Below are 144,179 nucleotides of genomic sequence, written 5' to 3'. Positions count from 1 at the left end.
AGGGCGTACGTCGGGAGTCGGGACAAGCCAGATCACCCAGATGCGGACGTACGCCAAGACAAGCCAGATGCGGATCGTATGCGGATGCTAGCCAGATCACCCAGATGCAGACGTACATTGAGACAAGCCAGATGCGGACATACGCCAGGCGTGTGCGCCAATAACGTTATTTTAGCTCTTAGTACGCCACGTTGTATGCCAGTAAAAGGGCTTGGAGCCTTGTTTACGCCGGATTAATCCATGGAAAACGGCACCATCCTGAGTATGGCACTGGTGTACCTCCTGTTTTAATATTTCAAATTACCAAAGATTTTCAAATATCTAAAATGCAATTATTTCAATCTCAATAACTATATCATATGTGTTGGCAATGGCAAGATCTCCAGTCCTGACTTCTGAAGGCATTAATTTTGCTGTTGATGTGTCACCAAAAATCTTCTGTACTCTGATAAGTGAATAGGCTAAGTGATAACCATGATGGTGATGCTTTGCTGATCTACTCATACTACCGTAGTCAAAGCCTTCAAAATTAAAGGACTCAAAAATAAACTTGAAGACGAGTCTAAAAAACTCTCTGCTTTGTAGTTTGCACTTTGCACTATCATCACTATGGTCACTACTCACTTCTGACTTCCATTTAGTCATTTACTATTTAGTTGAAAACTTAAACATAACAGGCAGGCCAGTATGGCAGATTCGCAATATTGAAAGAAAAACATTTAGGTAGAATAGAAGTGTCGGCACTGAAGAAATAGGCCCATGGAACGTTGCCGATTCTTGAATTTTTCGTGACTTGATTCACATTCACAAGGACAAGGGATCCGACCTTTGCCCTTTGGAACCCGATCTTTCCATTTAAATCAAAATTGTTAAAAGAATTATAATATAGAGGATAAGGCTCAACCAACGATTTGCCATTGCCTGCTACGGTTAAAATATTCACAACACTGTAATTAAAAACCGATTTGCAGTTCATCCATAGTCGGTAGTTCGTTGACTAGCCTGTGAGGTCATCTTTAAGGTCTTGCTCGTTTAAAGCGCGCTATTTAAATGCACGTCTCAATGTTGTGCCAACAGTTGTTTACAATTTCCCTGCAAAAGTTTTACCCTAAATAAACCTGATTTAATCAATGGATTGCTATTAGGGAAATTAGGAGTCGAGTTCATAATGTTTTTGGTGCTTGAAGATCTCATGCTTAAATTAGATATCATATGAGATCTATCCTCAGATTCCATTCTCAAATTTTCATCAATATGACAATCGTGTTCTATGCATAAGATCATACATGACAGCTTCTCTGGATATGATTCGCTATACTGAGAATTTTTTCCTAATATAAATGATATTGATAAATGAAATTTTGTTTATAAGGAAAAAAGGATCGACTACGTGCATCTTGTCTTCCGAAAATCTTGGGGTAATTTATGTCAATCAGTTGGTTTTGACTCGCTAGAGCCAGCGTTGCCAGATGGTATATTTCTATACCAGATTTCACAAATCTGGTATTTTCAGACGGTGTCTGGTATGAACATTTTAGATCTGGTATATTTGCCCTAATCTGGTATTTTTCTGGTATTTTCCGACTTACTGCAAATTTACTGCATTAAGTTCCCCTCTAAAGTTTGAATTTCCTCCAACGTAGGCGTGAATTATATAGATTACCTTCAGAGTGGCGCGACTAGTGGTTTCCCGCCATTTTTGGAACCGCAAGTTTACCGCTTGATAAAATAACCCCAATTTAATTGTTAGCATTTAACAGAAGTGCTTAGTGCAATATGAGCATGAGAGTGATGATCTTCGATTGATTACTGATCAATGATGAACTGATGATATGGCCTAGGACGAGTGAGGATGTCGAATCGATCTCTGCGACGCAAGCTCCACCATTTTTGTTTGGTGGTTTTGAATTCTAGAGTGCCACTTATTGGAGTGCCACTTGAATTCTGGGGTGCCATTCAACATTTCACTGATCTTGACAATTATCATCCATTCAGGAACTGGCTGCCTACTGCATCACTTGTCTACTTTGACCTGTCTCCAAAGCATTCGTGGTGCAAGTGTTTTTACAAGTCACCTATTTGAAAAACAAGCAACGGAATAAAATTTCAACTACGGTACTGGAGTCCCTTATTCGGACCAAAAGCTATCTGCCCAACCGCAACAAGTGATCACACCCGAAATGTTAGATTAATGCATTATGCAAGCATGTACGTAAATAAGCAAAATGAAGATGACCTGTTTCCGTGGCTTGCTCATGTTGAGCGAAGAAGAAAAAGTGCCACAATGACACTGATAAAAAAGGAAAAAGTGTCAATGTAATCAAACACAGGAAAAGAAAAGTGTCAAAATGTTCCAAACAGAGGGGGAAAAAATATAGCTTGTTCAATTTGGCTAATTATCGTCAAGCCAGATAACTGCACAGTACATAAGGTAATTTTTTTCTAACCAACGTTTCTGACGAATAGTTTTATAAAATTTTGAGGTATTAGTCTTTTTTTGAACGATAGAATTTCTGGTATATTTCTGGTATTTTGAGCTAGGCAATCTGGTATTCTCGCCAAGAGAAAACCTGGCAACACTGGCTAGAGCGACATTCAATGCAGTCAACGATGAAGTGTCACGTTGTAAGTGTGTAGTTGTAGCTGGAGTCATTTGGCTCCTATGCCGGCACTCACCCGCATAGTGACAAACCACAGAATTTTTAGAATCCGTTCATTTTTATCTTCCTCTTCTACTCAAGATTAAACCAATTTCTTATGTATGATAATGCTAGCAGCCTAGCATCTATTATACTTTACTGCTCTTAGTGCTCTACTTATAGTTATAGTATTATAAGTATAGGACTTGAAAAAAATGAACTTGAGGAAGAGACAGTAAAATAGTCTCTGCTATGACTACTGTCTACTGTCACTAATCACACTATGACTACTATTGCGTGGTAACTCTGTTTTTTTAGCCTGTTCCTGCATTAGAATAGAAGTGTCGGCGCTGAAGAAATAGGCCCATGGCCTGTTGCCGATTCTTGAACTTTTCGTGACTTGATTCACAAGGGATCCGGCCTTTGGAATCCGATCTTTCCATAGCTGACGATTGATTGAGATAGCTGCTGGACTTATTGCCTGGTCCGTAATTTGCTAGGCATTTTAAGACTGAACATATGCTCCTTCACATTGATAACATCATAACAAGTAGCCTTCACATTGATAACATCATAACAAGTAGCACTCACATTGATAACATCATATAATGGTAGCCCTCACATTGATAAAAAAAGACACACACAAAGAAACAAAGAGATTTTATAACTGTAAATATATTGAATTCTGTTTTATAATAGTTTATTTATGATATGTTTTGACTTTAGCTAATCAAGAAGTAAAGTAAATATTTAATGATAAGATGAATGGTTTTATATGGTGAGGACACTAAATCCTCAACATTTCTTGAGGCACTTGACTGAAAAATGGTGCCATTAGGGCACAATTGATATTCTCCATAGTGATTTATGCTATAATGTTCTCCTTAGTCAGTTCTGCTGTACTGTTGTCCTTAGTCAGTTCTGCTGAAATGTTCTCCTTAGTCAGTTCTGCTGAAATGTTCTCTAAAGTGAGTTCTGCTGTAATGTTCTCCTTAGTCAGTTCTGCTGTAATGTTCTCCTTAGTCAGTTCTGCTGTAATGTTCTCCTTAGTCAGTTCTGCTGTAATGTTCTCTTTAGTCAGTTCTGCTGTAATGTTCTCCTTAGTCAGTTCTAATGTAATTTTCTCCTTAGTCAGTTCTGCTGTAATGTTCTCCTTAGTCAGTTCTAATGTAATTTTCTCCTTAGTCAGTTCTAATGTAATATTCTTCACAGATCTTCAACTTCTGGTGCATTAGTAAGTATCACAGAGTTCAATCCGCAAATTCCCTTACTGCCAGAAATTTAATATACCTAGTTTTTGACCTCAAGATAGAGACCTCAATATATAGTATTTTTATATCTTTCATGTTAATATTATGCAAATAGTTATCTTATAATTTGTTGATTTCTTTAATTTTTGAAGAGAGCCCTGTAAGTATTTGAATATTTGCATGTTCTATGTCAAAGCAAATAGTAAACTCACAATTTGTGTCATCGTTGTGGAGGCTTTACTTCCTCAATTAATCTAATCATGACATCTCAGTACATTAAATATTTAAATTATTTGCCCGCAGATATTTTTTCCATTATTAGAGATTTTTGCATTAAATTCAGATGAAAGTGAAGTGAAAGCAGCCTAATGTGTAGTTATTTGCCTAAGATCTTCCTAATGTACTGTTGATAAAAGAGATCATAGATGTGAAGTTGTCCAAGGATGGGAGTGATAGTTTTTCTTCACAGACGCCGTAGAGCGTTTCTTCTGCGCGTGTTTGCCGTTCTGATGGTCGTTGGCATCATGTGCCTCTGGTTGAGATCTGATACAAAACTTGATGAAAGTGATGATAAAATTCTGCTTCCCGCCCGTGCGGTTCCAGCTGGCACAAATGACGGTCCCGCTAGGTTAGTTCCCGACAATGTCAACAATAAGGGCTTCGGTAATCCTGAAGAGGTTGTGCTTAAAGTACCGGACAATAATTTGGATTTCAGAGATGATAAACTCCACAAGTCGGATGCTGCCCTTGGTATGGGCGTTGTGCCAGGAGACGACGCAGAAGCTGAACAGCGAGCAAGAGCTCTGGCGATGTTCGCTGCTGATGACGCAAAAATTGTGCCTGGTCTGGGCGAGCGAGGCAAAGCTGTTCACATGAAAGGAGAAGAAGGAATACTTGCTGATGAAAGCGTCAAAGTGGACGCCTTCAACCGCATTCTCAGTGACAAAATCGCATACAACAGAAGCGTGCCCGACTCCAGAGACCCCTTGTAAGTGATGAATTAATTGCAGTACAACAACACATAAACTTATCACCTTAATTTGTATTTTATTATTCGTTAATAACCCAGGAAATGGATGCAAACTTCTTTATTTTATATATCTGTATGAATGTTTCTGTGGCAGTATCTAAATTTTATCGAAAAATCACAAAATCTAACTTCTGTTCAGAAGTGTGTATGCTATTTCCAAATTATTATTATTTAATTAGTTGATTAGGCAAATACTTCCAGGTGTGTAATATTAGCGGAACATCTCACTGTCAAGTGTAGTTGCATTATTTGAGTTAGTTTCGTCGCATACGATGTAAAATAATTTGCGTGGTTATCTTTTGGGTGCATCCGTGCGCCTTCATGCATTGCTGCTGTGGCTGTGAGCTAACAGAGATGCATCTCTTGGCACGTTATCAGAATTGCTTAGGTCCCCGGTACACGGGGTCCCCTAGGTACACGAGGCGGCCTAGGTACATGGGGCGGCCTAGGTACACGGGGTCTGGGGCGGCCTAGGTACACGGGGCAGCCTAGGTACACGGGGCGGCCTAGGTACACGGGGCGACCTAGGTACACGGGGCGGCCTAGGTACACGGGGCGACCTAGGTACACGGGGCGACCTAGGTAGTAGGTACACTGGGCGACCTAGGTACACGGGGCGACCTACGTAGACGTGATTAGCTTGAGAAGCCACCAGTGATTGACTGACGATATTTTTTATCGTATGGCTTCAGATTCTTAATTTCATTGTATATTTGAAAATAATCAGGTGCCTATTGGTTTTAATCGACTGCGCATTTCACAATATTTGATGACTATTTCCTACTCAAATTCCGTGTACCAAAAACTTTAATATTATGTTTATATTCGTAATTTCTCTATTTTCCCTTAACAAACCTTAAAAAATATATATATATATTGCCTTCTTCGGTGGATCGATAAGAATAAACGGGCAGATGTGAACTCTTGTACATTAGATTTGACTCGCCTGTGTAAAGGATGCATATCAGTACAAGGTTCTCATCTGCTCGGTTACACCGTAGTTGTGAAGATGAAGACATGGACTTGTCGCTCGGTGTGTCGCACAGGTGTTGCGGTCATCAATAGGCATAGTTATTTTTTATCATTTTTTAGTGGCGCCTTTGAAGTGTAAATGCCAGTTCGCCGCACACCTGCACCTGTGATGTGCAGGTGTGCGTTTTTTATGGTCCAGTGTATCGTTATCTCTGCTTCTAGCATCCACGTTATGCACGACAATATTCGCTGGTGTAGGAAGTTCAAACCGACCATGTCGCTGTGTTCTATAGACTGATAATGGCTAAGCTTCAATGAGGGAATTTGCAACTGAGGCTGAGGTTGAAAAGGCTGGAGCTTCGTGGTGCAAGGTTGAGGAGGCTGGAGCTTCGTGGTGCAAGGTTGAGGAGGCTGGAGCTTCGTGGTGCAAGGTTGAGGAGGCTGGAGCTTCGTGGTGCAAGGTTGAGGAGGCTGGAGCTTCGTTGTGCAAGGTGGAGGAGGCTGGAGCTCCATGGTGTAAGATGCGGGAAACTGGAGTTCCCGCATTGCATAAGCTCTCCATAGGCTCATCGCACCGTAGCGCGAACGTCATGCACGCGGTGGCAGATTGCGTAACTGCGTGCATTTCCTACCTCTTCTTCTCCCTTGTTCTTCGTCAGGCTACAGAGACTGCATGGGTACCCTCATGTTATGTTGGTGCGGCTGTTGTTTTCATGTTGGCTGCATGTTGACTCTGGTGCTCTATGTTGTTGCGACTGTTGTTATCATGTTTACTCAGACTTACTATGTTACTGCGACTGTACATTTCGTGTTTACGGCATTAGCGATGATACCATTTTGACCTGACAGCATAGATAATTTTTTGCTATGGTGCTAGTGTGGCTTTTTGCGTTGCCCTGTTCGAAATAACTTTTGTTCAAATTCTCCACCGCCTCGGTACACGTACAAGTGTATCGATGAGGCTTATCGAAGATTGATCAGTCACACTGCAGTCCAAATTGGAGATTATCTTTGAAAGTGTTTTGCGAATGGACGTTTTTTGCTAGTACTGCGAAATGTCGGTATATAAATACAGTCTATTTATAGATTTTAGCAATGACTCGTCTGACACTAAGTGTGTATCGAAACCCATAGCTCAAGAATAAATTTCAACGGACTCAAGTACGTATTTAATAGATTTAGTTCCGCTGCCTACACTAATTTTGAATATTTACTGCCTTTCGCTGCTTCTTGATTTTTTCCCTTACTTCAGTGGTCGCACTCGATCGATCGCGCGTTAGTGTTTTGTTTCTGCTCCGTGACCGGAGCAGAAATAAAGAGCGACCATACCAGTTCCTAGCAGGCAAGACTTGCGGCATCGTATATGTAATATACCTATGTGGTATATCTATGTAGTATATATATCTTGGTGTCAGCCTCGTTATGCTATGTTGGCCTGTTGCCGATTCTTGACCGTCCTGCCACATTGCCGAATTTAAACTGAAAGTTCACAATTAGTATCGGTTTTCGAACCACCAACTCGCTGCTGCAATCTGATTGATCTTATCTACTCGGCCATCCGAGCTTAAAGTAATTCCTATTTAATAGTGTAAAGCTATTATCACAATAATAAATCTCATATTGAAGAATGAAATTTATCGTATAATTATCATTATTTTCCAGATTATTTGCTTATCGTGAAGATGAATTATTATTTAATATTTATCACGTAGAACGCGTTACCTCTAACGTTAACCTCTATGTGTCTGGAAATGTTTTGAAAGCCAAGTTTCCAATATCGCTGCTCATGAGATGAGGGTCAGTAGTAAAAGTAGCCCCCGCTGGAGGAAGCCTCTAGCATCGTTCGTGCGATTAAACACGCATCAATATTTTTTCTTCTGATAATTTATTAACGTCTTGGGCGTAATTCGTGTTAACGCAGGAGACAAGTCAGTGCAAATACTGAGCACTAGCTGTCTTCCAAACGAGGTATTCGGATCTGAAACTATGCATCTACGTCGTTTCGTAGAAACAAAATTCTACCTGTCATACATCTATATACTCTATGAGTAATTAGGCGTATCTGGTATTGAAATCGTTAACACCAAAATTCTGAGCTTTAATAGAGTTTATGAGATAGCTGTAGGGCTTGCCTTATAATGCAGATATCGCTACCTCTCGACCAGGAGTACGACGTGACCGCTTCATCATGCGGGAGGCGATGTTATGTTAAAGCATTAATGTACGTGGCTGGTAATAATCATTAGCGAGGTAACTGAAAACATTAACAGAACTGTGTCATGAGTGAGTTGTTGTCTGGGCATATATTACACGCGTCTGGTAATCTTTATCGTGGTAAATGAAATGAAAGCAGTACTGTAGAGTATTTTGTTGAGCGAGTAGGTGATGAAGTCTATCGCTACGCGTGCCGCCAGAGCAGCCGTTGACCTCGCTATATGACAGCGCCTCGGCGCGCGTGACATCTCAGCGTACGGCGCACGCTGCAGCTAAGATGCTGGCCTCTGTGTTCTCTACTTGCTTACGTCTTGCAGGGCATGTATGTCATCATTAGATGTAGTTGATAGAAAATTAATTTACTGGATGTTTTAATGAGGAGAAGAAGCATTTCACTGTAAGCACTTTGACTACCATACATTCGAATTTGACGAAACAATCCGATGCATTGAATTCTAAATGTTGTATTGTTGGGCTTTAGGCTGCGCAGGAAAAATTTGTGTGGAGTACTTTCTCATTGACGTAGATAATTTTTGTTTCTTTTGTTTGGCCGAATACTCAAGTTACTGTTTTTTTTTCAGCGGGTGGAATTTTGATGGAAATCTGGCAACCAGATTGTATTATACTTTATAATAATGCCATGTTTTTCTTATCATGAACACGACAATTTTCATCAACGCCTCATGAGTCTAGCGCTGATGTTGAAAACAACTTCCGCTCTTGGTGGTAGTACGAAAAACAAACTCCGGAAGAAATAATGCCTATAGGTTATCGATTTTGCTCCAACATTTGTGCTCTATATCGCAGTTTCCACCTTTGTGTATACTCATCCGACGCGGGTGTAACAACAGAAATATCAGAAATCTACTGTAATATGTATTTGAGTTCAGTCCAATTATCATTTGTTGGCACAAATTTGTTGGTTATTTAACTATACAGATGTTCGCTCTTAGAAAAAATGGTTCAGTTCAACGGCTGATCGCATCCAACCCGATGCGACGAGTTACGCTGTCCGTATGCTCTTATTTTTTAGCGACCAAGATTCGTTTTTCTCGGCAATTACACGTTCACATACGAGGCGACTTCTGTACATCGTGCCATAAGATCTCATGTTGACCTAAACCATATGTTTTGTCAAAATTTTCGTTCTTGATAACATTGTCCGTATATACTAATGTCGAGGTAGCATATTTTCCTCATCTGCTCACTCTCGAAAGTAGCGAAAATTTTCACGTTTTTTCCAAAGTAATTAAAGATTGTCCTTTTTACCAGCAAAGCTGCCCTATTTATGAGAGACCTGGATAGAAGATGGGCGCCATATGCGACGTGTGCATGAGCATAACCTCCTTTCCCGCTGTCTCCAGCAGCGCTTTAGCGCATGACACTCGTTAACGGCTGCGTGCATGCACGCCGCGTTCGTGCTCACGGGTCTCCACGCTGCTGGTGTCGCTGAATTACCAGCCTTAGCTCTTATAGTCATGCTACCACGGCAAATTATTCCCTTCTGACACCTCGATCTAATTCCGCTAGTTGAAGCGCTTGAGCTCAGTCTCGTTTTCATCAAGGTCTTCCAGTTTGATGAGAAATGGGTCACTGGAAGACGGAGTTTTGATGGTAGCAATATCAAGCACGATACCTGCAGGGAGTTTGAAGTCTTCTCCGGGCTAAGGATTATAATTTAATGGCATTGTGGTAGCGTCACAGTTACATTTATAGTTCTACCCACATGTTTTATGGCTGGCGTCTTAGAACTGCGCAGGTATCATCACATGTTTGGAGGAATTCTTGTCAAATCGTGTTCATTTATTTCATTATTTCTAATTTGTGATATGGTAACCTCGATGGCTTGATGAAGTGCTCTACAAGCTTGATAGAGTGCTATAGGTTCCTCATTAGCGAAAATATGGCAAGTACCATATATTCGCCGTGCTCTGAGCATATATGGTGTCTGTGTTCACACTCAACCCGTTTGTTGTAAATTTAAAGAGCATTTCCATTGAAAAACAAGGTCAGTTCTCGAATGCAATATCAAATTCTTGGTTGTTTTTAGAATCAATAATGAAGAAGTTCTGCATTGCTATGTAAATTTTGGAAATCATGTCAGAAAAGTTGAAAATAATTTTGATAAGTATCGGCCTTTGTTACTAGCACTATACAGCTACAGAGAGAGAGACGTATATATGGCATATGCTTAGCTTGTGTGTGTTTCTCTCTCAGAAACATCGTGGCGGTCAGAAACAACACAGTGACCGGGCGGTCGTGCGACGGTGCAAAACAAATGGCCAACTCTTGTAGGCCCAGTTCGCGGGTCTTAATATTTTCTTCTGCTGCTGTGAATCCATTTTTCAATTAGCGGTATCTGTTATTTGTCCTTCCTTTCACAGTTTTTTTTGCTATTATCCACAATTGGATAATGCCGTGTCTCCTACCGTATCTTGCATCATGTATCAAGTACCACTCTCGATGTTGTATGGTCATGGAGTCTGTCAAAACCGCTCTTATCGCCGTCCAGATTCACCAATAAATATTTTTTCGTTTAAGCATTTCCTAAGTCGTTTAGCAAATAAATATTGATTTAACTGCATAATTGCATCTAAGAGACATTGTCGCTGGCAGCAGTTGGTGCGGGAACGAGCCACGCAGGCAAAGGAGTCGAGAGAAACCGTAGGGAAAGTCTTCGATGATATGGGACAGCGGTGACCGCGTGCCGTGAAGTGACGCTGCCGCGGCTCGTGGCAATATCGCTGCTACAGTCGTGTTTTTATTAATTCTCTAGATATCCACTCAAATGCGCGGCAAATATTTTGAAAATGCTACACATATTGTGATGAATTCTGAATAATACTTAACTCTTTGCAATAGCATTTTTGTGAATGGTTATTTGGGTGCAGAAATTCTGTGGATCGCACTGCATGCTGCAGCTGTGAGTGGGAACTTGAGATCGGAGGTGCGGCCTGTAAGGCGGTCGATCATACGTGCGTGAGGAGGTTGTGATTAGCTCGCTGTTGCTGTGGCCATTACTGTAACTTGTGTGAAGAACACGCTGCACTTCCGGCGGCTTCGTGGGTTCACTCTTGTGTAGGCTACATGAATTGAATAGTGCCTAGTTTAATTTATGTGGTCAAGACAAAAATTGGCCGTCCATAAATTTGCGGATTTTGTCTAACCTGAAGGTATTTGACTCGTAAAATTGGCTAAAATTATCTGTAAATTACTTATCATGAGAACTTCAGTTTAATCAAGCCGCCTAATCCAGCTAGGTTTTTCAAGATCCGTTTTTGATTTGACAATTTTCTCGATTGCCGCTGCGTAGTGCTAACATTCAAAGTTATATAAATTAATTAATACTATTCCTATTGTAGCGATAATTAATATTTATTATTTATCTTCAGTTGAGTTGGGCATTGCGGATACGAATCTTCAAGTTTATGTTCAACGTTCATACATTCAAGTTCAAATCCTGATGCGTATTACGGTACATATTAAATTAACGAATCTATAACACTCTCTATCCAGAATCTGAATTTTACTTAAATTTTTATTACTCCCGAGAGAACTATAAATGTTTGGATTATTTTCTGATAAAAAAGATTTTACAATCGTCTTCATGAAGTTTTCGTCGAATCGTTCAACAGTAAGCGACCTGTCGCTAAAACACGGGAAAGACTTTCTTACGGTGATTCTTTCGAAGATTAGTATGGGAAACTTTCAACAAAACTATTCTCTGTGTTACAGATGTGCCCGAGTGACGTACAGTTCACAGCTTCCCAGCGCCTCGGTGATAATTATTTTCAACAACGAGGCTTGGTCGCCGCTCATCAGGACGATACACTCGGTCATCAACAGGTCGCCTAAGCAGCATCTGCACGAGATACTCCTAGTCGACGACTTCTCCGACCGAGGTGAGGCTACTGGCGTTGGTTGGATTATTGTCCTTATAGCAGCCATGATCATTTTGAGACCTGCCGTTCCATTCTGTGATCTGGAAAGTGTGAAATATTATGTATGATCCGACTAATAGAAAGTAAATTGAAATTTGGCCATTGTATTTTAGGTACGAAAGCTTCCGGAGTAAGGAAAATCGACCATATTATCACTTAAATTATGCGAGCCCCAAAATACGTAGTTTCTTGGTCGTTTTGGAGGTACTAATTATATAGTGTCCGGACCAGTGTGCCAGTGAGATCTCCCCATCACTTCCGTCCGAGTTTCAGGTTAATGTAAACTGCATGACTGTTAACAAGTAAAGGTCAACTTACATTATGACAAGCCTAGTACTATGTATCTTCAAATGAACACTTGTGTTCCTAGGGAAATTTTGGTGTGTCTGTTTCTCCTTCATACGTTGTGTTAAATTTGCTTACGACTGATCGCAAGCTCTTTTTTTTTGTGCATCATTTTTAAAACGATAGGCCAAGTGAATAATGATGTACCTTCTAATTTGCTTTTTGTTGATGAGGTTCCCAGTTTCTGAGAAGGATTTGTCCAAGAAGAGTTTAACTTCAAAAGCGCCTTTTCGTGCAGTTTGCGTCTAGCACTTCATAAAATGATATGTGCCATTTTTTTTACAAATTTGGTATCTCAAAGTGATTTTATAAGCAAGAGCAATCTGTTTTCCGTTCTTTGTGATAAGTTCTCCGCTCTCGCCTTATATGCCTTGAGAGAACGCGAGCGTGAAAGTTAAGAATGCGGCCTTAGTTATATTTAATGGCTGTACCTGGAGCACCAACGCAGCAATGTAAGTTAGAAATCCAGTCGATAGTGACGACGTGTCAGCTACGAAACTTCAGTTTCCTCGAGGTTTAAATTTTTCATTTTTCTTAGTGTCGTCTTTCCATCATTTTAGTTAAGCTATTCTTTTTACCATGCATATTTATGCTTGATAGTTCGAAGTGTTTGCTGAAATTTATCAGCAAAGTTTATTCTCTGATCTTGACCTCGAAACCACGGATATCTCACGGATCAATGACCAAAAAGATGCTCCAGACGTGATTCTTTGCGTTATGTTAGCACTTTAACTAAGAGTTTGTGTCACGGATTAACCCTACAGTGTTCGCGTGGATTACATACCGGTATGTCGTCCACGACAGTCGACCGTTACGAAACCGAACGAAAAGGTGACCAATTTGGTCAATTTTTACATGCGATCCTAGCAGGGTTATAACCAGAAATATACCCTTGATATGATCCATTATGCACATGCTTATATGTGGAACATACAATATTCCATATATTATAACAGAGTAATCATGTTGTCACAGAGGAGCTTGGCGAGAAGCTGGAGCTGTACATCAAGTACCGCCTGCCACCGGACCTATAGGCTGTGGTGATACAGTTTCGAATGGTAAAGAGAATGATTAGAGCTAATGGGCTGTGGTCTTTGCGGGCTCTCACGGGTCCGTTCAGACGCGCATATTATAACAGAGTAATCATGTTGTCACAGAGGAGCTTGGCGAGAAGCTGGAGCTGTACATCAAGTACCGCCTGCCACCGGACCTGGTGCGCGTAGTGCGTCTGCCGCACCGCCACGGCCTCATACGCGCGCGTCTCGCGGGGGCCAAAGCTGCTACTGGAGACGTGCTCATCTTCCTTGACTCGCATTGTGAGGCTAATGAGAAATGGTGAGTCGGGCACGAGTACTATTATTGTGTCTCATTGTGAGGCCAACGAGAAATGGTGAGTCGGGCACGAGTACTATTATTGTGTCTCATTGTGAGACCAACGAGAAATGGTGAGTCGGGCACGAGTACTATTATTGTGTCGCATTGTGAAGGTATAGTGAAATGTTGAGTCAAGCTGTGAGAATCATTATTGAGTCTCATTGTGAAGCTATGGTGAAAAGGTGAGTCAAGCATCGTGAGAATCATAATTGAGTTTCATTGTCAGGCCAACGTGAACTGGTGAGCCTGGGACTGCGAATTTCATTGTACGATTGATTTGCTGCGAATTCATAGCCTTAGATCTGGTTCGAAAACTTGTTCCAGCACTTATAACAATTAAAAATTCGTAACAAGTTGCACTGAAAGTCTATTAATTTCCTTTCTTTCACCTAATTTTATTCTTGTATATTTTTATAATATTCGTGAATTCTCTGTTACTTTACGTCACTGATTATGTGACCGACTTAATTTCTGAACATCACTTCTCCGAAGTCCTAATATCATCAGTTTGTATAAATCTCAAGTTCACAAGGAATTGAAATGCAGAAAAAACGCCAAGCAAATTCACCATATCGATATTGAATATTGAAAGTAAAATCAAACGATCAATTTCCTCGAATGGAGTTCACTTTGACTGTTTGTTGTACATGACATCGGCGCTGAGCTGTGTGTGTGTGTGCAGGATGGAGCCCATGCTGCAGCGCATCAAGGAGAGCCGCACGGCCGTCCTCGTGCCCATCATTGATGTCATCGACGACAAGACGCTCGAGTACTACGCTGGCAACGGCCGCTACTTCCAGGTGCCTGGTATATCAGGCTTAATTGTTGTGCTCAGGACAACCTTACGCAGGATAGTTGTTGGGAATACAGCAAGTCTGTGGCAACGGCCGCTACTTCCAGGTGCCTGATCTTGGTCTGTCTTCCAAACTTCATTGCAATTTTCAACGCCAATTTCCAATTATTACACATTCTGCTTATAAATTTTTGAGTTTGATTTTGCATCTTGAAGAATCAACTCCTTAACATCTTGAAATAGTGATGTTTCGCGACCAATGCTGGTTGTCACCATTAGCATTCCAATTCTCATAGAGGTCCATCTGACACTCATGCTTTTTGACGATTTTTCAAATTGCTGCCGCAGGTTGATACCCTAAACAATTGTTTTTTTCCTATTGTCGTTTCTGTGTTAAGATTTCAATTTATTTTTACGTTTTTGTTTATCCAGTTCTCAAACTTCTGTATTATAAATTTTCAAGTTTTATTTAAAAAATTGATGGTTATAAGGCAAGAATCCAGGCAAAAGTTCCCTGAATGTAACCCTGAGTTGTCTTGCAGGTTGGGGGCTTCACGTGGTCAGGCCACTTCACTTGGATCGAAGTCACTCCTGAGGAGGAGAGACGCAGGGGCAACCCCGTGGGCCCCACCCGGTGAGTTGGGTGCTTAGGTTCAATAGCCAATCGATAGTAGTAATTGTTAGGATTTATTATTTTGCTTCTATTTACCTATGTATACACAGAGAGGCGAATTTCCTGACTCAGCAACACACTAACACCTTCGGCATTTCCCTCGCTTACTTTCCACCCTCTAAAACTTCCACTCGTTTTCAGCCTCATAAACCCATATCAAACTTCCACACCCTCACATACCTTCAGTTCACCTTCCCCTCTCACTCAATCTTTCTCCCTCAGCCAATGTTTCCCCTCACCTAGCCTTTCCACCTCTCACCTATCCTCTCCACCTCTCACCTAGCCTCTCCGCCTCTCACCTATCCTCTCCACCTCTCACCTAGCCTCTCCACCTCTCACCTAGCCTCCCTACCTCTCACCTTACTCTCCTCACATTTCTTCTTACACTGGCCGCCCCTCCAAACCTCCCTCTCCCCCTCTAAGTCCCCCTCTTCCCGTCACTTATTTACTCCTCCCTCCTGCTGCAGGTCCCCGACGATGGCTGGGGGGCTGTTCGCGATGGACCGGCAGTTCTTCTGGGACGTGGGTGGCTACGACGAGGGCATGGACGTGTGGGGCGGCGAGAACCTCGAGATGAGCTTCAGGGTGCGTCGCTCTTCTCTATTATCATCATTATTATCATTTTCATTGCTATTATTTTCCTTATCACGAATTATTTTCTTGCTTTAAACTCTAAACTGCTCGTCTTGGCGCCTCGTATTTGAAGGTTGCCCCTTGATCGCCGGAAGCTTGATTTAATAATTTATTCATTACTTTTTTTATGTATTTATCTTATCTTTACTTCTTCAACATATGTTGAGGAAGAGAGTAGTTGTTTTCCAATAACTGTTCTTTACGTATTTCAGTTCGGTTATGAGTTCAGTAACGCTCATAACATGAAATAATGTAGGTATATTTTACTACTAACGTCTAACTGTATATATTATTTATTATTTGCTTCTTAATATCGTTGTTGTACGAATACTAGTTCTTTGATGCGTGAATAACAAATGTGTGCTAATGCATCATATTTCCAAAGTACATTTAAATAAAGATTTGTTTGTTTCCAGGTTTGGATGTGCGGCGGAACTCTGGAAACAATGCCATGTTCGCGCGTGGGCCACATCTTCAGGTCCTTCCATCCTTACACCTTCCCTGGGAATAAAGATACGCACGGCCTCAACACCGCCAGGCTCGCCGAGGTCTGGATGGACGACTACAAGAGGCTCTTCTACATGAACAGACCAGAGCTGCAGGTCTGTAGTCTTCTACATCAACAGACCAGAGCTGCAGGTCTGTAGACTTCTACATGAGCAGACCAGAGCTGCAGGTCTGTAGTCTTCTACATTGTAGACTCTTCTACATCAACAGACCAGAGCTGCAGGTCTGTAGACTCTTCTAAATCAACAGACCAGAGCTGCAGGTCTGTAGACTCTTCTACATCTACAGACCAGAGCTGCATACCTCACTCCCATGTTAACTTGGAGTTGTTATGCAGGATCTACTCGATTTCAGTTCGCAATTCCGGTGTTCGCACCGAGTTCAATTTTTCGCTTGATCTGATTCCATAAGATCTCAATATAATAATTAGTCAGTCTAAAAAGAATATCTAAGAATACTAAACAAATTTACACTGATGATTTCTTTTATTTCACTCAAAGATTCAACCACCACAAAAGTAGACCATCGAATTTATTATCGTCATCAGATTTACAAAATTTGCCACTGTCTTTTCCATCTTCTGCCATCGTGAAGTTCTATTTTGGATTGCAAGAAGAGCTACTGGCGGTATACTAGCTAAGAAAACGCATTGTACACGAAAATCTATAGTTCACTAAGACATTTCGAGAGACTAAAATATCTAACATAAAATAGATCTTAAAAACTCTAAAATGCAAACAAATGAAATCTCACAACCTGGATACCGGTATTCGGTATCCATAAGGACAATATAGGTTCCTGTAACAGTGTTTTTTTTATTGAAATTTGTATGTCAATTGGGGATGAGTTGTTGAATTTAAGGCGATGTCAACATCTCGAGCATAGTTCGTAAATGATCGTGGCTTGTTATGCCGTCATAAAATGTGTTTTCCTAAATTAAAATCAGTAATACCTACAATTTCATCAAGTGAATAGCTTCAATGACGGAATAAATTTTTTATTTAAATTCACTACTCAAATCTTAAAGTGGTCTTAGTGAAATAATCCATCTTCAAATCCTATTTTATCTTATAGTGGCTTTAGTTAAATTGTAATCACTTATGTTCAAATCCTATTTTATCCTATAGTGGCCTTAGTCAAATTGTAATCATTTATGTTCAAATCCAATTAGAAGATAATTATTTTATTTACAGACGGCAGATTATGGCGACGTCTCTCCCCGACGCGCGCTGCGTGAACGTCTGCAGTGTCGCTCGTTCCGCTGGTATCTCGAGAACGTTTACCCTGAGAAGTTCGTGCTGGACGAACAGAGCTTCGCTTACGGCAGGGTGAGAATTCCAGCCTTATATTTTTTAGAAGGCTGTACATGAACAGACAGTGTACATGATCATAGCTTTTTAGAGAGTACACAGTACATAATTTGTTTTTTGTTCTGAACAACTTTGGAAAATTATCATGCTAAGTCTTGCCGCCCTGTTTCTTTTTATTTTTTTTTCTTGAAACCTTGTCGAATTGTCACGCAAATTGTTGCCCCCACCCCCCATTTGTTTTTTGTAACCGTAGCAAAGTTTTATGTCAAGTATTGATACCTTGAGTTCTGGTCACCTATGCAAATTGTGACGTCATGTGTTGGGTTCGTCATTTTTCTTGCTAATCTGCGCAGATTTTGTCATATTTAATATAATACAGCATATACTGCTTGATGTTGACCGGTGCAGTTGTACAATTGAGCTGCAAGCGTCTCAGATCGAGATGATGCTATTGCTAGTTTCTATTTTTTTTATCACGGTGCATGTTCGTCACCAACTTTTTTTGGCTACAATTTGAAAAAGTACATAATTTTAAGTATATATAATATTTTGTTTGCTTTTTCGTGGAATTATATATCTAATTTTGTCGCATATTTGTTTGATTTTTAAATATCTCCTTGAATATTCGGAGGTATAACCTACAAACTAATTCATGTACATTGTTGTTGACGTGATGTGCTGCTTTGGTTTGACTTGCTTTTTCTGTGCGACGTTGAAGCTTGATTTGTTATATCTTCTGCGACAAAACTTTTAACCCGTACCGTTTTTTTGTGTGTACATAATGCTGACCTTATCGCTTGCTTGCATGCCAATTAATCTACCATCATTCTGAACGATGAACTAAATCGGTTTTACTAAACTAAATCAGATTTAGTTTAGTTTAACCCATCTAAATCTTACGAACAATGTGAAGGTCGCCAAAAACTGACTGTAGTTAGCCTCTACGCATACAACTTTTTAATGAGGCGTATCTGCCCTTCTATTATTGACATGAACTGAGCGGACTTAGAATAACGATATATTGACTTGAGACTAACCTAGAACTTGTGTAGGTTCACAACCTGTTGTCTTCGACGTGTTTGGACACCTTGGAGCAAGAAAACCTCGACGGCGACCCCTATTATTTAGGACTGTTTGACTGCCTCACGTCGCCCCTCAGGGCTCAGGTAGCTACTGACGACCACGCCTGCAATACTAACTCGACCAATCGCCGACTTGAGTTTTGCTTATACACGGGGACAGTAGTGGCGGCCAGTACTATATTCAAATGCTCTCACTAACTATCATGCTACTGGCCTGCTGTAAATGGTTAGTGTGTACTTCTTTGGCCACTGGCGATATATGTACACGAGGCCAAAAGCGCGGTAAAAAGTGTCGGTTTGCATTTGTGAGTTGCACTGGCCGCTTCTAGTGGCCTCGTTTAGAAGCCCCTTCAATGAAAAACTGCGCCTGGCTTCTTCCATCAGTGACGGGAGTGTAATAACTGATCGTACCAACACTGACCACAGCGCAACAATGACAGAGGTAGTATTCCTAAATCTCTTTCCTACGAGATATTGAACTATCCGACGATGATTCAGACTGACAAGCATCTCTGGACAGGTATAAATAAGACAAGCATCTCTGTACAGGTAAATATAAGCATGTATGACACATGAACTGACCTCTCTGTATAGGCATAAGCATGCCTGACTCGTAATTTCTCCTCGACGGAGTTCCTGGCTACGTCTTCCTTCTGACTGCTCATCCCGATGCTTGTATTGTTTTGACTGACGCTTATGGACTCTCATTATTCTACTAACAAAAAATACGGAATGTTCTTTGTTACGAAATTTCCGATAAAATGAGATCCGGAATATACGGAAAACGGAACCAACAATGTACCGTTCAGAAAACTGATTAATACTCGCCTTCTCGACTGCTCACTCAAGGCTTTGCTCACGCTAAAGAGGGATCTTCGTTGTTCAAAATGCATGTTCTCGCCTCACGCTAAACTCTGATCTGCTTTCGGATTTTTTTATGGAATTTTAGGAATATAAATGGACCGGAAATTTTGGTATGAATTTTTTAGCGAATGCTACAAATAACAATCACTGTGAGTACAAGGGTTCTCCTGTTTTTCTCCAAATTGTTTTCAGTCGGCTTCTTGTTATTTATGCCCTAAAGCTTTCCCACTAAAGTTCTCTTGAATATCTTGGAAGGGAAAATTAAAATTTGGTTTCATGAAAAATTCACGCCTATTACAAAGAATTGATCATTCTTGGGTCTTTCTCACTTAGTAATGAGACTCGTTTCTCTCTTTATACTCTGATGCTCTTATATGCATGCCGTAGTAGTATTCCTCTGCATTTAGTCTCACAATGACTTGTGCTGCAGCTGCGCAACAACGGCACTCGTCCCCACCTCTGCCTCGACACTCTGCAGGCCGACGAGAAAAGACCCTACGACATAGGCTTGTACAATTGCCACGACTTCGAGGCCTCTTCGCAAGTAAGTCTCGGGGCCTGAGAAACCATACGACATAGGCTTGTACAATTGCCACGACTTCGAGGCCTCTTCTCTATCGCATCTTTGACCTTACTATCGCATCTTTGACATTACTATCGCATCTTTGACCTTACTATCGCATCTTTGACCTTACTATCGCATCTTTGATCTTACTATCGCATCTTCTATCTTACTATTGCATCTTCTATCGTACTATCGCATCTTCTACCTCACTATCGCTACTTCGACCTAGATTACTTCGTTGGCTCTTTTTTCACACAAACCGCCCTAATTTCCTTAAACGGAATCACACTTCTTGATTTTCGTGAAACAAATTGATGAACTTGTCTCTCATTCCAATGGCAGCGAAAAAAAAGTATGAACGCGACCGAAATGGTTTTATGAATGTGACAAAAAATGGCCGCATTGGAGCTACACGAACGCATCTAACGATCGTTCCAGGAGATCACTAATTATTGTGTCTCTTTGTTGTCACTGGTTTGTTCTTCGCTGCCCTAGGCTCCTCAAGAGTCTGCATTCATACAATTCTTAAATTTTGCTAATCTTTGGCAAGCAAAATGTTGGAACTGCCATTCTTGCTATCAGCATCTAAAATAAAAAGTTTTATCCAATTTCTATGCAATTTGGATTCCAATTTACCATCTGCATTTATTGCGGAAACCCAATAGCTATGATGAATGTAATGTTTACCCTCCCTTTTTTGTACTTTATCTGTCAGTGGAGCATGTACCCCAAAGACACTCGAGCTGCGAATTGAACTTACCCATTACTTATTATACTTATACTGAGTACTTGAACTGAGTACTCATATAAGTACTGAGTTCTCATAGAAATATTGAGTACTCAGTACTTATAATGAGTACTCAGTACCTTACTGAGTACTTATTAAACGTGAGCACAAAATATGCATGTTTAGCAGGCACTAACAGCGTTGACGCTCCCACAGAGCGGCCACCTCATGCACAAAGCCACGAACCTCTGCCTGGACACGGCGGGCGGCTCTGCCATGGCGCTGGCGCAGGCGCAGGAGTGCCGCGCCGTGGCGTCCCAGCAGTGGTGGTTTGAACACTACAACGCGGCGCGGTGATGACGTGTCTCTGCCAGCAGTGGTGGTTTGAACACTACAACGCTGCGCAGTGATGACGTGTCTCTGCCAGCAGTGGTGGTTTGAACACTACAACGCTGCGCAGTGATGACGTGTCTCTGCCAGCAGTGGTGGTTTGAACACTACAACGCGTTTCACGCACATCTTCTGAGTTCATTGTCGTAGTAGACTCATGATGAATTGATGATGTAATATATATTATTTAATTTATTCAGGTGGAAGTATCTGCCCGGTCCGCATTTAATTTTGGGTTGCCACAATATGAGACTGATTTCCAGCTCTGACGTTGCACTGACGTATTGGGCAGCTCTTCTGTTGGGATGTGATGATCGAGAAATCGGAGTTATTCAAATACTTAATTAGTGCTGCAATTTGACGTTAATGTTTTCTTAGTTCTTTTTGTTGAAGCCATTGCCAAAACATGGCTCATGCCTCACAGTTACAGGGCATGTGGCTGTACATTTCAGTCATCTCTAGAAAATATCACCGGTATCTCCAGCCTAATTATTTAATTTTGTGATGAAAAATAGTTGCGTTCTTCCTGTGATTGAACTCAATATTAAGTTAAGAACTTACTAATGCAAAGTAGATGGACAAAATTCTACGATATGTTCCGTTAAGAAGGCTACTCCTTTGACTCGCTTTCCGTTTGAACTTAAATATTACTGGTCAAGTTTAGTTTTCATTAAAAGATTGATTAGATTCTTCATGGCTGACTCTAAATACTTAGAATCTTAGACACGTAATGGGTTTGATAAACTATACTCGAGATGATTTGAATGTGAGAAACGAAAGTGTTTGGTTTTATGGTTATTTCTAAATGCCGGGTGGGGTGATGACGAAGGATAGTTGCACCTTATTCTAGGCTTTTATTATATTATCATGACGAGAAGTAGTCCTTTAAAAATAAGTATTTATTTTAACTAAGTTTTCGTAAATGTTCTCGAGTTGCTTGTCAACTTGACAGGTTGACTTCTCGGGATGACTTGTGATTTTCGTGTTACTTGTATTCCGTGATTAATTCAAATTTTTTTGTTGATTAATTGTCTATCTAAGAATCATTTTTGTAATTACTAGATGTTAGTATCAGACTAATGTCTTGAATGATTAACAACCACATATTTGTGATTAAGTTGCAACTGTTGTTTTAGTTCGGAGAAAACACAGTTCAACTACTACTGACTGCTCAGCTGCTAACCTTAATCATCATTGTTGATCAGAGATTTCTACAATGATTGTAATTTAACTTAGGTTTATACTGGCATTTGTTTGACTTAAAAATATATGGTGCATGGCTGTTGGTGCATCTTCAATAGCAAATAATTTCTGACTGCTGTAGCATTGATTGCGTGGCAGCTGAAAATCAGGATTAATATCCTGTTTTAATTTCTTAGATTAGCGGGAATTATTGATGTACGGCTATTCCTATCCTTAAATTTGATTTTTTGTGTAAAAAAATTAATCGTTAAATTTCCTAATTAGCTGCTTCAGGCAAGAATAATTCCTGGTCACATTTTTCGAACAAGTTAATTTTTTGTGGCTTGTTTCTACCCTCGTGTTCATAGATGCTGTTTAGGCCAACGTTCCTGCGTATTTCAATGCTAGTCCATTACCTATTAATACTTCGCTTTCAGGTGATGAATATTTATTTAACCTCTACCGCCGTATGTCACTCTCCATCAACATAACTTTCAACTTAAATTATACATAAACTTTTAAGTGTAGCAACCCGAGGACGTTTGTACGCAACAGAGAACACTTTAAAGTTGTACGTGGCGGCAACCATCAGTACAAGTCATTTTGCGCTCACTAGAAAGTATCCTTTTAGGGTAGGCTTTTGTGATAATATTGCTTCTGTTACTCAGGTCAGGCGGTAAAGGGTTGATTATCCTCGAGAGCTGACTCTTGCAACGAGAACCTTGTGGTCCAGCCCTCTTTCTATGTCTAGCATCACTTCGTGTCGAGGTTTTACCGATATTTTTCAAACTTGCCGTCTAATTTTTATCAATTTCTATTGACGTTGGTCTGTTGCAGGCAATTGTTGTGAGGCTAAGCTGTACTTTGCGAAAGAAACTTGGGCGGTGTTAATGATTGGCGTTTGCCTGCACTTGTAAAGCGTGTTTACTTTTTAAATGCAAGTAAATTCGCGTGAACCTTCGAGTACTGAAATTCCCTGGGTATTAATTCTTCTTCTCAGTTACAATAAAATATATTAAGGAAATTTAGTGGGTCGTACTAGCCGTAATGTAAAAGTTTGATTTTTAGCGCATTTTCTCATTTATATAAAAAAGGCGCTATTGTGCTCGTCATGTCCATCCGTCCGTGACGGACGGACGGACGTGAGAAAATGCGCTCTCGGTCACTCACTACAGTGAGTACTGGTCTAATTTTTTTTTAAGTTTCTAATTTTGCGCACTTGTCGTTTTACGTGAGGTTTTCTAAAGACTTTTTTCGTGAGGTTTTCGTGTTTTTATGATGGATTTATGTATACATGTATGATAATGTATCCATAGAGCTGCCACACGCTTAGCGTTCGTCGCTGTGAAGGTCTTTGACGCATTTCGTATATTAAATATTGAGAAATATTTTGTGTAGCCACAACTTTAGCATTCCATGATCGAGATAGTAATAAGTACTGGATATTTTTTCACCCTAGAATTAAAACCTAGTCCATAGTAGAGTATAGGCTAAGACTTTCGTCATGTGAGGTTTTCTAAGAGTACATTTTTTGACCAGGAAAAGTTGCTAGAAAATTTACAGCAAGCTACATTTTTTTGGCGCGATGCTGAAAAGAATGCATGAGTTGGAATGCGTATAATTATGCAATAGATCATCGTTCAAGAATAATTAAGTGCAGTGATAAAGTTTTGTTTTATAAACTGAATTACTACAACGCTGCAACTTATCCAAATGCAATGTAAATGTTAATCCAAATGTAATGCAAAAGTAACCGAGAAGTATATTTGTGACGTTCATAACCTGCATGCTTTATCAGAATGAATTTATTTGAGCATTTCATGCCCATTTCGCGCCCATTTCGCTTCGTAATTTCTTCTGCCCTAGTAATATCACGCATGATTATTTTATAAGCAATACTTGTCTCGTTGCTGGTGGCTCGCTTCATCCGCCTTCTGAACGAGGCGTGTGAACCCAGGCTCAGCCTGCCATCATTAAAGTTAAATCTGAGAAAATTCTATTCCAAATTTATCTCATTTGAAATTTCAGTCTTTCAGCTGTACATTTTCGTCCTTTAAGTTCATCTGCTGAATATCGTTAAAATCGAATAATTAAATTTGGTCCGTTAAATTTCGCTGTCTGGGTGAAAGTGTGTTTACACGAATTTCAATGCACAGAAATACCAAGTAAATTCGATGAATTTTCATTGAAAACTTTTCGAGAGCAGCTCCATTATCAGTTCAAAAAATCGAAGTGAAAATCGGTCATCGGAAAAAAGTCGAATTTACACCAAAGAGTTTAAAACCTAAATGACTATAAAACGAAAGCGAAAAATAAAAATCTAGTGATTTAAATTTTCAAGAATATAAGAACTTGAGGAATTTAAATCGATAAATTTTTATGTTCAACAGTGATCATCTTTTTTTTTATTTAATCTCGTTCATGTACATATGTATTTTCACTGCTGATGGTATATATGCTGAAAAAAATTTTTTAACTGATGATGGAGCTCGTCTCCGAAATGATTTCCTAATTCACTTGACGCTTTCATCACTTTTAAATTCCTGGTGAAATTGCAATTTAAGCAGAACAGCGATATAAGAACTTTAAATTTCTTAGACTTTTGATGTTATACAAAGATTACGATGAATGATTTTTTTATTATATAAATTACTGATGTAGATATTGTCCCGCAGGATCACTGATCATAAATGATATGGTGACTGGCATAATGATACGACGTTGTTTTTTAATTTTCTACTTAGCTTTCTACGTTTATTGTGTTTTGTAAAATTTCTACTCATGTATCGCGGATATTAAATTGGGTTTTTTGCGGTGCACGCATAACCGTGTGACCGACGTGTGAAGCTTTCTCGTGTATAGTATGTATTTCAGGCCAGTCTTGTTTTACTTATAATTCTATGATTATTTTACTGTAAGATTAAACCACGTGCTGGGCGTTTGTTATGCTGCGAGTGGAGTTACCGACTGTGCTTTTCTCTTTACCATTTGCTTACTTATTGCTTTGTGTTGATCATTTAAATTCATATGTTCGGTAATAACAGAAATTATTGTCTTAACAGAACTATAAACGTATAAAGACTACGATGCATTATTGTTACGTTTAATATTGTATCATTTCTCTCGACTTGAACCTAGACTTTTGTTTTGCTGTAGATGTTTTCTTTTGTTTTATCTATTGTCCTAATGGAAAGCTAGAGCTTTACCTCGTCAACATTCTAAGCAGGTGAAGTTTATTTTTAAAATCTAAATAGTACAAAGACTTTAGACTTGACCATGTACTTTGTATTACTCTCTATAGGCTTTTTATGACTTCGCATTGCATTAAACTTGAGGGTTTTAGTTACAAGATAGTGAAGTCACAGTCACTCACTAACGCTGATATGGCCATTTGTTTTCATATGCTGCATGTTGGTATTTAAGTAATCGTCTTGAGCGTTCTTATGTGTGTCTTGGAGAATTGATCCCATTTGGTTACCCTTGTGATAACACATCCAAATCCACCATAAAATTCGCCGTTTTTACTTAAAGTTATTGTTTATTATTTTATACTTTTTTTGTGATAAATAAAATTGAAAAAGCAATTAATCCCATATTGCGGATGTGGGTTCATCACTCGAATGTAGCAGAATTTTGTTCACGATATACTAAACTAATGCAGGTATGTGCCTTTCCTCTGTTCTGCTCAATCATGCATTTCGTGCCTTGAATAATAATAAAATATAAGTAATTCTTTCAATAGGTATTTCATCCTGAAATCCATTCTAAAGTTCTTGCCAGTTGTGAACGAAAGGTTGACAACATAACGCATCGCATTATTGTACACCGAACACTTGCCTTAGAATCGTGTAGCAAAGTTGCATATTATTTCATGTTCCTAAACTCAACACTAAACTTGTTTTGTAATGACCATGAAGTGGAATTTTTTTATTATTGACTAGAAAATTCCAATAATGACTGATGATTTACCGGCTTGTTTTATCCGTAATTTTATAATATACAATATAATAACTTTTCTACACATTGAGTACTCTGTGAGTGCCCATCATTTGGTGTGGCCCGACGGCAATTTTTCCCCCATCTAAGCCAAAACGACCCCGACACGCACCTAAAAAGTATTTTGGCCCAACCAGAACACGGTAGCTATAATGTTGACCGCCTCGTAGAGTACCTGAGAGCAATAAACATGTTCGACTGTATATGATCTGATCAACGCTGAATACATGTGATGCAGTATGTTCTTAGCCCATAATGCCCAACGTGACATTCGGCGCGAGATAGCTTAGCAGCTGAAGCGCTAGTAATCATAGGGCCACTAAACTAACTAACTAACTACACATTGAGTCGGCCTTTAATTGCAAGCGTTTAAACCAGAATTGAAATTCCTCCTCAAAACCAGCTGTATTATTTCATATATTATTATTTCAATTGTTCTAGTAAAGGTCGATAAAGACGGATACATATGGTAGTTACTGTAAACTTCCATAGAGTAGATTTCTTTTTTGTATGTTTATCATGCATCTGTGTTTCGCGACCCGAGCGAACTTTCGTGTGTTTTTAATCGTAACGATACCTTGAGTTTCAATGATAATCGGGCATGTAGCATCAATTCTTACGAGGCATGTAATATCATTTATTATGAGGTATGTAATCCGTCATGCCTCGCTCTAATACTTAGCAGTCATGTATCAGGTCTCGTTATTTCGATAAATTATAACATTACATTCTAATTTATACTTGAATTTGTTACTGCTGTGTGATCACGATGCATGAGTAATGCAAGGGTATTTGTATTGATATTGAGGTAATAAATGCACTACCATAGCGTGAAATTTCTTATCCACGTGTTGCTGCTGCCTCACTTTCTTCCTTTAATTTTGGTCTGAAGTTCTCAATGCGGCTAAATTTATGTTGAATTCCTGCCAGTGAATACACCTACACACCCAAGCTTGAAATATGCAAGCCTAAAATTGATTTTTGAGGATATATAGTTCAAAGTTACTTGTTAGGAAGCTGAAGTAAAACTTATGAATTAAAGTGCTTGCCCGAACTCTAGAAGTGACCATCTCACTCTGAATGGTTCCAATTAGAATTCGCAATTACACCATTATTGCCTAGTGTGACGAGATGTTCCGTAGACGTTACGTCATGCAGCTTCATGCATCGTGCAACATGTTGCGTCATGCCCGTCTTTTTTTAGCGCATTTTCTCATTTACAAAAAAAATGCACTATTGAGTTCGTCATGTCCGTCCGTCCGTCTATCTGTCTGTCTGTCCGTCCGTGACTTCAAGTTTTCGTCGACGAGAAAATGCGCTCTCTGTCACTCACTGCAGTGAGTACTGAGTTATATTTTTCATACGTTATGGTGGCTACATGGTGGATTCTCCACCGCGTTTCGTGATCCTGTGTTATGGAAAATTCAAAGCGGTGCGTAGGCGACAAACCTGAGTTTTTTGGGACCCAGACACTCCCCTTTTAAAAACTGCGGATTTAAGGTGAAATTCCAAGCAACTACTACAAAGAAGACAATAACTGTAATTATTAACTGTCTACTATAATTATTAACTGTATACTAATTTCACCTACCTGCTCAGTGATAAAATTTTAATCTAAAATTGGTCAGGAATTTCAAATAGAACTATTTTATCTTTACGTCAGCGAAAACATAAATGCTTGTATGCATCATCAGGTATCGAAGATTTACTAAAACAGCTCTTTCTGAATTATTGGGTCTTTAAAAAGCATTGAAAACGTGCAAACAAACGTCAGTTCACATTGACACATTCAATGATATTATACTTTAAATTGCAACAGATGGCTAAGCATCCATACATATTCTTCGTTAGCATTTAAAATTTGCCTAAAACATTTATGAACATTATTCATTCGACAAAGCCTAAATTAAATTATCAATCACCATAAATTGATGAGCTCCCAATCTGACAACTACATCCCCTCAGGGGGGACTTCTGACGTGTGTCTGTGCTCGTCAGAAGTCCTATGGGATTTCGCGTTCCTAGGGGGATTGTTCCTGAGCGCCCACCGCTGAGCTCACGGTGTCTGACTGTAGGTCTCAGTTGTGGAGTTAAGTTATTATGTAGGTAGGATTCCTTACATTTCCCTTCTCTGTCTCTCTCGTGCGGGCGGCCGACGTCCCGTGTAAGCGACCTCTTGTTCGAGTGTCTTCGTTTCTGTTGCTTTTCACCTGTCCCTCCTTTTCACTTCGTCTCTTTGAGATGCTAACGCTGCTTCTTTCGAGCCAGCTTCAGCGGGCTGGACAATTGAGACCTTCCGTCCCTTGTGGGTGATGAATAATTGAGACCTTCCACCTCTATGGTGATGTTCATCTTGACTTTCGGTGTGAGATAGCTAAATAGCTGAAGCGCTAGTAAATATTTGGCCACTAAACTAACTAACTGACAACTACATACGAGGGTAAACATGTTAAAACAAACCGAGGTGAACAAGCGAAGTACAATAAGCGACTGTTATGATTAATTCTATCATTTTCAATATAACCTTGCTACAGTAAATTATAAACATAGTTTTGTCTTCAAAAATGTAGCTATTGAACCCTACCTATATATAAGGTGCTTGTACACGGGGATAGTGCAGACGGCTAGTAAATCTGGCTAGTGTCGGTCGCTTGGTGACTATCCAGCTAGTAAGCCTGTACACACGAGGAGAGTATAAGGTGCCGCTAACTTCTCGTTCGCGCCCGCCAGGGAGTCGTTAGAAGCCGTCGAGTGAGGTCTGTGAAGATGGATAGTGTGATCACCTTCAACAACTCGAGTCTGTACGTCTTTTTTGTACTCCATATTCTAGCCCTTAAAAATACAGCGTCGGGAACAACTAAACCCTGACTAATAAGGTCTTCTTTCCGTTTCAAAATACTCGTTTCTCTCTTCATTTTGTTGGAGTAACCATCATGGAAAACATTATACTTTAATTCATATTTTTGGAATATTTCAAATAATAATTAAATATCGTCTGGAATCCACTTTGTTGGATTCCTCTTAGAAACATTATCGTTCAAACAAGCCATGATTCACGTGACCCAAGATACTTCACAGGAGCGGCACAGATACTCTCATCATGGCTGCATCAGCGCTACTAGCCACTCCTCCGCTCCAGCGTCCAGCCAACTTGCCAAGATATCAACACATCGTTGTCTCTCTCGGCCGCGCCTCGGGCACTTGCCGGCGCATGCCTCTGAAGCGGCTGAACCCCTATACACGAGGCACCTGCATACAGTGGAACGCTGCCATACGAACATCCTCTCGTGTTGACGAAATCGCCTTACGAACTTTCGATAAATGTGCTCCGCTGTTCAAAAAATGTGAGTGGTGCACATGATCTTTGTCAAATGTGATGTTTTCAGCACTCATGAATTGTGTTAAAGACGAGATCTAAACAGACTATCTTAGATGTAAGTTTGTTGTGAAGCGGCCGAGTGACGTAGGCGCAATACGTAACCCAAATAGAAGGCCTAAATTACACGATAGCGAAAGTGAAGTTCAACCAATATCAACTGAAGATAGTGACAGTGAATAATTCACAAATCATTTTTAGTTGGAAATTATTATACGTTATTTGATGTAATTGATATGATGTCTACCAAAAGTGGTTATTTATCTATTGATTATCTTCTCCATTGACTTTTCTAGCCTCATTGACTGTGTTAAATGAAGATATATATGCCTGTAATTTTTTGAAGATATGCCTGTAATTTAATTCTTCAATATTTCCATAAACTCATACTACAAAGGAACTAATAATCGCTAATTTGTCTGAGTTAACTTCTAATTAAATTACGTTGACATTTGTGAATGCCTTACGTTCTAGTGTAATACAATTTTTCGAAGAAAAACAAGAGAAAAGACAATACCACATGAATTTGTGGCGTACGATGAGCCTTACTAGTGCTAAGTATTCAGGCATGAGGACCAAGTTGCCTGTGCAATAAATGAATGTGCATGTGCTTACGATTCACAATGAATTGCAGAACCGCCTATGGATGAGACTGAGAGTAGTCCAACTGTCCAAGAAATGGGCAGTCAGTCGTAGATGTGCTGTGCGTGGGTATGGTGGTCGGTAGTGTGTGCTCCAAAACTTGGGTGACTGCCACGATTTTCTCGAAGCTCTCTCCCGGAAATTCTTAACTGTTTTCTCTTATTATGATGCTCGGAAATGTTAAAACAAATTTTGAATTGAAAATTATAAGCATAAATTTCTCAATATTTGAAAAGATTGCACTGATGTCAAGGATTAGGTTAGGTGAAATAGCTTTCGAGTAATGCTTTCTCTGCCCCCACCACTGTGTTTGCTTCTTCCTCAAAATCAAAAGCTCTATACGTGTGAAACTAAGTTTGTTTTTTCTATATTATGTAACGTTATTGCGTTTAATAACAAAATGTATTTGTAAAGCAGAGTGTAGGATGAATATGCATTACGTCTGAACTCCGAAAGAACCGAGTGTCACTACATGATAGACCGAACAAATGCAGCTGTGGCCGCACGCTGTCAGCTGTTGCTTGCGGCATGCTCGGTCTGTTGAGGGCTTGAGGCTGCATCGTTTTCGTTCCTATGACTATGAGTTCTAAGATGAAAGTGGAATCACGAGTCCTGTCATTAGTGAAGACAAGCATTTCTGGTCTTCGTGGCATCTTTATTGCTTTATCTTTGTTATAAATACAGTGTTTGTAAAACACTGTATTTAGTTGAAATATTTCCCCTTTAGTTTGCAAGCGTAATCTGTTAATATTCATGCATATTTTTGAGTCGTATGTGACCCTTTTCTCTCGGTACAAAACCAAAATCTGCCGTTGAGAGTAAATTTCTGATTACAAAAGTTAGGTAAACGATTTGTAACAATTTATAAATTTTGTCTGGCTTCTGATTCAGATTCTAAACCAACTTGAAAGTTTTACAATGGCACGTATCGGATTTTTTGTAATCATTCTGGTTGCGTCATCGCTTATTGTCACCTGCCGTTTCTTCAACTCCAACATATTTTGCCCAACTTTCTAATTAATGTCGTGTTCTTGGTAAGCCTCAATTCATAGCTACTTGTTCTTAACTTGAGATCGTCAGTTGATAACGTAATTTTTTTTAATAAATAATCCTCAGAAGGTGAGCTCATCAGACTACGAACTAAGACATGCGTATATCTTTCTCAAAGTCTCTTGTATATTACTTGTACTGTTGTGGCTCTCTATTACTTGTACTGTTGCGGCAACTGGTTTGTTGCTCTCTAGAAATTGACGATCGGTGAAGTTTTCCTTCTTTGCCCTGACACTGCATCTTTTATGGAAATAAATCTCGGGAAAATGTTCACTTCCTTGAACCAGGACACGAGACGGTGTCTCCTAAAGCTGGTCTTGGCATAATTTACCGCAACATTGTTTCTTATATATAATATACGCCTGTATGGATATTACTTGAACAATTCACTGTGGAAGATTTCTCGCTGAATTCCTCTTTTTTTATTAAAGCACTAGTGACATTTAAAAATCTACTACAGGTTCCAAATAATCGGAGAAATTCGAACCTTCTACCATAATTTCCATGATAGTTTCAATGGAAAACACTTTATATTATTAAATATTTTTAAACATTGAGAGAGTAGACGAGGGTGAAGGTTGAATTTACTCTCATTGAGCAAATTTTTTGTGGTTTCTTATAACAACTTCATTTCGTAGTTGTCATTTATGTTTCTCAGAGTTTGACTTTATTATGATTCGTATATAAAGTGATGTACTAAGATGGTGGAGCCAAATATTCATTTATATTTTATCAGGTTAAATCTCTGATACTAGGTAGGTTGGCGCCAAATATTCATTTATATTTATTTAATTTAATCTCTACACTCCATCGTATCCGATTTCCCTTTAGCACTAAGTATTGTTCTCGAAAAATGTAATGATTGTGCCACATAATAACTCAAATCCGGCGTCATTGTTTGGTAAAATATGTCGTATTTCCTTCTGTTTTGTAACATCCATGTGGACATTCCTTCAATAACCGGGAAACTCCTGTTGGTCGTGTAGATTTCCTGTTTGGGCGCTGGATTGGCTGGATTTGACAAACTTAAGCTTCCTATCAGACATCCTATGTTGAAATAACGTTCATTTAAAATAATAGATACTAAAATAGAATAGATAATACAAGCGTTGCTTCGAAAAAATTGATTAGTAATCAACTTTGTCTCTGCGGCATTTGCCTGAAGAGTTGGCGATTACTTGAGGTTAACAAAGTATTGTCGAGATGATGTCATGAAGCACACGTTAAAGAAATCGCGGTCAAAGTTCACGGAATATTAAAAAATTAGCTCATATTTCTAGGCTAACTCAATACCGTATATTTTGTATTTTTAGAAATTAATAGTTAGGATAAATTTCTGCATATAGGTAGGGTAATTATCTTGTTCGGACAAAGTTTATACAAAGTATCGACTTAACTTCTAATAGTTTCTACGCATGGAAATTATTAGAATTATATGCATTTTTTTCGAACAGATGTTTCTTCGTGGTCTCAACTTAATTTAAGTGATGATAGGCGATGATGAGGTTCGTCGACATTTATGTCCGGATTCTAAGTTGCCCTGAAACCTAGACTGACAATATTCTCGTCATTTTTTCATGAATCTACTGAATTATATAATATAATTCAGTAGTCTACTGAATTATATTACCCATTAACATAAATTGTTTGAGTTCTCCATAAAAAATAAAATCTGTTATAGGAGATGAACTGAGCGTATGAGCAGAAGAGACTCATCCAGCCCAGAAAAGTAGATTAGTTGTTCGCTTAACATGTTAATCGATTGGCACAATATCATTGGAATAAAATATTATCTAACTCAAAATTTTTCATAAATATCGACATGAATTATTTGAAACTTTATGTGAGTCAAGCTATACTCTATTTTTCTGCAATATCTTGAAAATTATCTAATTTATTTTAAGCGAAATACGAGTGGATAAACACTCGTGATTTCTCAGTAAAACAGTTTATTCTTATCTTATCGGAATAGCTCTAAATTCTGCTGGCAATAGCAATTTGTTTGACGCGCCTGCTTGTGGAGTTTATCTGTATTTGAATGGGGGCCAAATAATACACCAAGCCATCTGTATAACAGTGCTAAACTGTGATAATCGTGATAAAGTAAAGATACATATTTATAATGATTATTATTACAAATTATAAGTATATTATAACAATTTTTTTAGCTTGTTTCACTTTGATTGTCGAGATTCTGCTTTTAGCTAGAATGATGTGTCTTGGATTAGAGTTACAAACTTCACAGGATTAATGTGTCGGTATGTGCTTTGAAGACTGATATTAATTCTTTTATAGATGCATGCTTCAAGTTAATGCCTGATTGTTCTTATACTGAAGATGTTAAGAGTTGAGTTCAGGTGCTGCTGGTGCTGTTAAAAGTAGGGCTTAGGTGCTTAACCTGATTTAGCTAGGGCTTAAATCAGGCGGGCTGATTTAAGTATAATGTAAGTTTTTTCTGATTAGTTGGGCAGGTGAATCCAACGCATCAGCATAATATCTAATAAATAATATAAAAAAGATTAAAACAAGGAAACTCTCCGATTTATTTGTTCAATAAATGCAACGGTCATTTTTTACAGCTATGGTGAACTAGTTTAAAAAAAACTAACATCCGAACAAAAAACCCTCATATTCAATACCGCATTTTTAATGGTTTTGACATGTGTAAAGTGAAAGAACAGCAACTAAATTTGTGAATTGATTACGTGAACAGATTACGTGAACACTTTTGATCATCGCTGTCGTGGTGCATAGCAGGGGTTGCGATGTACCCTCTGTGGCAGAGAGGGTCTCAAGCCGACAAACCATCGAGCGTCTCGACCGGCAATGTTGGTCAGACGTCGTCGCGCGACGTTCGAGGCTGCGGTCAGACGTCGCCACGCGATCTGGAGGAACTCGATCGCGTCCAAGCCGGCGTCACAATCGGCAGCAACGGAGGCAAATACCGACGCATGGCAGCGAGTGTGGGAGACATGAGCTCAGGCAACGGTCGTATTTACAGCAACGGTTCCTATGCTAATGGAAGAAAACGATCGTGGTTTAAAGGAAACGATTCAGCAACCGTGGATTCCACAACAAACGGGAAATCTTCATTATTCAACACCATGGGTAACAAAAGCAGTTGCTCGTCGTCATCCCTGTTTCCTAACAGCGGTACTGGGTTCAACATCAATTCAACAAACATGCCCACGTCATCTCTGAATCAACACAACAACAGTCTATGGAACAGGAGGCGTACCAACAGTACCACAAACCTCCCCTCGTCTGCCTCGGGAGACAACGGTCTTCCCTCATCGGCGTCGGGGTCTCCCAGCAGAATTTTCTTCGCTAACGGATCGCTGAGGAGCGCCGCGGACGAAGATGCCGATAGACCGGTGAGTGAACGAACCGGTTGTGCGCGATATGTTTTTATAGTTGCTGTAACACTCGTCTAAAATTGTACTTCTTTACCCGCAAGTGTGATAGTGGCTTATATGTTGAACATAAACATTTTTACTGTATGGTCTATCTGAGTTAAGTGTATTCGTGAACTACAACCTTTTTATGTAAAGGGATAAGAATTAGACTGGAAAAATAAATTAATTTGATCTTTGCGTGTATTTTTCGAGAAGATAGCGCACAAATTACGTGGATAAAAAGTGCAATATGGTAAATCGCAATATGCGTTAAAGGTATGGTTCTCAACAACAGATTTGTGCAATACCCAGACAAAAGTTAAGTCAAGTTGAGTTCAAAAGTTAAGTGCCATTTAATAGTTATTTCTCTAGGACATCTAAAAAAATGACATGCCAAATAATTTTGACGTTGCAATAAAAAAATTGCAACGTATGAAAAATCAATAATCATACCGCGGATGCGAGATTTTCAATGCTGATACAACGAAAAGTGCAGACCCACGATGGTTTCTTTGTTTGGAAATTCTTAGTTCTTTTCAGGGGGGAGAATGTAAACAGTACCCACTGCACTGGTAAATTTGACGGTGATTTGCTAGCGCTTGGAGCCTTTTTCCTTACAAATTAACCGCAGAGTTGTGAGCACACAGAGTTCTCCAAATACTAGTGTGTATATTGCTCAAGTAACTCTATCGTATAACTCTAACACAGACTGTTTCTATAGAAGCATATGTTCGTAGTTGTGACTCTGCGACTGTTAGTACCTGCAAAGACGCTGTAAAATTAATCAATAGCACAGTGTTTCCGCAAACAAATTTCATGGCCCGTTGGACAGTGTTTTAGTAGACCGATGCGTTGCAACCGAAGCTCCTTATGAAACGAGCGTCAGGGAACAGACGCACTCAGTCAAGCGTCAAACGTTAAAAAGAAGACATCTGAGACCAAAAATTCAAGCATGACATCGGCCAAACACAAAGACTCCAACTCAGCTTCCATTCTTGCAGTCATACTTGGGATGTATACACACTATAATAGCTTAGCCATAAGCCCATAACATTACCTCATGGCTAGCAGTGAAGGTCACTATAAAGACTCGCGTCACTACAATGACTCACATCACCTCATGGCCTGCAGTGAACGTCACTACAATGACTAACATCACCTCATGGCCTGCAGTGAACGTCACTACAATGACCAACATCACCTCATGGCCTGCAGTGAACGTCACTACAATGACTAACATCACCTCAGTCTCGACTGACCCTCAAGACGTCAGGCATCAGCAGAGTTTGGCACGCGCGGTGGCGGCACTCGAGCTTCTGTTCTGCTTTCGTAGTTGCCGCTGCTCGGTCTTTCTGGCTGCAGTGGCGCATTTCGTTCGTAACCTTGAGACGTGAATTTTACACTAACGTTATTCGTATTCTAGATGCATATATGCACCATTCCATGCTTTTTGTTGCATGTCGTGTTTATGGTGGTGTGCTTTAGTGATGGCGGTGATGATGACGTGTTATCGCCTTCGGGGAGAATGTCAACAATATCCACGTGTCAACAATTTCTGAAAAATTAAATTCTCGTAAAACAGCAAGATAGAACACGCTCGATTTTGATTTGTTTAAACTGTGTTCGTTAAAATAGAAAATTTAAATTTGTCAAATTGCTTTTCTCTGCTTTTCAAAAATGTCATTGCCCAACCGTCGTTGTTAAGTAGTATATTGTTTATCTCTGGATTAAATTAATTGGAAAAAGAACTAATCGAAATTTAGAGCTTTCTAAAAGAGACGCAATTTATTGTCGTTGGCCTCAGCAAAACTTGGTTATAATGTCGGTAAGTGATGAAACAGATAAGTACTTATATCATTAGTCTGCTTATATCGCAAGTTCACAAGGAATTTAAAAGCAAAGAAAACGCTAAAGTGATTTTAGTCATTTTTAGTTTAGTCGAACTGATGATGGAGCTGGACTCCGAAACGTTTTCAATATCGATATGGTGAATTTTCTTGGCGTTTTCTTTGCTTTTAAATTCCTTATGAAACAGATATATAAAGGTTTAAAAATTTTATAATATCAATATATATATTTGGGAACAGCAGTTTGGTCGAATTCGAATGTTCGTAGGTATGAAGAATATCATAGTTATATTTTTTCTGCCTCCTGCCATTCGCATTTCGCGAGTTTGGCTCTTTTTTAATTCACAAGAACTTAGACTTGACATCATTACGAATATTACTCTCCGCTAGGTTATGATCAAATAAAGTATACATTTCAGGTGGTTCATCTGAAAATATAAAGGGTTTAAACAAGCACGTATTCACAGTCGGTCAAGATGTAGGTAGCTATCACTAGGAGTTGCTGAATTTTTATGAATGATAAATCTAAAATAATTAGATGTACAGCAGCCAAATTGGGACTGTATATTGTTTAAAAATTTTCAATTTGCAATCCGTTGATCCCAAGAGGAGAAAACGAGACGAAAGTCTCATGAATAGCGCCTGGTTATAACTTGCTTCTCATCACACAGAACCGTGTTTTAAATTTTGATGACTGTGATCATTTTAAACAATAAAAATGTTCAGAAAAATCATTGACTCAAGGCACGGCGATCAACTTCATTGCCGGCGATATGTATCGATATCATTCGCACGCAATTACGGATCCATATTTAATTAAAGCTTTATCCGCGCTCAACAATCATGTACGAATTTCAACCATGCTAATAGCAGAATTGTGTGAGGTAGACGCTATTACGTGAATGATATGTTTCTTGACCGTTAATACTTGGCAGTGTCCGAAGCCCTTGACGTGTATATAGTAAACTATTTATAGTCGCAAACACTGCAACCGGCTAAATAATTTGCAAATTTTATTCAACCGTGAGCGGCAATTCCGTCAATACATGATGTAGAAGTTGACAAGATGAAAAGCCTGAAATTATTTATTTCGAAACAATATTTCATCTATTAAATCATAACATCTCATTCATTAAATTTTGCTTTTTTGCTTGGAAATTATAGTGCTTTAATTTAATATATATTTCACGGAGAACCTTATAAGGCTTATATTAATGCTTTTTGGAATATGATGATCAATGTCTAATGGCAGGACGAAATGTTAATGGCAGGACGAAATGTTGAGCGCAGTATTAAAGTTCACCACAACACGCATCCACATACACTCGTGAAGCTTGAATTTTATTGACGAGTTATTTCTAGACTTAGTGTATCATAGTGAATTATATTAGTGAATTGATATCTTGTTGAAGAAAACTTGATTAGACTTGATAGCTGCACGCTGCCAACACAGTTCACTGAACTCGCTGACTTCTATGAATGCTAGGGCGGCCCTCAAAATTGGCGGCAGTATCTTGATCGTCTGATCTGAAAACGAGCAGAGTGTTAATGTGACACTAAATTGAAATCTTTAAAATACTAGTGGGACAACAAATTCATAATCATCTTGAAGCATCTCGAGTATATTTTCTCAATTTGATGTCATTTACTCATGATTGATTTATCTAAAGTTATGAAAAATGCGAGCACATATGACTGGAGCAGCTTTTTAATGATTGCTAAATTATATTGATCATATTCGTTCAAGCTTATCTCGTGATTCGATTGCATACTAAATTTTTGTGAATAAATTCTCGTTGATTGTAGGTGACATCACGGTTTATTATGTGCCGGATCAAACGTTACAATTCAGCTTCATATGAGCGGTTGGCTCACTATAGATATTTACCAACGCCATTGTTTTGGAAGTCAAGTTGTCTATTCTGTGGCGTTCTTCGAACTGTCCTTCCCCTATCACTTCGGTAGCCCGTGGCCTAATATTGACTGCCTTAAGTTTTTCTTAGTTTTACTTCTGTCTGCAGAGACAAATAAAGACTTAACCTTGCTGTGCCAAAAGAGAGTTTTTAATGAATGTTCCCTTCCGCTAAATCCTTTTATTTCGGGGTTCGAAGTTTTGTTTACAGGAGCTGATTGAACCGTCGTTAAGACAAGCGTTATAGGCTTAGCGCTCGCTATTTATACGACTCGTTGACGCAGAGGCCACACTCAGCAACAATGAATGGATCATATTGTCCAATTGGTGATGTAATCTTTCTCTACGTAGTACTGAAATATAATCCCTTTTACGAGCCAAAGGTGGTCTGGTTGACCCAGACAGGCCTAAAAGTGCATGGCTATACGTACAAAGTTTCACTGATGTTTCTGGAGGTAGTACCGATTTTTTCGCAACCTATGAAGCGAAGTGAGGCTAAGTTCCCTGCAAACTAGCAAGTTTCACTGGGTCTATAATAAGATGTAGATGTTAGGCTGAACTTAAACGAACGTGTTGAGTGTTTGTGTTGTTGGTGCAGAGTTGGCAGAGCTGCCATGGCCTGTGTTGCCAGAGCCAAGGCTTGTGCCAAAAACCTTCCCTGCAACGCCATCTGCGAACCACTCATAAAATCAGCGAGACCTTGTCCATAAATCAATGCATCTTTTTGACTTGTGTGGGTCATACTGGCCCAGTTTAGCCCAGAAATAGGACGTATCGGTGCTACTCAGTCTGCTCGTGCTATAGATTCGAAAGTATGTCACTAATTGGAAAATGTGAACCATTCATTTTTCTGTGTGTGGCTTCGGTGCTACTCAAACTCGACCTAGACGCACGTCATCATATTTTTAACACTGTTCAAAATTGCGTGCGCTTCGTGGAATTATTATTTGTTTTTTTTTTGTATGGTTTAATGGATCGTTTCATGACAAGTTAGGGTATTTTTTATTCTGACCGAAATTGCGTGCGCTTCGTGGAATTACTATTTGTTAATTTATTATATGGTTTCATGGATCGTTCCCTGACAAGTTAGGGGATTTTTTTATCCTTGACCGAAATTGCGTGCGTTTCGTGAAATTATTATTTGTGTTATTTTATTATATGGTTTAATGGATCGTTCCATTACAAGTTAGGGGAATTTCCATCCCTAACCGAAATTGCGTGCGCTTCGTGGAATTATTATTTGTTAATTTATTATATTGTTTCATGGATCGTTCTCTGACAAGTTAAGGGATACATTTATAGAGAACCTTGGCACATCATAAGTCAGGTGTTCGTCGAAGGGCATTTGGTTAGTGTTTTTATTTTTAAGCAATAAAGCGAAGCATTAATGAGGTAAGACGGGCAGTTGTCGTTAAGTTGGTCGTTACGATCTGGCCTGGTTTGATAGATCGTCAGTTTATTGTCAATCTCAAGGCTGCTGATCCCTAATCTGGCATAATTTTTACTCTCTTATATTTACCTAAATACTAAATAAAAAACCTTCTGTATTGTTATCCAGTATGAATTGTTCTTTAAAGATACTCTTGAATGCATGTGAACCCAGTCTGGAAATTATTCGGTCATACGTGAATGTGTTTTATTTATAGTATTGAAGTGATTCGAACTTAACAGATATGGACAATTTCGTCCGCGTCTTTTTATGTATTTATACTGAATTCTCCAAATAATTCCTTATAAAATAATTACATTCAGGGTTCTAAATCGGATTGTAGAAAAATGGCAAGTAATTGACAAAATAGCGCATTTATTTAGTTATTCAAAATGTCAAAATGTATTTTATAATCGCGAAAGGAAAATTTTCTCGAAATTTTATTTTTTGGTGTATCTTTAACCGTACTATATACAGCGGTTATTGCGACTCGTGTAAACTTGAAGCATTATTTACACCTATAAACCGCACGTGCTCGTATATATGAAAGCTATTATACCGAGTTTATGTTTGGATATCTCTTCTCAGATTGTGATTCGCAAATTTTTACGTAATGGATTTCGTTAAACGAAATTTGTGTACGTAAAGGATTTCTATAAACGCAATTTGTATGCGATTTGTTACAGGTGCGCGGCTCCTCTACAAGCCCTCGCACTCCCCACAGTCGCGGCTTCTGGCTCCAGCACCCAGACGACATCCACCAACAGTGGGTCAAAACTGAGACCCCCGACACACAAACCCCCTGTGCCACGTCTGACTCTGACGTCTCAACGCTCACGTGGCCTCGAGGAACTTCTTTATCCTCAGGAGGAAGAAGCACTCCCGCTGGGGACTTGAGACTTGCTGGGGAAGTCGAGGAAGAATCTCAGCCAAAGACTCATGATAGAACTGAAGCTCCTGCGACCTTGCCTCGCGTCTTCAAGAGTCAAGCAACATGGGTGAGTGAACGCTAAGTTTACTTATTCTGTGAAATTTAGATAAATTTGTCAGCATTATAACATTATTTATGGATGTAATCAATTTATATTGAGGTTATATTATTATATTGAACCTAAGGTTTCATAATTGCACTCTCAAAGCAGCATTGGTTTTGCGGTGTCAAGCGAACTCTAAAATATTCGTATAATTTTCAAGAAAAGCAGCAATTCTGCAAATAATTTTCGAATGTCACCACACCCATATTTTCAATTCACCGAACAATACCCAGACATGTGAGTTTTTATATATCAAATCAGTTTACAATTTTCCCATGTTTGTAATCATAATTCCCAGAATTACAAGCTGAGTCAGACTGTAGCTCTTGCTCATTCGAGTCAAACTTGTGACCAAATATGGAGTCGTAAGCCGTCGGCTCCACGAGTCCAGTTGCGCTGCGTCATCATGGCAGGCTCGTCGCTCTGCCCTTTGTCTACGACCGACATTTCGTCTGTCGTAGTCCAATGAACTTGAAAGATGTCAGTCCAGTTCAAACGATCCAATAAATTATGACAGAATCGCTCAAAGTTACCTCCAGCAATACATTTTACAGCCTTTTAATATGATCGCTCATTGCCGGTATTTTATATGCTATCGAGCAATAAGCTCAATTTGCATCGCATTAATATTTTTTAAAATTAAATACGAGTATGTTACATACATTCGATCTATAGCAATGAATTATTGCTTGAAATTGGGTGTTCATATAAAAAATAGTTTTACACTCCGGGACATTTTCAGCGGACCGTGACTCAAACAAGTTCTATTAGCCGCGTTGCATTCAAGCGTTGCAACAATTTTACCAGGAAAAATGACTAATATTTTTGAATTCGCAAATCCATCCCATTTGAAGCGCCGTCGGATTAAAAGAAAGTCTGATCAAATGAAACTACAATCGTCAACTAATTAATGAAACAATTTTTTATCTATTCTTAATGATGTATGAGTCATTAATAATTATATACGTACAATTAACTACTATCTGTTACCTAGCTGAAATGATGTGCGAACCATCAATAATGATATGCACAAAAGAACAATAATGATGTGCTCGATGCTTGTAGCTCGATCTGTCATAGCACGCTCTTGGCTCTCGAATGCTACCGTATATACTCCTCATTGCTTCCGTAACGTAACCATTAAGGGGAGTATTGTAATCATTATTTTATTCAGCATTGTATTTATGAATTACAAAACATATATTTTATATCATGCCATAGTGTGTACGGGAATTTTTTACATGTGCTGTTGTATATATTTTGATTTCAGGAGTATAAATGCCAGCGAGAACTGACGGCGTCTAGATATATATTCAGGATAGGAAAATTATCTCTATTTTTATTACGATATTGAGATGTATTTTCAGAAGTTTTTGGAAGAAAACACTGTCCTTTGATTTGACGAGAAAAATTCGATGGTCTATGTAAAGTTCATTATTTCAAATGGCGAAGACGTTGACCGTATACGGGATTATCTCGGTTCATGTATTCCTCGAGAAAAAAAACCCTCTTGTCTGGGTTTGTGGTGGCTTGCGTTTCTCTGAACTTTGTCGCCTTATAAGGCTGTTGTTTACGGTGAGGGCGGCGCCCCTCTTACAGGAACATTTCTGTGCCGCGCTGCTGCGGTCACTAGCCTCGTGGCATATCAGCTGCTGCTGCTGGTGCTGTTGGTGATGCTGGTGAGGGTGGTGGTGCTGCTGCTGCTGGTGAGGGTGGTGGTGCTGCTGCTGCTGCTGCTGGTGAGGGTGGTGGTGGTGCTGTTGCTGGTGATGCTGGTTTTGGCGGTGCTGGTGCTGCTGGTGAGGGTGATGCTGATGCTGGTATTGGTGGTGCTGGTGAGGGTGGTGGTGGTGCTGTTGCTCGTGATGCTGGTATTGGTGGTGCTGGTGAGGGTGATGGTGGTGCTGCTGGTGATGCTGTTGGTGATGCTGTTGGTGATGCTGTTGGTGATGCTGTTGGTGATGCTGTTGGTGATGCTGGTGAGGGTGGTGGTGGTACTGTTGCTGGTGATGCTGTTGGTGATGCTGGTGAGGGTGGTGGTGCTGTTGCTGGTGATGTTGGTATTGGTGGTGCTGGTGAGGGTGGTGGTGGTGGTGTTGCTGGTGATGCTGTTATTGGTGGTGCTGGTGCTGCTGGGGATGATGATGCTGCTGGTGATGATGCTGGTGGAGTGGTGGTGCTGGTGCTGCGGGTGGAGCTGGTGGTGCTAGTGCCCCCTGTAGGCAAATGTAGGCTGTTGCCCCATGTTGGCAAATGCCTCCTGTACGAGTTCATTTCATTGAAACGACGTTCTTTTAAACGTCAAATGCCTGATGCATGGGCCGCTGCTATCGCCTCTCTTTGTCCACAATACCTGTGAAAATTTCAACACGGTGCGAGCTGTGAAGGACTTGCTTCACACACAAAAGATTGGAATGAATTAGCGTTTTTAAGCGCTGTATTTTGTTAGTTTATCTCATAATAGTTAACCATGTTACGTTTTTTAGAAACATCATTGAGAAACCCTACTATATGTGATTAAAATAACAGGGAGTTTCACAAAGATCCTTTTGGCATTTTCGACGATTCTTGACCTAATCTCAGGTAAAGGAAAAGGCAATGATGTCGGTGCTTCTTACAGTAAAATTTTTGGGAGATAAATTCCGATCAGGATCTATGAAATCGTTTCAACAATAACAAATTTCTACGTCAAAACACGCAGTGAAATTCTCCTCAATTTATGATATACGTGATTTTTTTTATCTCGTTACCCTTAGACCGAATCCTATGTAATTACTGCTAAAAAATAAAATTTTATTAGCTGATAAAAAGTACTAAGCATCGCAAGGATACCTGCATTTCAAATCCAGTCTATTTAGTTACTTACGTGACGCACCTTTTGGCGCCTACAAATAACAAAGGCAGTTTTGACCACCGAAATTTGGGAAATACTTCATGCGCATCGACTCTCTCACAATATCCAATTGACTCCAATTTCCTGAACTGTCTTTTGAATCACACCTGAAATATCTTGACGTGATCAGAATTATTTTGATTATTTCTATTTCTAGTTTGAAAGAACATCAATCGAGGTCAAGATTTTATCGTCAATGAAGATGCCGACAATAGATTATTAGAGCATCGAACGAGTTAAAGTATTTATTTCATATACAGCAACGATTGAGTGTTTACATGGCCCATGACTCTCCCTGCCAACCGTATTAGTGATTTCTCAATCACATTAATTACATTTTTTACAGCAATTAAATGGTAGCTGCAATTACGATCAATTTATTCGGGCGGACAAATAACTTTATCTAATAGTTTTAGATACAATTTCTATGCACCACAAATATGAAATGACTTTCTCACAATCAAGATCTTTCCAACAGTCATGACTGTTGTTGTCCGTTATTTTAGACTAAAATCATAAATAATGTGGTTTTCTTTAGCGCTTGGCAGTATAAAAGTCATTTGTTACTGTCGGCTTTACCAATAATTTATTGCAGCTAGATGGGCAGAAAAAACGCGTGCTTGATTTAGGTAGGAAGTTATGTACAACTTTTCTGATAAATTGAAAAAAAATACTTTGAACTTATTGATTGAAGGTAATGATTTCCCATGAACTTAGTAGTAAGTTAGACATAATCAAGATGGCTACTCCATGAACTCTTACACTGACAACGGAGATAGCGTTACAGCGACCACACACCCGCTTTATATAGAAACTCATTAATATTAATTAATGTGGTTATCCTCTAATTTGCTCTATAATAATTATCATTTCTTATTCGTAATGCCGCATTTGATTTTTGTTCAGAGACAATAAATTAAGTTCATTGAAATTTCCACCTCTAATATTTTAAAACAACTGAAGCAACAATCACAGTTCGCTATTTTAGTATAATTACGCTAATTAAGAAGAAGAAAAAAGAAAGTGAGATGTTAAGAAGAATGCGATGTTACCGAAACTAGGATCTGTTGAACCCAATTGAAGCTTTATGAACCCAGCCGAACCCAATTGAAGCCTTGACTGTAACCGATATCTAATTTTCTGGATTCTTGCCATTTGTAGTCCTCGACCTAATCTTGCTGAACATTGCAATCTCGAATACAAATTATGAATATTTTACTATGTTGTAATTTGTACTCATGCTCAGAAAAATATTGCAATAAAATTAAGTTTCAGAATCAGATTGTAGGTAACATTATTCTTGACCATCCTGTCCAAGAGCTTGTCCATTCTTGACCATCCTGTCCAATAGCTTGTCCATTCCCATTGTACCATCTTGCCCAAGAGAGCTTGTCCATTCTTGACCATCCTGTCCAAGAGCTTGTCCATTCTTGACCATCCTGTCCAAAAGCTTGTCCATTCTTGACCATCCTGTCCAAAAGCTTGTCCATTCTTGACCATCCTGTCCAAGAGCTTGTCCATTCTTGACCATCCTGTCCAAAAGCTTATTGTCCATTCTGGTGCAGTGCGTGCTCCGCCGATCCCATTGTACATAAGGCTTGGCGATCCCGTTAAAAAAATGGCATCGGCCATCCCGTTGAAAGGCTCGGTGGCTACGAGTCTCATATGTTTGTGTGTATTTGATTTTAAAGTATCAGGCGAAATGTTTAGGCCCACACTTCTCTCCTGGATCAGCGTGACCATTCATTATTTTCTATTTCACTCGCGCTACATCAATATATTCTGAATGTTATCTTATTACAAAAAACAATGCATCAAGTTTCACCAGATTCTCGTTAATTTCGATTCCAGATATGAAAGCAAATTCAAGTTTTTCGGCTCAAATTTGAAACGAATTTTGTTGAATTATTTCATACGACCATGACTGCATGAGGTGGATCTAAGATCACAATTACTATGAAGGCAGAGTAACTAACAAGAAAAGTTGTCAAAAATTTTGGTAACTTCTTTTAGGATCGCGAACTTGAAATTTTCTTACTAAGTTCAGTTTTTCGATGAATGAACTTGAATTATCTTACGACAATATTGAATTCTTAAGTTTTCAACTGCTTTAATCACAGCAGAACTTGTGAAGCACCCGGTTATAGGTTTAAATTATTCTAATCGTATTTACCTTCAATTTGAATATATTCAATTCTGCAATATTGTATTATTGTCGGTCGTCTGGCAACCTCTCCGCCAAAAATTTGAGTGAATTTAAAGTTGAAGCTCTAAAGATGGTGTTTCTCTGATGCTTTAGATTTATCCATTTAAAACGCATGACAGTAAGTATTTTGAACTGAAGCGAAATCTCAGTTTCGGCCGACGTTTCTCTCTGCATTGTGCGGACAAGAGATAAAGACGACAGCGTCTCCTTGACGACACTCTTGGCCAGGACTCCTGCCGATGTAGCGAGCTTGCCCACCCGCGAGGCACCTTATCTTGCCCCACTGATCTGCTTACTCCGGCCCCATGCACCGCCACGTTACGGCCGATAATCTCTGAACATTTACCCCGGCCCCACCGCCACGTTATGACCGATAATCTCTGAACATTTACCCCAGACGCACAAATACGGCTCGACTATTCAAGATAAGCCGATGAATCCGGAGCTTGACTTCAAAGGTGCGCTGGTGCTTATCCCTACACACACCTGCTCGTCGGCTGAGGTTCTTCTCACTTCCAACATGGGAATTATGTGGCGTGAAAAGAATTTTTTTTTCAGCTCCTGATGATTCATTTTATTTTGAGGTGAACTAAAATTACAGCTGTTCCATCAATTCATTTTAAACTCTTTGGATACTGAACGGAACACTATAATTGTTATACGTAATAATATTTCAATTTTAATGATGACGAATAATATGCTGGAAAACCAGAAGCGAATCAATTCTACTTATGTTCATCTCCTTTAGTTATTTTATCCATTGCTCCTGTGCTTTGATTGCGACGTATAAGGCTTCTTAGTAAAGCCTTTATTTTCTCAACGTCCATGTTGTTTTTACCTGAGGCACTGTTGTCGTCGCTCCGAAAATGTTTCAAGCTACTGCATGTTAACCCTCTAACGCCTCACACGAGTAACCGGAGCAATATTGTCACGCGCCTACTTCCCAAAGATGATACGTTCTAGTGAGTGCAAAATGACCTGCACTGATGGTTGCCGCCACGTATGACAACTTTAAAATGTTCTCTGTTGCGTAGAACGTCCTCAGGTTGCTACACTCAATAGTTTACGTATAATTTAAGTTGAAAGCTAGGTTCCCGGAGAGTAACATATGGCGGCAGAGGGTTAAGGGGACGTTAATTTTTGGTGTATTCGCTTCTGATCTAGGATCCTCCCTTTGATTGGACCATGGTTATAATAACTTCGAAGTGAGATCCCGTTTGAGAAATATATTTCCTATTCCAGAGTCTCTAATGCACCGCATAAATCGGTTAATAAAATTCTACCGTTAATGGCACTTCAGTCGCCATGCAGCACATTCACTTAACTCGTCGCTCCTCAATAAAAATCAATGCTAATCTGGTCAAAACTACGATTTGAAAGGTTTCTTTTACCCAAAGCTATGTCGAGCGCGTTAGAAAATTATGGTTCAGATTTTTTTATCATAAATTCGTTCATTTCTATGGAAGGCCGACAACATATTGTTCAAGACGGCTTTAGTGGCTGTGATGTTGTTTTAAAATTTCCTTTCGTCCTATTTCCTAATGTTTCTTGTTCAAATGCAGAGTTTACCTGAGTAGATTAAAATATTCTAAAATCCCTAATGGGTGAACAAATGAAAAATTGTCAGCTTTTCCAGTTTACGATGAACAAATCGGTTGCTCTTTTCCTAAAAGAGGTTCGTTAGAATTAGGTTGCCACGCGCCCGGAGCCATACGGGATGTTATAAAAATTTGTTCCCTACTCATTATGTTCTTTATGTTTATATGATAACTATGGATTACAATACAGCAAAATAACTTGATGATTTAAGAGAAGATTAATGTTTTGACAGAAAATTTGATTTTGTTCTATCTTTGCAGACATTGTATACGTTTTCCACGATACTTATCGTGTCGGTATATTACCAGGACCTGGAACCGGGCAACGCTGGGCTAACCTGCTACTTCATAATAAAATTATCGCATTTATCTTAACACTCAAACTTTTTACTCGTTCGTTATGCAGAATTTTTATCGAGTTCCTTTTGAACAATTATGACCATTTTATTAAATATCGTATTCCCATAATCGTTTCAGGCTTTTTGGCCAAACTTTTTACTAATTTAATTTGAGCTCAAGCGGTCGCCTCGTGTCATTCACGTCCAAGCATTCGTGGTGCTTGAGCTGCCTCGAATGCTTGTGAGATCCACTATCTGGACAATCGCTTGTTAGCGCGCGATGCCGATACAAAAAGCCTCTAAAATCCATGTTGTTTTATAGTGACGACATTGAATGGCGTTGAATAGAAGGATGGATGCCTGTGTAAAACGCCCCCGCTGTCCATATTAGGCGTCGTTAGTGATCGGTGATCACCTGATTTGCGTTTCCTATCGACGTAATTATCTATGCTTACATTTAGTCGTCGTTGTGTGTGTGTTGGGGCCTAGTTTGGTGAGGAGCAACTGAAGCAATTCGTAGGGACCAGTTTAAGGAGGTGACAGGGCTGGACTCAGCCCTATAGGGTCTGCTCCCGCGTACCGGGACGGTCCCTTAATCGAGCGCGCTTTGTCCCTATCTGGGACCAGTGTCAGAAGGTGATGGGAATGGACTCAACCCTATTAGGTCTGTCCCTGCGTACCGGGACATTGCTTCAATCGAGTTTGCTGTGTCCCTGTCTGGGACCAATGTCAGGAGGTGACGAGGCTGGACCAATCAGCCGTGCAGGGTCTGTCCCTCTGTACCAGGACGGACCCTGAATATGTCCCTTTCTGGGACCAGTATCAGAAGGTGACGGAGCTGGTCCCAGCCTTATAGGGTCTGTTCCTGCGCACTAGGACAATCCTTTAATCTAGCTTGATATGTTCCGATCTGCACTCCGGTCTTGGTCAGATTAGCAATTAATGAGTTTGGCCGCGGAATGAAAGCGATTGTTCAATTTAACTCAACGATGAGAAATCAAGAAAAAAAAGTGCCGATATGTGCCTAAACGTTGTTGGTTTAGACAACCACCATTGTTGCCAATATTAGTTTGATACTGAACTAAAACAATATTTTTAATTGTTTATGGTAATAAACCATTATCGTCATAATTATTCTATTGACAAAAGTGCCATTCTGTCATATTGGTTGTGCGTTAATGCCACTCCTTTGTTGTGTATTATTTATTCGAATATGACAATAAAAATTGAAATAGATTTAAAATATTCGGAATTGGAAATTCATTCAGGATGCAATTGTGATATTTAATTGTTAAAACATTAACCATCCTATTGGGAACTAGTTCGTTCTGATATAGTAACTAAGTAAAGCTCGCATATTGCCGGTAGTCTCGAGCCATGGAAATTATTGAACAACAGAGCTCCCTGTTGGTCATTCGTGCTGAATGATTCAAATATTCTTGTTCCTGTTGAAGTGATGTATTTTAAGAAAATGATCTTTGGCTAATTAATTGCGTTTACGGAAAGTTCTTCCGCGTTGCGTTGTTCAAGTCATTAATTAAGCTTGGCAAGTTTGAGCTTCCTAATATATTGGACGACACGAGCGCCGTACAAGGCCTGTGCTGGAGATTCTGCCCGAACACAGACGCGAGATGCCAGGCCAACTCTGCTAATGTTTAGAAATGGCATCGAATGTTACGCTGCCATTTGATCACTTTCTATCATCATCATCAATAATGTTTAGAGATTTCGTCGAATGTTACGCTGCAAATTTGATCACTTTCTATCATCATCATCATATTCGCTAATGTATGGAAATTTCCGTCAAGTGATGAACTGCCATTTGATCAGTTTATATCATCAATCCAAATTTGTCACGCCCTAAGTAAATAAGCACGATTACATTTTCAAGCCATGACACCGTTTCTGAAGAATGTTTCCATTTTCGAAAACCTCAATTCAAGGTCAAGTTCAAATACAAAACTAGGAACACATGCGATTAGAACTTGTATTGATCTTTGATCTCGGTTGTAAATTTTCTAGTGAATTCTTAACTGAAGCCTGTATATTTCACATTCTCATTTAAGCACTGAGAAAAAAAATCGTAATATTGAAAATTCGATCGATCAAATTGTTATTAGATTGGTTGACAGCTTTCATGGAGTCAGCGCTCGATATTATTTCTGAGGTAAAATTTCTCAGGTAAATGAGGGCAAAAAAAATAAAAGTAGGTTATGCTGGTACGAGCTTACGATGATTTGTGATAAATTAGATCACGATGTAGTCTATTTGCTGGTAAATTTTCTTTATATACCTCAACTTCTATGGATAATTTTTTGCATTCGCTTGTAGTCCTTAGTGAAGAGTCGACGCTACATTTCTCGTTCCACTAATCGAGCATTTAAGCCTCCATTGACTGCGTTGGTTAAAAAACAGCGCTGTCCACAACCGTCATATGCCCAGTGGCCGTCTGCCGCTGTACCGATTAAATCCATAATTGCTTAGACAGAAACTTCTGCCTTGTAACTTGCAGGGCTAAACATAGCGAAGTCTATAAGGACTCAATGCGCTCTCGAGGGCTATAACAAGAGGCGTGGTCTCTAAAACTCTGATGAGCTTTTGCGAACTCTGTTTTACAGCGCAATCTCTGATGAACTTCTCTTGCGTCTCTGTCTTGTACCGCAAACTCTGATGAGCTTCTTTTGCGTCTCTGTCTCGCACCGCAAACTCTGATGAGCTTCTCTTGCGTCTCTGTCTTACACCGCAAACTCTGATGAGCTTCTCTTGCATCTTTGTCTTGCACCGCAAATTCTGGTGAGCTTCTTTTGCGTCTCTGTCTTGCACCACAAACTCTAATGAGCTTCTCTTGCGTCTTTGTCTTGCACCGCAAACTCTGATGAGCTTCTCTTGCGTCTCTGTCTTGCACCGCAAACTCTGATGAGCTTCTCTTGCGTCTCTGTCTTGCACCGCAAACTCTGATGAGCTTCTATTGCGTCTCTGTCTTGCACCGCAAACTCTGATGAGCTTCTCTTGCGTCTCAGTTTCTAAAAGAAAACCATTTGTGTACGTTTAGGCTACGTCGGTGCGATTGCCTCGAGAGTAGGGGTGCTTATATTCAAATAGAAATCACCTCCTCTTCGTATGGTGGGCGAAATAAGTTGGCCGAGATATACGCTGATACAGTCCGAAAATATGGGATAGTTTTGACAGTTCTTAACACCTAAATGAACAAATTGAATATGAATAACTGAAATTACATAAATACTTCTTTGTTCAGTAGTCGAATTGTTGAGATTTTTTGCCTAGTAAAGCTTTCAACTGTGTTCTCAATTATCCGTATATTATGTCAGCTACAGGATACTTCTATGATCACCTGGCACTTTGAAATCTTACATTATTTTGCTCCTGTGGAGAGAGTGATGGATTTTAATTTTATTTTAAATATTTTAATTTGATTTAGTTTTTGAAGGACAGCGCAGGATTCTAGCGGATATTCCATGAATGTTAGTTTCATCATGTCTGGCAATCGATGTTTCGGTGCTACCTTGTCTGACCTGCACTGAATCGATGGACGAAGGCAATCTACTCATTTTAGCGTTAATGTAGTTTCAAATCGTAAAACTATAGACAAAATTTTAGTTTCCACAGATTAGTTTATAGAAATTAGTTTGTTTAAGATTGGTTTCAATGTTATGTTTAAAATTTGAATCATCAAATTACAGCAAGTTATGTACTTACTCATTATTTCATTCTATCGATGTTCATTCCATCGTAAACTATTATCGTAAACTATACCGAACTATCAACGTTCAGTATACAGTAATTACGAGGTCAGATAATCGCTTGCGTTCATCACCTTGTGTTCCAGCCCTCCGCTGACAACGCATTCGTGATTTCGCTGTCGCCTGGCGATGAAACTTCTAGGTTTTAGCGACACAGATCGCGATTCACTTGATGAGATTCATTTTGAGATTCATTTCACCTGATCTTATTCCTCCATGACAACGGGTCGAAATTTTGCTCTCTTTTCCTGAGTATCTGCAATGAACGAGATGAAGCATTGCCTCAATAAATAATTTAAAGAATCGCTTACAAATCCAGTGCGATTGTCGGTTTGTTGATAGCTGCCCTGTGCAACATACAACCCTGGGCAAAAATTATGGAATCACCGGCCTCGGAGGATGTTCATTCAGTTGCTTAACTTTGTAGAAAAAAAGCAGATCACAGACATGACACAAAACTAAAGTCATTTCAAATGGCAACTTTCTGGCCTTAAGGAACACTATAAGAAATCAAGAAAAAAAATTGTGCAGTCAGTAACGGTTATTTTTTTAGACCAAGCAGAGGGAAAAAAATATGGAATCACTCAATTCTGAGGAAAAAATTATGGAATCATGAAAAACAAAAAAACGCTCCAACACATCTCTAGTATTTTGTAGCACCACCTCTGGCTTTTATAACAGCTTGCAGTCTCTGAGGCATGGACTTAATGAGTGACAAACAGTACTCTTCATCAATCTGCCTCCAACTTTCTCTGAGTGCTGTTGCCAGATCAGCTTTGCAGGTTGGAGCCTTGTCATGGACCATTTTCTTCAACTTCCACCAAAGATTTTCAATTGGATTAAGATCCGGACTATTTGCAGGCCATGACATTGATCTTATGTGTCTTTTTTCAAGGAATGTTTTCACAGTTTTTGCTCTATGGCAAGATGCATTATCATCTTGAAAAATGATTTCATCATTCCCAAAAATCTTTTCAATTGGTGGGATAAGAAAAGTGTGTAAAATATCAACGTAAACTTGTGCATTTATTGAAGATGTAATGACAGCCATCTCCCCAGTGCCATTACCTGACATGCAGCCCCATATCATCAATGACTGTGGAAATTTGCATGTTCTCTTAAGGCAGTCATCTTTATAAATCTCATTGGAACAGCACCAAACAAAAGTTCCAGCATCATCCCCTTGCCCAATGCAGATTCGAGATTCATCACTGAATATGACTTTCATCCAGTCATCCACAGTCCACGATTGCTTTTCCTTAGCCCATTGTAACCTTGTTTTTATCTGTTTTGGTGATAATGATGGCTTTCGTTTAGCTTTTCTGTATGTAAATCCCATTTCCTTTAGGCGGTTTCTTACAGTTCGGTCACAGACGTTAATTCCAGTTTCCTCCCATTCGTTCCTCATTTGTTTTGTTGTGCATTTTCGATTTTTGAGACATATTGCTTTAAGTTTTTTGTCTTGACGCTCTGATGTCTTCCTTGGTCTACTAGTATGTTTGTCTTTAACAACCTTCCCATATTGTTTGTATTTGGTCCAGATTTTACACACAGATGACTGTGAACAACCAACATCTTTTGCAACATTGCGTGATGATTTACCCTCTTTTAAGAGTTAGATAATCCTCTCCTTTGTTCCAATTGACATCTCTCGTTTTGGAGCCATGATTCATGCCAGTCCACTTGGTGCAGCAGCTCTCCAAGGTGTGATCACTCCTTTGTAGATTCAGACTAACGAGCAGATCTAACTTGATGCAGGTGTTAGTTTTGGGGCTGAAAATTTATAGGGTGATTCCATAATTTTTTCCTCAGAATCGAGTGATTCCATATTTTTCCCTCTGCTTGGTCTAAAAAAATAACCGTTGCTGACTGCAAAATTTTTTTCCTTGATTTCTTATAGTGTTCCTTAAGGCCAGAAAGTTGCCATTTGAAATGACTTTAGTTTTGTGTCATGTCTGTGATCTGCTTTTTTCTACTAAGTTGAACAACTGAATGAACATCCTCCGAGGCCGGTGATTCCATAATTTTTGCCAGGGGTTGTAGTTACTCGCATGAGCTAATAAGTAAATTCAACAGTTGACCTTACGATTGGGTCAATTCAACACACAATCACACGCATGATCAATTAAACATACAATCACGCGCATGATTAATTGAATACTCAATCACACGCATCAATAATTCAGCATACAATTGCACGCATGATCAATTCAACATAATATCACAATTATGATCAATTCAATACTCAATCGCACGCTTGTGTCAATTCAACACATAGTCACACGCATGAGTTAATTCCAATTTATTATTAAGCCAATGTTTCATTAGTTCATTTATAGTATCTTAATTAAAGCCAAGAAGGTCCATTTTCAAGATCTAAATTAGATTAATCATGAATTATCTCTCGCTGATGATTCGGCAAGTTTCCTTAAACAGATATACAACAGCCGTTGTTTTTTACATTTCTTGTAATGTTTTATTGCTTCAGCGACTGTTTTTTGCTAACTCGGAGCGCACGACTCGTCCTTAAAAGGTCTGCCTCAGCTTGTCTGCAATCAGTTTTTCCATATTTGCACGCTGCATCTATAGCTAATATGTTGCATTCAATGTACCAAGTGGACACTGGAGCTCGTCAGTCAGCACTGATGAGCTTCAGTGACAGCTTAATTCCTATGAAGCTTCACTTAATATCTGTGTTTAAAAGCTTTGTTTGCTGATCGCCCTGATTCAATGTGTTTGCGAGAGAAGATGGCTTGGTGATTGGTTTCATTAGAACAATTGTGTTGCATTTTATTTGTTCTATGTTGTTTAATCACAGAATTTGTTACTTTTATCATGTAATCATGTAAGTTATGCGACTTCCCTTCGCATATTTTATTCGAGTTCTAATGTTATTTATTGAATAAGCGTTCAAAACTCCGCCTATATCAGCAATAAATTAAATCAGCATATCACATGCACATTTATTGCTAGCACTAGTGTAAACTTCATATTTTTTATTTTAATTCAAAATCGCAAGCAAGCGATTTTATCGGACGAAATTATTTATTTTTCTTTGCAAAGTTGATAGGTTACGAAATCTTGGTGCTCGCTTTCGCTAGGATTTCCATCATGAAGAAATTAATTTTTGCTTTCATGTCAGAAAAATTTTATCTTCTATTAACCATAACCATATATTACCCATACTCCATTAACCATTTTCATTTGCCTTGATACTGTGTTGTGTTTCATTGAAGCAAATATTCACTGTGGGCTCCTCTGCATGAAAGACTAACATTTTGAACATTAACTTGCACATTTTTGAGATGACACGATGTTCATTTTTGTCTAACATCTCTGAACTTTAAAGATCACACTTGTGGAACACTTGAATGGGTGCATTCTAGCAAGCTCAGTTCATAGAATAATCTGATTTAACTTTTCGGCGAAGCTTTGCTCGATTTGATGCATGCTTCCAGTCTGCACACTTATTGGGCTGCGTCTTAGTCTCATTTTATTCAGGGTTTATACACCAGCTGAAGGAATAGACCGTCAGCTGATAGACCGTCAGCTGACAGAATAGACCGTCAGCTGACAGAATAGACCGTCAGCTGACAGAATAGACCGTCAGCTGATAGAATAGACCGTCAGCTGATGGAATAGACCGTCAGCTGATAGAATAGACCGTCAGCTGACTGAATAAACCGTCTCGAACACTCTATACTCTAAAAACGTCACTCAAAAAAGATGGAAGCTGTCGTTGTTACTCACATGTGTTTCTTTTAAAAGATACGATTGCTTAATAATCATGGTTGATTATAATTAATTGAATTGTTCAAATGAATTAGGCTATTTAAGGTTTAATTGAAATTAGCGACTAGGTTTACCTTGTTTAAGCTGTAAGACAGTAATTTAAGTCTTTTTATCATATTTCGTTGAATCAATAATGGCGTGCCGCTTACGGAGATTACAACTCGTTACACACGTAATTAATTACATAATTACGTAATAATTGACTGATACTTGTTATTTTGTATGAAGTGCAAGCAGGTAAAGGCTCGTATATTGAAGCTATCTTACCAACAACTTTCGTTCTGAAATTCAATTCAGTATAATTTATTTTAATTTTCCTTCTCAATGCCTGGACATGCCAACGGCTATTACAAGAATCAGTCACAGGCCGGGCCATCATCGGGATATCCTCACTTGCCTTGCATGTACATTTTGTTATTAAATCAACGACACTTGCTTCAGGCGCCTCCAGCATGACGCTTACATAGCAATTTCCTGCGCATGCGCCTTCCTTCCTCTGCGTACTCTTCAAATTAGCGGCGTTGCTATGGTGACTCGTCTCACGTGATCGCCTGTTGCCATGGTGACTCGTCTCACGTGATTGAGTCGCCTGTTGCCATGGTGGCTCGTCTTACGTGATTGAGTCGCCTGTTGCCATGGTGATTCGTCTCACGTGATTGAGTCGCCTGTTGCCATGGTGTGCCATGGTGACTCGTCTCAAGTGAGTGAGTCGTCTGTTGCCATGGTGGCTCGTCTTACGTGATTGAGTCGCCTGTTGCCATGGTGACTCGTCTCACGTGAGTAGACCCACATTATGTGTTGCTGTTGTCCACAGCGCCACTATGGCACGTCCGGAAAATGTCATATCCGGCACCGGCAATGTTAGACTTATTTATTCATATTGTAATTAAGCTTTACCTTCAATTTCCTCCAAAGAAATAACTGATTGAGTATGAATTCAAATAGTGACCCATCGAAGAATGAACAATTTTCATTTTTCCTTGGAATTGCACTGTTAGATACAGCGCAATTCAATTACACAGGCAAGTGTGAGGAGGTCAGGCGAGTACGGCGCTGGCGCAGCCCCGTCGGCATGGGCGGACCCTTCGTTGCATTCCAGCGTACACTCATATAAATGAGTAAGACTTTGTCCTAATAGCGATGAAATTATTTGCCTTTGCGTGGGTATTTCTGACCCAGTTTGGTCCCAGCTATAAAGCGCATCAATGAAACGAGGAGAAATTGCGTCACTGTTTGTACCTTGAGACCCATACATTTTTCTGGTATGTAAGCATTCGAACGTCGGTTGTGAAGCATAGCGCGCATTTGCTGCCGTGGCGCGCTTTTCGCAAGCAATTTCATCATTTGGAAGAAATATATTTTTTTAAAATAAAATCGTTGTAGCGTGTAGAGTTAGTTATTCGGTTCTCCGCAGTCTGCTGCTTATGCCGACAATCAATTGTTCCAAAGTTTAAGTTTCGTAGGCGTTTTCAATTATACTTGCGTTTTCAATTATATTGGTTCTGAATTTTAAATGTCCATTGCGTAAATAAATCTCAAATACTTTCTTGCGGGGCATTAGAAATTTTTTTGTCTAGATAATAATTTTGTAAAAAAATTTCAATAAAAATATAAAATAAATAGAAATGATATTTTTACTGGGTGCATGCATGCTACTCGATCGCACTGTATTCTTGCCGGCACCTGGAAACTGGAATTACAGGTTGGCGTTAGCGTTTTTTTTTCTTGCACAAAAAAGTCTTATACTCGATTACCGAAAATATCTGAAAAAGTGATTTGTTCTGGCGCAAAATCGAGTTTGAAAATGACTGCATTTTCGAAAATGGTTTGTATCGTACTGTTTTCTGGGTATATTTTTGCAATCAACTGTGTATTTTCAGTATTTTCAATTTCCAGAATGTTTTAAATTTCTGTAAGTGTAGTTCGTACTGTTTTTTCATAAGTTGCTGGTTGTACAGTTTTATTCTAAAACTTTTATTTTTGTGATGGAGCTCAAGGAGCTCAAAGGCTGTTAAATTTCTCAACTATATAGGTATGCAGCTTCCCTGTAAGCCTATTTTTATAACGAGAAATATGATAGAAGCAAATGTTAGTAGGTATTAAATTTTTTTTTGATCGTACTTATGAAATTTATGAAAATTTCCATGCGTTTTGCAATGTATCTAAGCATTGTTTGTGAGCTCTTATTTTTTAAATTATTTTCCTCTGTAGAATAGCAAAGACGTACTCGTTTATACGTTGCGATTGAAAAGTTCCGAACTGAGACGATTATAGGTATGCCCTCATCACGCTTATTTTCTCAATAATAAAAATAATAACTCAATGATACTAATAAATAAATTAGAAAACTTCTCTGATGTCCTTTACCTTAAGAGATGAGAAATATATCAATATATATAAGATATTGCACATCGGATGTTAACTGGTTTTCTGAATCAAATTTTTCTACAATTGCAATGATTGACAAATTCAACAATTTAAAATTGTGACATTATTCCTTATATGCAAAGTGAGGAAATTGTAGGCACAGTTTCCTTAAGTATAATTTTCATTTATTCTCAAACTGTTAAGTAATTCAATAATTCTTAGTAAACGTTACAACAAACTCGCTCTGCTCCTTAGACATGTGAAACACTTGTATAACCTCTATTTTCTATCTATTCGACTTTCTTTTGGAAGTAAAGTGTTTTGATAGAAGTAGAAAAATTATTGCAAGGACCAATTCTATAGTTTACCTATGTTGTTTTTGTACACTCGACAAAAATATCTTCCACATCTCAGTTTCCGTGATTAAAATTGAAATAACTTTAGCTCGAACAAAAAAAATTAGAAACAGCAGCAGCAGCAAATCCTTCCTATAGAAAATTTTTTTGTGTAATTCACAGTTGCTTAGGCATGATTAAGTCTTTCTTTCACCTATTTGCTCCTCAATACTCGTTAGTTGCTAATTAATCCGCTCACGGAAGACAAAATTAATCCGCTTAGGAAGGAGCCAAACCAAACAGTCGAAGAGTCTTGCAGCTGACAACTGAATATTGAGGGCTGTGTTGGAACCTTGTCAGGTGACTCGGCAGAATTTCAACACATCACGACGAACAATCCGTTGTTGAGGCTTCGTAGCACTTACTTGTGTGAGTCATGAGGCTCAGTGAAAGGTTATTTGGATGTCTCTTCAATATCTAGTCAGGACTTATAGCTATATTATTTGTATATTTAGGCCTTTTACCTCGGTAATATGTATAGTAAGGACTTGTAGCTGTTATTTGTATAGTAATGCCTTTCATCTCGGCAATATGTATAGTTAGGACTTGATGCTGTGTTACTAGCATAGTGATGCCTTGTAATTTTGTTCAACTCACTACCACTGTAACTCTGCATTTCAACTTAACACTATTGAGCTGGGGTTTTGTTGTTCTCGACAATGTAATTAAAGATCTGTTCTGCAACTACGATGCACTGCTCAGAATGTGAACTCTTGCCAATTTATAATTAGGTGTAATTTTCAATCCCTATATGTTTAGACTTGACTTTGCAAGCAAATTTTTAAAATGTTTACTTATCTCTTATTATGGATTTGAGATGCATGGTTCCCTGTACTGTCGTTCCAGGCAAATGTCGTTGAAACAATTTGATTATGAGTTGATTTTGTTGAAACAGCGATTAATAAATATTATTTCAACGTCAGATGACTGTTGATACTTATAGCATTGCAACTTCGTTATTTAAAGACATATCTTCTACAACATTCATTGTCTTCCAGCACGTCATTTGCACCGATACCTGCTGGAAACTGCAGCGTGCGCCAGGATCTCTTTGCATGTCATCTTCGAGCCTCCAGCTGACCAAATTAAGACATTCACTTGTAACAAAAACGAGCACTGCCTCCCGCTGTGTTTTTATTATTGAATTGTTCTGAGATTATGTGGACTTCTAGCGGACGTCTCGATCATTCGGTTGATGCGTTGACACTGGCTTTGCTATCGTCAACTCTCCAGGCGTCAGACCAGACTGCATTCCGAATCGTTCTTGCCGTGTGCTACGGTGGTCATAGATAAATGATATATATTTGCAATTGTCTGGTTTTGGATTCAAGTTGATTATGTACATTTTCACCGACTCAGTAATGAGCTATATGTATGCCAATCATCAGACTCAATGGTTTAGTATTAGCAAAAAAGTTGCCCTTTATTGCATGATTTAAGTCGTGTTGCTTTTTAAATTTATTCATGATTATCAAAACATATCTGTCTACGATGAAAATTGAATTTATTTGGTCAAAATACGTGACGATCACAATTTGTTTTCTCTCCGTGGCAATTGATTGACACATCAGACACATTTTACTTAGCTGCAAAAACGTATCTAAGATTTGGTTGATTTTTTTCTAATCAAATGTGCTGCGTTTCAGCGAAGTCGGAAGCTAACATAGAGATTTTAATGACGCGCTCTGATAACCAATAATTTAAAGCATGGCTCATCGATAATTTTTCCCTGGCCTCATCTCGCTCTTTATTCCTTGTTTCCCTAGCTTTTTAGGCGTGAAAAAAACGTTTATCTATCACTCTTACCTATTATTAGCCTTCGACGAATAAGACTTCGAGATAAATTTGGCTGAAAGTTGTTTGCTGACATCTTTAAAAAAAATATTTACGTCGTTTATTTCTCATGGTTACATGGAGCGTGTTCTCATCAACGACTTTCCCCTAAACAAACCTTTTAAATTTGGGGATTAGAAATTGAACCCAAACCAAACCTATTAAATTGTAGCAGATTTATAATACACAATATTTCTGGATGCTTAATGTAACGCACAGTGCCTTGTAATGTACGTATTCGGTTTCTTTTACCATTCTCAATTCACATATTTTCATCACTCAAGTTCTCTCCACAATACGGGACAATTTCCTGATGTTTCACAATGTTAGTTCACTGAAACTTTGTGCAAGAATTGCCTGAACGTTAATACAGAGTACATTGAGCCCAGGCTATACCTCCCCTATACCTTCATTTATCGTAAGCCAACATCTCGGTGCGGTTCTCAGCGCTATACGCAAGCCTAGAGACGGTATTAGGAGTCAACGTTCCGTTACTTAGCCACCGCCCCTTCTTGTGTGCTGGACTATGTACATGTACTACAACACTCGACCTGGCTGCAACTGTCCAGCTGCTGCTGTACTCGCCCCAGCTGCTGCTGTACTCGCCCCAGCTGCTGCTGTACTCGCCCCAGCTGCTGCTGTACTCGCTCCAGCTGCTGCTGTACTCGCCCCAGCTGCTGCTGTACTCGCTCCAGCTGCTGCTGTACTCGCTCCAGCTGCTGCTGTACTCGCCCCAGCTGCTGCTGTACTCGCTCCAGCTGCTGCTGTACTCGCTCCAGGTTTTGCTTACTCGCGCAAGCAGCTAAAACCTATTCACTCAACACTATTTGAAGAAATATTTATTGTAAACCATTGCAAAAACCATACACGCTTTCTAAGTATATAAAATGAAATGAAATTTGTTTTGCGCAATTAATGCGTAACTGTATGCTAGCCGCCGATTATTCAACATAGTTCTAGGACCTGCGATGTCGCGATGAGGCAGCAGCGATGCTAGTATTCATTATTCATGTCAGTTCTCCAATAGATAAGACTGGATTATGGAAGTTGTATATATTTACGCAATTTCATAAAATAATACACCTCTAATCTTTTAAATCTGAAATAGACCTAACTAAACCACCAGGTGTTTTACACGAGACTGATAATGTTACCAGGTCATCCAGTCATCCTCTTTATGACCAAAGCACGATGATATTCACAATATGTTGGGACATACTTGCTTGCTAGATCGCTGGGCACGTTCTATAGCCATTGGCCATTGATAACAGCTAACTTATCTTTAAGTAAATCGCGACCAGCATAAATCTTGCCTCGCATTTAAAAGCCTGAGCTATTTAGCTCTAAGTGCTCTCGCTTATTGGTGATCCTGTTTCATGAAAAAAAAAGAAATATCTATTTTTTAAACGTACGAGTTTCGCATTATATTGCTTTTAAAAATAATTTTTTTTCAAATTTATTATGATAAATTTTAGATTGTTTATCATTCATTAAAATATAGATTATTAGATATATTAACAATTTTGTTCAGTTTGTATGTACACGAGTGTTGCATTTTATTCTACTTTCCAATTATATAATTCACAGATATTTTCACAACATAGTTGATATACTCGTGTTTTGTATAAAACAGTTCTAACAACACATATCATTTCTTCTCAAAACTATTATTATGCAGCACGCAAACGCACATTAAAATATTTTTTACGAGCAATATTTAGGCTACTCTCCAAATATCTCCTATAGCCAGCCTCAAGCGTCAGCCAAATCACCAATAATCTATTCCTGTTCAAGAGTAACTTGCTAATTTTTTCCCAATGAAAATGATAAAACTGTCATCTTTTGCATGAATGTTGGCCGAATTGTATGATTGGCTTTGGCTACTTCTCAGCGGCAGACTTCTTTTTATGCAGGTCTATTTTATCAATCGCAATTTGAGCAAAAACACGAATATATCTTCAGTTAAGAGCTTTTTTTAAGTGGTGCCCAATTACATCTCAAAAGTGACCTTCTACTAATATATATATAGGTTTACTTTAACTTGATTTATATTGGAACAAATTATCGCAAAATGCGTGACTAGAAAACTTTTTTTGTTTTTTCGAAAAATTTACTCGCACTTATATTTTTATTTTAATTACTTTGCAAATATGAGGGTGATCAATTCAATATTCAACACTTCGCCACTAATTAACTGTTTTCCAAGAGTATCTCTAAACATCATGAATTTTCCGTCTTAGATTGGCCTTCTTCCACCAATAAAGGTTTTACCTTTAACATATATTTTTAAAACCTTCAAACATCATGAAATTGCTTGCCTTGTCGTTCTTTTTTTCTAATTTAATTATTTCTCCAAATATTTTGCGGCCAAATCCTAAGATTTCTTCACTCTCACGACACAAATTTAAACTCACCGAAAATCATTATTTATTCATCTGTGAAAACTTAGCATTATACAGTACCCCTATATTGCCTAGCATGACATGGAAATACCGTGGGGCTGATTTCTTTAGTGTTCATTATGCGGTCGAGCCTTTATTGTCTTTATTGTTCTAGTCGACACATCAATATTCTCAAGTCTTCAGTTGAGTCACCGTTAAAACTGGTCGTTGTTTACCTGATAGAAGATGTCGTCTACAAGGCGTCCGTCATTTCTCACTGCCATCGCTGACAAGCAGGGACTGAATTCTTGGGTTTTATTGTGAACAGCAGCACGTTTGTCGAGTATGAATTAGTTTATAAACCGGATAAAGTTTATTTATGTAAGACACTGATGTTTATATAAACGATTATTTATGTTGATATATTTTGGACGCAGGAAAGTTGTGCAGGTTAAGTTTTAACTGGTTTGTTGGAGGATGCTATAAGAAGGGCTATCAAAATTGCGGGCTTCGATTGTCAGCAACGTGCCAAAGTATTTAAACTATATTTTCTAATAAACTGTCTGTAAATATTATTTTTCATCGTCGAGACTTGCCCTTGCATTCATTGCCTCTGTATATGTATTGCAATCCTGCCTAAACGGCTTTAGATTCTTCTACGGCCTATTGTTAAATTCTATTTTTTTTCAGGAACTGTTTCACGCTTCGAAAATCATCAATTGTTGTTCATTATTGACCTAATATAACATCTTTTTCATTTAATTTAAGCAGTTTAATTACATTTACAATTATTACAATTGTTTTAAAAGAAACTCATCAAATTTATTACATAGTCGGTTACCGTATTATTTTTATGATATCTTTCTTAACTATTCTCGATTCGAACGAGTTATTAGTTACAAGTCTAGAGCTTTAAGTTCCCCCAGTTAACAATACAGGGAGAAGTTCAACATTGATAAGATCTGAGGAGTAAGTGTGTATTTTTTAGACCTGCCTTTCGCTAGTGTAGGGCGCGTTCATCGTAGCTCCTGCTACTCGATGCTATGTCAGTCCATATATAAGCTCGATCAGACCCGCCCATGCTAAGGCTTTATTTGCAGCAGCTCAGTGCAGGTTGTTTCTGCAGTATGAGAAATCGCAATGCTAGTTTCTATATTGTAACTTTTGGACGTGATCGTCGTGTGAATTGATTAGTTCTTATAGCTACCGATCAACGATCGTGAAGCTTATTTACTTCTAAATTGCAGCTGTAGCTTACTGTAGTTGTTAGTTTTCGTATGAGTAATTAATCTTCTCCCAGATCATGATTAATCACAAACACTCATTATTATTAATAAGATTCTACTTGGTAATAATAGGAAGGATTAATTTCAAAATGTAAAGATGTATTCAGATGCAAGTGAAATTGGTTAGCAATGTCAACAAGAATTTACGTACAATGCGGCATTCAACTTTTTCAATTTACTTGTGCAAATATACGAACCCAATTACACCTGCAGAGAATACTCGGGACGCTATCTACCTTGACCTATAAATCTGATTGTCCGTCAGCTTGCAAACTTTGCTTGGATTTACTTTTTTGACTCGCGTTAAGAGAAATCAATGTTCGACACAACAGGCTTTGGCAGCTGTTCATTAGGCGCCGAATTTATAGGATGACCTGAACCCTATTTGTTTCCCTGCAATAAAAAATTTTCATTCTCAACCATAAAATCAAATTTTTGAATCAGATAACAACTGGCATGCACACTTGTGTGTATAAGCTAATTATTTTTGTATCTAAAAGCTTATTACTTGAGCCTTGTGTGATATACTTGTGATATACCTATAAAGCTTGGGGCCTTAACCGTATTGCGTCGTGGACCGTAGATCCCGTATTATATACATAAAGTATGGTGATTTATACCGGTGCCTCGCAGGCCCTATATAGACGCCGAGATGTACACAAAAGTTGCTAATTTTACTACGGCCTGAGCGGCACTCGCCTTTTTTTGGCCTTTTAGGCCTTATGTTGAGTCTGCAGTAATTCTGTTACGTGGCATAACCTGTGTATTTTTAGAGCCCCGTGACTTGACAGCAGGAGGCTTTCTTCAAGGTCAAGGCTAAGTTATTTGCGACGGACCAAATAACTTGAAAGGGGATAAGAGATTTTTTGAACCATCATTAGTTATGGAACATATTTTATACTTTGCTGTTGTTGAGATGCGGTGTTGAATCAGCGAACTCAATTCTCTCACGTAAAACAAATAATTTCATGCTAGTACCTATTGATATCAATTCCTTTCATAATGAGTTCAGTCTAAAAACTTGCTAAAAGTATTCAAATATTAGCTATGAGGTTAAAAATCTGCCAGCAATTAGACGATTGTCCAAGCATCACGGTTTAATTATGTCGATGTGATTAATTCAGTCGCTGCATTAAACTCAACGAGTCGTTCTTGTGTGTCTTGATTTGTGTTGACGTTAAAATCAAGCCGTAAGAGATTGCACCTGTTCGACATTTATTCATATTTATTTGAAAACAGATTATTTTGTACAATAATTAGATTAATAAGCATAATAAGTCCATAAAAACCATTACGTACATTTGGCGATTATTTTGGTCAATTCGTTGTTTATTAACATCTTTTACTATATCGTCTTTCAAAATAGTAGCAAATCGAATTTATTTCCATTGTAAACTCCAGTATTAGTTGCGGTTATTGTTTCCTTCTTACTGATTTTCCTGCGGTTTTTAGCGAGTTGACACAAATCTATATTCGCTGGTGCTGCCTTCTTAAGTTCAGTTCAGTCTTCAGACTGGCGTTAATCACACATATGCTACCATCATGCTACTATGCTACCATCATGCTACTATGCTACCATATTGCTACTGTGCTATCTTCATGCTACTTTGTTCGGCGATTGAATGAATAGTTTTGCATTTCTCCGTTAATGAACTCGGGTATCTGCTATGTAACGTTAGTGTGCGAAACCCTTAAATTCATTTTGGGCAAATTTGTTCATTTAGCTCTCATTTCAGATGATAAATGTAGCTACTACTGCAACTGCCCTGTATTGCATATACAGTGATGAGCTCTTTCCCATCCGTAAATGTCGAATACGTAGCCGATATAGCATTACCACCTCTGTTTTAACCAATGTCTTAGCTAGCAGAAAATTTAAAACTGAACTGCATTTACCTGCTATCTCAACTACCTTTATTTTAAGGTAAATTATATTTAAACTTCCATTGGAGTGAATGAGGCGCGTCCTCGAGCTGTGAGCAAGAGCGCGTCTGTACGGCCGTGCGTGGGCAGAAGAGCAAGGTTGGCTACTCCAGCCAGCCTGCCTGTCTGCTTGCAGAGTACCTCCGGCGTCGGCCTTTGGCTGCCGTCGAAAAAATACTTTTCCATGATTATTCATCTCTGTAAGGTATATTTTGGGCTGATGAAACTGCAACTTTGAGGTTCATCATTTCTTCCTTCTCTTAACTTTCTCATAGTTTCATCTGAAAATCTCAATGAGCTGCACCATGCCTGCCATTGGCTAAAGTAACGCTTTATAATCATCGTTACTTCTATGCCGATGTTCCTTAAACTTTCCGTGTAGTGGAACTACTTTTTGGATGACGCAGGTCTTTCAACCTTGCACTAAAACTGTCCATTTGTAGAGCCTAATTACTTTTCAGCATATCAGACGAAGGCGTCCGAGGCTTGGTTGGTTGTAATGTTGTGAAGGCGTGTGATGACAACCCGACATTCATACGAACGCCGGTGAGTCGGTGACTGTGTTAGGAGATGCACTCCTTAGGGCGGCACCTGGTCTATACCAGCGCCCCATGCGCCTCCTCTTGCTGTGCCTGTGTGCCTCTTGCTGTGCCTGAGTGCCTCTTGCTGTACCCGAGTGCCTCTTGCTGTACCCGTGTGCCTCTTGCTGTACCCGAGTGCCTCTTGCTGTACCCGAGTGCCTCTTGCTGTACCCGAGTGCCTCTTGCTGTACCCGAGTGCCTCATGCTGTACCTGTGTGCCTCTTGCTGTGCCCGAGTGCCTCTTGCTGTGCCCGAGTGCCTCTTGCTGTGCCCGAGTGCCTCTTGTTGTACCTGTGGGCCTCTTGGCCTTATGAACTTCCCGTTTGCGCCATTTGTCTTGCGCCTACAATTTCACATGAATCTCATCACAGTGATATTCCAATGCATATCCCTTAGCTGTTGCTGATATGCTTTTCTCTGTATCGCTTCTGTGAACGATGATTGACAAAAGAATGACTGAAATTGAAGGCAGAAATCTGAGTGCATTTTGCATACAGTAAATGTGTATGCAAAGCAAAGGGATGAACTTCGGTGGGCATAAAAAGCCTATCTGAATATGGATGAAATTTTGTATTTACACCAGGTATTACTCGTGTAAACCAACTCGTAAATGAATATGTTAAATGATCAGAGTTCCTGCAGAAAAATTCTCATGCCATACACTGTACAAGGTCGCGATGCAGCACAGCAAGATTTGACTTGTAAATTTTTCAGTCGGGAAAAACAAAAAATGTCCACTCAAGATCTAAATTACAGAGAGACCAGCATTCTCTACACATAAACTCAGCTTTGCTACTCTTCTCAACAGCATTGTTGAAATTCAAACCTCCAGTGAATGATGAGTGCGTTACTGCATATAATTATTGAATATAAATTTATATTACAAGTGAACGGAAAACACAAGTATCATCTCCAGCGACGTGGTCCGATCTTCCAGTAACCCGGGCGATGAGTTTATTCTATATGGACTGGTCACTCCGCCCTCCGACTGCCGTGATCTATTGCTCATGCTTACAGCAATGATAGTTCCATCATTTTAATAATACTTGCATCAGATCATAACTGCTCGCATCTTTTGAAGCTTCGTTGTGTGTCATCGCTAGATTTTGATCGCTGAATTGTTAGATTATATTTCACTAGCTCGAGCAAGGCTTCCATGTGGGTAGTCGAGAATATTTGTTCATTATATCAACGAATGCACAGTGGTGCTGGTATAGGGCGTATAAATATTGAATAACATCGTAAGTATATATGATTATGATTAAGGTTGATTGTATTTTTGGCATTGGTCATTTTTGAAATTGTTTTAAATGAACGGCAATGCTAAATAAGAATTTATACAACATAAATGCTCAAATTATGAATAAATAGTCTAAATCATTGGGGAAATGCGGAAAAGGGAAGAAAATATAATCGATCACTTAAAAAATATATGATAATCGAGCAATAGCGCATGCAGTTGATATTTCTGTGTGACGACATTACATTTTTTCCCTTAGACGATGCTAAGAATAAAATTACTATTTCAGAATGAAAATAAATCGCTCTTAAATTAAACCTTGGATTATCAATAAAAATAGTCCAACTTGAAATGTGATAAAACAAATTTAAAATGATTTCTTCTCCGTTTAGATTTCCTATTATGAGTCAGTTACGGAACGTCCAACATAATTTTTTCTCTGTTCAACTTCACTCGAAAAGTCAAAGTGTCCAACGGAGATCAGATAAAGTCCTTGCGTAAGACGAAATTTACTTATTTTTCAGCACATATTATTGTCAATTATTATTCAACAATTGATAGGCTTTTTTAATGAGAAATTTTAAAAGTTGCCTACAAATGTGAGCAGATGAAACCTAAATTTTTTTAGTCCAAACTTTAGTGACTTTGGCCTGTTCTTCAAAACTTCTTTTGAATTATCAACTTGAAATCTACAAAGTTCAAAACAGGACCCCCTATCAGCTCAAATTTTCTGTTTCAAAAGGTATCGCAGTTAGTAGAAAACTCAATTGGACTGACCATTGCCCTAGTCCAAATTATTAACAAATCGTCTAATAAGGAATAATAAAAGATCAATCAAAATTATCTATACCATAAAATCAATTGTTAAAAAGATTAAGCCGTTAATTTGATTGAAGGAGTGTCGATCCATTCGTGTGTCACCCGTAGGACATTGTCGTAGACGGTTTTCTATGCGGTTCCAGCGTCCTCGAAATATCTAGTTGCCTCTATATATACTTTGATGCATATATATGCATATATACTTTGATGCATGGTGTCGTATATTTTTGACGCATCAAGTGTGAAGGCAGTTAATAAAGTGAAATTCGTGAACAGGCGCTAATATGTAGATTTAGCTCGTGTTGAGGTTGTGGGATGTTTACTATTTATTTATAAGTTATACCATGTAAAATATCAAGCTGTGTTTATCATTGCTGGAGAATTCTACTACTAAATTATACTACATGGCTAGAAAATTTTACATCTTCTACTATTAGTTGAGCTGAAATTGTCCCAAACTCTCAACTATCACAAAGACAAAACAAAATTTTTCACCCGCCCGCGATTTTTAGAAATCCATCGTGAAATTGCGTGTTTGGGCTCGCTGTTTTCCAAAGAAAATGCCGAGTATTCAAGTTTCAAACAAGAAGTCATGACCTGAGGCTTAATATTTTTGGCCAACTGTGGGCTGTTTCATCCACTATTGGCATGATGATGAGCAGAGGTGGGCAGTAGCGCGCTACATGTAGCGGTAGCGGTAACGCCCGCTACATATTTAAGTAGCGATACGAGGTTTTGCCGCTACAGCGCTACCGCTACATTTATAGATAAAGCCGTTAGATTTTACTTAATAGTATCAAATATTATTTAAAAATCAGCATGATACATACATAATATAAATTACAGAATATATCTGTACGAAAGATTTCGGTGTAATGTTGTCAACCTCAGCCTGTTACTAGTGTCAACACGTTAGTTGTTACTTGTTAAGTTGTTACCAGTTACCACTTACAGGTATTTTTTCATTTTTTAGTTTGCTTACAGTTATTTTTACACAGTTATTTTTATGTTTCACCTTCCCTACATGGATGTCTACTTTAATCTACCAATCTCAAAATAATTCACATATATATACAAATAAAAGACTGATTTTTTATATGTATGTGTGGATAATTTTTGAGATTGGTAGATTTAAGTAGAAATCTATGTAGGGAAGGTAAAACATAAAAATAACTAACTTTTATTTACAGTATCTAACCCGTACTAGTTCGGTTAGGTTAATTGCAATAAAGTTGCAGTGATATGTTTTGAAAATGTTTTATTATCATTAAATGTTTATGAGTTAATCCCAATAGCAGAATAAATATTTATGGATTTCCAATAATTTTGGCCATTGTAGCGGCTAATGTAGCGGCGCTACATTTTACTGTAGCGGTAGCGACAGCGCTCGCTACTATATAGTGGGTTTAGCGGTAGCGGTAGCGCCCGCTACATTTAGAGCATGTAGCGGTAGCGGTAGCGCCGCTACATTTCAAAGTAGCGCTGCCCAGCTCTGATGATGAGGCTTTGGTGTCGTATTGTCCTCTGCCAGCTGCTTCAAAAGTAAATTTTGTATATTTTTCATCCGCTTCAATCTTTTGAGACTCAGACTATATATGCTCATTTGTAACCTTTTTTTCTTGGTACAGATCAAATAATTTATCCATTAGTGATAATCTTAATGTCAGATAAATTATAATTTGTATTTTTGATTATTGTTTTTCCTCGAATAGTTTGCCGATAAGATAAAATTTGGATAGTCATCTTGGACATTTCCATAAGATTGCTACCTGGGAGGTCAAAACTTTTTTTCCGCAACAATACGGCACCAAAGCACTGTTGATTATTATCAAGCAGCAATTTGTTCGTAATGAATTCGGCAATGTTGATGATTTATCTTATCTCTATTTGACAATATTTTGAAACTGTCAAATCGCCGAAGACTTGCATGATAGTGAACATGCACCCCAGAAACAGTAATACATTTCTTTACTGTGCTTCTCCTCCAATCGATTGCTGAACTGTACAAACTGTTGTGCACAATGCGATTTTTCCCCCAAAAAAATTATTGTGTAAACTTCTTAATTCTGTCATTTGTTGCAGATTCGTTCTCCAGAATCTAAAAGCGATGCAGCACCAAGTTTCGCAACCATTCCTAGACAGGCGGTGCAGGTACTATGCATACTCGTGGCTCAATGCTTATATTGCCTGTGCACGTAATTGAATGTGTTATGTTCGTTTGAGTAGATAACCTTTTACTGCTCTTGTTGATGGCTTACTGTCATTGCTCGTATTGCCTGTGTAATTAAATATGTTACGTTCGTTTGAGTAGATAACCTTTTACTGCTCGTGTAGATGGCTTACTGCCATTGCTCGTATTGCCTGTGTAATTAAATGTGTTACGTTCGTTTGAGTAGATAACCTTTTACTGCTCTTGTTGATGGCTTACTGCCATTGCTCGTATTGCCTGTGTAATTAAATGTGTTACGTTCGTTTGAGTAGATAACCTTTTACTGCTCTTGTTGATGGCTTACTGCCATTGCTCGTATTGCCTGTGTAATTAAATGTGTTACGTTAACTTGGGTAGTTAACCTTTTACTGCTCGTGTTGGTGGCTTATATACTGCCGATGCGTAAATCTCGACAAATTTCCGCTAGCTTTGTCGCCTCTGAAATTTACCCGTCAGTAATTATTTTATTGAAGTAATTTAGAATTAATATAAACAGAGATACTCTTTTCCATCGCATATCTACCTTATATTCACTATTTGTACTTCCATATACATTAACTTTTTGATAGTGTTAATTAACTCTCACCAACCGACTCCAAACATTTTATTTATTCCATTATATCCTTATACATATGAACATATGCGTGCACATTTTCGTATCATGCTTAAATATGAATAACAAGTATACATTGTGTATGATATTTTGAAATGATTTTAAATGGATTTATATTTCCCCGCAACTCGATTCTGAATACGCATGCTTGCTCCTTTTAACGACGCTTCTTTTGCTTTTTACTCAATAGTCTCGTAATTTCGCCAATGGCTTTGAAAATAATTTGATAATAATCTGAACGACCTCTCATTTCAATATTTCATTGCGAGCTTTACTATTTAATGTCCATCGTACATAAAATGTACAGCGCATCCGGCTACTTCTTTGCATCCACGCAGCAACATATGTTTCTTCATGTAAATGTGACATTAAAAAGCTAATCTATGCAAATGTGTAGCAAAAAATCAATCGTAGTCCCAATGTCATCAAACAAGTCCAATTTTATTTTTTACAGCATACCTCAATAAAAACTGGTATTTACGATATTGTATTGCTTACAAACCAATATTATACGACACAAAACTTCCTTTGCGCGAATCATGTATGAGCAAACTGATTAGTCGGAGTGTTTTCTTGAACATAGCCTAATTATTAACTATCGTCTATCAATTAAACGTAAATTATACAGTGCAGCACTCGTACATTTTGTTTTCAAATCCTGTACCGCAGACACTTTAAGGACCGCAAATGCTCGGCAAACTTTAATGTATCGTATGATGTCATTTTATCGGTAACGTATAAATACATTAACGGCTTTTATTTTGTCCTTTGTTGACCAATCTCATGTAATTCCCGTGAACCTAAAATGAGTCTTACTCATTCCTCCGTCGATAGCATCACCTTGTTTATAAGTCGATCGGCTGCAACAACTGCGGTGCGCGTGTTTGTTTTCTCTTATTCAACCGAGCTGCAGTTTCCTTAGAACTGAGTGATGTCACAACCGCTGCGTCAGAGCATGAATCATGGCAGCCAGCAACAGGTATACGCGCCACATAACGTCACCAACCCCTCCAGCCAACCAATCGCGTCACGTCTCAGGAAGGAGAGCCTTGCTACCGCAGCAGTTATCAGGGTCTATGGTTTTCTAAAGTCGTATTAGCTTATTTATTATTTCCTTATGATTATTATACCATATTTTCACAAATCTTATCTGCATCAACTTCTGAAACTGAATCAGAGTTTTTTTGTATCGTATCTTCATGATCGAAAACCATTCCTAGAAATTAAATTTACCGCAATTGAGGATGCACTCCAGCGAATACACTCTGTTGGCCTCATGATCGAGATGAGAGCATTTATATGGAATTTCCTCAGATGAAAGCTTCGAACAAATCTCATCTAATTGTTGAACTACTTTTCAAAGTGAATTTTATTGCTAATCGACAGAAAATCATGTTCGTTTAGCGAGAAATTTTTTGAGTTATTTAACAATTCAAATTGATTCCTACCACCGTTTGCTAGTGTTCCGTTTTTCGAGTTTTATTCTCAAAACGTTTTTTTCTTATTGATTTTGTGAGATGTGTTTATAGAGCATAACTTGACCGGTTTTAGGACAGCAATCCCCTGACAAAATCTCTACTCGCATCTTAGTTCATCTATACACTGTTACTGTTCTCTCAATATTACATGAAGTGTGAACACGGTTCTGATCCAGCCCCAAGCACACTGTCACCGTTCTCTCAAATCTCAATATTGCATCAAGTGTGAACACGTTTCTGACCCAGCCCCAAGCACACTGTTACTAGTCTCTCAAAATTGCATCAATTGTGAATACGTTCCTGATGCAGCCCCAAATTCCGTAGCCATGACGCGGCATCAGGCATGACCGTCTTCTTGGTAACGTTCAGAGGCGGCAGCAGCTAGAGAGCAACCGCGTCCTGCTAGCTCTCAACTCCCGCCACGGCTGCCAGTTGTTGCCTGATCGCAGTTCCGGGTATACGTGTGCGTGCTCCAATACCTTATTTAGAAGATTTTAATGACGTGTCTCATGAATTTTCGGTGGAAGAACTAAAGAAAATAAGCATAGGTATCCCGTCGTTTGATACTGTATGTTTAGGCTTAGTCGTAATGAATAATTAGGACAGAGTTAAATATATTTTATGGCATGCTAGACTAACGCAGCAGCCTCTCTACTTAGTTATGGCACTCGTGTGAATGTCATGTAATGCATGCAAATGCCAAGGCAATTTAATGGAACTTCTTCAGCATCCAACAGATTTATCCAATTGGTTCCCGTGAAGCCATTCTTGTTCTTGGTAGGTTAATAGGAACACACGAGACGCACGCGACACCGATCGACCGCAGGCTCCTAAGTTCCGTCTCATCTCTGGGGTCACAAGCCTATTTATTGCTCGAGTTTAATCGACACATTTTCGTTTCCATCTCATGAGTACATCCCAGTTTTTATTTGCACGAGGATACATAAATAATTGATACCTGCATGCCAAATTATTTTGTACTAACATTGAATGTGTCGAGACAGTTGAACATACAATTTTCGACATCACTTTTATCACTTGACACTTATCACTGAATGCACTACGGTAGCAGAAGTTCCGAGAACCTGTGTGATCAAAAAATTATTTGTTATGCTTGTGTACAACCTCAATTTAAGTCAAATCTAGCATCGGACTCATGTGATAAAAAGATTTAGTCTTGGGCTGAAGTGTTTCCGCATTCACAATGACAACTTGACTAAGTTTTTCTATGGTAAATGACTCTGTTAGTATACCAGATAAGTCACATCCTTATAAGTGCATCGTTAATATGCGAAATTTTGTCTGGCTGAGGCTGTAGTTTTGAAATTAATCGACATTCCGTGTTATGAGCCTGCCTATGAGAATCGTCGATTTCCCACTGTCGTTGTATAGTTCCTGATAAAATAACTTGAAGATCTTGTAACAAAAATATGCGATTAATTTTTTTTATTTAAATCAATGCATACCTGCTATTTTCGGGAGACCTCGTAAACTTTGGTGAATAATTTAGAATTCATGCGTCAATAAAGACTTTTCTTGAAATTTTTATCGATGTACGTTCGGTTTATTATAAAATTGTTGTCATGAAACGTTCGTTCTTAAAAATCGTGGCTGACAAACACTTTCCTTCGCTCCTCAATTTCCTGCCGCAGCCATCAGTCGAAATGTTAATAACAACTCGTGAACCATTGGATTTAACGAATCAATTACAATGTCAAATGTATGCCTTCATAATAGTACCATTTCAAATAACAAGATAAGTCACACAAAAATGATAAGATATAGTGTTGTGTAATATTTACAGACCATACTTTGTAATAGATTCCTACCTGAACGTGCCTGTTAGAAGTTTAGAACTAAAGGATGAGCCGCCATGGTAGAGCGTCGCGTTGTCTGGTGTTGTGGTGTGGTGACCTTGGACACTTGGAGTTGCGGGCCACCGAGCCCTCCTTCTCAGCGCGCATGCCTGTGCCCCGTGCTGCAGGGTTGCATCCTCAGGCTTTACGTCGGCTGTTCTTGACGCAATTGAACCGAGAGCCTTGACAAACTGTTAACCTTGACAAATACACTGTAAACCTTGATAAATACACTGTAAACCTTGACAAATAAACTGTAGACCTTGACAAATAAACTGTAAACCTTGACAAATACAATGTACACCTTGAGACCTTGGCAAATTCACTGTAGACCTTGACAAATACACTGTAAGCTTTGACAAATAAACTGTAAACCTTGACTAATACAATGTAGACCTTGACAAATTCACTGTAGCCCTTGACAAATACACTGTAAGCTTTAACAAATACTCTGTAAATAAACTCTTCGCAAGCCCCGTCTCATGAATAGAGAAATGCAAAATTCTATTTTGTAAATAATAACACATTTTCTTGAATTGTATCCGCATCAAATTGTGATTAATTTCAACCACGTTTTCTTGCATCACATCTACATGATCAAAAGCCATTCCGGGAAATTAAATCACCAACCTAGGTTGAGATTCTGATTTTGTTTCAGCGTAATTTTATTTTATTTATTTTATTTCTGCAATTTTGTTTCAGCGTTCAATAATAATAGCTACTGATGACTGTCAAAGTATCTTCGATAATAAGCACCTCAGAAATTTCATGATACGCAGTTGGATTATTGATGCTAGTGAATACTCCCGGTTTCGCAAGAATCACGTTGTGTCGGTGTGTCTCTAGTTGAGTGAAGTGTTTTCGCAGTGACAAATTTAACACAAATTTATAGACATGGTTCAACAGACGCCCGTGGGATCGAATCCGATCTCAATAAAAAGGTTCTCGATCGCACCTTTCGGTGCACGTGAGCAGTTTATTAAAAAGGTAAGTGCTTTTGATGTTTTTTTTATATTCAGGTGATGTTTTTGGTTGTGAATAACTGCGTTTTACTTGAAGCTCCCTCACGGTCGTATTCGGTAGCTCTGGTATGTGAAGAATGAAAACAAATATAATGAAATGAAGCTTGGGAGTCGATTGATGAGTACTGTAATCAGTTAAATTCGCGTTAACATTAACATTAATCAACGTTATTTTGGAAGATTATCACCTAGATTCATTGCTATGTCGAAACATTGTCCTTGCAAATTCTCATCTTATTAGTTCAATACTTTTATCAGCGAACTTTGAAAGTTACCGATGTAATTTAATAATTTTAGAATTAGACTTATTTGGTATTACCGACTTGGCATCGTCTGCACATAAGAAGTTAATTCGTAAAATCAAATATTTCCTACTCCATCGCGTGAAATCATGTACATGCCTCAATTTTTACTCTCCCACAACTAATTTCCTGACCCAAAGAGGTAAATTTTGTTTAAACAATTCCCACTTTGAACTATACGTATAATTTTTTTCTCTTTACTTATTTTATGAAATCCTTGCTGCCTTATATCATTAATTATCCCCATTACTAAAATTATTCCGTATCACGGTATCAGTTGAAAATTCACTGCTTTAGCATAAAGAAAAATTATCACAGCCTCCTTCCTCGTGCGCGATGTTGTGCGGCCGTCCGGGGTCGGCACGCGAGCCGCTAACGGTACAGCCGACGCAGGCATTACTTGCGCCGCGACCTTCGTTCTGATGGAGGGATCTGAGAGACCACATCGCTAGTGTGGTTGATTTATAACCTTCTATATTTCAGCTCCAACTTTATTGCGTGAAATATTATTATTTACACATTATTATTTTTGTTATTAAACAACTCATCCTTGACTTCCTGATGACTATTTTTTTTGGGGGGGGGGGTATGGGGGCAGCGAGGTAATTTTTCAAATATTAACAATATAATATGGAGTATTGATTCAAATTTTAAACTTAACCAATGAAATTTCTTGTTTGTTTTCAAATCGGTTGGGAGAATTAACGAGTTTTTTTTCATGTTTTTATATATGATGATGATATAATTCATTGCCCAAAAATTCTGTTTCGCTTTGATGATCGAAAAACCAATTTTTTCGAATACATCACCTAACCCAGGTATAGCAGGTGCGACTTTGTGAATTGATGATTGGCGCAGCTTTCTGTTACATTGAAAATTCGAGCTAGTAAATCGAGTCATTCAACGAATATTTTTTTGCGATTAAGTGAAGACTGAGTTATAATTGCTGATTCTACGCATACAACTTTTGTTTAGTGACAGTCTCAAAGTCTTGGTAGAATATGGGTATTAGAATCATGTTAAGTCATATACTATTGAAGGCTAGTTATGTTTACTTCTACTTATGCCGTCTCAAGAGAATATTTACTCTCCAAGATTATTTAAATTTGTATCTAAAAATAAATCAGGGCCGAATGAAAGTAGGTATGAAACGGGAGTGTATTGTCGACATCTTTGAGGTTAGGCTTTGGTAGCAAAAGCCTGCTCATGAGTGTCGATTTGAAGGCGATGTTCGTTTTACGAAGTCGAGTTAAAGATGAGTTTCTCCAGTTTAGGTAGGCGAGACCCAAGAGTGTTCACCAAATTCTTTTTCATCTGATATTGGTTCGTTAAACGAGAGCGCTGCTCAAGTTGCATGGCGGTACGTCCAGTTAGCGATAACTTAAAAAAAGTTACAATGTGAAGAAAATGAAACCGTGTTTTTTAAGGGCGTTCTCTTGTGTGGTTCCGCCCACTAACGCTCATGTTTACATGCTACTGAACTAAACTTAAAGTTATCTCTTGTCTTATTATCTGCTTAATGCATTCTCATGCAACTGTGGTCAACTCATGGTCGCTTGATTTTGTCCCTGATCAACGCATCTTGGTGTGTAATCGGCACTTCTTGGGTGTTCCATGCTTGAACAAATCGTTTTTACGAACAGAATAAGGAATATCAATTATCGGCCCCTTAAATTTAACAACTTTTTAATCATGTTCACAGCCTCTTATTTACCTCGGGTGAAATAATTCAGGTTCGTTTTGCCTGTAATGCAATGGTTGCAATGCAATGATTTATAGTGTTGGCGAGCTGCTCTGTTATTTTATGAGATTGCATGGACAGAATGACCTCGAGAAATGGAAATCCTTGAACACTTTTGTGATATTTTTCCTTTACCGTTTTATTTGCAACCCAAGATGGAATTCGTCCCCATACAAAATTTTTAGTCCTAATTTTTTTCTATTCTCTAACTTTTTTATTCTTTTTTACTATCGCCAGCAGGCGATAGTAACTGTCAACGGAATTTACGACTGACCTCCTTGGCTAAAATTTTATTATCTCCATTTAAGACATTTCCGTTGGTATTTTTCTACTCAGTATTTATTTTATAATCTCAAACATCAATGTGAAAGCTTCGAACAGATTAAAAAAGAGTGGAATCGAGACAGATGCTGTAATGCTTACAATTTAAGGACGAATATCTTGATTATAAACGAGATATTTAATTAGAATTGTTGAATGTTCAATAATTATGATGAAATTGAAACAAGATGAGCTCAGCGAGGTATTCGTGGCAGTAGTATGATAATTTTTATTTATAGATCAGTTCTACGTATACGAACCTATTTTTCTATCCAGCGTTGTCGCATTTCAAGCTTTTGCGTGTGTTACAATTGACACGACGTCTAATATTTTATATTTCATGCAGCTCGGGTTTACGTTAACCCGCATTCATGAGTGCATACGGTACCTGAGATGGCTTGATCGACGATGAAAAAATTGAGTGACGTTGCATTTTTATTGTAAAAATAGCATGCGTTCCTAGATTTCATACGGCGCTTACACTTGTAAAACACTGAACATGTTTTCCATGCATTGGTTCATGGAACTGTTGAAAGATTGTTTCTTAATCATTTTTATTTAAGTTGCTTATCTTTACAATTTCCTCTATTCTGGAGAGGATAAAGATTTAAGACAATGGTAGAGTAAAAGCAACTTCTGAAACTGAACTAAACCAAATAAATAAAATATAAACAGTTTAGCACGTAAAATTATTTATTTTCGAAGATTCACGTATTTATGTTCAATACTCGTCATAAGTTATGATATAATTCCTGAGACATTCACAAACATATTTCCTAATCATTGGAAATATATCTTGACATATTTATTTGAAATACCTATTGTATAGTAATGATATATATGTATAGTATGAAATATAAATATGTACAGATTGAAATATGCAATCTACATATGTAAAAAAATCTAATATATAGATTAGAAAATGGAAAACGCCTAAATTTCGGTATTACACTACCATCGTTGAATTGTTTTCGTGTTATGTGATTTCCGAAAGCAAGACACGGCGAGACAGCGCCGTACAGGCGAGTGTGAGCAATCGTCTCGTAGCTGCCGTAATCCTTACCGGCGCCTCCATTGCCAGCGCCTCGACTGAGTCTGCTGTGTTGTGTGTCTGATGTGTAGCGTCTACTGAGTCTGCTGTGTTGCGTGTCTGATGTGTAGCGTCTACTGAGTCTGCTGTGTTGCGTGTCTGATGTGTAGCCGTTCGTTCAGTTAGCTCTCATTTTTTATTCACCACTTAGTTTGGACTCGCATCATCTATGTAATCGTGTAATAACGTATGATCTTTTTGTTGCGGTTTGCTATATTATTACTAGTTTCTCTAAATATTTGCAGTTCATAAAATAATTTCGTATAATTTGGTTAAGTAGTTATGTGTAATATGTTGCGTTATTGCTGATTAAAATATACTGTGTTTTTTTATGGTGAAATAAGTCATACTTTAGGTATGCTAACTGTTAATATTTTGTGTGGGTGTAGCCGTAAGTCTAATAGGATGTTCATTAACCGTGCTAGTTTGTTCGCGTGAGAATAACATGAGAGTTTCACTATTGATGTTAGCTTGTGACAGAGACTGTTGTTTTAAACAGGGCTGGACAAGCCTTCTCCTCCGTGCCATAATGATTGCGGTGACTCCGTCGCCAAGACTCTTGCGCAAATTTCCGATCTGAGTTTCTCAGCCTCATGCAGTGACTCATTTGTCCTCTCGTCTTCAATGCGACACGGCAAGCTCAAGCCTTGCTATTTTTGGAGCCAAGCAGGTTTACTGCACTTTCAATTTGTATAGTAGAATCGTGTAGTATAGTATAATAATGTACCTATAGAAGTGTCGACGCTGCATAATAGGCCAAACTTAGCCTGTCATTGATTGTTGGGATTTATTAATTATATTGCATTGGGTTATGCTTCATATCGTTATTTATACTGGCATAAACAAAATTTATTTTATCATATATTTATTTATATATTGAATTTTTATTATTATATTTATTTATTATATTGCATTGGGTTATGCTTCATATCGTTATTTATACTGGCAAAAACAAAATTTATATTATCGAAAATAGACCCCCCATAGTCGGCGATATATTTTTATCAATAAAATTTTAAGTTATTCACCTTAATAAAACCATGACTCATACAATATGCACTATGCAGAGGCTGGTCCTCAGCTGTGCATCTCATTGAGCTGTGACTAAGTTCAATTGATACATCCGTTCTCTGCACATCCGCCTGCTATGTTTCCGTGAGCGCCGCAAGTCCTGACTCATGACCAACTCCACCTGTGTTATTCATGCTCTACATTTCACTATTTCTCGTGTACTGCAATCCACGCACGGATATAATGAAGATTATATTGCTACGGCAATGTTATTTGTAATAGTGTGCCTAGATGAAGACTATGAACGTAATCTACAGGCGGGATTTCTTAACAATGGCTCGTTGTGTCGTCGGTTACTTCACAATTCACAATGGAATGTAAACCTCCACGAGTGCAGACTTCACTCTCCAGTAATTATGATGGTCTTACATCGTAGAAGTTACTACGGTTCAATGAAAGTTTGAACGATGATATGGCTAATCCGGAATGGGTAACAAAATAATTGTGATTTATTACATCTGTAGAAATGCAATCCATTTTTTCCAAACGAGTTTGAGATCTTCGCGGATTTTTGCAAATTTGAAAGATAATGCGCGATAAATTCATAATGGTATAGCAAAATATGTGCCTTTCAAACTTATTGACATTTTCAAACAAAGTTCCACAAGAATTATTGATTACCTTCTTAAAAGGTAATCAATAATTTTCAACTATTTATTAAAAAAGATAATAAAAACTTTAAACTTGAAAAATTTCGAATTAATCAAAGCATTTGAATTAATTAAACGTTTATTTATTAATTACCGTTAAAATTAAAAAAAAAACAGGCGATAGTTTTGAAGCAGCACGCACAGAGAGCATTGGAGATCCCCCGACCTTGGTTTCTGTGAATGAACGTAAGCTTCATACAACGTATACACTATACACACATCCGAGATCCGGTATCACGTGTGTGAATTGATGTAAAGATGGAATATACGAGTACGTACGAGCCATAAAATAACGTGGGTTTGCCCATGCACTTTATACATTGTAGCGTACATTTTAATATATTGACCTCTCATTACCGGATTCTGTTGAGGAATGTAGCTTCCTTTGAATTTTTATCCATCGTATATTAACCCTTGAATAATTCGTGGGTGCTGGTGATTTCGATTTGTTTGTATCAAATTTGTCAGGTTTTCAATTTTTAATAAAATATTCAATTTATTATGACATATATTAGATAATATTTTCAATACGGTATTAGATATGGTCCTCAGATCTGTCTATTATTTCGATGATTTTGCTAATATTAATTTTAGGCCTTTTCTATTTTAATTTTTTTTATTTAACTGAAAATAGCTTTACTTCAATCGAGTAATCCATCTCCGTTCATTTCAGATTTATCATCATTACAATACTCTATACAATGAATTTGAATTCTGGAACTTTTGAGTCTGAATTTTTAGCGTGATTAGAAACAATGCTTATTCATTTCATGAAGCTTTAAGTACCTCAAACCATATGAAAATTACGATGAAACATCGTTAAACATCGAGCATGTGCTGGTGGTAGCAGAGTACATTATGAGAAAACAATGTAGCTGGTTATAAGATTATAGTGACTCTGATTTGGAGGTTGAATTTCATTTTCATTTGCAATGCACTCATTGTAAAAAACGACAGAAATGTTGAAGAATATTCCTTCTTATTAGCATAATTGAAATACAATGTCATACTTCAGCATCCGTTGGTATCATTTGTGTGAAAAAGTGTTCTCATAACTTTTTTATTCTCAGCCTTAGAATTTATATTTGTTCCGAGAACTTGCAAACTCTAATGATTTACCTAATTTCTCTAAGCTCTGGGAAATTCAGAGATTTAATTCTCACGCTCGCCGTATTGGTTTAGAATTAGGGTTTCTTCTCAGAGAGTGTCAAGCTGGTGCCAAATGTTCCCAAGGGTCTGTCTTACGTCACGATCGGTACTGCTGCTGCTGCCACACAATTAGCTACTCTATATAAGGCGGGCAACCCGCGTGCTCCGGCAGTCGAGCCTTTGCGACCGTGGTGGTAGGATGTAGATGTGCATAACTAAATACATCACACGTAGGTTGGATACCAGTTAATAGAATGTTTATGTTGGCATTACAGCTCACTTCTAAGAATATGATCATATGGAATCATACTAACAGAACACGGCAAATCCGAATTATTTGATGCAGTTTTGCAATCTTGGGTCATTGAACCTACTTACGAAGTCAATCAAATTAATTTATTAAATATCAAATATAATCAGCAAAATTATTCTTTCGGATCGGTGCCCTTTGTTTTTCATGCAACTTATTCATTTTTAATTTCGTTTTCCTTTTTTTATGAAGAACGTATTCAAGTGCTGTACAAATAATCTTTCATGAATCTATTAACTTTCAGGTTACGTTTTAAAATTTCATGTGTCATGCTGTAAAGCTCCGAGCTTATCGAGAACGCAGCCGACAAGCGTCGTTTTCTGTTGAAATTATCCGATTGTTTAGCGATCAGAAGGCTTTAACTTATCGAAGACTACGAGTGATTGGCTTTACTTTACCACGATCTGATCATTTATTGTTGTATTATTCGCTGTATACAATGAGGATCCCTACCACAATTTCGAACTCTCAGCTGCCCAGACTCAAGTTTGGCTCGACAAAGAACAAATGGGTGAGTTTGCCGCTTCTATATATAAGTTAATCGTTGAATTGCTTAGCGTTTATTAAACCTGCATGACGACTTATGGCTGATCAATCAAATTCGAATTTTCATCCTGTCGACTTTTCGCTGATGTAAGAATATGGCTTAATTATTGTTTGGAGTGAAAACTTGTAGATTATTGTAACGGTTTCTGAAAACAACGAATGAACAATTTAATACTAATATGAGGGTAATCTTGATTATAAACAATATAGAAGAACACATCAAACGATGAACAATATGAGTATACATAAGTATCAACGTATATACCAAATTGCTGAACAATTTATGGCGGGCTCTGTTTACCGATTGAATTTTGTCTGCTCTGGTCCTATCCTAAAGGGTCCAAGTTGTGCAAGGTGCACTGCACAAGAAAACATCTTTACCGTTGATGCCTCAGATGTGATTTTTATTGCTTCGCTGTAATTTTGGATACTTTTCCACAGCTCTTAATCATATGTTGCACTCGCTTAATTAAATAAATTTATCAGCGAGAGAGTGATAACTGCTGGTGCAGATATTGATAAACTATGTGTGTGAATTTTTAACCGTCGTTGATTATTATGATTTTCTTTCAGCTCAACCAATTTATCATTGAAACTAATAAAACAATAATTTACTATTAATTTATTGTAAGAACGTGCACATTTTTCTGCGCATTTAACTTGAAATGTGCACGTGCATTTAACTGAACTGAATTGAAGAACGTGCATTTAACTGAAAGATATTCATACTCGTACAAAGAGACTACATTTTGTTGCTCGACGTGCACGCAATTAAATTAATTTATACTAGAAGAAATGTGTTCGTCGTTAACTAACAACAATTAATTTTTAAAGCGTCTTTAGATCTTAACACGTTTCCTTATCACTAGCCCGCTAGGTCGCTCTCCTTTTAGAGTGCGATTAGTAGAAGAATTTATTATCAGTTAGTGACGCGTAAGCGAATCGGTACTTCCGAGCGGCTTATCAAGCGCAGCTTTTTTTAGCCTGCGTTTTACTTAATTATGGGACTGCCGCTCTGAGCACTGGCCTTATTGGGAGAACATCCAGGATTGTACAATGATAGATCATTTGCTTGAGTTTAAATATCTTACATATTCTTAATAATACCAGACTTATATTGCTCGTCCAATTTGTGATCATGTTTGGCTCCAATTTGAGATCTTTTCGTTAAGAATCACGTGGCACGAATTCTTTCTTAGTAATAAAACAAATGCCTTCTTGCTACGCGCCTGAAAAAAAGCATTCGAGAACAAATCAGAAACTATGACCCTCACCTTTGATACACTTACAATAAAAACAAAAATAATGTAAATTGCATATTTCCAATTATGCACCCTTATAATTCTATACGAATAAAACTGTGTGGCATTCTAAAAGGGAACATTAATGGTTACATGCACGAACGGATGAGTGTGCAAAAATAAATATACCTACATTACCACAAAATTGTTCAACAAAAACTTGTAAAATTTAAATTTCGTTCTTGTATTGTAAATTTGTAAAATTTCGTTCTTTAAAATAGTGACATATTTTCTGCTTCCTGCCCGAGAGACGTCAAGTGAGCAAGTTGAGTTTTGAGTCACAAAACGCGTGCTGTCCAATGACGATTTAACGTCAAGTGTGTCGGCTCTCTTGCAGCATGAAATTGCTTGCTAAATTCTCAACCATGAACGTGCCTGCTAAGCTGGTTATTATCTCAGCGAAAAGTATGACTTATTTCTGGCTGATACAGGTTTCATCGTTGAATATGCGAACCTGTGTTTCAGAATTACAAAAAATCTAGGAGCGCAGGAGTCTTTCTACGCGAACTTCACGGATGTACCTAAAAATACCGGTTTCTAGCAAAAAAAAAATGCACCACCGCTGATGCGCCACGGATACACCACCGGATTTTCTTAGTTGCTGAAGTTGCCAAATTCGTGGAAATCCTATGTTGGTGCTACGGTGAGAATTTATTCTCTCCTCGTCGTTTCCAGGATGAATGCAAGTTAATTAGCCAACCAGCATGACATTAATTATTCCTCTTATTAAGAATGGACTTTCCAAGCGAAGCAAACGTATGACTTCAGTTACAGTATACTTATTTTTATGAATGAAACTATTTGGCCGGAAATGAAGTACTATCGCTTGATGTCAAGTGCCCATTTGTCACTGCTGCAAAGTGTGAGCTCACCGGAACACGTTTCAAGTGTCGCTTCCGCAGACTAGTAACTTGGATGTATTCTTATCAAGATTCTTTGCATAGCGTGTCGTCGAATCAATGGCAACTGGCCTGCACTTATCTCACGTTATCATTTCCCCTCCTATCATGACTGAAGTACATAATTTTTATCAATAACTCTTTTATACGTAATTTTGCTAACGATTTAGTATTGAATGATGAAGAGAAATTATACTAGAATAAATCTAACAATAAAATCTTTCAAATTGGACATCCACCAATTTAATAATTTATAGCGTCGTCAAAAATAAGTTTGACGTTGCAGACTTATTTTATGTTATTTTTTAGTTTGCGATCGAAAGCGTCAAGTGTTTATTTGTGGTAGTTGAAATAAAAAAATATTGGACCGACATTATTCTTTATTTATTTTTAAAATGTTCCCACCGTCTACCCAGCTTTTTTCCTATGCTATAACTGCAGTAAGCTTGTATAAGCTCCGCAAAAAAAATAGTATTTTCCTTAACCAAGCAAAGAGCCAAGACAATAAAATGTCAACCCGCCTCCGGCTTATAATCAACAGACCAAACGTGTTATTTGAAACGTTCGCGAGGGTAAATACGACACCAAGACTTTTTTCACTTTTACGAAGAATTTGGGGTGAGGCTCTGCAGCGATTACCCATTTGCAGTTCTTAATGGAATATGTGGTTATAAATACTCGTATTTAAAAAAATGAGGAAATTATTTTCCAGAAACCTGTCCAAGAATCGACGTAATTAAGTCCCTTTGGGTTTGAAAACTTTATTTGATTTTGATTCACTAAATCCTGTTTGCAATTTTGAATTTGGAAAATTTTTATTTACGTTTAAGAGTTTCACGTACGCTCTCAGTATTTGACAGATAAGTTATGAAGAAATTAAACTGATGAATTATGATTAAAATTCATCGCCAATGAAAAGCGAAACTAAAGCCAATTTTTGTTGAATTAAAAAACCGTTAGAATGAAAAAAAAATTAGATGTATTTAGGTCTATTCAGTTTGCGAAATGACATTATAAATAAAAGTTTCATCCGCCCTGAGGTGGAAAAAATGTGGGTGCTGTTGAAATAAATGTTGCCAACCACTTCGCTTTGCATTTCAAGTAATAATTGTGGTCTTATATCTGAAAAATAAATCGCATTCAGACGAAAACAGCACGTCAGATTTTCCCGGGAAATTCATTTATTCGTTTCCTGAAAAAGTTGCAACTTTGCTGCCGAAAATTAAAAATTAAATTATTTGTTTGGATTACAAATAAACATCCGTGGATTAGTGGAGAATTGTTAACAAAAAGAGTAAATAAAAAAAATGGTTTTATTGTAAGCGTAGCTTTGGTCAGAAATTTTCGTCTGTCCACATTCGCTGCTGCAATAGAACTGCAAATAATGTTCTACCTGCAAACCTGCAAAAAGCTGATGCTCCGAGACAACCACAAATTTGTGTGGCCTGTTTTGTGTTGTGGCAAAAATTACGCAGCATCTGCCTTGATTTTTTCTCTCCATGGAGCTTGATGTTTGATTTAGCTTACATGTACGTGGCTGGGTCGGGTGACTGGCCGGTGCATGTGACTGCTATTTGTGTTCTCTGTATGGCTAACTTTGTGATGTGCATTTAATCATTCTATTGTATGATGAGTACCTCTCGCGATTATACGTGTTGTATGGTGTGTGTTTGTTTGATGTTAAGGTTCTGTCTTACACAGATTTCCAACCTTAGCACTTTATACTCTGTTAGTCGAGGAAATTTTTCAACATAACGTTACGAGATGACACAGGAAAACTTTAACACCGCATTATTAGAAACAGTTTTTGCAACTCTTGAATTTTCATCTCGTATCTCTAGAAATATGCATGTTTCTGATAATTCAAATAATCCAAATTAAGCGATTTTATAAGAAATTCTCCTTTATTTTTTTATAGAAGTAGATTCAGTCAGTATGCTGCGCAATATAATTTTCTTAACAAGAATCTCTATATCTTTATTGCTACGCCTTGTTGAATGAGGCTGAGCACTTGTTTGGAGTAGCATGATGTCACTGCCTGATCGAGTGGGAGGTCTTTGAGTTGAAACTCGGGTCGATAAGGTAGTCAAGAGTTCTTCTATGTTTTATCGATAGATATTCTAACGTTGACGCCGATTTCCTTGTCTTATCAGCACATGGTCTGCCATTGGATTGAACAGTTAGGCGCTTTCAGCTCCTGATATATAAAGGCCGATTCGCAAACAACCTTCAGTATTGTTTCATGGCTCAGAGTGTCGAGACTTGACCGCGTCGTTCCGTGACTGCCAGTCTGCCGGTTAACCTTTATACTGCCTCTTAAACTGTTGAGGAGAAGCAAGATTGTGTGCCTGTAAAGTTATACATTATCACAATACAATCGTACTTTGGTTATATCTCTTGCAGGCCTTCGCAAGTATCTGCGTGACTCGGCAAATGCGTGGCTAGTACAAGGCTGTTTCTAACGTACGATTGCAGCTCCAAGCCTTGCGGGTTCTCGATGTTGTGCCGGTTGAGTCAACTGATTCTTGTTGGTATTTGTTAGATCACTAAGTTATTGGACACCCTTCAACATAAATGTATCAGAGAAGGATGAGCACCTTTAGAAAATCTCGGCCTTTGAGTATATCAGCCGAAGATGTTTTATCACCAACATGTCATGAGAAAGATTTTATCAATCGTATGTGGGAAGATGATCTGTTCCTCGATGCTACGGATGGACGGTTATCGAATGACGCTTCACGCAATGACTTGCGTAGCAATTCACAAATTCTCAATGCAGCTGAGAACTCGAATCTTCGATTACCTGGGCCCAAAAAATATCGCCAAATCAGTAAGATTCCGGTCCCGATAAAAGATCAGATGAAGTCAGCGCAACCTGACATGCTTAGATCCGTCAGCATTCAGAGCTTCCATACTATAACCGAAAAAATATACTGTCGTAGAGAGACGTATTCTCCAGACGTTTCTTCGACCAGAACTACAAGCGCCAACAGCTTACTGAGCGACAATGATGAATCCTACCAAGACGTATCAAACTTTGATGAAAAGCCTCCTTTTTCCAGACGCACCCCAACTCCAAGTCGATCTCCCACACCAGCACCAATTCTCTCAGTTACTCAGCCACTTTCCCCAACTAACAAACCTTATTTTCCTGAAGTAGATGCTTCTTTTCCGCACTTTACAAACATGTATTTACATCCCGATCATTGTGATTCGCGATTAAGCCTCCAAAATTCTAAGCCGAAGTCAGCAAGCTACGTTTCGGTTCGAAGAAAAATCGAGAGACGAAAGCACTCAGAGTGCCATACAAACCACGTCCTAACTCCGAACGACGTGACTGATCAAAATAACCAACTCGCGTCTTCAACTTCGAGTCTCGTGACGGTTGTGACGGTACATCAGCGTGTTACTTCTGACAATGAGTCGAAGGTATGATATATATGAATGATTCGATATATATGAAATGAGTGAAGGTATGAATGATACTATTCGAGTCAATACAAACAGAACAGGTCAATATTATTCACACACAAACGCTCCGCTTGCGCTCGATTGTTGCGATTTAAACAAACTCCGAACAGGATCTGCTCATGAAATATTTGGCTAAGATTATAAATTTGGGCTCTTGCTCGTGTCTGCGAATTAATTACATGAAGCACGCAGTCTTCGGCTAGCTTGTATATTGTATACTGTATAACTGTTTTGAAATACCGATGCGTCAGATTTTGAATAGTTGTCAATAGGTACGGAATTCAATGGAAAAAATAAACATCAATAAACATTGACTAGCAGGACAGAACGTGAATTGCGCCATGCATCAGTTGCCTTTTATGATAAGAGACTGCGATAAAATGATAACGTCATCTTTCCGTGTATCAATCTTGATATCATGTATTTGCCGAGGACATGCTGGCATCCTTTAATGGAATGTTGCATGTTCTACATACATCTCTTAATTGTTTGTTTATATATGAAACAATTTCCGGGTTAGTGTTTCAACGACTGTGGTTAGATACGAAGATATGTTCACGTACGTATATTTTTCCTTTGTATTATGCACTTTAAATTCACCCTAGAACTGAGTTTTTTGAGCGATCAACAATTTGAAATTTGAAATATTTTGAATATATCCGTAGCCAAATGTAGTTGTCAGCATGAGAACTACATTTCGTTGTCCTTGAATCATACACCGAATTGCGTCCCAATTCACAGGCGCTGTGAACCGGGGATGTTGATTGCGGTGACGAGTGACGTTCCTTTGTACGTTTGCTGGCCAGTGCTGTGCACATGTTATGACTCGACGTGTTGGGTTTCATGCTAACACCCGGGCATGAAACGCTCATTCACCCAACACTCGAGTTTGCGGCTCGACGAGTTAGGTTTCGTTCTAACACCCGGGCATAAAACGCTCATTCACCCAACACCCAAGTCTTCGACTCGACTCGACGAGAAATCTCGTTAGAACTTCGAATTTGTTTCGTTATCGAACCATCTTCGATCATACGTTCAAATAAAAGCTTTTCAATCTTATCCTAGAATGTAAATCCCTACATTGAATGATTCATTGATAACACAGGGTCACAATACAAAATTTCACAAATATTTGCATTTCAAATCAAAAAAAAAAACGTCATTTGGAATATAAAATACTTGCCATTCTAAAGAACCTATATCTTGACAACCTACAGTGCAAAGTACGCCAGATCACATGATGAATCTGGCCTAACAATGTTCATCGCAAAAATTGAGATTAACACAACATTTTGCAACCCAACAACGAGGCCCGCCATTGTTTTTTTCAGCTGAAGGAAAATAACATTTTTATCTAATTTTAGATCAACAGACTATCAATTGACGTCAGTTTGCTAGAATTGCTTGTATATCAATCGCTGTGATAGAAGCGATTGATACATGCAAGTGCGAGCGCATCTATTCATGGTCCGGACGATGCTGTCATGCATGCTTCTCTCTCTCCATTAAAGATAATCGCGCTCTTTATTTTTACGACCTGCGTGCAGACGATTACAAAGTATAATATTTTATCAATATTTTATCTTTAAATACACAATCGCTCACTTATATTTGTGAGTTTCGGTCCATGTGCTGATTTAAGTGAATGCGTACAAATGATTGATTGGTAACGCTGGTTTGGGCTCCATCTCTTAGCTGGGTGTTATAAGACGTAACGAAGGTCTGCATTGCATTTGTTCCTCAAGAGATACGACGATTGCATTGCATGATCTGAACCTGAGTAGTGCTATAACGTGAGTTGTGTGAGTAGTGCTATAAAGCAATAATAACAGAATTCAGTTCAAACCGTGACTTTTATTTTGATCCCGTTTTATCATCACATATAGGATAAAAGGTTCCTCCAATTGCTGTATTTTGAGGTATTCATATATGTTACCTTATGAATTTAATTAGGATTTATAGTGAAAGAAAACCATGATGATATAAAAAAATTTCAAATGTGCACAAATTTACTGCCTTATCGTATTTTGAAACAATTGACCGAAAAAATATTCAGTCATAGTGAATAAGGTCAGAAAAACTAAAATCGATAGTACTATCTTTATCAATTGATTAATTGATGTCCCCATTTTTCGCTTCAAGCGAATTGGTTTGAAAAGTTGAACGCTTTGTTCTAATCAATCAACTTAAACTTGTGATGTCATCCAGCTGAGCGTACCGCCCGCGCTACGGTGTTGAATGGAAACCCTGGTCAAACATTAAAAAAATTGTTCCTACAAATTTTTACAAATTAATTGTGCCTACAAATTAAAGCTTCGCCGCCTATTTTTGCGCAGCGTCATTCTGTTACATTTTACGAAGACAATTTTCTATTAAAGTGCCACTTATATTTGCGCTGTAATGTTCTGGTAAACTTTATAAAAACAATTTTTATGAAATGATCTCATCCGTTGTCCCGCTAGCAGATCTATCTCTCATTGCTTCTTGTGCGTGATATCTGCTACATTTAATAAAAAGGCCTTCAAAGGTGTAGAAATAAGAAATTTCTAGGTAATGTCAATTCTGGAATGCCCTCTGGTGGCTGGAGTCTGGCCGGGATAGTCGAGCTTCTTGTGTTTCTCTGAAGATTTTTTGCCAGTTGTTTAGCTGGCGTCGTGACATGCAGGAGCTCGGTCAGTGGCTGCTGCTTTTCAGGCTCCATTCTAGTTCGTCGTGTGAGTCGAGAGTCATTTGCATACACGATTAAATGTGCTAGTATGAGTTATAATCTCTGATTAATGATCGTTTTCCTAAATTTGTTTTTTAATAAATTAATCAACGATTTGCTTCAAAAACGATCGCATCTGTTACCGTTTTATTGTATTTTATCGTTCATGACGAATGATGAGTAAGTTTTAGCATGCAGCCAGCTGCTTGTTTTTGCTGTTGCAGTGAATTTTTGAAATCGCGAGAATGTGATTCAATGAATCACATTTTCAGGTCGTTATTAATCAATCAATCAATCATTAATTATATTAGGAATCAGGTAAAAAATTTGTAGATAATGGAAGAAAATAATTATTAATTTAATTCCTTATTCTAAATGTGAACACTGCGCGTATAGGATGAGTGATGAAGAAAAGGCATTTAAATTCTGTATTATTTTCTATAGTTTTCGCAAATGACATGGACCAAAGACACTTTATTCACTATTAATCATATGATAACTCTCATCGATTGTTACTGGACACTACGTATACTGTATACGTGTGATCCCCTCCTTTGTTATCGGTACTCTGGCACACCATAGAATAGGATAGATGACAAGGTCGTTGTGGCTTTGTCATGAAGTTCGATTGTGAATTGCTGACCTGATGATGACATCATTAGGCAGCTTAAATGGGTAATTCTTATCCGTCTGAAATGGGCTGATAATTTCTCAATTAAACAGCTAAAATATGTAATCCTATCCCGTTGGAATTATGACCGTGAGAATGTCATCGTTGTAATTGATTCATTATTATTTACATAAGCATTATGAAGAGGGCGAAGATTTCTTCACTCAAAATGGATAGAAGTTGATTCTACCATATTTCTATAAACCAATCATGTTTGCATAGGAATTGTTCATGTTTCTCATCGTGGAGTAACTCTAGTGACAGATGATAGCAATGCAACATAATACTGATCTACAACTTAATCAAAAACATGATTATTTTGGTCCAGTTGCTGTAATGTATTCCAATTATCCTAATTGAAAAAAACATTCCTGTAATATAAGCATACTTTTGTCGAGTGCCGAGTAACAGTGCAAACACTTTTATAATTAATAAAATAATTTAGCATTATTATTATAATGCTAAATTTGAAATTCTATAATAATTTAGCATTACTGTAATGCTATTTCTACCAGTTAAGCTACTTTGTTGCGCGGTTCAGACGTCATATCAAAACTGCGGTCACGTTTGAGCATCCTTGGCATCCGATCGATCCTTGCCACTGCCCAACCCTGGCCTCTGCAGTGGGTGTGGTGCGTGTGGTGGTGAGGCACCACACACACGCTTGTGGTGGTGAGGCTCCACACGCACGCTTGTGGTGGTGAGGCACCACACGCACGCTTGAGGTGGTGAGGCACCACACGCACGCTTGTGGTGGTGAGGCTCCACACGCACGCTTGTGGTGGTGAGGCACCACACGCACGCTTGAGGTGGTGAGGCACCACACGCACGCTTGTGGTGGTGAGGCACCACACGCACGCTTGTGGTGGTGAGGCACCACACGCACGCTTGTGGTGGTGAGGCACCTCACGCACGCTTGTGGTGGTGAGGCACCACACACACGCTTGTGGTGGTGAGGCACCACACGCACGCTTGTGGTGGTGAGGCACCACGCGCACCCTTGCATAGAGGAAGAACTTCTGCGGAACTATACCAATTTAAAAAAAATGAATTGTATACAAGGTATTTGAACGTGTTCTGAACATGGTCATATTAATGTTCTGCTGTTTTAGTTCCAATCACCCTTCACAGCTATAGAGCTGAATTTTTTTATTCAGATGCAGGGGTCTAGTATGAATACTTTCTCTGTCTGTAAGCTGCTGAAAAATGTTACCTCCATTATTAGTTTACATTTTTAGGCCACGTGGCAATTAATCGCCAGCTGTCTAATGAATGAATCGAGTTTTTCTGATTTATGTTGCCGCTGTTTTTTAGAGTGCTGACATCGCGTGCCAACTCGCCTCGTTACTTTAAAGGACCTGAGAATTGGCTGTATTTAAACACGTCGTCTCTACCGGGAAACGCTGGCAACTCCCGCTATTATGCAAAGCTCAATATTCTTCTACAGCTCGTAACACTCAATTTTCTTTTGCTATTTTCATTGGTTTATGATCTCGAACCACGCAATATGAAAGCGTTATGCAACCTGAAGGTTTAATGTCCTGTATTATATGAAGTTTAACAACTCATGGCCTTGCATCTGGAAATTAACCACCCGTTTATTCGAGTTTTAATTTTTATCAACCATCAAAATATTAAGATTGCTAGCGATAATTATTCGATCTCTTCCATTTTGTGCCTTAATGTCACTGAAAAACTCTCAATTAATATAGCTTCTGAAAGAATGCTGATCTAAATTGCCAAGGCCGATCGTAAATCTGCATAAGAAAAAACAGGTTCATTGAGAACATAAACGTGCCCTCAATGTGTGCCGTGACGGCTAAATGAAAGAGATGATTTCACGTATGTCCTAATTATTGATAAATAGAAATCTGAGTTCTATTGCTAAGTGTGAAAATTCTTCATTCGTTGGTATAACCCCGTTACGCTGACGGGAAATACCAAGGTTTCTGGCAGAGAAAAATGACTACCACTCATTTTTACAGTTCAAATTTACATTGTTGATTTTCGGCCTCGTCCACGATACCTTTAGTTCCCATTTCGCTGCTGAAATGCATCCTTAATGGAAATTCTAAGCGATGTAGTATACAAACGTTTAAATTTATGACAATTTCTCGTGCAAATTCTTGCAAGAATACAATTATTGTACATAGAATTTTAATCACTCTTTTGTCTAGTTAAGTAGTAAGGCTAGAAATAGTGTATATTTATGTACGTTCTTCAGCTGTATATTAGTACTCTTTCTTAATTTCATTATTTTGTGTACAGATGTCGAGCGATGGTGGTGGCACGGCTGTGAGTGATGGAGAAGGTGGTGGAGTGATGGATTTTAAACAACGCATTCAGCGCTACCAGCCCAACCATAGCAAACACAAGCCTGTGAGTCTACATCACGTTATGTGTTAGAATAACCTAGACTTTGAAAGCAGTTATTACTGTAATAAAATTCATTATATCTTCATCGATCGACGTTAATTAGATTCACCATATTTTCATTGATTGGTGATAAGAAACTTCACCATATCTTTAATAATCGGAATAATCGGTGTCACACAAATTCATTTCATCGTCATCGAAAATGCCAAGCAAATTCTCTATATTTGCAAATACCGACAAAGACACGGGAAATTAGCTTGACGTTGTTTTTTTTTTTTTTGCTTTCAAATTTATGGTGAAAATTCGATTTATTCGGACTTATGATATTTGTGCGTGTTAGAATTAAGTTTGTAGATGTTACACACATCGTATATAGGTATGGATGAGGTTGCGCTGCTCGGGTTGTTAAATGAGAGGAAGGAGTTCGTTCGTTTTATTTAAGGGATATACTGTATTTATTTCTGATACTGAGCATTGTCGGGTGAAAAATAGTGTTACTTTGCGCTAAACACATTCTATGCTTTCAATAATGGTTAGTTCTCATTACTTGTAAATTGTATAGCGATACTATTGCAATTGTCTCAATTGGTATACACTGGTGCACGTTTGGTACCCTCATTTTCGTGAGTGTGTGGGATATTAAACAAAAATTCTCTGAACTGTCAAGGAATTTGTATTTTCGGCGCATTTTCCTCGAGATGCCACCCATGACGTGACATACATTGTCACCGCCAGCGCTCGCTGCCCAAATTTATTATGCGCCTGGTGTCATTTTTGGTCTTCACGAGTCGCTTGATTATGAGCTGCGCCCTGAGCTTGCATTATCAGTCGTGCTCGCATTGCTTGCCTCGCTCTAAAACCGTGTCATAGCCCATGTGGCTCTGCATCTCCTTTTACTTATTACTGTTTTATACATCATTCTCACTTTATTTGATTAATTGGCCTTTAATTAGGATTTTATTATTTTCTTGATTTTTTTAGTTGAACTAAATTGACCTATAGGAAAAATGAACATCCTGTACTGCCGCTTCTCAATGGGTCCGTTATTTCCTGCTCACGATGATCAGTCAATCCTCCCATCCTAATGCTATTCCTACCAGCCATGTGAAGTCGAGCTAGAAAAAAATTAATTTTTCCTGCTGGTATTTTATTGACAATTCTTGTATGCTGAATACGAAAAGTTCATGATGTACATCAAGTTATCAGTTCTAAATCTATGATTTTTTATTATCGATAATATGGACTCACAGTGAAAAAAAATTATCTATGGAAGAAAATCGTACAGATATTCCAAAATAACATTAGAGATTCCAATAAATCGCCTAGTTTTAGATAGGACACATTTGACAAGATATCTCCAGCTGCACGTCCGAGCAGCGGTAGTGTCAAGTTCCACGAATGCGCGAGAGCATTCTTGCGGCATGACGTGGCCATGACGTGGCCGTGACGTTTGTGCTTGCAGCGCCGACGATGACGTCGAAGGAACATGCAAAGTGTGACTCGCAATGCTTCGGGCGGTAGCTCGAAGGTACCATGTCTTTCTTTCCAGCATGATGCATTTCAATGATATAATAAAATGTATAAAAAAATTTTTTAAAGACCACGTTTTTCATGTGGACTCAAAAGTAGAAAATAATTTTTCGGCAGCTACTGATCTCTGTTTGCTTTCATTCTCTTGGTCTTTTGTATTTCAGTNAAAAAATTGCACCGTCCAATCATTGCATGGTCAAAAAATTGCACCGTCCAATCATTGCATGGTCAAAAAATTGCACCGTCCAATCATTGCATGGTCAAAAAATTGCACCGTCCAATCATTGCATGGTCAAAAAATTGCACCGTCCAATCATTGCATGGTCAAATTAGTGCATGCTCCAATCATGGCATTAATCATGCAGCCATGAGTCACTTGACCCAGCGATGTTCCAGAATCATCTTATTCACCGTCTGCCCTGCAGCCCACGCCCTCACCGACTCATCATATAACAATTTCATCCATTCTAACTTTATACAATTCATTGATCTTAACTTATAGAATCATGGAATAAATCTCATCAATTGGAGTAATTCTAATGTTGATGTCTGTGGCTCATATAGTTATACTTTTGCGCCATTATCTTCGAAGTTAAGTTCTCGTTTTATCTATATTACCAAAGTTAAAATTCCGTCCCCTCATCATTATTCTTTAGACTGGCGAGTCTTATGTCTTACAATACTTACATAATAATGTTTCGGTTCGAGCGAGAAAAAATCAAAAATTCATTTTTGCAAAGAAGTAATCATGGTTGCTGGCTGTAACTAAGTGTTAGGTAAAATCGGAGGAAGATTAAAACCTTAATTTTAAGGGACTTTCTTTAAAGGATACGCAAAACCATCGTTCGAAAACGCTAAATTACTTCGGTAAAACAATTTAACTCGAGGATTCATGTATGCGGTCTTTAATCTTAGACTAAAATTCGGAGTCTTATACAAATGTACAGACGTTTTGATTGTATTTCCACTTAACTTATGCAAAATTACGTTAAGGCGGCATACATATTATGATGAAAATTCCAATTGCTTCGAACAACTCCTGTAGGTCAGAAGCTTAATGGACGCGTTCGAATTAAGGCAGCAGTTAAATATTCCGCAACTACAAGATATTTTCTCGAATAATTTTCGGTTATCTTCTGTGCGCCGGAACATGGATGGGTCACACCGCCTTGTGCGGACCGAGCATCCTGTCTCATGAGACGTTTTCTTGGAAGATGAAGAAGACTTCTAGTCATGTATAGTGATGTATACTTCCAGACATGTATAGTGATAGTCACACAAGACGAGGAAGAGTTTATCCAGCGTCGGCCCACGTGCGACCTACGCACGGTTGTCTCACTTTAAAATATCTCTTCTGGAGCATAGAGCGCTCAGTTGCTCCGCGGCCTTTACTGTATCGCGTGCAGAACTGTAAAGTGACACAAGAACTAAGCTGCTTGCTGCCTCGAAAACTTTTCTATCGATATTGTTCCCGTGTTGAACATTTTATATTTTGGCTCTGTTTAAAATGAAAATGTTTTTCATTTTATTCATGAATTTTGTTTGGAATGAAAATGTTTGATATGGAGTCTTGGAGTGAATTAATACGCCAAAGTACCTATTACAAACATCCCACCCGAATAATTTTATGCTTATGAAAAAATTTTTTGGCGCGCGAAAACGTATGTGGTCACATGAAATAATGTCATGACCATTATGGCTTCCCTTTTATAAATGTTTAAATTTTTTCCCTACGTTCATTCCAAATAATTTCAGAAATTGCATAGCTTGTCCGTCTTCTACTAGAAATTCGATTCAATACGTTAATTTTTGTGGAATTTATGCGGTGCGTGTAATATTGATTGCCATTATTCCATAGTCAGTAATAAAGTAATTTTATTTAAAATTTTCAAATCTGCCACCACAGAAAAATTCATTATAAAACAAAAGTTTTGCTCGTGTTCCCCCCACTCATGCTTCAACATACTCACTTACGTTCTTATTGATACAAGCTACTTCGCTGGTATTATCACATTGTGCTTTACAGTCCAGTGTACAGTTGGGTTGAGTGAAATCTGCCAGACTTAGTTCAGTTGCACCTTGTATCCGAGCATTAATAAAACGTGATCTGCTTGACGAGCGAGACGCGTCATTTCTGATTATTTTTTGCAAAATTTACTTAATCGTCCAATTCGTCATTTACCTTGAAGTGAAAGGAAGACGCGTGCATCATGACGTGCACTGAGGTAAGAATTTCTTTTAAAACAAGTGTGAAGGTACTCAACGTGGCTTTCACAAAATTTTGAAACAAGCTTTAACAATCACACATCATAGTAACTTGAATTTATGTTGCGAACAGAAATGGAAAGTTGAGTCTTTTAAACTGAGCATTGTGTTTTAGGATTTAGATCCAACAAAGGCGGCACAAGGGCATGTTGCAGAATCTCACCATGGCCTAAATCTTAAATTATATATATATTTTAAGGTACATGCATGGTTGCACTTTCAACTGTGGGTACATTTTTTTTACTCTGCAGGCCTAATCTCACACGCGGGATAAAGTATGGGGCGAGCTAGTTAGTCAGGCGTGTCCTATTCTTCTGCCGCCTACACTACGTCGCTGCTAGCGCTACTAGCAACAGACGAGACCGAGTCGTACAAGCTCTTTCTGGATTACGTTAAATAAAAAGACTGGCCTAATCCTGAATATTTCATGAATAGTTTTCCAATAATATTCTATCTTACTAGCCCAAACTGGATAACGTTGAATAAAACAACGGGCTTTATCCTGAATATTCTATTAGGACATTTATTTTTTAAATAGTATTCTTTCTTACAAGCTTTTCCTAGATTACGTTAAATAAAAATATTAGGTTAATCCTGCAAACCTTTGATAATAGTCGTTCGATAGTATTACTCTAGCCATAATAGAAAATCTAAAGAACAAACTTTGTAGATCTACGTTCTATCTCTATTACACATACAACGTAGACCAACATTGTATCTCTAATCCTGAGATGCGAACACTATTAACGTTTACTCATGTAAGCCAAAGAAAACTCTTCATCGTAATAAATTCAAGTCCATCTTGACTCCATAAAAAAATGTCGAAGCTAGAGCACGCAGTTGAAGATGCTAAAAGTTTAGGTTTTGAGGCCTAAATTTATCTTATAAAGCAGCGGCTACTAAAAGTTGTCGCCTTGGTACCTAATCTAACATGCAAAAATATGCATGTTTTCCTTTCACGTTTTTACATATTTCTTCTTTCTCGCTTTTTTTTATTTTTTAATTCCATGTAACATTTCTCTCTACAATTATTTCGTTACTTTGAAAATGTGAAAAATTACCCAAAGAGGGCATTTTCCTGTAATTTGGCCCTAACTATGGAAGCAATTTTCAAAGTTAAATTTGCTCATTGTCCGTATTTTCAAATAACTTGATCCTTTTTTTCTTTAAAAAAACTATCAAATACTGCGCGTTTTCTAAGGGCAATAGAACAGGCCTCCTTGTCGCTATCTTGCCTAAAAGTAATTCTGTAGTCACACCAGACTGTCCGGCAAGCCATCGCTGCATATTGATGTGATGGGGTAGTTGGTGATGCAAATAAAGAATTTTGCTGTGAATCCAATATAAATTTCTAATTTCTTGAAGCACGTCCAACACCACCTGAGGCGCGTGATGCGTTCGACGCATGCATTTTTGTTGAATTTAATAATTTGAATAGGTTTACTGGTTATATTAACGTTGTTGAATGAATCGGCGAGTCGACTATATCTGTGAAAGCGTGTATGAATGATTAATCAACAAACTGATCGTCCATTTAAGCAGACTTTTATGATCAGGCTGATTCTATTCTAATTTAGATCCGCTGTATTACCGTACTGATCAAAGTTAATATCGATAGTTGCAATTTAATGAGCGTAAATTTGCCACTTTTTTTGATGCAATATTTACCTTGAAGAATGTTTGATTTTTTTTAGTCACAGTAACTCAGTCTCTCTTTTAAACGAGTATATATTTGTTTACGTAGGATATAATGTGACCGAATTCTAAGCCATTTGTTTACGGTTGCGCAATTGACTTCACGATTACTGTCCTTATCATCGAAGATAAATGTTCGCTGATAAATTTTCCGTGCTTGATAATACCGGGACTTAGGAAGATCTTTCAAGTGTTTTTTTTTATAATGTGTGATTTTAAATCAATGCATTAGGTTATCATGCAAGGAACTGAAAGTCCAGAAAAAGCTTTCAATATATATTATTATAAATAATACCTATATGTAAAAATTCTCATTTATGCTAATATTTCTAGATACATTTATTGCATTCGGCAATGAGTTCCTTTGCTTATTTTAGGTTAATGATCGTTTTTAAAAACTAATTTAACTCTCCATCAGTAAAATTCTCGAACTGACAACAAATATTTTAACTGTGCTTTAAAACTTATGTGTAGGTGTGAAACTTGCTTCTTCTCAGACACAGCTAATGTATATCAATAATAGCTTCTAACTTCTAGAATTTGCATTAACTCATGCCCGCCGATGGTGAACTGAGTGGTTGTGACCCTATAAACGTTGATACTTTGGTCCTCGGATTACTGCTAAGAACTAATGCATGCCTAATGCTCCATCAACTTCCATAATCCACTTGCAATAAAACCGTTAATAGGATTTCGTGCTCGCGAAACTCATTGTTTGAGTCCGGCTCGTAAAATTATCATGGAGTGTTTGTAACACTCGCAACTCGCGAGTGTTTGATCTTGCTAAGCGATAGCCTCGCATTATGTTAATGCACTAGACGTGTTTGTACGACGACGACGCCCCTCTTGAGCTTGTTTGTCGGGACTGAATATCGCTGAATACTAATATAACGGGCTACTAATATTGTATAATATATATTAGGTATGTAATATAATATCGCTCCTTATAACTGGTCAGGCCTGGGGTCTGTTGTCGCGGTTGTAGAGCTCCTTCTTACTGGACGCTCAGAAAAAAATTTGTCATGTTGTGCAAATATTAACACACTTTATGCTCGTAGCACTGATACGTCATTTTGCCGGTTCAAACTGGGTCAGGTTGCTCCACATAAAGGCAAAATGCATCGTTATTTTGGCTAAGTCTAACGTTCTTCTCGGATTAAAGGTCATATTTCCAGAGGTTCAGGAGGACTTGAAAGTTTAGAAAAGGCACATACTTGCATAACTTGTAAATAATTATTTTTCTTGTGTCTGCTTTTAAATTGGTATCGAAACAACCATTTACATGAGAATGGATGGAATCGTTCCAAGCTTGAGTGCAAAACTCGTTAGCACGTCACTGCTTTTTTTCGCGAAAGCAGTACTAAGAAATGATAATATTGTCTTTCGAACCTTGAATTACATTATCTTATGCTATTTGATCCATAAATATAATATCATGTCCTGTTACATTTAATATAAACTTAGACACACACGTAAGCATGTGAGGGCTTTGCGCGGAAATTGAACAGGGAAGACGGCCAGTGTGTGGTGACAACCGCATATTGCTGGCAGATTCCTTCCGGCCGCACGTGACGACTCGCGCGAACAGAGAAAGCAAAGCCGTGATGAAAAAAAAGTGCAGGGCTCTGCCATCTGACACTAACGCTGCTGGTGCACCATCAGTGCAGGGCTCTGCCATCTGACACTAACGCTGCTGGTGCACCATCAGTGCAGCGCCCTGCCATCTGACACTAACGCTGCTGGTGCACCATCATGCAGTGCACCGCACTGCCGTCTGACACTAACGCTGCTGGTGCATCATCATTGTAGCTTCTTGCGGCTGACGCTACCGCTACACCTCAAGGCAGTGCACCGATTTTTTACGTCAATGGTACTATTAAACAGCGCAATTCACGGCCATATGTGAGGCTGACGCTACCGCCACACCGCTGCATGTGCAATGTCCCGCCTCTAGACGCTACTGAGTCACAGATAATTGGCACTGAACTCACTCGCGGCTCAAATTTCCTGCTCTGTTATATATGTGGTCATAATCGTAACCATAAATAACTCACGAGAGGCAAGATCGTAGAAATCACTTGAAAACTTTTGATGCCCGAAATTGTTTGAGTATCAATGGGAATTAAACTGGGCAATTAGAGCAATGCTTTGAATCATCTCAAGCAGCCATTTTTAATTGCTCGGGTTCACATTATTCACCTCGATCATAAAGTCATCTCGCTCTCGTGCCTCATGCAGATTCATGACGTAGACCGAGCAGGTTCGCATGTGTCGTAAATAGCTTGCGTCGCTGCCCACAAACTCCAGCAGATCGATGAGTGAACTTCTTCTCGGGGCCACAAGCTTCCCGTGACGTCAAATTTTAATTTATCGTAATATTTTTATTTTTCCGTAAGCATTTCGATCAAAAATTAAATGACATTCATAAATTGCTTGAAATTGCCCTGAAACGGATTTATTGAATTTTTATTGTAGATGCAATCCTATGCAGCATCAGTGTGTCGATTGAAATCATGTCGGAATGAATGCAGTCACAGAACTAAGGCTCTTAAACTTTAATCTATTGATGTCACATTTGACATAATTTTGTTTAGTTTGTTATCTACCCTCAAATCGTTTGATTATTATAATAAAATTAAAGCACGAATTAAAAAAATATAGACTGTTCCTAATAAAATATCTAGTTTAGAATTAATTTTCTACGTCATAAACTTAATAGAAGCGAGTATTTGTTCAGGTACCCATATCTGATTTCACTCATTAGGTATTATTAGTTGATATTAATGAGCTTGTTGAACCTGCTTACTTTTTGAACTTGCTTTAAAATTCTTAATTAACTTGCAATTTTGGCAGGCTAATGATATAGCTACTATAATATTCTTACGGCCTCGATCAGATCGACCTTTGCTAGCTCCCGCGGGCGACCTTGTGTTGCACCGCCGCGTGCTGCATGCGGACGCCTGCTCTTGGCAAGCTGCCGTCAAATATTGCGACGCGCGTTCGAGGCCTTCTTCGGAAAACTGTGCCTCTTTAGGAAATTTGATGATCGTCTAATGAGTTTTGTTCCTTAAAATGAATTAATTGATTATCTGAAATTAGTGATAAATGATGCCTGAAGATAATGTCAGTGGAATTGGCCCTACTCTTATGAAAAAAATGTGAGATTATTCAATTGATATTTGTGTTGAATGACGCCTGAAGACAATATATATATATATATATATTGCTCTATGCAGATGTTATTAAAATGCACATTACTTATCATCCTCTACAAAATTAGTTACCAGAAATTTTTGTCGTCAATACTACCTCATAACCGGGCGATGTATTTAGTTCATTGCGCATTCATTCATAACAACAGCGCCACGTCATTTTGGTACCGCTAATTCTATCGCTGAATGATGCAGTATCTTATCAGGAGCTCGAAGTAGAGTTGACACAAACTGGATTCACTTCTTAAATGACGCGCACTTAAAATCAATGTCGCCATTATTTACGAGCTGGGTTTTTGCGGTAATCTCGTGAGGTGCCAAACGCTGCTGTGGGTTCTCTTTATTTATGATTGCGTTTTTTCGTTCCTGTTCGGGGTATTCCCGGTGCTGGTGATTGCTGAGCCGCCACTGCAGGAAATGACTTGCCAGGTACACCGTGCCAGCCAGCGCACCACCCCTAGCGCCGCCAGATGAAGCCACATGTATGCCTATAAATCTTGATTATTCCCAGAAAATGTGGTGATGAGGGCTGCGGGAAATAGTTATGCTGCTTGGAAAAGATTCTAAAGCATCAGAAGCTATACTAAATGTAAATGTGAAGGTTTTTAGTAAATATGAATCTCTATTGAACATTCACTCATCTCAACATAATCTGTATTATAAACATGTACCAGAGGTATCGTTAAGCACAGAATGAAAAAATCACTATTCAATTAATTTAACCTTTTAAATAAGGTCAACTTGATGTGTCATTGATTCTGTTGTTTTGTACGGTTTCAAAATCAGCTCGTCATGCATTCGACCTCTATTGTGTCTTTCTTTTTGGAACATTTCAAGAACATGTCAAAATGTTAAGCTTTCTTCAATTTTATTTTAATCGCAACTGCTGTCTTCCTTGATGTACGAGCCAAAATTACCATAGGAAGTGTCGCTGATCATATTCTGCATTATTTTCATTTACTCCTACATGACACAATAACAACCAATTGCCTTATTGTCTCTAGTTTTCACTTTACTGCTGTATTCTTGCGTCGCTTTAGTTGTCTACCGGATTATCACTCGCGTGTTAATGACTTGTTGAACTGTGCTATTATTTATTCCTTAAGATAAATAATTGTCCTGCTAGGCCTCATATAAATGGGGTATGTGGGTGCATCCAATATGTGCCTTTCTTTATGTGTGTTGTTTGTGTGAAGTGTAATTTTCTCACCTTTATGGAAAAAAGGCGCTATTGTGCTCGTCATGTCCATCCGTCCGTCCGTCCGTGACTTCACATGGTTTCGACAATTTTACGAATACTTTGAAATCGACTGATTTATGTAGGAGAAAATGCGCTCTCTGTCACTCACTACAGTGAGTACTGATCTAATTTTTTATTAAAGTGTGTTCCTTCTCTACAGCCGCGTCTGTCTTAAAGTGTATTCTTTGTCAGCAGTTCGTGCTTATCTTTTAATTGTATTACTAGTGTAAAAATGCGTGCCATTTTAAAGTGAGTTTTTTGTGTTCAGGACAACGTGCGGGTGGCTCAGGACAACGACCACACGAGCAGCACCTCGCAAGAGACTCATCAACAGCAGCAACTCCTGAAACAGAGTCAACAAATCACATCATCGTGTCAACAGCAGCAGACACAAGACCAGCTTCAGCAACACTCCGTCTCTATGTCCAATCTGAGCAAACTCAAGTCTTCCATGTCTGAAATGAAGTCCAGCATTGATGAGATGACCTCGGTGGGTGGTCTATAGGACTACAAATACATAAATTCTATAAGCCTCTGAATTCTGACAATACTCGTTAAATCTTGATATTATCGTATCTATTAATGGTACATTTATTCAACATTCAACATATTGGTGCCAACATTGATCACGAGTTTGAATCGATATAAAACAATCATATTGGATGTTCTCTTGGTTTTGTGATTAACTAACAAACAAATTTTATAGTTGTACATCATAACTACATTCTTGGCCGCTGGCCTTAACCTTAGCGTCCATTGCATCATGCGCTAATATAAGAACAATTTTTCCGCGACGCAACAAGTAGGAAGAGCTTAAGAGATAATTAGCACTTCATCAGAGAGGCGTATTTTATTTCTCTGTGGTTACTGAAGAAAGGAAGAAAGACATGCCAGCTCCGTGGGATATAGTGAGCTTACCAGAAAGCTCTTGGCAGCGCATATTGGTTCACGTCATCGCCGCCTTAAGGGTTGCAGCTTCGACGCTCAGTGTAGTTCGCCACGAGCTGTGCCTGCATCGTCGTCATTTCGGCGCGATGCTTGTGCAGTGATCGTGTAATAGCACCTCGCGCTCAGGGCATCGCTTTCGTCTTTTGATTTTGGCATTCGTATCTCGCCGGGCACTGAGTTCGTATCTCTGGTTCTGGACATCGATAGGTGGTGCGACTTTCAAGCATGTTTTGGTTCACGATCACCAGGATCACAGGTTTCGCCGATCACGTAATTCACTGACGGGATTCGCGACTAATGTTAGATAAGTGTATAGGCACGTGGGGTGGTTCAAGTGACTTGTAATGCCTCATTTATAGTCCAACATTCGAATTCACGACAGTGACCGAAAAATTTTATTGATACTATTTCTAACCTTGGTCAAGACCTTGACCTTGAAATTTAATTGAAAACTGACCGTTATTAGACATTTTCTAGCAATCATCCCGCGTTAATAGTTTTCATATTTGAACAGATGCAGATTGGAGAAGAATAGAAATATGTTGTCTTTTTGCTTGTAACTTCAGTCCTTGAACTTCAATCTTGATCGTTTTGCCCATTTTGGTTAACAGGATTTTCCGTTCCGGTTGTCTCCCACACACCATCACAATTTTTCTGAACTCATACTGTGAAATAATTTTTATAATTAATGCAAATTCTAACTTTGAAATTTCATCTTAGCGAACCGTTGGATGTAGCCGTGCGTGGTGAGTGAAGTTTTTCTTCCTCCTTTCTTTCATTTTTCGTTTATTTTGTGACGTAAAACGCGATTATTCCGAACTTTTCTATTGCACGCATCTCCTGCTTTGTAATTTATCGACGCAAAAATAGTTTGTAAATAATTAGAACTGATTTCCTAGTCTTTATGTTGAACTTAAAGTTCCAATTCGAATTTAGTGAAACGGAAAAGATGGCCCCAGTCTCTTCAGTTCACGCTGGAAAATTTGTGTTAACCTAAGTAGAAATATAAAAGAATAATTATTGTTTATTGACAATTATGATGAACATTAATTTAAATATTTTTACAGTTAACGGCCATAATTTTATGAACTTATCACAGTTTAGAGTTAACATAAAAAGGTACGATAATGTACTCACAAGGAGACATTGCGGGTTGATAACTATTAAAAAAAGGTGTACACTTCGTCTAAATTCTAAATTGAAAATAAAAAGATGAAAAAATTTTAGCAATTAACTCTTTCCCAACAACAATTTTTTACGGAACAGCCAATCGCTATTGTATCGATAATGGCTTTTTTGCTTTGGTTCCAGTGTAAATTCGCTCTAAATACGATGTCGTCTCTTTGTCTTTATTAACATAAATTAATTTTTCCAGAGTAACAGCGCCTTCAGCTGCTCATCAAACATCCAGCAAGCCTCCAGCTCAGTCCAGTCGTCTAGCCAGTCCAAAATACAGTCCTCGAGCCAATCTGCTTTAAGTTCGTCAAATCTGAAAGCATCTCAGTCCACAACGGCTCTGAAATCTTCAAATATCTCCTCCTCTTCATCCAAGTCTGTCGAATCCAAATCCATAAATGCTCTTCAGTCAAATTTTAAGAATTTCGGTTCATCTGAAAAACTTGCTGAATTTGGCTTGAGTAAAGATAAATTTGCGCTTCAAAATGACCAGTTCGACGAGAACCAACTTATAGAATTCAAGGACCCGGGAGAGCTGCTGCTGCAGGACTCCGAAGGACTTCTGGCTGACTGCGACCAACCGCAGCTTGACCAGCTGGGCTCCTCCTCTGGCATCAACGGCGCCGGGGTCACCACCTTCGAGCAGAAGAAAGTCACGTCCAGCTCTAAAAGAAAGGTATTATTGCCTTACATTATTTTTGGGTAGTATTTAATGATGGTGCTTTGTGGCACAAAGGTAGATTTTCCTGTATAGATCAGAGATTTATTTGTTGTCATGTCGAGCTCTAAAAGAAAGGTATTATTGTCTTACATTATTTTTGGGGAGTATTTAATGATGGTGCTTTGTGGCACAAAGGTAGATTTTCCTGTATAGATCAGAGATTTATTGGTTGTCATGTCGAGCTCTAAAAGAAAGGTATTATTGCCTTACATTATTTTGTATATGTATTGAATGATGGTTTTTTGTGGCAGATAAGTAGATTTTTCTGTGTAGATCAGATAGAGAGCTATAAAAGAGACGTTTTATTCTATTAATTTTTTAGAATAACTGGAAGATAATATTTCGTGGGTGAAATGTATAATCCAGGGAAGGAATAGTTTTATTTTGTGGAAGAAGTTATAGTTTCGTTGAAAAGAAAGGCTGGATTTCGTAGGTGAAAGATTTTATTTCCTGTATAAATCAGAGTTTTCTCCGTTCTCGCGTTGAGTTATGAAAGAAGAGATAGTATTCTCTAAAATTTCTTGAGCGCATTTAAATATTTTGTTAAGGAGAGGTATAATTTCGTGGAGAAGAAAGGTTGAATTACGTGGGTAAAGTATTATTTCATTTATAAATGAGGAGATTTCTCCGTTGGCATGCCGAGCTATTAAAAGTATTGTTCTCTAAACTATTTTATGGGAGTATCGAAATTTCGTGGGTGAAAAATACCATTTTATGTAAAAATTAGAGGGATTTCTTAGTTGTCACAAACTTAGACAGAAAAAATGGAAAAATTCAAAATTATTCACTCTTCCTGAAATTTTTAAAAGGGAATTAAAGCACTAAAGTTTTGTACACGCAGCATGCATGTGTAAGGTTTATAGTGAATTCGAATTTACCTATATACAGCGAATTGAGTTCTAAAGTTTCGGCCATAGCATCGATAATGTGTCTAAAATGTTTGTCTATAGCATCAATCTTCGCGGTATTTATCTAATCAAATGCCGAATGTAAGCCGGCTTTTTCTGAACTTTATTCTTCTTTATTGTTAATTAATGATTTCTATTGTAAATTAATTTTTTATTGTTAATTTAACACTTTTATTGGCTGATTCTAACCTTATAATACCCGATTAATCCTGTAGCCCAAGATTACGAAGATAAATTTGTCTTCAAACAATGCAAATTACTAATTCATTATTATTTTCACCATTTCGTTATCCGGACCCTAATTGCGAGTACTTCTGTATGCCGCTTTCATTTATATATCAAGTAACCTCGTGCAAAAAATTATTCAGTAATCCCGAATCTTACTTCCATGGGTTACTTTGATGTATTCTGCAGCTTTTTTTCTTAAACTGAAATTATCTTCGTATTGAATTACTTCAGACTTTTTGACATTTTATCGACGGATGCATTAAATTTAGCCAATAAATTTAGTCTCGTATATGTAGAGATCAGAAGTTAAATCCTTTTTCGCATAATTATTTAAGAATAAAAGTAATTAATGTTGTTAATGCTGTATAATTAATTAACAAAGTTGAATTTTGTTTGTTCCTTGACGCAGATTGCTTCATTATATAAACATGATACTATTAATTACCATTGGTAGGTTAATCAATAATTTTGAATTATTTATCTTCGTTAACACAATTTGCTCCATTATTAAGGCTTGAAATTATATCTTTAAATTAATTAATAACTTTGAACCTTGTTTGTAGATGCAACTGACTTCATTTTATAATAATAAGATCATTGAATATTATTGAATTAATTATTAGCACTGCATTATGTTGGTTCGTTAGGTTACAACGGATAACAACTGCTTCGAGTCAGCGTCCGGGTCGTCGAGTCAGTCAACGCGCGTGCAGGCCGGCGACGTAACCTACTCGGAGTGTCAGCAGCAGGCCGCCGCCCGCAGCAAGATGGAGAAGGATGGTGTCACTGAGGAGAAAGAGGCCGCATTACAACAGGTCTGTTAATACCATTCAATTTCTTTTGTATTTATATACTTTACTTCTTTTTAGCGTTTGAAAGTGATCTAGTAATATTTGAGTCAAGCTCAGGACAGGAACGTTCTTTATCAGATGTAAGTGTGGTCATCAAAACTAGAAAAGGAAAAAATTTTGTCGAGAGTGTTCAAAGACGTGCAACAAGGATAATTCCGGGATTAAAAGGCAAGCCTTATGAAGAAAGATTAAAGATTATGAAGCCTCCAAGCCTCCGTTATCGACGTCTGCGTGGGGACCTCATTGAAGTATACAAGTATACTCATGGCTTATACAAGGTCCCAGAAGGATTACTAGAATTTGAAACAAGAACCAACGCCAGGGGCCACGGCTATAAACTAAAAAAAACTGCGTTGTAACACATCCATGCGACAACATTTCTTCTCGCTTCGAGTCACCGACATGTGGAACAGCCTCCCTGATAGCATCATTGACGCTCCGAGTATGAACGCCTTCAAGAACAGACTGGACGAAGCTATGCAGGAGCATATGTACAGTCTTAAAATGCCCAGCAAATTACGGACCAGGCAATAAGTCCAGCAGCTATCTCAATCAATCGTCAGTTATGGAAAGAGATCGGGTTACAAAGACCGGATCCCTTGTGAATCAAGTCACGAAAAGTTCAAGAATCGGCCACAGGCCATGGGCCTATTTCTTCAGTGCCGACATTTCTCTTCTATTCTAATACCTTTGAAAATGGTTGCTGTTCCTGTAGAAATGAAGTTTTTTTTCTAACCATCCCTGTTGACTTTCTAGCGCCTGCTCAAACTGTTAGAAATCGAGTTAAACAGGATCTGACAGAACAGGAAGTCATTCTGCCTGCCGATGCAAACGCTTAATGTGGATTCCCGTTGGTGGCTTAATCTCAAAACAGTTTTTCACAATGAGAACTGCTTCATATTTTTTCTTCAAGTTGCTGGATTTTCACTCGTTAATACAACGCTGTTCTTACCTAGATTGTGAAAATCTCTTGTTATTAAAAGTGTTGTTAGGCTTGTGTGTGACAGTACGCCTAAATTGATGCTGAGTAGTACCTTTATACAATATCAAGTTAACTAAACAGATCAATAGTTCTTGAACTAATAATTCCTGTGAGATTATTAAATATTTCCCGGTTCATTGCTGTCTTTGAATACTGAGCCTCATCCTATGATGAGGCTCATAGTCGTATAATGAGCTTCTGATATTGATGTGTCTGTCCGGTGAGTTAGTAAGTAATTCATATAGGCAGTGCAGCAGATGTGCGTAGTGGTAATGTATACATTTCTTTAGCGATAAATTTAATTTTTCATAAATATTTTAACGATATTTTGCCTGCCCAATGGGCTGCAATTGTCTGGCCAGAGCTGCTATACATTCATATGTTGCCAGCTCTTTGCAAATGACGCTTCAATTCAAGTGTCCAAACATTTTAATTTAAGCGTAGCTTCACAGTGCATTTAAATAATCATTCTGAAGTCATCATCGGGAAAGTTTTTTATCATCTTGAGCAATCAATCCTGATCAACTTAACTCTTCTAAACTAAACATAGATTGTAAGAAGATCGGCGCAACTGAAAGACCGAGAAGTCAACAATTTAAGAAGAAGTGGTTTCGTTAAAAAATGAAAGTGAAGTGTCGACAAGTCAATGATTTTCGAATAACTCGATCCGTAAAAGGGTGATTGTAACTGAAGTGTCGAAAAGTCTACGATTTTTTTTTTTTTGAATAACTGGATACGTAAAATGGGCATTGTAATTGAAGGGAAGAAGTTGATGATTTAAATTTCTAAAAAATTGTGGACTAGGGTGCCTTGCGAAGTGTTACGCATCTTCTGCATGCGCCTCTTCTTACGTTGAAGCTTCCATTACAAGAGGTTTACATTACTGATGTAATGGAATTACTTGGTGCGCGTTCGTTGTCCGTCACGATTAATAGTTAAATTCGTCATAGTTCCATTTCGCGAGTTGCAAAATTTTGCATTGTAATCTATATATCATTATAATTTATTGATAGGAATATTATATCAATAATATCGAACGCGTGTCAGATTATATTGCATTTTGTGTTAGTTTTAATCGAGCATTAGTTACATGTTGCATTCTGATAATTTTTTTCCAATACTGAATGACGGACGGCGTTGAACTTTCGTCTTCAGCCAACGTCTTTACTCATGTTTTTTTAATAGATTGCTTATTATTGCTCGAATATTTGTATTGCTATCGTTGATTGCTCAAGTGTAAATAAGGTGGCTAAATTCTATTGCTATCTTGTTTTAATTGGATAAACTAAATAATTTCGATTTACCTGCTGACCTAACAACCATCACAGAACAAAATGTTTTAATTCTTCCTAAAATATGTCTTCTTCACATACGTAACAACAGCGTTTATTGTGTTGAATATCCGACAATGAATTTCGTCAGCCGGACTAATGAATTCCGTCAGCCGTACTAATGAATTCCGTCAGCCGTAGCAATGAATTCCATCAGCCGTACCAATGAATTCCGTCAGCCGTACTAATGAATTCCGTCCGCCGTACCAATGAATTCCGTCAGCCGTAGCAATGAATTCCGTTAGCCGTACTAATGAATTCCGTCAGCCGTACCAATGAATTCCGTCTGCCGTACTAATGAATTCCGTCAGCCGTACAAATGAATTCCGTCAGCCGTACTAATGAATTCCGTCAGCCGTGATGACGACTGACATCCTTACTTCCATTACGGTAATTGTTTTTTACTTGTCCCTGGGATGGCTTGCAAATAATGATCGTACTTATACTACGGTAACTCAGTTATTTCTTGTTCGACTTGGACGGCACAGAATATTGAAATAAGTTTTGTTGATGCAGTCAGTTCCCAAGTATGAGTCCGTGACCTACAAATCTTAAGCTCATCGTCAGTTTTATTGCCGAGCGTATCTTATTTTTGGCTGCTGTGCGTCTGTCACTGAGCTTGTTGCAGATTCCGCTGACATTGTTTTCATGCCAAAGGTCGTGTCTTGCAATGAACTGCCATCTTGATTTGCGATGCTATGAACGAGATTGAATTTGTGGTAGGAAGAAACTTAATTATCGCTTAGTGCTTTGAAACGCTAACTTTATATATTTTGCCGAAGCTGCTAATTCCACGTAGTTTGCTTCCCGCATACGAGCAATAAAATTTCTATTTAACTATGTATTTTAAACTCAATAAAAACTACTGAAAACTAGCGAAACAGATGTCGAAAACAAGTATTACTATTATTCAGGAAGTTTCATCTAATTGTTTTAAATTTAATGATTTCAAACCTATTGGCAGTTTGGCACTGAAGGAAAAAATTAGAACAAAAACATTAATTTTCTTACATGAATTACCAGATATGCACTTATCAAATTCTAACCAAAGTAGTTTAGGTTCACGAAACACTGTATGAGGCTTACTGCTAATAACTAATATCGCATTATTCTTGTATTCCGCAACTAATATCGCATTATTCTTGTATTCCGCAACTAATATAAGTATATATCACTATTATTCGCATTATTCATTATGTACAAGACACAACACCCCGGGCCAGCGCAGTGCCCCGCGATCGCGCAGTGCGCCCTCGATACCCAAGCTATTCCTGCGCCGCCTACGACCTTATACTGTCCGAACGCCGTGATGGATGAAGACGGTCGAGTTCATTGAGATGTTGGAGTTACGGTGAAAGTTTTGCTGCGGATTTTGGAGTTCGTATGAAAGTTTAGATGATGTTAGAATACGAATGAAGGAGGTGGAGCTAAGATGAAAATTCTGATGCGGGTGTTGGAGTTCGTATGAAAATTTAAATGATGTTGGTGGAAATCGTGGAATGTGGGTGGAAGTGGGGAGGTGGTGGAGTATGATTTATGGTTTTGGATGTCACATGAAAGTTCAAATGGAGGTGTTGGGAAGGAAGTCGGGGTGTTGAAGAAAAACTAATCAAAGCTTTGAATTGCGAATGAAGGTGTCAAAATTAGCATGAATTTGCTGGAGTTTTCCTGATTGCGCTTGATTTTACCCGAAGATATTGGAGGTTGTATGAAGGTATTTAAGTTCGCATGAAGATATTGGGAGTTCGGATGAAGGCGTTGGGAGTTCGGATGTTGGTATTTTAGTACAGTACTATAGATGTTAACAAGTGCAACTTGCCAACTCTTCTTCAACTCACGTTTACGACTAATCTAAAAATGCGGTCGGAAGTCTCATTTAATTTTTCTAGTCTTTTTGCTGTAAAATTTTTTTAAAATCTCGTATTAAATCGCAAAGAACGATGATTTTTTTTCGTTTTTCTCATCATCTGTGTCTGCTTTATTGGTGCTTTCTTCATAATTAACTTCAGTTAACGTGTTCAGTTAGTAATCTCAAGTTCATTACTCCCGTCTGGTCACGATGAGTGAAAACATTGCACCATTTTTTCACTCGTCGCAATGACGAAGTTCAAAATAGCATGGTTAGTGCCGTGACCTTGTCATGCGCACCTGCAGTGCGCATGTGGCGACCGCCGCGTGTTCTGCCGACGTGCAGTCGAGTGTTGGACGTATGCCGGGGAGGTTGTGTGCGTTGCGAGGCTCCGTCTTCCTGCATGGGTCAGGGCCGTACGATGATGAAATGCGCAGCTTATTAGTAAGGCATGCTACCTTCCGCGTCGTGAGCCATTTCCGAATACCGTAATAATCGCGACTGTGATTCAATCAGAATACTTGAAAACAATTCTGTAGCGTGTGTTTGTACGAAATTGTGTTTGGGGAAAGTTAGTCTTATTTATGAAATAATTGAACGATTTTAATTAACATTTGATAAGCGTTAATAAGACGATCATTAAATTTCATCAAATCATCTCAGTCACGAATGACTTGAACTCAGACTGCTATGATGTGGGGTATTGTATGCGACTTTATTCGACGCTTAGCCATGGTATATCGAAGCCTGATGAGCAGGCTTATTGAATAAGCTGCGCTTTATTCGTTGTAACTATATATCCATTAATGTAGGAGGTTACAAGCATGCACGTACTCTAGTTGTAAGCGAAAATATTTTCTAGATATATTGTTTACTCACAAAACTTTTAATTTCTATTTAACAGGAGCCTTCACTAATTACTATCTCGTAACCATCGATCTTACTCTAATTTGCTATTTCTTGCTTCGCATGATTGAGTCAGGTATTAAATTTTAAATTTGAATAATTCTGTAGGATATTAGATTTGCATTTGAACAATCGATTTGTATTTGAACGATCAACTTTGGGTATAAAATTTATATATGTATCCATCATAGCGGCAAATATATGAAGAGTCGGCAGAATAGAGTGGAGATGAGGCACTGGTCGCCCCCGACACCAACACTGTAACGGACGCAACTTTACTTCCGCTCTCTTCAAGTTCCGCTGCTCTAGCAGCTCATGTGATCGACACGCTGAATGTCTTGTTTGTGAATGTAAAAATATTAATAGCAGGAATCAAAATATTTTCAGTGAACTTAGTGTTCGCTACTTTTATTTGAACATAAATAAAAATGTTTTTACAATGTGAAAACGTACGATTTTATCATGAACTTCACTATATATTTAATAATAATCACCCATTGTCTAAATCGTCCAAAAAATTACATACGTCTGCTGGATACAAATGATATCGTTCTGTTATCGTCACCGTAGATCCTTGTTTGTGACTCGTGTAGCGGTACCGTACATCCGTATTTGTAACTCCTGCTTTGCGGAAGCACGCGATGTCCGGCTTGCTCAAGAAGTCATGTCCATTAAAGGCAGCACCGCTATGGATGAGTCACTCGGGGGTTCCTCCTAGAGCGATTGTTGTGTAACACGCTCACTATGTCACCGTTAACTCTGGCGTCACTGTAGTAAACTTGTTGAATATTTTAATAATTAAATAATATAGTTGCGAACAGCGATTGTTGTGTAACGCGCTCACTATCACCGTTGACTCAGGCGTTACTATAATAAACTTAATAAATATTTTAATAATGAAAGAAATAATTGCGAACAGCGATTGTTGTGTAACGCGCTCACTATATCACCGTTAACTCAGGCGTTACTATAATAAACTTAATAAAGACTTTAATAATTAAATAATATAATTGCGAACAGCTATTATTGTGTAACACGCTCACTATCACCGTTGACTCAGGCGTCACTGTAATCAACTTATTAAATATAACTAAATAAATAAACTATGAAGATACGGATAGCGATTGTTGGATTGCTCTCTTACTATAACATTAAATCGGATTTCACTGTAATATATTCATTAATATCTTAATGATGAAATGATATTACTGCAAAAAAATGCCAAACTGTTAATAATAGTGTCTGAATTCACAAACTGCATAGAAGCTGGAAGTTTATCGTTTGAACATTTTTTAAAAATGCCTCATACTTAAATTCGAATAATAGTGTCAACGAATAGAATAGAATTACAGTATCATATATCATTATTGTCAGCGCAAATCAAACGATCACATTTGCCTTTAAAGTGTTACAAACCACGGTGATTTTCAGCTTACTCCGTGATATATTCAGACACTGTTCTCATACTACCGTTACATACTTGTAGCAATGGTTGTTATGATGGACCGCCTCTAGCAGGGAGAAGGTGTGTAGGTTTACTGTGAAGGCCACAGAAAGTCTGTCTCTTCCTGTTCAGTGCCGGCCCTGCTGGCTGCCTCAGCGCATTACTGTTCACTCGCTCGCTGATGGTGGTTGTTACGACGCTAACTCCTTGATTCATGGCCGCGTATTTGCAAAATTTTGTTTTTAAAAAGCATTGATTTGCCATCTCCATATTTTTTTAACGCAATAACTTCAAGTCGAAATTTTGGAAAAAATTGAAAAAATTTTCATAATAGTCTGATAATATTTGTTATAAAAGTGTTTATTGTGTTGTAAAATATTTTCAAAGTCGCAATTCAGTGAAAAATATCCTCACATTTTTCTTAACTACTTGTTTGTGTATGTCTGATTTATTCTTGTTGACTTTCAAGTGTTGTGCATCTTTTACAATTGAAGTCCCTTGTTTCAGGTATTTACATGAATGTTTTTACGTGTAGACTTTACCATTTAAGAAAATAAGGATGAAATAGAATGAAGTTCAACGAAAGTGTGTGAATTAGATCAACGCCGACGTGTAAATTACTCCATAAGTGAATTATTTTTTGGGGTATTGATAAATGGCTTAATTATCTAGTGATGCCGACTGTTGCAGGCACATGTGATATTACCTACCATTTATGCCTTGCATGTCATCACCCTCACCATATTCGCATTGTGGATATCGAACCTTCCTCCAGCATGCTTTTCCCTGCTAGCTACTTTAGTTACTGCCATCCCTGCTACTGTGCCACTTCTTTCGGTGCCCGTGACGCCGAAGAAAGATCGGTGTTTGACCAAACCAAATGCCGCAAGAACAATGCTATAGTGAGATGTGCTTGCATCGAGAAATCTAATCCTGTCGGTTCACAGAGCGTGGGTCCATCGAATAGATCACTCATTGAGAATTGTTCAAGACGTCAAAGTTCTCACTGCGTTTCGTTGTGTGTTTGTCGGTCATGCTTCGACTGTTTGCAAGCAAATAAGCATGAGTCAACTAACAACATAGAAGATCACACAAATAATCGTTTCTTTGAGCGTTGTTCGTGTAGTCGAAGTTGTTCGCACGATCGACGCAATAACAGGAACTCTTTTCTATTAAATCATAACGATCAGTCGGGAAATTCATCTGAAAGACAAGATTTAATTATTCCATCTACTGAAGAAACACGACGGCCGCGTCGCAAGAGCAGCGTTCCTGGGTCTCGGCGCAAGCGTTCATCCATATCAACCAGCAGCTCTGCTCACAAAATCAGTAAAACCAACAATACCAATGCTGGTAATAATGCTGCCACCACCCCGACAAACCTCGGCAACCTAATGCCTACTGTTGGGTGTCATTGCTCGCACTGTATCAAGATTTTTGGAAACCGATCACAAAATTCAATAAGGAAAAAGAGTCGAATGAAGCTGCAACAGCAGCTGCAACAACAATTACAGTGGTTACTTATGCAGCAGCAACAGTTGCAACAACAGCAACATGAGCGATTGTCACAAGAAAACGATAACCAGTCAGAACAGACATTACTACCGAAGAGTTACGGAGTTCTTGACTTGGAAATGGATGATAAAGATAAAGTTTCAAATTCCTCTTCACGAAAAACTTCAACAGACTCAGCAGTTTCTACTACGACTCCCGAATCTCTGGTGCCCGAATCTCCTGAAGATCGACGTCTCTTAGGCCTTCCCGATTCTTGCACAACTCTCGGAAACAAAGATCCCAATGAATCTATTGTTTCGTTGAGTTCTTCTCCTCCTGTTTTAAGTAACAGCAAGATTTCGGGTCGGACTCCTACTGCCAGCCAAATCAACCGACGGAATAAAAACAAAGAAAACACTAGAAATTTTAAAAAGCTCTCAGTTGAGACTGGCTTGAAGCCTGGATCCAGATCATTCAGAGTTAATTCTATTCTAAACGACGCCAATGAAGGCTGCAAGTCATCGAATATCTCCACTACGACAGTTCTGACTTCACCACCACACATCGACACATCTCAACACCGGACATGTGTTACGGATTCATGTCTGTCGTCTATGTCCTCTCAAGCATTCGAGAATAATTTTGCCTCCAGTGTACCTAAAGATCAGGAAGGTAATTATTTTTCCCCTATCGATGTGAACTTAAACTTGTCACAAAACCACAGCTCAAATAGTTTGGAAATTTTTCCTAATGTGGAACCAGCAATTGACTTGGTTATGTTGGGAGACGATAGCGGTGGAGAATACGAGCATGAGGAGAATTCTCTCGGCTCATATTCCAATGATGGTGCTAAATCCATTTCGAGTTCTTTTTTAAACTTGGTCAACGACTCCGAAGTGGACTCAGCTGCCTCTGATGAGATCCTACTGTCGCGGAATGTATTTTCCACCACCACGACTGAAATTAACACATCTAACAGCAATGAAGTTCTTGCCGAAAAACAGCAGAGTGACACGCCTCGGATGGTCGACAAAAAATCCCGAGGTCGTCTGCAGAGAAAATATTCTGGTCCTTTGGAAATAAGTGAATCTCAAACTAAAATCGTATTTCCATCGTTACTTTTCGATACGCCTGCTACAGAGGATGATATTCTACCTCTTTACCGCAAGGCAATGAGCGAGTCTAATATATTTGCGAAGGATAATTCGAGTGTAGAGAGACGAAAACTGATCGCGTCGAAAAATTTCGAAAATTATTTTTGCAAAAGTGCACAGCCACGTTTTGATGAATACCCTAAGAAAGACAACTCTAACACTGTAAACATAAGATGTTCACAGACGCAACACAGCGAAGTTAACCCTTTTTCTTGGGATATCCAAGAATTTCGCAAAAGAAAGGTAAACATTAAATAATAAGCTCTATGTTCTTACAAAATCATTTGCCTTTCGTAGGATTTCCACAAGTCAAATATGGTAGGTATTGATTGCGTAACTAAAATTTGTAGGTGATCTTTGTTATGTCTCGGGCCAGAATGTGCGGCATCATGAGAAATTTCGAGATAATAATAATACAGGTTTTTTGTCTCTTCTCTTCTAGAATATCTAAAATTATTTGTCAACACAAACTGAAAAGGACGATGAGCACGTAAAATTTTGCGTCTTCTTCATTGTCCCTATTACAAATGTTTTTGCTCACGTCTATTTGTACAGCATGGAGACCGCAAGGCTAGTATTTATTCATGCGAGTTGAAGCGTTGCTTACGAACGTAATTCTTAATTGCAGGAGGCCCGACAACTGAAGGCAGGTGATGACATCACTCACACGGAGGGCTCGCAGAAGATGGGCGCGAGTGTGCGCGTCACGGGCCAGGACTTCAGCTCCCACAAGTCGGCGGTGTCGGAGGCACAGCAGCGGCGCACCGTCACCCCAGCGGGAACCATCAGCGCCGAGAACTCCAGGAAGCTCTCCAAGTCTGGCCTCACCATCACCACCAAGGGCGTTTGCACCAAGCAGAGTTCCTCGATGTCTAGTTCTGAGGTTTGTTTATTTGAGGAAAATGCGCCGGGTTGACACCTGATTTATATCACTCTAGTCGTCAAGCTTTCGTTCTATCGTGGGTTTAAGGATTTTTTGTCTTGTTGAAATTTTGTTAAAAAACGCTCAAATTTAAATGTTTAATACACTAATTGAGTGAGTCGATTCCTATTTACGGCACTGGTTTGAGTCGAGGAGAAATTTATATGCTTGTATCTTTTTTAAATACCTCTGTTTCAATTTATCAATTATCGGAATGGGTACTTAGCCATCAAAAACATATTTCTTTGCACTTTAAACACAAAATTTTTATTATTTTTTTCGCCTGTTGCAGAGCAACATCAGTGTGAGTGGTTTCGAGGACTTTGACCTAGGCGGTGCCATGCAGCCCATGGATGTCCAAAATGCCATCATGAAATACTCGGGCGTTATGACAAAATTCGTAGACCAGCTGAAGACAATGTCGCTAGATGGCGTCGTAAAGGCCGCCCCCACGCTGCTCGACCATATGAACGACATGATGAAGCGTGCCTGGTCCGTGCCCACATATGGACATGAACTCGGCTACTCACTCTGCAATGTACTCAAAAACAACGGAGGCTTGGATATCTTACTGGAAAATTGCACGTCGAAGGATTCCAAGTTAAAGTTCTCCTCGGCTAAAGTTTTAGAGCAGTGCTTGACAACCGAAAATCGAGGTTACGTTGTTGAAAAGGGGTTGGAAAATGTGGTAAATGTTGCATGTGATTGCACGCAAGACAATCGATCAATGGAACAGTCGAGGGTAGGAACCGGCATCTTGGAGCATTTGTTTAAGCACAGCGAAGGCACTTGTTCTGACATCATCAGGATGGGCGGCTTGGAGGCTGTTGTTAGAGAATGTCGAAAGAAAGATGTTGAAACTCTCCGTCACTGTGCCGGAGCCTTGGCCAACCTTTCGCTTTATGGTGGCTCGGAGAACCAGCAAGCAATGGTTCAGCGACAAGTTGCTATCTGGTTATTCCCTCTCGCGTTCCACGATGACGACAATATAAAGTACTATGCTTGCCTCGCTATAGCAGCTCTCGTGGCGAACGCCGAGATCGAAGCGCAGGTTTTGAAAGCTGATACATTAAGTCTCATTGAGCCTTTCGTTAACAGTCATTTACCGGAAGAATTTGCCAACTCGACTGTGGCTCACAGACACGGTCAGTCTCGGGACTGGCTTGAGCGACTTGTTCCGGTGCTGAGTAGCAAGAGAGAAGAGGCGAGAAATCTGGCAGCCTTCCACTTCTGCATGGAGGCGGGCATTAAGAAGAACCAAGGAAATATTGAAATATTCCGCGAGATAGACGCAATAGAACCTTTGAAAAAAGTAGCCAGTTCACCGAATGCCATCGCTAGCAAATATGCGGCACACGCGCTGCGTCTGATGGGCGAGGAAGTGCCACACAAGCTGTCCCAGCAAGTGCCCTTATGGCAAGCAACTGACGTCCAAGAGTGGGTAAAACAAATCGGATTTAGCCAATACGCTGACGCGTTCATTGCTTCCCGAGTTGACGGTGACTTGTTATTACAAATCGGGGAGGACAATCTAACGTATGACATAGGTATTACCAACGGCATTTTACGACAGCGCTTTTTAAGAGAACTCAAACGGCTTCGGCAAATTACAGACTATAGCTCCAAGGACCCCACCGGCCTCAATTCTTTTATGCTACAGCTCGGTCCTGAGTTCGCTGAGTACACATACAAGATGCTCCTCTCGGGTGCCACAAAGAATACTTTAAGGTTAGTATAAGGTTATATTCCTCTGATTTTAATTTAAATGTATTTTCATCATTGTGTTGTCCTCGCTTGCTGATTTCATCATATTTATATGTGAGAGTATAATAATGTTCTAGCTGTGCTCGTAAGCAGTGATTGTTTCATACCCGTTAGAAATATTTAAACTAACGACTTTAGCTGCAGCATTTTTTTAGCTCAATCGTATTGCGTTCATTTTGTTCTCTTGCGCTCAATAATTTTGTATGTACACGCAGGTTCCTGACGGATGAGCAGCTTGCGTCAGAGTGCGGCATTGTGAATAGCATCCACAGACAGCGATTAAAAGAAGGCGTTATAGGTGAGTTTGTGGGAAGCTGGCGAAACTGAAGGTTGTAAAATCTCATTTTTCTACCATCTTCTGATATCGAAAATTCCTAATTTTTCTCTCTTACTAAGCTCATTTTTAACGTATTTCGGGAATGTCTTTAGCATCTTTGAACTATCATTATGTCTACCAACAAATGTTCTTGTAGTAATAATTATAAGAAAATTTATGATTACAACAATCATCATCGTAATTAGGAATCTATGCATCTCCTGCTAATTGTAATGGGAAATTATATTTTTTACTAACAAGCATCTACAGCTTTCCGACCAAAGCCAGAACTTGTTGCTCTCAATTTATTGGACAACCATCCATTGTTTCTGTCATTAAAACGCCACGAAACCAAAATTCATGTACATGATGTTTCCGGTTTCTCGCACGCTTTCCATGGAATTTAGTGTACGAGAAGTGCAGAAAGATCGTAAAGAATAAAAAAAGTAAGTATTCAAGAGTTATTAATTTATTAGTTTAAAAGATAAGGCAAAATTATAAAGTCATTTGATTGACATAAATCCGAATTAGTGATGTGGTTAGTGAAGCCATATCAACCATTGACGATTCTCCTCACGAAAGCGTTTTTTTCTTGTGCATTGCTCTCGTATTTGTTTTTACGTGTCGAAGAATTCAATGTTCATGCCTCATACCTACCATACCGTACGTATTGTAATACCTCATACCTACCATACCGTACGTATTGTAATACCTCATACCTACAATACCGTACGTATTGTAATACCTCATACCTACCATACCGTACGTACTGTAATAGCTCATGCCAATTGTTCACAGATGAGGCGAGCACTCTGCAAGACTCCACTCAGCTCGACAAAACATTGGATGTGTTCATCAGCTACAGGCGCTCCAACGGATCTCAGCTTGCTAGGTAACTTGCGCTTGTTTGGACAAAGTTATATAATCCTGATTGATGTTAAATTGTATTGCTCTCTGAGTAAAATCTCGTTTTTTTACCACCTTTCTGACATCGAAATTTTCATTTTTTCTCTTAATAAACTATATTTTTTACGTATTTGAGATTTATGCCTACCAATACTTCGCTGACTAAAGCAAAATCGTTTTCGAGAATGCATTCAGTGACTAACACTTGGTAACTACAAAATTTATATTCCTCCCATTTGATCCGGGTCATGAGATTTACGTATCTTATCGTATTTAATCCTCTTCGCTGTAATGACATTACCTTCCTTTATTTCATTTCAACACATTACTGAAAGTACGCATCCTTTTCACGGCAATCTCACAACTTCCATCAATTTCGTGTCCCCACCTTGCTGAAAGTACACATCCTTTTCATAGCAATTTCATAACTTTCATTAACTTTGTATCCCCAGATTGTCGAAAGTACACATCCTTTTCACGGCAACCTCATAACTTTCATTATTAACTTCGTATCCCCAGTTTCTTGAAAGTACACACTCTTTTCACGGCAACCTCATAACTTTCATTAACTTCGTATCCCCAGTTTCTTGAAAGTTAGTTTCTTGAAAGTACACACTCTTTTCACGGCAACCGCATAACTTTCATTAACTTCGTATCCCCAGTTTCTTGAAAGTACACACTCTTTTCACGGTAACCTCATAATTTTCATCAATTTCGTATCCCCAGCTTGCTGAAAGTACACACTCTTTTCACGGCAATGTCATAAATTTCAGCATCTTCGTATCCCCAGCTTGTTGAAAGTACACATCATTTTCACGGCAACCTCATAGTTTTCATCATCTTCGTATCCCCAGCTTGCTGAAAGTAAAGTACGCATCCTTTTCACGGCAATCTCATAACTTTCATTTTCGTATCCCCAGCTTGCTGAAAATGCACATCCATCTCACGACAATCTCATAACTTTCCTTTTCGTATCCCCAGCTTGCTGAAAGTGCACATCCATTTCACGGCAATCTCATAACTTTCATTTTCGTATCCCCAGCTTGCTGAAAGTACACATCATTTTCACGGCAATTTCATAACTTTCATCAATTTCGTGTCCCCAGCTTGCTGAAAGTACACATCCTTTTCATAGCAATTTCATAACTTTCATTAACTTTGTATCCCCAGATTGTCGAAAGTACACATCCTTTTCACTGCAATCTCATAACTTTCATCAATTTCGTGTCCCCAGCTTGCTGAAAGTACACATGCAGCTCAAGGGCTTCTCAGTCTTCATCGACGTGGAGCGTCTCGAGGCTGGCAAGTTCGATAACAACCTCCTGGGCTCCATTAGGCAGGCACGCAACTTCTTGTTGGTGCTCACCCCCAGCGCCCTGGACAGATGCTTGGGCGACCACGACTGCAAAGACTGGGTCCATAAGGTAACAAAATCGTTGCTGATAGTGCTGGAATTTTATTCGTTAAACCATTTGGAATGCTTGTTTGATAATGCTCGGGCAAGAATTTATACATTCAACCATAAGGAATACTTTGGAGAAATTATTAGGAATCCTTAATTTATTAAGAAATTAAAAGGAATATTTACTTAATACATACTTACCTTACCTATTAGATGTGACGTAGCTCGGGCCATATTTTTTTTGTTAACCACAAGGAGCGCTTGCTTTGGCCGAGAAACGCTTGGCCGAGGTACTCGTACCTATTTTCTAAACCTTTTACTCGTTTCATTTCGTTGACAAAAATCGACTTCGAAGCTGATTTTGAGACTTCCGCATTTATTGAATCTATTTTGCCCTAAGTTTACCTAATCTGTAATTTCGGTGTGCAGGAAATCGTAGCGGCGCTGGACTCAGGCTGTAATATCATCCCAATCATCGATAACTTCCACTGGCCGGAGCCTGAGCAGCTGCCCGACGACATGCGTGCCGTGTGTTACTTCAACGGCGTCAGGTGAGATCATGTCAAACTTATTGCTCTGCGAATATCAAGTTAATTTAATTAAAGTGATTTGGTACCTAAGAACTGCAAGGAAATAAATTTTCTTTATTAGCTTACCTTACCTTCAAGCTTCAACCAAATGCTTGTTTCCTTATGGTTCTCATTAGTAGCGTACACTTAGACTCATAGAAATAAATGGAGCGTTTTACAAGTTGCGATGGACTTTTTCCCTTGTGCTGGTCGGTTTAAGCAAGTTTGGCCCGGCAAAATGCATATAAGTGCTGCGTCCGCTCACAGAACGTTCTGTGGGTAATTATTTAGGGTGTTACTATTCGGACAATATTAACCCATTTATTTATGAGTGTAGTTTAAATTTCGTTGCTCCGGCGGCAGTCGAAAATAATGAGGCAGAACCAGCTAATTTTCTCACTCAATCTTCATTTTCCGTTTTACAACACCAATAGCCGCTCACTCGTATTATATTCCCGCCTTTCCCATTACCCATGAGTTTTGTATGATGTTTGTTGAGACACACTCGTGCATTATTCATTGTTCTTAATTTCCCACAACCACGCCCTCACTCATTATTCTTCATTTTCCATCATCCACACCACGCACTCACTCATTATTCTTCATTTTCACGACCCACACCACGCACTCACGCATTATTCTTCATTTTCACGACCCACACCACGCACTCACGCCCTCACCACCACTCATTATTCATCATTTTTCATGACCCACAACCACGCACTCACTCATTATTATTTATTTTCCATCACCCTCACCACGCACCCACACATTATTCTTTATTCTTCATCACCCACAGCACGCACTCACTCATTATTCTTTATTCTTCATCATCCACACCACGCACTCACTCATTATTCTTTATTCTTCATCATCCACACCACGCACTCACTCATTATTCTTTATTCTTCATCACCCACACCACTCACTCACTCATTATTCTTTATTCTTCATCACCCACACCACGCACTCACTCATTATTCTTTATTCTTCATCACCCACACCACGCACTCACTCATTATTCTTTATTCTTCGTCACCCACACCACGCACTCACTCATTATTCTTTATTCTTCATCACCCACACCACGCACTCACACATTATTATTTATTTTCCATCACCCACACCACGCACTCACTCATTATTATTTATTTTCCATCACCCACAACCACGCACTCACTCATTATTATTTATTTTCCATCACCCTCACCACGCACCCACTCATTATTATTTATTTTTCATTACCCACAACCACGCACTCACTCATTATTATTTTTTTTTCATCACTCACAACCACGCACTCACTCATTATTATTTATTTTCCATCACCCACACCACGCACTCATACGTTATTATTTAGTTTCCATGACCCACACCACGCACTCACGCCCTCCAACCCCAACAGATGGATCCACGACTACCAGGATGCGTGCGTAGACAAGTTGGAGCGCTTCATGCGGGGCGAGGGCAGCCTGCGCGGCGAACCTCCGGGCTCCCTCGGCCGCTACCAGTCCACGACGATGCTCACGCAGCCCGGTTAGTTGTCATACATCTTCAACTAATAGTCTTTGGAAAACTTGATACATTAATAGTTGAATTGACTGGTTGGTTTCATACATCTTCAACTAATATTCTTTGGAGAACTTGATACATTAATAGTTGAATTAACTGGGTAGTTTGTAATGTCAATATTAGAGTCGGCATAGAATTTTTTCATCCGCGCGGCCGGTTAGTTATCATACATCTTCAACTAATATTCTTGAGAAAACTTGATAAATTATTAATTGAATTAACTAAGTAGTTTGTAATGTCAATATTAAAGTCAGCATTGAATCTTTTTTATCCGCGTGGTCTTATTTATTACATTTTACCACCCTGCGCCATGTTCGCTTAATATTTAATGTATTTTTTTTATGTGGAATCTTCTTCTTCAGTCGTTCTTTTCTCGGTACCTCAAGCCCGCTGATTATTTGGCTACTCACGTACGAATGAGATGTTTTGTTGCACTTTTTTATTGCGAACTCTACTTACTTGGTGTCTATTCTTACCCCGCCTCTAAGTGCACCTGTTTTATCATGACTCATATTATGACCCCTCCAAGTGCACCTGTTTTATCATGACTTATATTATGACACCTCCAAGTGCACCTGTTTTATCATGACTTATATTATGACCCCTCCAAGTGCACCTGTTTTATCATGACTCATATTATGACCCCTCCAAGTGCACCTGTTTTATCATGACTTATATTATGACACCTCCAAGTGCACATGTTCTATCATGACTTATATTATGATACCTCCAAGTGCACCTGCTTTATTGTGACACAATCTAAATACAATTAAAATAAATTGTGGGCGTTGCAGGCACTCCGTCCCCCCTGCCGCGAGTTCAGCCTGTGTACCAACGCACGACCAGCACAGAGTCCGGCAAGGGGTCTTCCTGCTCCGACAAGGACTTCACTGGCAAAGATTGACGGGGCGAACCTGCACTGAACGCGAGGCTACCACACAAGAGGTGAGGCGAGCGACGGTTTAATCCTTATATTATGTTATGATATAGTGGAGTATAGTAGAATAAAAGTGATCACTAAACAGGTGGCGAGTATCCATGCTCATGAGAATGTGGCGAAATCGGGGCACATTTGATCACTGAATTTGGAGATAAGGGAAGATATTTCCTGATATGATGATTTAACATATTAATGATTTCCAGCCCAACATATCGGGTTATTATTATTATCTTACTATCATTCACTGTTATGATTATAATCATATTGTTTAACAGAGCGATAGTCCCACCTGGCAGCCCCCGGTCGGGCTCCCCTAAGCGGTGGGGAGCTGGAGGAAGCAGCCCGATCTTGCCCGCCAGATCACACCACATCGGCCGGAGCATCCTTGCTGGTATTATATATTTCTCTTGAGTTGAGCCTAAAATTACACGTGTAATTATATCTTCGATTTACGCATAAACTTATCTTGAATTTTCCATTTTCGAGAGCATAGCTAGTATTTGCTCGTTGAATGTTCTCATGAAAAATTCCCACTCGTTGGTTATTCTTGGAATTAAACTCACATTCGCATAATTTCTAGGCGCTGCCGTGATTCCGCCTACTCGCGGGTCGCCCATGCCATCTCGGCCGCCGCACTTGCCTCACCCTCGCTCTCGCAGCCTCGACACAGCCCTCGACAAAGCCACGGGCGCCGCGCCCGTCGCTGCCGACTCGATGCCGCAGTGTAGTTCAGTTGCAGGTTCTCTTGCCGGATCCCTGACCGGCTCAGTTACAGGATCATTCACGGATTCTACGATCCCCGATTCAGTCCCCGCGTCGATTACAGACTCGGTGGCTGAAGTCACTCTTCCCAGCGACACGGACGCTTCTGACTCAGGAATATCTAACAAGTGTTCTTCAAAGCTGAACGCTGAGTCTCGCAGAGACTCTAAAGGAAAAGATTCATCTAATACCAAGCATTCGGCTGCTATTCGGGCGAAAGAAAGCAACTCGAAAAACAGCTTCCGACGCGCTCACGGAAGCTCGACTGGTTCGAAAGAAGATATTAGACTAAGTGGAAGGCTTAAAAATAGAAGTGGGAAGCACACGTCGAGCGTCTCATCTGATAAAGGCAGACTAACCCCTGATTTCAAAGCAACTCCCAAATCTTCGCTTCCCAAAGAAGATGATTCGAGGAGAGCGCTAAAAATGAAACCACAAACTCAGGACTCTCCAACTGCTCTCAAATTTGATTCATGTAAGAGTTTATCTAAGAATCAAGAAAAAGAGGATAACACGAAAGATAATAACCCATACGCCAACTTCTTGAAGAAGCGAGTTAACTCTAAAAGTAAATTTTTGGAATCTGACGAGAAAAAACACCTATCATGCCGTGACGGCCGAATTTTAGCAACCAGTATTCTTGCATCCGTACCAGCTGGATCAAAAAAGGAGTATTCAGAGCCAAGAAATCCTTACATCGTTCCGAAGCTCTCAAATATTTGTCGCAAAGAAAGATCGCCCCAGCCTTCATGTTCGTCCAACTCCTCCTCTCCCGTTCCATCGTCCTTCACCAGCGGCTTGCGGTCTCCGTCTCTGATCTCATCTTCGTCCTCGACTTCACTGCCTCAACGTCGCAAAGATTCTGTCTTCTCATTCCCCGCGAAATCGGAGTCATCTTTTGATAATAACAAACAAACTGAGAGTCTTCTTTCTTCCCAGCCTCACAGCTTCATTCCAAACACTGCAGACTCGCGAAATAGCCTCTCACCTCGTGCGCCCCATCGAACACACACTTTGGAGAATCCTCCTAAGCCTATCACTTTTCCAAAGCCAAAAGAAACCTCATCTAGTCCTTTCGAGGCATTGTCGGTTAAACCCGTAACTAAACGCGTTAAAGAAATTGATCTCCACAAAGAGGGCAGCCATATTGACTTAGTAGCTTCTTGTGAGCAGTATTTGGAGGACGAACGCAAGACAGCTTCAGAAGACGAAAGCACCTTGGCCAGCACGCGGCGATCTTCCATCAGCTCCATTGGCAGCTCGAACGGTCGGAGGAGAAGACGCCTCAGCAGCATTCCGCTCGATGACGAACTGACGATAACTGAGGAGGATAATTTCTCCACTGATATCTCGAGGCAATCTCCAACCAAGTCAGCTTCAGATACTTCACACGAAATGGCGTTATTTGCTACCATTGCAGCTCTTACTCATAACGACTGGTCTACGGACCGGACAGATGATGCTGATAGCTGCGGGGAGTATGAAGGATGTTCTCCTTCTGCAACCAAAGCCAATCAAAACCTGATCTCAACTCCTCAATCAGCGACCAACCCAACCCCTGGTGCAACAACGAAACCGAACTCGGTCGTCCCCGCAGTTTCTCCATCATCACCTAATCGGTCGAGCGGTCACAGCCCCTCCGTTAAAGCAGCTACTATGCAACGTTCGAGCTCCTCCGACTCTTCTTCCTTACTGGATAGATATGTCAATAAAGTGAAAACTTTCATCAAGAAGTAAAATTCACAATGTGTTCGTTATCCTGAAATATAGTATATTTATTTATGTTAGGTGACCTGTTACGAAGTTGATCCGTCCTACCGCTGGTCTTCTAATTATAAATAGGCTTGACTTTTATGTTACTTATCTGTGCTGTAAAAAACCATGGGAATATTTCTTCGGTCAAGTAGCCTTAAATCCGGAATAGGCGCTGTAGAAATTATGAAATTATTTTTATGCATTAATAGCTTCTTCATATTTTACAAATTTTATTCATATTTAGGCACTACTTTCGTCCATATTTTGTAGATTCTCCTAGCTTTAGGTTTAGCAGTGTGACTCGTTGGAGCGCTTTTATGAACTTGAAGCCGCTCGTTCCCGCTTCAAGCTTTATTATTGATATTTATGTGCCGGTGTTGCCTTATAATGCCTTGCTGGGAGGTTCTTGTTTTTATTCGACTCATAGGTTTGATAATTAGTCACTTATGTTAGCGTATTTTCTAATGCTCGACGTGTTTGTGAGCTGTAATTTTGTATATCTGAAAACTTTAATTTTAGCTATATCAAACTCTTTTATTGTTAATATTTTATACAATGTATTGAAAATGTGTCCGCTAATAGTGCTGCTATTTTGCCTCGAGTAAAGAGATTATGTGCACTTTGTTTTTCACCTTTCCTATCCAAGAACATTTGAATAATATATTGCCGTGAAAATTTTCTCCTACCTATTACAACCCACTGTTAACAGACGGCAAGTCTGTATAGGGTATAGCCATGTTGTATATACATTTTATAAATATAGCTATATTTTCGATGAGAACAGTTTCAGGAAATGATACCGTATAGAAGGAGTTGTTTGATGTTGAGTTCTCTCGAAAGTTCTCCTGAATTTCGTCCTTCCGTCAGTAATAACGCAACACTTTTTCGAATCCCGCTTTGATTATCTAAAAGAATTAGTGGGGATTTAAGATCAATATACATTACAAATCCATAAAATATTAGTCAAACTGTCATGGACCAAATCAGACAGGACTGTTCTGGTGAAAAATATTCATTTGCGTTACGAATACTAAACCATATTTAAAATTGTTCGAAGATTCCACATAGGAGACACAAAACTGGCTGGAGGCAGCCGAGCGGTGTCTCGCAGCACCTCGAGGGCTTCTCGAGACGTCAGAGTAGCCTGATCCTCTGAGTCTTGACGACAGCTTTTAAATAGCTATGTTAAAAATCTGGTTAAAGCGACTTGAGCATTAACCGAAGCCTGAGAGTGAAGTATAGAGGCTACATTTTTCTCTCTCAGACGTCGTGGAGGAGTCGTTGCGGAAGGGTCGAATGCTCAGCTAAACTTTCTCATTGTTATCTTTATGAAGTACAAATAAAATTCGGTCATTTTTGAGATAATAAACCAATTTACAATACGTGTCGCAAGATCCTGGTTTGAGCTTTCATTGAAGTTGAACATTAACAGGAGATTGTCTAACACCGTCAGCTATGGCTGGGAGGTGTAAAGTTTACAAGAAGACTGCGCCCAACAGTAAGTTTCCCCACTGAATTTAACTGCAAATATCATTAAAATTTACTCTTATTTAACTAATACGTTGTTTTATTTACATCCTTTGGAAGATGATGTTTGCATAAAGATAGCATTAGCGTATTTTGGATGTTATCCATTGCAATGCATGATATAAAACTGAAATTTATCCTCTATATTATTATCGAATAAACCATAGAAATTATTTTCAATCGAACAAGTATCAGTATAAAAAGAAGTAAACGAAAATTAGATCGAAAATGAGAATAAGGCCCAAAGTTAGAAATGTCAATACGCTGTACGGAAATGACAATAAAAATTATGTGTTTCTTACTTACCCAAATTTGCATTAAGTTATACGTTATACCTATTCTAACCTATTAATTTACGTCATTAATGATTTCTGCAGACAGCATGACAGTCTACCTGACTCATCGAGATTTTCTAGAAGACCAGGGACGTCGTCTGGTGCCTGTCGCAGGTGAACGATGTCTCAATAACCATATTAATCAATTATTAATAAAAAAAACGTAAAAATGTTGATGTAACAAATTGGTGCCTTTCGCAGGTGAACGATGCAATTAGAAATGGACTTCTCCGCACACACTAAATGTCACCAAATTAGTCAATTATTTTTAATAAAAACCCTTAAGGAATGTTAATGTAAGAAATTGGTGCCTGTTGCAGGTGAAACAAATGCTTCAATTACCATTATTTCAACCGTACATTTTTATTCACAAATCTGCTCAACCATAAGCAGAAGTTCCCCATAAATCAATTTACTGGAAGCTTCTCAGCTTAAGAAAATCTGGCCAGTTAAATATAACTATTCCCCAATGGAAAATATTTCATCTCTGATAGTCATTTAAAATGATGTTACTTTTTAATCGAATTGGCCCGGACGACTTGAGAAACTGTTGAGCAAAATTTTTATAGTTTATGCTACTAAAAATCATATCATATATATCACTGTTATTAGCTCATCAGAATTGAGTTGACGGCAATGTATGTTAGCGCAAAACTTTTTAGAAACCGTTGACGCCTTTTCCGCAATTTATGTTGTGCGGAAAAGGTCTCAATATATTCAATTCGTTATGAACAAAACTCGCGAAAGCTATGCCAGCCAAAATGTCATTTACGGCATTTTTAAATAAGGTGCAACATATTAATGCCAACCCAGTAAAGTTGAAGCTGTAAATTTTTCATTTTCTATTCATATGTGTACCGATCACGAACGAAAATATTAATTAATCATAAATAGATAATATTTACTGAATTACTCAAATTTTAATTTCATTGTTCCCCGTTGCCGAGATTATAACTCGTCTATTGTCAATGTAGTGCATCAGTTATCAGCTTCATTGTAAAAATTCCATACAAAAAAAACTAACATGGGCAAAAGTAGCCCATTAGCCCACATTCTTGTAGTATACATGTAAGTAGCCCACATTCTTGTATATTCCATATTTCATGATGATAAACTGAAAGTTTCCACGCTAACAGGTGTTGTAGAATTTTCGGAAGAGCAGCTCCGCGGTGAGAAGCTCTTCTGCCTCGTGAACTTGACGTACCGCTACGGCAGAACTGCGGACGAGACGATGGCTCATACTTTCCACAGGACTGTGCAGCTCATCAACGCGCCTCTAAATCTCGACGTGGGTGATGAGAGAAGAGATGATAGCAAACAATGCGAGCAATACCCAAGAGGTGAAGTTTACGGTCAAGGAGTACTACCAAAAATTCTCAATTATGATGAAGGAAAAGAGATGGAATTAAACACAGTAGTCATCCCGGAAATATTAATAAAAAAGAAAGAATCTAATTTTACCAGAGAACAAGCTGATTTAAATGCACGAGAACAACCTAAAACGGTATCTTCCCAAGAACTTACACAAGATGACAACAAAGAAGCTGAGTCGACTTCCAACAGCCCAGTACCTGGAAGTAAGGGCGACAGTATCTTGCCAACAAAGAAGCTTACCAGCAAGCCTTCAAGTAGATCCTCATCCCGCTTGTCTGACAAGAAAAATGTAAAAGATAACCAAGAAGGTGATCCTCGAGACATCAATACAGCTACACGAGCTGCAACGAACGATACTGAAGTAAATGAAGGAGAAACCAAAAGCAGTAGTTGTGATATAGTAAACACAAGCAAAACAGAAGATGAGAACAATTATTTGGAAGAGTCAAACGTCATTGAAGATCAATCGCTTGAAGCTACCAAACAGGCTATTCAGGCGAACTGTGATGAATTTCGTCAGCAAAACCAGACACAGATGAATGATTATAAAAACGTTGATCAGTCAGAGATAGCTGCCGCTGATGAAATGGTTGATTATAAATCCGAAAGTCTTGACACAAATGCCCAGGAAGCAGATACATTGACCGATTGCAAATCAGTGGATCTGAAGGAGTTCAGTGAGGTGACACCGAACGAAGGTGAAATAAAAACATTGGACGGAAAATCCGCTAACCTCGAAGACAAAATGAAAGGCAACGAAATTGATGAAGAAGGATCGCGAGACAAAGAATGTTTGAAAGCTTCCAATAAATCAATTGACGATTGCCTCAATTTGGATAAAAGCACTGCTGAAAACATTGACAATATGACGGCTAAAAAAGACACACCGGAACAGGTACAAAACGAAGGACCTGTGACAGCAAATTCAGCAAACGGCGAAGAGAAATCTAATGACGAATCCACTGATGAAAATGTGAGCAGTAATGAAATTACAAACGTGAATCAAATAAGTGAAATGACTGAACTTTCTCCGATAGCGGACGAGTTGGCAGAAGTGGGGGAATCTGCAGCTAAAGCTTCAGGAGGATCCGGAGTTAGGGAAGAAGAAGGTATTGGAGAAGGAACAGAGGAGATCAAGCCTGCTACACCTTGTACAGAATGCGAAACTGTTAAAGAAAACTTAACAGTGGCAAAAACTCAGATAGAATCTGAAGCTTCCAACCAAAATGCCATTGACGACGATAAAGGTAATTGTGACAGTGAAAATGGTACGATAAATGTGAACGCTGTTTTAAAAGAACCTAACTCCATAGAACATGACTGTAGCCCTGTAGGTCAACTAAATGTTGATTATCAACCAGGTACTCCGGAACGAATCAAAACCCCTACAGGTGCGATGGATAATGACGGAGAAATCGATAAGAAGGAAGCTAATGGAAGTATGAACAACGAAATAGAAGAATTGGATGACAATTGTGAAACAAAAACAAGCGCGAATGACGAAATAATAGAAATGGAGGATACGAATAATGCCAATCCGGGCTTTAACGACGAAACAAAAGTCTTGAATGATAAGGATGGAGACAGTACGGTTGCTGCTGACGAAATCAAAAAATTAAATGACGTGGAGGAAGACAATGAAGGAGCTTTTGCCAAAACAGAAAACTTGGATGATGTCGTCAATGCAATTTCTGATGATATTGATCGAGGTTTCGAGCATGAAGAAGCAGGCGATGACACGACACGAATGGCAGAGCACCGAAGTTTTGTCACTGGAAACCATCCATTGGAGGACAAAATCCTGCGTTCACGACGCCACTACTTGCTGCCAGTGCCATCACCTCAGCAGCTGAGGCTCCTGACGTCGCATCCTAACTGCCGCCTGCCTGACGCTTTCCCAACGCGTGAGTTTAGGTTTGGAATTATTTTTATTTGGAATTCCTAAAGAATATATGTTATCGTAGCTGAAAGGAGAAACGATATTATATCACTGCCTGAATATCATGTCTTGGGTGATTAACACAGCAAGCAGTTATTATTATTATTTTTTGTAGGCTAATGACATTCATGCTTTACTCCTATTACATACGGGACATACTCGTATCGCAACAGTCTCTGGCTGCTGATGTGGAAGGTCAACGTGATTTCATCATCGACTATTACTCCTATTATGATTCGGTCGGAAATAAACTATAATATGTCGTTAATTAAAAAAGAACACTTTTCTAATCAAATATATTATGTACTATTTACTTTCAAACAAATTCAGACATTCATATTATCGAACAGAAATTTCCTCCTAAAAGATAAAATATACATAAATTCATTGCGACATTTTGACTTCTGTGAGAATTTTCACTTAAAACTCTAGCATCACAAATTTGTAACAATTTTATCAATTTTAGTATGCACATGCGTCACTCACTATTATCTTAATTTCAATCTATTCCCAGGAAATGAGCCACGAGAACATGACAATGTCGAGGCGGAAGTCCCCCCGGACACTGGGACAAATGAAAACTCCAAATTAAAAACAGAAGTCGAAGTGGGCAGCGAAAACAGCGTTAAGCCCAGAGCTTCGCACTGCAATAACACTTCCGTCGAAATTTGTCACGACGTGACTCAACTACAAGAACGACTCATCGAGAAACTACAGACCCAACACGACACGAAGACTCGATGCGTTCCTTTCTCTGTCTCGATTCCAGCTGAGGCACCGAACTCTGCAACGCTTGTTCCTGGGCCACGCCGATGGGTGAGAAAAATATGGAAACCAAAGTCTCGATTATAAATTCAATGCATAATTCGGTGTGCAAAATAATGGAAGATGAACGAAGTGGAGAAAAATTTTCGTGCAGGAAATATTTACATTTAGACTTCATCTGCTGTTTTTATTTCCGTAATGAGAAAACGCGAGAGATGTATATATGGGGGTACACACAGTACACACTGGAAAATTCGAATATATTGTTAGAAATTTTTGATACATAACATTTCCATGTACAAAACAGTGAGTGATTAACAAAATTTTGTTCGAATGCTGGCTTATGCAAAATATATGTTTAGCTCCAACTCCTAATTTATTATGTTCCAGTGCCTTGAAAATTTCTAGTGATTCATTTTCAATTTTCCCATTCTCAATTCTCTATATCAATCATAGTCTTAGGCGTAGACTGAGAAAATTGCATCCAGTGTTGCTACTAGATGAACATTAAGAATAAGAGCGAAGTGAAAAAATGCTGATTTGTACGTTAATCATTTTTACTATAGTTATTTTTTCATTCATGTGAGGAAGAATTTTATCTCGAACAATGTTTTGTCAAACCACATCATGCTGAGTGATATTTTATTCTATAGCCAGGTGAGCCAGTCGGAGTGATCTACGAGCTGCAGGTGTACGCAGCGAACGAGGTATGTGAAGAACCCGCACGTTACAAAACCACTTCATTCGCAGTTCGAAAACATCAACTGACGCCTCACGGATTTATATCTAATAGCAGGAGTCGTGCAATTTCTTCCAAAACCTTTCAGTGTTCACCAGGAGAGATTGAGCTCAGCGTTTCCTTAAACAAGTCAATTTACGTATTTTCTGAAGAAATCGAAGCAACAGTGAACTTCCATAATAAATCAAAGAAAACTGTGAAGGGCATTTGCAGCGAAGTGATACAAAAGATTAGCATTGGGATGACTCACACGACATTTGCACGCACCGTAACAACCCTGGAGTCTCGAGAAGGCTGCCCTGTTCTGCCGAACTATAAAATAGAAAGAAAATTCAAGCTCATTCCCGACGTGCGCTACAACAAAGCCAATGAAGGTGCAGCGCTGCTTGGTAATCTAAAGGACGCCGACTGCCTGCTAGCACCGACAACTTTACACCTAACTGAAAACTCTTTGGATCGTGAGATGGGTCTGATTGTGACGTACTTTGTTCGCGTGTCCTTGACATTCGGACACTTGAGTGAATCTGTATGCCTTGAACATCCCATTCAGCTAGTGCAGGCCCGGCCTCCTGAGTATATTGTTCCAGTTACAAAGACGAACATAGGAAAAATGCTTAAGGATATCAGCAATCCTAACAAAATCTGCATTGAAGAGTTTGCAGTGCTCAGGAAGTTAAGGTCTCTGGACAAAAATATTGAAGAATGACATCATTCGATGAATTACCTCATCTGAATTAATTGTTGTAGAATTAAAATAAATACGGAAGGTTGAAAGCCAAATTAAGTTTCAAAAGTGGGAAAAATCTCACGACGACGTCCGAGAGCGATTATTTTAAGTCCAAAATATGCAAAGGTACATCAATGTGACCTAAATAACCAGTCCCTGTGCAGTGAAACATGGAATAATTGTTAAAATGTGTGTTAAGCCGGTAGGAATGGACAATACAAAGATCGTTCTCAAACCATTTTACTCAAATCTTATTCGCTGAAAATTTTTTCGACTATATATATTATATTCCGTAAATTTTGAGTATATTTGTTCCATTCAGAAACTCCCTGGCGCTTTCCTAGTATTAGAAATATATAGAACACAGCGCAATATAGAACATGCGCTACAAAATAATGAAGTTAAGAGGCATAATTGCGTAAATTAATGTTTCGATAATCATGATATTTTATTCCAATCATTGTGTTAATTCCGGCGTTTAAACGCTAAAAATATGGGAACTAGAACAACATGAGTAAATATTTTCCTTCAGTTCGATGAAAACTATTTAGTTTAGAGCTTGAATATTACCGCCAACATTAGGGCAGTAATCAAGTTAATCGTGAATATGACTGTTTTAAGCAATACAATTTGATCATATGCCGCAAAAATAGATTTCCTCGGTTAGCAAACAATATAGGTAATCCTATCACATTTTTAGCGTACGATTTTATATTAGTATAATTAGGCAATTAATATCGTAATAAATAAAATGACCTTGTACCTTCATTTATTCAGCAGCCCCTAAGCATTAAACTATGAATGTGAATTGCAATGGTGGTAACTGAACATACTATCTCCACAAAAATTTATGAGCAACATAAGCATAAATTTATTATCAAAACTATTTTTAGAGTTTCCTCTAAGGAACCACTGGTCTTCGAAACAAGAACATTTCTTATAAAAATTTGCTAATTTTCGTTTTTGGTACATAATCGCAAATGTGTTCACCTGATTTGAGAAGTAAGTCTTCAACACAATTAGAGAAATTTGTTTGTGTATTTTGTTTGTGCTCAGTGTTTTATTTCATTTGATAAAAATTATTGTAATTTTCTGGAACTAAAAAGTTAATATTTCATTATAGATGTTCAGAACTTGAATTGAAGTTAATGAGAATTCTACCGTGCCATTTTAGCGTGAGACGTTAGAGGAAATTCTGCACGAAAACTCTTGAAACGGGTTATTATTTAGAAAGAAAATGCAAGTAAATCTTAACTTAAAAATTCGCCGTGCCTTTAAACTAAGCAAAAATTCATGGAATTGCCGTCGGAGGCACCAGTATCGCAAATCTTCAATATATAATTTTAGAACCAACGACGAAAAATCCCTAAATATGAGAGCGAGTGAATTGCATTTCATTTAATGAAATAATTTAGAAAAATTTTTCGTGGCTCCTCACCTTGGTATAAGATGAAAATAAATAAAAGAACAAGTCATGAAAAGATGCTGTTGTTGAATCCTGGTTAAAAAATCCGTAGAGTTTTTAGGAATTGGCCCACCGACTAAGCGCCGCATCGTGTTCTACGAGTGCCGAAAACGCAGGTACCTCTTGACAACTGATCTATTTTGTGTACATTTATTATGATTTGTGAATGAGAAGCGGATAGTTCGAATTGCACTACGTTAATTGAAAAACGACTCAAAGAGAAAATGGCTATTTATTTAGCTACCTGAATTTGACTGTAGCAGGGAGCTCCCGCCTTAAGCGTCGGTCTCTTGTGACCTCGTTTCGAGATGGTTTCAGCTTTACTTACTCTTTCGGTAATCATGTGAGTTTAAGTAAAAAAACTTTATCGGTCCCACTATTCTAACCCGATATCATCATGGCGGCGAATAGTGTAGTCTGAACAACGTTCATAGTCGAGCTCATTCCAGGTTGTCGCAGTGGTTTTTCACCTTGCTAGCATAATATATTATAGTAAGCAATGCGCAATGGAACCTTATTGAGGAACATCCAAAATTTTTATTCCATGAATGCTCTTGAAAAACTTCCCAATTCTGTTTAAGAAAATTTACGACATTCAATTGTATTTTAGTGCTCTAGTTATATGGTCGTCATAGAGTTTAACTAAGTCTGGAATAAACTTTACAAAGTTGGTCACAACTAGATCAAGCATCTGGAACTTTTGCGGATTGGGTCCGACCAACGTTTGTAGATTTAAAATAATATGCGGTTAAAAATTACTTTTTAAAGATAACACTTCTAAAGAATCCAGTCTCTTTGATGTTACACATGTACAATGAATTTCTAATTTTATTTTCATATTAAAAAAATCAATTTCAATTTTTTTAACATATAAAATTTTGGTAAATTTCCAAAATTATTTATGCTGTCAACTGATTCGTGCATTGTCTCTGACTTTATGCAAGTATGCAAAATTTAAGATTGATTGGATAGGTAGAGGTGTGTCAAATATGGATTATAAGATTTGTAGCAGACAAAATTATTTTAATTTTTTTTAATATTGAACATTTTTTTTAATTGTCAAAATTATTTATTCTGTAAATTGATTCATATATGTAGTGTCTCCAACTTTACGCAAGTGTGCAAATTTTCAGGTTGATTGGACAGGTAGAAGTGTGTCAAATACCGATTATAAGATTTGTAGCAGACAAAATTATTTTTACTTTTTTTTAATATTGCAAAAATTGTATTCAATTTTTAAAATTATTTATTCTGTCAATTGATTCTTGTATTGTCTCCAACTTTATGCAAGTGTGGAAAATTTCAGATCGATTGGACAGGTATAAGTTTCTTTAATAACCATTAAAAGATTTGTAGCAGACAGACAAACAAACAACAAGTAGTGAAGTTAAAGAGAAGTGGTGTACAAATAAAATTTTTACAATTTCCAACATTATTCATTCTATCAATTTATTCATGCATTGTCTCCAATTTTATGCAAGTATGTCAAATTTCAGATCTATTGGAGAGGTAGAAGTGTGCTAAATATCGATAGTAAGATTTGTAGCAGGCAAACAAACAAACAACAAGAAGTGAAGTTATAGAGAAGTGTAAAGATATGCGTTTAAAAATTACTTTTTAAAAACAACACTTTTAAAGAATCCAGTGTCATTGATGTTACACGTGTACAATAAATTTCTAATGATATTTTCATACATAAAAAAATTAATTTTCAAAACTTTTTAATATATAAAAATTTTGTAAATTTTCAAAATTATTTATTCTGTCAACTGATTCACGCATTGTCTCCGACTTTATGCAAGTGTGCAAAATTTCAGATCGATTGGACAGGTAGAATTGTGTCAAATATCGATTATAAGATTTGTAGCAGATAAACAAACAACAAGAAGTGAAGTTAAAGAGAAGTGTTGTAAAAACTGGCATTGAACGCGATCGTGTCCATTTCCTGATGTGAATCAATCAACATAAGCTTAATTGACGTATTTTCAGGTGAAAATTGAAATTTTTTAATGTTTATACGTCTACTTAATCACATCTTTTCAATTGAAAAAATAGACATTTGAGGCAAACCTGTTGTTATTAATCCAGAAAATGATCGCCAGTTTCTGACACAAAAATATACCGTTATGTGTTTCGTATAGCTACCGCTCTCACCAAAACACAACATCTGTCATCAATTAGTTCCGACTGAACAAGTTCGTAACATTTATAAAAGAAATGAAGTTTGCTGACACCTTAACAACGTTTAAACAGTTTGCCGTGTATATTTGTCAATGTCGCGGTGAAAAAAAGTTCAGTATCGATTTATCGAGTATATAGATTATTTGTTAATAAGATGAACTTTGAAGAATACAAAAACTGTTTGTTTTGCAATGATGCATCAACGAACTTTGATGGCCTTGGATCCGCACTTGCCATTGTATACATCAACGTGCGTTCACGTATCATTTCTAATAATTATATTATCAAAGGGGACGATAGAGCTACTATTGAGTACCGCACCGGGTCTTCTGTGATGGAAAGATGCAGTCTCAATCATGTTTGGCTGTGGCAGTTGGCTCGGCTTCTACTGAGAAATCCTGGTAAAGCTTAGACGCAGCACGCGTTTTAAGATTCAGTTCGATAAATTTATTCGGGATTTTGAAGTAGCACCTCGAAAGTAGGTAGCACTTTAAGTGGCTGCTCTTGTACCTAGAGCTCACGTCATCGGTTACGGCTCAATCATTGTTGATCCTCTTCTTCGGAGTTTGACAATTGGACGGTTATAAATAGCTGCGGTGGATAGATTAGCAGCATACCATCGTGGTGAAACTTTTATAGCGATAGCTACCCGTGGTACTCTCTCACTTTCTTTAAACTATGACGTCACCTGAGTAAACGATGTTATGAGTTCGTTTCCACTTGAAACCGTTGAAACCTATGCAATAGGTTTTGCATTCCTTAGGCAATTTGTAGTTCCTATTTTGGTCAAAATCGTATTAATTAAGTTTTTGTACTGATGATGGAGCTGGACTCCGATAAGTTTTCATCGCAGACAAAATGAATTTTTTGGCGTTTTCTTTGATTTAAATGCTTAGTTCATATGACAAGTTTCAACGAATCCGTCATTTCCTAATCTAAAGTAGAATTGACTTTGCATGTAAATTTAACAACAACCCACACTTTATCTAACTATGACAATTTGGAATTTATGCAGAATTTGTCACAAATTTTCATAAAACATCGAACGAGTATAAATGCATTGTCCAAACCTTCATTACTGCATTTCTTCTAACAATAATATAATTATTGCTCTGTGAGTCCGACTGAGGAAAGTCTAATTCTCAGCTCGGATTTTTTTTGTAGAAGGCCGTAGACTGATTTTCGGATAGATAAAACATAGAATAAACTTTCATCTAAATGCATTACCTAAATATTGATCGAAAAGAGGGCTAAATAGTTTCCACGTTAAGGGGACCGACTACCCTAAAATTTTCAATTTTGGCGTTTTCCGGTTTTTGAGCTCATCTTAAAGCTGAAATTCTGCTCTTTCCAATGGTACCACTGCCATCGCTGTACGCCAATATTTACGTTCATGACGTCTCTTTAAAGGGAAGCGGGTGGGAGAGTTCTTTAACTAATTAGATATAAAGTAATTAGCTGCTGAAATCTTTGAATATAGTTTCTACTTGAGTTGTGCTGCAGTTACATGCTTGGTCTCATCTTAAAGCTGACATTCTGAGCTTTCCAACGATACTACTGCGATCCATGTACGGCAATATTGACGCACACGGCCGGTTGAAAAGTTCAACTTATTGTCACGGAAAACCTATCTCCTCCTACAGTTTTCAAGCTACAGCAATGAGACATATACCATTCGATTCGTAAAGACCATACCTATCAAACTGAAGAGCACTTTTTTGAATTTCAGTCTGGTTCGTTTTTTATATGGGGGAGAAGGGGGGGGGAGGGTGGAAAAATGAGAAAAATGGGAAAAACGCGCATAAAAAAACTAAGGAAAAAATAAGAAAAGTGCTCATCAAATCGATAGGGATGGTCTTTACAAACCGAATGATACGTGTCTCGATGTTGTAGGATGATATTTGTAGGAGGAGATAGATTTTCTAAAGTACCCCTTTTAAGACGTTTTCTATGAATTTCTCGTTTTCTATAAATTTTTTCGAAAAATTCATAGAAGCAAAATGTTATTGTTTTACATTTTACGTATGTATTACAGTATTTGAAGTTTCATGATGATCGGATAATAACTGTAGAAGTTTTTCCGGAGGGTAGTCGGTCCCCTTAAAATGATTGGATGTGCTATACTGATTTTTAAAATGTGTTCTAAATTCATGTAAAGAAAAGAGCACTTTTTGCCCTCATGTGATGGTGCCCTCATTTTGATGGTGACTTCGAATCTTAATTCCGCATCAAAGGATGGGCAACTCAGACGTCGTCCACCGCATGTAGATTGAGTCTCTATAAACAAAATTAGCGGATCCTCACATACACGACATACATACGACATTCACCAGATGCAAACGATCAGTCACATGCCGGTTATATCAGTCAAACAGGTAATTTTTTCGTCGCAAGAAACCGATCCCTTATTCGCCACATGCAACCGATCACTTGTTCGCCACATGCACACGATTAGTTATTCGCCATACACATACGATTAATTATTCGCCACAAGCAAGCGATCATTTATTCGCCACGTGTGGGCGATCACCTATTCGCCACATGCACGCGATTAATTATTCGCCATATACATAAGATCAATTATTCGCCACGTGCGAGTGATCAGTTATTCGCCACGTGCACATGATTACGATCGACTATTCGCCGCCTGCAAACGATCAATTATTCGCCACAATCGATCAATTATTTGTCAACTATTCGCCAATCAATCAACTATTCGCGTGTATAACACGTATAACGATCATGTGTCCGTTACTCAGGAACGACCGCAAAAATGCACCAGGAAAAACTGGTAACTCAGTCTGCTTTTCTTACAAGTTCAACTTTGATTAAACGGGTCAGAAAAAAATCTGAAAATTGTTTGGGGTGAAACTGGTGACTGTTTTTTTTTGAAAATAGGGTGACTGAAAAAGGGTGACTGTTTTTTTTTTGCACTGATTTCATTCTGGGTCACGATAACTTCAATTAATGCCTTGAAAAGGCAAGAAAGAGTAAGAAGCGAGAAAGAATAAGAAGTCTCATTTCTCATTTTACATTTAATTAAATGTCTATAGCACCTCACTTCCCACCACAATATCGATGAACTTTTTTTATAATTTTTAACGACGTCAATATTTTAAGCTTTCGAGCTTTTTTTTAGTGCGATTTATAAAGCGTGGAAGTGCACATCCAGCACTAGTATTAGTGTGTATCAAAATTTGTTAAAAACAAGAAAATAGCTAAAAAGTTTTTAATCATAAAGTGTTAGACAATAATTTACTATCAACGTGTCAAGTGTTCATGGAATAAAATCACGCCGGAAAACAGTTAATAACATCACCATTGCCTGCCTATTATTTGTTAGCGTGAAGTTCTTAGCGTGTGTGGACCGTCTGGTCCACATGATTTCATTGATTTGTTTGGATTCATAGCGATAAGGCGCTTGAGAACCTCTTCTTCTTGTATTTCAAAACTTGTTAATTTAGAGCCGACTGGGCGCTCCTCAATAGCTGGATGGGCTATTAGAAATCCTCAAGTCCTCTTCAGTAAATACGCTACTGAAAAAATGATTAAGTATGTTAGCCATACGGCGGTTGATGGCAAAATAGGTAATTCTAATTGCACTACTGATGAGCAATGTTATTCGATTACTCGTTCCGCTCTCGAAATTACGGAACAACACAATTCTCCGCAGCATTCGATGGATCATTTGTTCGCCATGTGTTTTTAACTTTAGTGTTCCAAATAATGTGAGTCCTAATCATCTGCCAACAAATTCAGAACGTTTTGAGAGGAGACATGGCCAGGGATTTTTGGGAAAGCGCAATGTGCAAGTGTTGGCTGATGTCCACCATCAGTTGAATAGTCCAGTTCAAGGATATTCTTCTCCATTGTATAGTCAAGTTGTTTCAAGTCAGCCCTTGGTTGATAAATCTAATT

At 38.5% G+C, this 144,179-nt stretch overlaps 4 protein-coding genes across 10 annotated transcripts; all 4 read left to right on the top strand.

Annotated features, from left to right (window-relative positions):
* The first annotated feature begins 4,197 nt into the window (after nt 1-4,197).
* LOC108676823 (polypeptide N-acetylgalactosaminyltransferase 1) lies at nt 4,198-21,276 on the top strand. Its single transcript, XM_018164963.2, has 10 exons — nt 4,198-4,877; nt 11,841-12,007; nt 13,549-13,726; nt 14,448-14,565; nt 15,101-15,192; nt 15,699-15,816; nt 16,281-16,466; nt 17,565-17,699; nt 20,058-20,171; nt 21,136-21,276. Exons 1-10 carry the CDS (start codon nt 4,333-4,335, stop codon nt 21,274-21,276), a joined length of 1,794 nt encoding a protein of 597 aa, XP_018020452.1. The 5' UTR covers nt 4,198-4,332.
* A 12,760-nt stretch (nt 21,277-34,036) lies between these two features.
* Nucleotides 34,037-127,078, top strand: LOC108676824 (NAD(+) hydrolase sarm1). 7 transcript variants are annotated; one of them, XM_018164964.2, is made up of 17 exons: nt 34,037-34,929; nt 40,825-41,136; nt 70,668-70,736; nt 94,260-94,370; nt 104,578-104,799; nt 106,633-107,109; nt 108,938-109,105; nt 118,930-119,184; nt 119,516-120,951; nt 121,203-121,285; nt 121,711-121,749; nt 122,102-122,195; nt 123,444-123,633; nt 124,041-124,162; nt 125,586-125,716; nt 126,547-126,697; nt 126,968-127,078. In XM_018164964.2, exons 1-16 carry the CDS (start codon nt 34,321-34,323, stop codon nt 126,654-126,656), a joined length of 4,428 nt encoding a protein of 1,475 aa, XP_018020453.1. In that variant the 5' UTR covers nt 34,037-34,320; the 3' UTR covers nt 126,657-126,697; nt 126,968-127,078. The 7 variants fall into 7 exon arrangements, with proteins under 7 accessions (XP_018020453.1, XP_018020454.1, XP_018020455.1 ...); XM_018164966.2 differs by lacking the exon at nt 34,037-34,929 and adding an exon at nt 36,612-36,775; XM_018164965.2 differs by lacking the exon at nt 121,711-121,749 and having other exon boundaries at nt 34,038-34,929.
* A 229-nt stretch (nt 127,079-127,307) lies between these two features.
* On the top strand, nt 127,308-129,191 carry LOC108676822 (dentin sialophosphoprotein-like). The gene has a single exon (XM_018164962.1). The coding sequence runs from the start codon at nt 127,308-127,310 to the stop codon at nt 129,189-129,191; it is 1,884 nt and encodes a 627-aa protein (XP_018020451.1).
* Nucleotides 129,192-130,260: 1,069 nt separating this feature from the next.
* On the top strand, nt 130,261-137,595 carry LOC108676826. The gene is made up of 5 exons (XM_018164972.2): nt 130,261-130,707; nt 131,114-131,185; nt 132,208-134,349; nt 134,899-135,200; nt 135,803-137,595. The coding sequence occupies exons 1-5, from the start codon at nt 130,665-130,667 to the stop codon at nt 136,592-136,594; spliced, it is 3,351 nt and encodes a 1,116-aa protein (XP_018020461.1). The 5' UTR covers nt 130,261-130,664; the 3' UTR covers nt 136,595-137,595.
* The last annotated feature ends 6,584 nt before the right edge of the window (nt 137,596-144,179 follow it).

Source organism: Hyalella azteca, unplaced genomic scaffold, assembly GCF_000764305.2.
Source record: "Hyalella azteca isolate HAZT.00-mixed unplaced genomic scaffold, Hazt_2.0.2 contig17687, whole genome shotgun sequence".
Lineage (NCBI taxonomy): Eukaryota > Metazoa > Arthropoda > Malacostraca > Amphipoda > Hyalellidae > Hyalella > Hyalella azteca.
Note: the sequence above shows the minus strand (reverse complement) of the source record. Positions and strands in the feature narration are given on the sequence as shown.

Excerpts from the sequence above, each read along its gene's own strand:
- LOC108676822 (XM_018164962.1), top strand. The coding sequence starts at position 127,308 with ATGCCATCTCGGCCGCCGCACTTGCCTCACCCTCGCTCTCGCAGCCTC.
- LOC108676826 (XM_018164972.2), top strand. The coding sequence starts at position 130,665 with ATGGCTGGGAGGTGTAAAGTTTACAAGAAGACTGCGCCCAACA. Across the intron at positions 134,350-134,898 it reads GCCTGACGCTTTCCCAACGC|GAAATGAGCCACGAGAACAT; the intron begins GTGAGTTTAGGT and ends ATCTATTCCCAG. Across the intron at positions 135,201-135,802 it reads TTCCTGGGCCACGCCGATGG|CCAGGTGAGCCAGTCGGAGT; the intron begins GTGAGAAAAATA and ends TTTATTCTATAG.
- LOC108676823 (XM_018164963.2), top strand. The coding sequence starts at position 4,333 with ATGGGAGTGATAGTTTTTCTTCACAGACGCCGTAGAGCGTTTCTTCTG. Across the intron at positions 14,566-15,100 it reads GCAACGGCCGCTACTTCCAG|GTTGGGGGCTTCACGTGGTC; the intron begins GTGCCTGGTATA and ends GTTGTCTTGCAG. Across the intron at positions 20,172-21,135 it reads ACTTCGAGGCCTCTTCGCAA|AGCGGCCACCTCATGCACAA; the intron begins GTAAGTCTCGGG and ends ACGCTCCCACAG.
- LOC108676824 (XM_018164964.2), top strand. The coding sequence starts at position 34,321 with ATGTACCCTCTGTGGCAGAGAGGGTCTCAAGCCGACAAACCATCGAGC. Across the intron at positions 70,737-94,259 it reads TTCCTAGACAGGCGGTGCAG|ATGTCGAGCGATGGTGGTGG; the intron begins GTACTATGCATA and ends TTTTGTGTACAG. Across the intron at positions 121,286-121,710 it reads ATTAAAAGAAGGCGTTATAG|TGTACGAGAAGTGCAGAAAG; the intron begins GTGAGTTTGTGG and ends CATGGAATTTAG.